The following is a 144,179-nucleotide window of genomic DNA, read 5'->3' as shown; positions in this document are numbered from 1 at the left end:
AAGGTACAATTCATCAGGGCATTTCTTGAATTCATACTTACAAAAAATTAGTTGATGGTTGGTGATAATTTTTTTTTTTGCAAAGAAAGGGTACAGCCATGGGATTCAATATGGTTCCTACCTATGCAAACATTTGGATGCGGCAGATTGAGGAGGACTTTGTCTATGTGTCCCACCATTTCAGCCATGTACTGCGATACATAGACGACATCTTCCTCATCTGGACCAGCTCTGTTGAAGGGTTACAGGAATTATACATCTCTCTAAATAATCTATGTTCTAAAATCAAATTTACAATGTTCCATTTCCAGTCCTCCATTGAGTTCTTAGACACGCAGATTCAATCCGTGGGTGGTACCTACAGACGTGTTTTAAAAAAAGACAGACAGAAATAGTCTGTTACATTATGAGAGTGGTAATGGTTAAATCATTACTATTTAGTCAACTCCTTAGAGCTCAGAAAATTTTTAGTGAAGAGGACAAACTATCTCCCTGACTTGATTTCTGATCGGGGATATCCTAAAACAATTTTGGATAACCACAGTAAACGAGTACGATCACTTAATAGACATACTTTTACTACATAAACACAAAATAGATAAAAGAAATGTACAAATTTCCTTTGTGTCTACCTACTCCACCTCCAGTTTTGAGATCAATAAAATTATTTGTAAAGGTGGGCGCTTGCTTTTTAAGGCCTCCCCTACAATTCATGAGTTTCAAGAGCCTCCCATGATGGCAAATCGAAGGGGCAAATCAATACAAAATAGATTGGTCAAAGCAGACATTGGTTCTAAAAGTGGTACACTTCAGAACTATTTGGCTCCTCCCAAACAAGGATGCTATCCCTGTTTGAGCTGTTGTAATGATGGGGGTAGGGAAACAGACAAGTGAGCCCTAATCTACCCGCCACTCAGTCCCTGCCTACTTGCAACGACCCGCCCTAGGCGACGGGGGACAACTGGGCGACGGTCCCTACACTCAATAAGTGCACGACAGACAAACAGACAAGGGTAAACAGAAGCTAAGGGAAATGGGGCAGTTGCCCACGGCAACACCGTGAGCAACAAGAGTGGTGAACGAGCCGATTCAAACCAGGAGTTTACGAGGTACCAAACGCAGAGCAGGAGAGTAGTGAACAAGCCAAGTCAAACCAGGAGTGTACGAGGTACCAAACGCAGAGCAGGAGAGCAGTCAGTAAGCCAGGGTCAATATGAAGCAGGGTTAAATAGTTCAGAAGCTGCAGCAGGGCCAGGAAACCAAACGAGAAGACTCACAAGCAAGGAGGAACAGGAAAGGCAGGTATAAATAGACAGAGGTGGGAGAGCCTATCCCACTCCTAAGCCTGCCATCCTGAGTGGTGGAAGACGGAGTCAGTCTCACAGACATGGAAGCAGGTGCAGACTGATTACCTATGGGCGTTGACACAGAAGCTGTGCCTGGCAGATCCTTTACAGCTGTACTGTTTGTAATGACATGATTAAAGGTGACAGCTTCTGCCATCCCCATACGGGTAAAACTATTAAAATTAAAGGGCTCTTCACCTGCCAGAAGTCCTATGCCATATACCTACTAAATTGTCTGTGTGGGCTTTTTTATGTGGGTGAAACAACAACTGAAGTGACCTTCCGATTGAGAAATCATAAATCAAATATCAAAACCAAAAGATGAGACTTACCTGTATCAAGGAATTTTTTAGACTGCAAATATAATGTATCCCAGTTGTGTTTCAGAATCATTGGTTCTGTACTTCCTATTACGCGAGGAGGTAACAGGAAATTGATTCTCAAAAGAAAAGAACTACAGTGGATATTTAGACTGGAAACCATGTCTCCAAAGGGACTTAATATTGAATAAACATATAGTCCACATATTTAAAAATGGGGAGTGTAAAACCCATGGCCGCGGGCCGTCAGGATTACTCACCTCCCGACGGCCGCAGCCATGGATCTGTGAGCGCTTGCCCATATCTCCTCCTCAGGAAACTCCAGCGCTCACTTCCGCTTCTCTATGCTGTGTCTGTAGGGTGCGCACGCACGCTCGTGCCTGGTCTTAAAGGGCCACCTCGCACACCTGAATTTGTTACCAAATTAGCCCATGAGCACACTGGACTATAAAAAGGGCCCTGCCCCTTCCCTCATTGCCTGAGCGTTGTTGTCATTTATCTATGTTTGTCTCTGCAAATGGTCCCTTAAGTGATTTCCAGTTCCCAGTGTTCCCGTTCCTGCTACCTGTATCCTGTGTCCCGTGCTATCTTAGTTCAAGTGCTGTTTAGAGTTGGAGTTGTGTTGTGCGGTGTGCTACGCCTTCCTGGTTACACCACACCTGGTGTCTGCCTGCTTCCAAGGTCCCATCCGAGCCTATCTTCGCTACTGTCTGAAATTACCACAGGTACACCTATCCAAACTATAGAATTTGACTTGTACCCTGTTAGCCAGCTGCTATACCGTCAAGGCGGTATGGCCCAGTGGGTCCACGCACCCAACGTGACAGGGGGTTTCTTGCCATTGGTCCCTGTTTATGTCTGGCTGTGTTGTCCTCCTGGGCACGTGTTGAAATGCTGTTATATAGTGTTATTTATATCTTGCTATATTTTATTATATCTCTTTCATCCTTTTTTGGATTACTTCTTTATACACTGTATGTTTTTATTGTTTTCACAGACCCCTGCACATTTTTGAAGAACAGGATCTTTATTACAACGGTGCAGAGACCGCTGCGGAATAATAGATTCTATGCTTTTTGTTTGTTTATAGCTTTTTGAAAAAAAAAATTCTTTATCATTGTCTCTGTGCATGATTTTTTTTTATCCACTATTACAGTACATTTTGCTGGTACCCTGTAATTGTTCTGTTTGGGACACACTGGAAACGCATACACTGTTGGATACTACTGTCATTGGGGCTTGTTGTGACTAAATAAATATGTTAATATTTCTATGCTGTTGTTGTGTCTTTCCCCTGTTATAACCATTATAGCATTGTCCTCTCTGTGACTACCCCAATGTTCCATGGGATGTTGGATTCCGCTGATCCTCCGGTGAAAATGGGGATTCCAGTGGTCACTCCGACTCCGTTCGGGGACACATATATTGGGTCTACTGACTCTATATTGGTATTAAGTGTGAAAATGACGTGTATTCCTTTTATACTAAGGGTATGTTCACACGGCAGCGTCCGTTACGGTTGAAATTACGGGGCTGTTTTCAGGAGAAAACAGCTCCGTAATTTCAGCCGTAACGGCATGTGCAGGCGCTTGAACGCCGCGTCCATTACGGACGTAACTGGAGCTGGTTTTTAATGGAGTCCATGGAAAACGGCTCCATTTACGTCTGAAGAAGTGACATGACACTTCTTTGGTGCGGGCGTCTATTTACGTGCCGTCATTTGACAGCGACGCGTAAATACACGCCTCGTGTGAACAGACAAACGTCAGCCCATTGCTTTCAATGGGCAGATGTTTGTCAACGCTTTCAAGCAGGAATTTTGGTTTCAACTGTATTTTAACCCCTTCCCTCTTTGGCCACTTTTGACCTTCCTGACAGAGCCTCATTTTTCAAATCTGACATGTTTCACTTTATGTGGTAATAACTCCGGAATGCTTTTACCTATCCAAGCGATTCTGAGATTGTTTTCTCGTGACACATTGGACTTTATGTCACTGGCAAAATTTGCCCGATACATTCAGTATTTATTGTGAAAAACACCAAAATTTAGCGAAAAATTGCAAAACTTTTGCATTTTTCTCAATTTAAATGCATCTGCTTGTAAGACAGGCAGTTATACCACACAAAAATGTTGCTAACTAACATCCCCCATATGTCTACTTTAGATTGGCATCGTTTTTTGATCATCATTTTATTTTTCTATGACATCACAAGGCTTAGAACTTTAGCAGCAATTTCTCACATTTTAAGAAAATTTCAAAATGCTATTTTTACAGGGGCCAGTTCAGTTGTGAAGTGGCTTTGAGGTCCTTAGATATTAGAAACCCCCAATAAGTCACCCCATTTTAAAAACTGCACCCCTCAAAGTATTCAAAACAGCATTTAGAAAGTTTCTTAACCCTTTAGACATTGCGCAGGAATTAAGGCAAAGTAGAGGTGAAATTTACAAAGTTCATTATTTTTTTCCAGAAATTCATTTTGAATCCATTTTTTTTGTACCACAGAAGGTTTTACCCAAGAAATGCAACTCAATATTTATTGCCCAGGTTCTGCAGTTTTAGGAAATATCCCACATGTGGCCGTAGCGTGCTACTGGACTGAAGCAACGGCCTCAGAAGCAAAGGAGCACCTAGTGGATTTTGGGCCTCCTTTTTATTAGAATATATTTTAGGCACCATGTCAGCTTTGAACAGGTCTAGTGGAACTAAAACAGTGGAAACCCCCCAAAAGTGACCCCATTTGGGAAACTACACCCCTCGAAGAATTTATCTAGGGGTGTAGCAAGCATTTTGACCGGCCAGTTTTTTTGCAAAAATTTTTGGAACTAGGCCATGAAAATGAAAATCTACATTTTTTCAAATAAAATGTAGGTTTAGCTAATTTTTTTTCATTTCCAAAAGAACTAAAGTAGAAAAAGCACCACAGCATTTGTAGAGCAATTTCTCCCGAGTAAAACAGTACCCCACATGTGGTAATAAACGGTTGTTTGGACACACGGCAGGGCTTAGAATGGAAAGTGCGCCATTTGGCTCTTGGAGCTCAAATTTAGCAGAAATGGTTTGCGGAGGCCATGTCGCATTTGCAAAGCCCCTGAGGTGACAAAACAGTGGAAACCCCCAACAAGTGACCCCATTTTGGAAACTATACCCCTCGAGGAATTTATCTAGGGGTGTAGCAAGCATTTTGACCGGCCAGTTTTTTTGCAAAAATTTTTGGAACTAGGTCATGAAAATGATAATCTACATTTTTTCAAATAAAATGTAGGTTTAGCTAATTTTTTTTCATTTCCAAGAGAACTAAAGTAGAAAAAGCACCACAGCATTTGTAGAGAAATTTCTCCCGAGTAAAACAATACCCCACATGTGGTAATAAACAGTTGTTTGGACACACGGCAGGGCTTAGAAGGGAAAGAGCGCCATTTGGCTCTTGGAGCTCAAATTTAGCAGGAATGGTTTGCGGAGGCCATGTCGCATTTGCAAAGCCCCAGAGGTGACAAAACAGTGGAAACCCCCAACAAGTGACCCCATTTTGGAAACTATACCCTTTGAAGAAATTACCTAGGGTATAGTGAGCATTTTGACCCCACAGGTTTTTTGCAGAAATTTTTGCAAGTAGGCTGTGAAAATGAAAATCTACATTTTTTCAAATAAAATGTAGGTTTAGCTAATTTTTTTTCATTTCCACAAGGACTAAAGGAGAAAAAGCACCATAAAATTTGTAAAGAAATTTCTCCCGAGTAAAACAATACCCCACATGTGGTAATAAACGGCTGTTTGGACACACGGCGAGGCTGAGAAGGGAAAGTGCGCCATTTGGCTTTTGGAACTCAAATTTAGCAGGAATGGTTTGCGGAGGCCATGTCGCATTTGCAAAGCTCCTGAGGGGACAAAACAGTGGAAACCCCCAACAAGTGACCCCATTTTGGAAACTACACCCCATGAGGGAATTATCTAGGGGTAGAGTGAGCAGTTTTACCCCACAGGTTTTTTACAGAACTTATTGTAACTAGGCCGTAAAAATGAAAATCTACATTTTTTCAAAGAAAATGTAGGTTTAGGTATTTTTTTTTCATTTCCACAAGGACTGAAGGAGAAAAAGCACCACAACATTTGTAAAGCAACTTCTCCCGAGTAAAATAATACCCCACATGTGGTCACAAACATCTGTTTGGACACACGGTAGGGCTCAGAATGGAAGGAGCACCATTTGGATTTTGGAATGGTTTCTGGGTGTCATGTCATATTTGCTGAGCCCCTGTAGTACTAGTACAGTGGAAACACCCCAAAAGTGACACCATTTGGGAAACTGCACCCCCTGAGGAATCATCTAGGGGTATAGTGAAAATTTTGATCCCAAAGGTTTTTTGCTGAATTAATTAGAATTAAGCCATGAAAATGAAAAATATTTTTTTTTTCCCAACAAGATGTAGTTTTAGATCAACATTTTTCATTTTTACAAGGAATAGAGAAGAAAAAGCACCCCAACATTTGTAAAGTAATTTCTCCCGAGTACGGTAACTCCCCATATGTGGTTATAATAGGCTGTTTACGTATATGGGAGCATTCAGAAGAAAAGGAGCGGTATTTATCTTTTGGAGCGTAGATTTTGCTGGAATGGTTTGCGGACGCCATGTTGCATTTGCAAAACCCCTGATGTACCAAACAAAAGTGACCCCATTTTAGAAACTACACCCCTAAAGGCATTTATCAAGGGATGTAGTGACAATTTAGACTCCACAGGTGTTTTTCAGAAATGAATACGCAGTGGATGGTGCAAAGTGAAAATTGCAATTTCTCCACTGATCTGCCCATTCACCGCACAAGATGTTGTGCCCCTAGAGAATCTTACCCCATAAATTGTTAAGCGGGTTCTCCCGGGCATGGTAATGCCTTACTTGTGGCCATAAATTGCTGTTTGGGCACACTGTAGGGCTAAGAAGGGAAAGACCGCCATTTTGAGCATGGATTTTGCTTGGTAATAGTTCTTTTTGGGGTTTTGCTGCTATTTCAGTTTATAATGTGGGGGTATATGTAATCTGTGCGGAGTACATCAGGGGTATATGTAATCTGTGCGGAGTACATCAGGGCATAATAGGAGGGTATAATCATGGGGTAAATAATACAATTCTCCATAGATGTGTATTACGCTGTGAAGCGATCCGTTATGCGCAGGCCGGTGTCACACTGATAAACGGTTTTCTTTCTTATCCCCCTTCTGTAACGCTCTGCACCTTTTGGGGACTTTTTCTCCTTCGTAGTTTGGGAAATATTACTGGGAAAGTTTTGCGCTGGTATAATACGGGCACCCTCGCTTCCAGCGGATGTGCTGTGTCCATTCCCTTTCCTAGTTCCTAAATACTAGGGCCCTGAAACTGAAGGAATGTCCCCCTCCGGCCTGCGCATTGAGATGTTTTTTCATCACCGCATTACTAGTGCCGTAACTTTTTTATTTTTCAGTTGATTGAGCGGTGTGCGGGCTTGTTTTTTGCGAGACGGGCTGTAGATTTTATTGGTACCATTTTAGAACACATACGACTTTTTGATCACTTTTTATTTCATTTTTTGGTAAAGGAAATTACCAAAAGCAAGCAATTCTGGAATAGTTTTTTATTGGTTTTTTTTCTCTGCATCCACAGTGCGCCCTAGATTACATGTTAGCTTTATTCTGCGGGTCGATACGATTACGGCGATACCAAATTTATATAGTTTTTTTTTATGTATTGCGGCTTTTGCACAATAAAATCACTTTTTTTATAAAATCATTTGTTTTCTGTGTCGCCATATTCTAAGACCCATAACTATATTATTTTTGCGTGCACAAAGCGGTGTCAGGGATTATTTTTTGCGGCACGGATTGTCGTTTTTTATTAGTACTATTTTGGAGTAAATGTGACTTTTTGATCACTTTTTATAGCATTTTTTGGAAGGAGATGTGACCTAAAAACAAAGATTCTGGCGCTGTTTTTCATGTTTTTTTTTACCGCGTTCACCGTGCGGGATAAATTACATAATAGTTTTGTAGTTTGGGTCGTTACGGACGCGGCGATACCAATTATGTATAGTTTTTTTTATTTTTACGGTTTTTCCCATAATAAAATACTTACTATGGGAAAAAAGTCAGTTTAGCTTTATTTTTATTTGTGTGTGTTTTTATTGTTTTACCACATTTTTATTTACTTTTTTTACTTTTTTTACTTGTCCCACTAGGGGACATGAGGGCCTGATGCCCCGATCGCTACTCTAATACACTGCACTACATACGTAGTGCAGTGTATTAGCGCTGTCAGTTATTCACTGACAGCAAGCCTATGAGGACTCGCCGCAGGCGGGTCCTCATCGGCTCCCGTACAAGGCAGACTCGGACGCCATTTTCTGGCGTCCGATTGCCACAGCAACCCAGCGATTGCATCACTGGGTTGCCGATCGGGTGAAAACCTATCAGATGCTGCGCTCTATTGAGCGCAGCATCTGAGGGGTTAATCTGCCGGATCGGAGAGTAGCTCCGGTCCTGGCAGTTACAGGAGGGTGCCAGCTGTATAATACAGCTGTCCCCCCGCAGTGATAGTGCCGGCTCTGCTTCTGAGCCCGCACCATCACTGCGCCGTATATATACGGCGCTTTGCGGGAAGCACCTCCCGACAGCGCCGTATATATACGGCGGATGTCGGGAAGGGGTTAATTGAAAATGTTTCAAAATATACACATAACATTAGGACACATGGGTAAGCCATACAGTCCATTTGACATAGCAGTAAATTCAAACAGACAAAACAAGACACCGGGGAAAAAACAAAAAGGGGGGGGGGAAGGGATAATCAGAGATCAAGCTACGGCCTAGTCCTGAGATATCGGAAGCCAATACTTATCCCACGGATCCCACACCACTTTAAACCTGTCTAGCGTGTTATCCATAGAGGCCGTCATATACTCCATAGTGCGAATTTCCCTAATTCTAGTCATTAATTCAATGTGAGCGGGAGGGGCGGTCTGTCTCCATTTCCAAGCTATCAACGTCTTAGCAGCGGTGAGAAAGTGTCGAAAAAGTCGGGCTATTGGCTTCTCCAAGGACCTAGGGGGGACATTCAGGAGATAATGAAGAGGGTCTAGAGGAATATCCTGCTGTAATACCGCCATCGCCAAATTCCTCACCTCCAACCAATACTGTTGGACCAGTGAGCAACCCCAAAAAATATGGAACAGGTCTCCTCTCTGATCTCTACATCGCCTCAAGCCGGAATTTTGGATGTAATTCGTGGGTTAAAATGCCCGAATTACGTCCTTAAATAGGCCGTGTGAACATACCCTAATTGGATACAAAGGAGCCCCAATAGGCCATATTTTTACTTATTTCTATGTGCCGTATTTTTTTGAGTGTTTTTCTGTCTATTAGAGTATATTTTTGTAATGCCCGGGGTCACGGACTGCTGGCATTACTCACTTGCCTACGACCGTGAATGCAGACCCATGAGCTCATGCCGGCATCCCCCTCCTCTGAGACGCCAGAACACTGTACTGTCTTGGACTGCTGCTAGAGTGTGTGCGCGCGCTAGCTCCCGGCCTTAAAGTAACAGAGTGCGCACCAGGAAAATATCCCCCATCATATCCCAGCTAATCAGGAAATATAAAAAGGACTCTTTCCTCTTCCTCCTTGCCTGAGAGTTGTTGTGTCTGCACATGTTCGTTTAACAAATGGCGAAGTCTAGTGTTGGAGTAGAGTTCATCCTCTGTGCCACATGTCCTCTGCCACACCAAGTGTCATCTGCTACCCCAAATTGTCTGCTACGCTTCGTCTCACTCTGAACTTCTATACGGGCAGTGGCGTAACTACCGCTGTAGCGGCACCTCCCAGGTCTTGATTGATATCCCCCTGACTGTTCTACATTACTACCAGCCTCCTCCATTGCCTTGTATTCCCTTGGCATGGGCGGTGCAGTGATGAAGCCGGGCAGAGTACACCTCACTGTATGGTGCGTGCCCATGGAGTACAAGGCAGCAACGGATTTTGTTGCGGAAGATCCACAGCATAATACAGTAGCAGCAGAGTGGATGAGATTTCAACAAAACTCATCCACACGCTATGTAAATGATAAGCGGAAAAAAAAACGCACAGAAATTGACCTGCGGTGCAGTTTTTTTAAATTCTGCAGCATGTGAATTGTATTTTGGTAATCGCTGCTCATTTGTTGCAGGTTCTCCCTATTAAATTCAATGGGGAGGAAAAACACGGCACAAATAGCAGATGTTGCATTTTTGTGCGGCGGAAAAGCAATGAATCCGCCCAAAAAAAAAAAAGGCAACTCAGAAAATAACAAAAACCTTACCCAGAATTTTGTGTTTCTTCGTCCAGTCTGGCCTCCTGGGATGACGTTTTGACCCATGTGACCGCTGCAGCCAACAGGCTGAAACGTTATCCCAGGAGGCCAGACTGCAGGACGGCGGAGGGACACATAAGCACATTATACACATATAACGTACACATTGTAAACACACAGACACACACATGCACTTACTTTTTATGTAGGATGCTTATATACTGATTTTTTTTACTTGTGTCATGTATAATGATTAGCTTCTCTATAAGTATTACTGGGTAGCTTGTACCATGCTAATATATTTTAGGTATTCCTACAGTGCTTGACCATCTTTATGTTCATGAGCAAAGGGCCTTTTTTGGTATATTATACATACATGTATTATACACTTTGCCAACTGTTTCTCATGGCAGTAATGTCACCCTGTTGAGTGGTCCATGTACAGATTTCCTTTTCGATCCTCTAATCGTTTTTATACATTCCCCCTTGTTATTTTGTATGCAATAAAATTGATATTTTTCTATTTTGGATTATACATAGTGTTTGGACTCCTTTTTTCTCTTTGTTGTTTCATGGTACATTGGAGTTTGCTATCTTCGTACTTTGAATTTTGGAGGTGGCTGACACTATGTTGATTGCACCTAACCAGTTACTTACCCTGTGAGACTTGTGTTGATAATTATGTAGGATGTTGTAGAGCAGGGGTCAGGAACCTTTTTGGCTAAGAGAGCCGTAAACGCCACATATTTTGAAATATAATTCCGCGAGAGCCGTACAATATGTTTAAAGGGCCATTGACAGATCAATCGCTCCAATGTTCACTTAGTACAGCAAGGAATGCTCCTCCCTGCTGTATAAAGCCACAACTGGACTGAAACAATGGTAATTAGCAGTAAAAAAATTAAATAAATAACTTACATTGTGAGCTTGCGATGCATGACATCAGTCCAGCAGTCTGGCTTCTTCTTTTTCCTGCGCATGACTGGAAGCTGGCATTCTTCCCACCTGATGTTGAGAGAATGCCAGCTTTGAGGCATTCGCAGAAGAAAGAAGCTGGAATGTTGGACATGTCACACAACGCATTGTCAGTTATGTCAATTATCTATTTTATTATTTTACAGCGAATTATTGTTTAGGTCCAGCGGTGGCTTAGTGCAGCAGAGAGGAACACTCCTTTGTGTACTAAGTGACCGCTGGAGCAATTGTATCTGTCAGTGGCCCTTTTAAAAGTGTTGGTCTTACAGAAAATGAACAAAAAAGAGAGGCTCAGACCCATCTGGGAGACCTCCAGAGCTGTAATAAAGCGCTCAGAACAGATTTTTGCCCTGATAGTGGTCCTTTAAATCAGTTTCTTATGCCCACAAGAGATTAATTTAAAGCCCCCAAGAGTGTAATATGGGTGGCAGATGTTTTTTAAGGCCATATTTTTATTTTTTTTTTGGGGGGGGGGCTATATTATGGATTATGTGGGATTATTTTCAGGGGTGAAGTGGGAAGGGGGGGTTGGTGGGACACACTGTATTACACAGCCCCTTTATTGATGCAGCTCACTGCTGCTGACCATGAGGCTGTGTAACAATTTCCATGTTATAATGTTCACCTTCAAAGCAGCAGCACAGCCAGGGGTTTCTGGAACGTCCAAGGGAGACACAAGGGAGGAGGCAGATGCCGCTTCACTAGGGGACGCAGGTGCGTGCTTGCAGACGGCGCGGCTATGCAGGGAGTTATGGGAAATGTAGTCCATGCTCCCTGCCGCTCACCACTGCCGCCAATGCTTATCAGGCCATCAAAGAACTACCGTATATGTCGGTGTATAAGACGACTGGGCGTATAAGACGACCCCCAACTTTTACCCTTAAAATATAGAATTTAAGATATACTCACCATTTCGTGCAGGAGCGCTTCACTATGGCCATCGGCGGCAGGACCCAGGACTCTCTGTCTCTTTGAACTCGCGCATGCGCAGATAGGCGAGGTACATGATGGGGTTAATTACTATTAATGTGAGGAACATGGAGGGTAAATTCATCGCACCTCGCGCCTCACATTAATAAGTGAATGAAAGCCGTGTTTATTTCATTTTTTTACAGCGTACACATCATAAATGATGCAAAAACATTGTTGTCCGCGCCATTACTGAATGTGTGTATTTTATGTATTGAGACTTATTTTAATGTTTATTGTAAAAAAGGTGAATGTGTATTTTTTTTTACATTTAACATTACTTTGTTTTTACTTTATTTTTAAACTTTAATGTACTGACATATATCAGATATGTGCCAGTACATTAGCCTGTGGACAGATAGCACACAGGCAGTTGTTAGGACATACTTGGGTATATCCTAACAACAAGAGATATGGTCAGACAGCCCTGGGGTCCGTCAATAGACCCTGGGCTGTCTGCCCATATATGGTATGGCCCTCGATCGCGTCACAGGAATTCCCTGTGATGCGATCCAGGGGCATCCCCCCTTCTCACTTTCCCCTGAATGCTGCAGTCAGCTGTGATCGCAGCATTCACGGGAATAACGGCGGAGATGAGAGGTTCTCTGATCTCCGGCGTTATAGAGCGGGGCTGCGGCTGTGTAATACAGCCATTGCCCCGCTCCTGACAGGAAGTGCGCGCGCGGTCAGCATGAGGAGATGCGGCCGGCGCTGCACTAATGAGCGGCAGTTCAGGCACTGAAGACAACATGGGGGTGCTTTGTAGCGCGCCCGCCATGTTCTGTCTTCAATGCCGCAGATCATTAGTGCAGCGCCGGCCGCATCACATGATGCTGACCCCGCACGCATATGTCAGGACTCAGGAGCGGGGCTGTGGCTGAATTACACAGCCGCAGCCCCGCTCTCATAGTCATGTGTACTATACTGAGCTGTGCGGCTGCAACGTGCATCCCTCCCATAGACAGGTAGGAGCCCTGTCTGCGAGCCAGATACGGCCATCAAAAGAGCCATATCTGGCTCGCGAGCCATAGGTTCCCGACCCCTGTTGTAGAGGGAGAGGTTCAGCAGCTTGATAGCACCAGCACCTCTCCTGCTCACAGCTCGGCACTGTGCCTGCAGACACTCTCCACCATCCTCTCCCTCACGTCTGCCCTGTTAACAGCAGCGGAAAGAGAGGTTCGTGTAAAGAGTAAAGAGTATGGTAGAGGGTCTGGAGGGGGAGCTTTTAAGGTGGGGCAGGGAGTTTTATTAAGGTAGCAGCATAGACTACAGCTGCTAATACCTGGGAGTCAGACAGCAGTCCTTAGCTGCTGCACCGCCCCCCTTAGAAATGCTGTATCCTGCCGCCTGAGGCCAGAAGTTCATACTGCCTCATGGCCGATCGTTGGTATGGTATGGCAACTGAAGGCCTAATAATGGCCTCCGTATCTGCCTTGTACGGAAGCCTAGGAGGACCCGCCTCCGGCTTGCTGTCTGTGAATAAATGACAGCTCTAATACACTGCACTACGTATGTAGTGCAGTGTATTACACTAGTGATTGGTGCTTCAGGCTTTCAAGTCTCCTAATGGGACAAAAAAAAAGTTTAAAAAAGTTAATAAAAATTTTGTAAAACAATAATAGTTTCAAGTTAAAAAAAAAAGCCAAATTGCCTTTTATCCCATAATAAGTCTTTTATTATTAGAAAAACCGTAAAAAATCCCATAATTGTTATCGCCACATCCGTAACAACCCAAACTATAGAACAATTATGTAATTCATGCCGCACGGTGAACGCCATAAAAAAAAAAGAAGAAAAACAATGTCGGAATCGCTGTTTTTAGATCACATCTCCTTTCAAAATAATTTTTTTTAAAAGTAATCAAAACGTCACATTTACCCCAAAATAGTACCAATAAAAACAACAGTCCGTCCCACAAACAAAAATCCATGACACAGCTTTGTCCACGCAAAAATCTAAAAATTATGGGTCTTATGGCGACACAGAAAACAAATGATTTTTTTAAAAAAGTGATTTTATTGTGCAAAAGCTGCAATACATGAAAAAATATATATATAAATTTGGTATTGCCGTAATCGTATCGACTCACAGAATAAACTTAACATGTAATTTATGGCGCATAGTGAATGCCAAAATAATAAAAAAAAAACAGTTCCAGAATTGTTCGTTTTTGGTAATTTCCTCTTCCAAATAATGAAATAAAAAGTGATGAAAAAGGCGTGTGTGTCCCAAAATGGTACCAATAAAAATCTACAGATTGTTTCACAAAAATCAAGTCTGCACACTGCTCCGTCAACCGAAAAAATAAAAAGGTTATACCGCTAGTAATGCAGTGATTTAAAAACTTCCCGATGCAGGCCGGAGGGGAACATTCCTTCAGTTTCAGGGCCCTACTATTTAGGAACTAGAAAGGGAAGGAACATCGGCTGGAAGCAAGGGCACACATATTATACCAGGGCAACACTTTACCAGCAAAATTTCCACAACTACGAAGGAGGAAAAGTCCCCAAAAGGTGCAGAGTGTTACAAAAGGGGGATAAGAAAGAATGCCTTTTATCAGTGCGACACTGGCCTGTGCATAACGGACTGCTATACAGCATAACACACATCTATGGATACTTTTATTATTTACCCCATTATTATACCCTCTTATTATGCCCTGATGTACTCTGCACTAGGGATGCACGATGCATCGAAACTTCGATACTGTTTCGATACTCTGCATCCCCAAACGGTTCGATACCGTTATTTCATGTATTTCGATACTTAGCTGTGCGGCCGCACAGCTCAGTATTGTAACACATGAATGTATGAGAGCGGGGCTGCGGCTGTGTGATACAGTCATTGCCGCGCTCCTGAGTCCTGATAACAAGTGAGCGGGGTCAGGATGATGCAATGTGGCCGGCGCTGCACTGACGAGCGGCGGCACTGAAAACAGAATGGCGGGCGCACTACAAAACACCCCAATGTTCTGTCTTCAGTGCCTGAACCGCCGCTCATTAGTGCAGCGCCGGACGCATCTCCTCATGCTGACCGCGCACGCACTTCCTGTTAGGAGCGGGGCAATGACTGTATTACACAGCCACGCTGGCGGAGATCAGAGAAACCTCATCTTCGCCGCTATTCCCATGAATGCTGCGATCACAGCGGACTGTAGCATTCAGGGGAAAATGAGAAGGGGGATGGCCCTTGGATCGGGTCACAGGGAATTCCTGAAGTACCCCAGGGCTGTCCTACCATATTTCCTGTTGGGGCATACTGAGGTATGTCCTAACAACTGCCTGTGTACTATCAGTGCACAGGCTAATGTACTGTAATATAGATATATGCCAGTACATTAAAGTTTAAAAAATAAAGTAAAAACATAAAGTAATGTTAAATAAATAAAAAAAATACACATACACCTTTTTTACAATAAACATTAAAATAAGTCTAAATACATAAAATATACACAAATTCAGTATTGGTGCGGTCGTAATAACCTGCACAACAATTTTTTTGCGTCATTTATGATGTGTACGCTGTAAAAAAACCAAACTGCTTTCTATCACTTATTGTGGGGCACAAGGTGCGATTAATTTAACCTACATATGCCTCACATTAATAGTAATTAACCCCAAAATGTACCTTACATATTAACCCATTATGACTGAGAAACATGATGGGGTTAATTACTATTAACGTGAGGCACGTGGAGGTTACATTCATCATCATACCATGCGCCTCACATCAGAAAATGGAAGAACTTTTTTTTATTTTTATTACTGTTGGCAAAGTATCGAATTGGTATTGAAATCGCAATACTAAACAAAGTATCGGTATCGAAGTCCAAATTCTGGTATAGTGACATCCATACTCTGCACAGATTACATATTCCCTGATGTACTACGCACAGATTACATATGCCCCAAGATTATAAACTGAAATACCAGTAAAACTCAAACAAACCACTACCAAGCAAATTCCACGCTCCAAATGGCGCTTCTCCCCATCTAAGCCCTACAGTGTGCCCAAACAGCAGTTTATGTCCATATATATGGCATCGCCATACCCGGGAGAACCCTCTTAACAATTTATGGGGTAAGATTCTCCAGTGGCACAAGCTGGGCACAACATATTGGGCGGTGAAATGTCAGATCAGTGGAAAAATTTAGATTTTCACTTTGCATCATCCACTGCGTATTAAACTCTGAAAAACACCTGTGGGGTCTAAATGCTCACTACACCCCTTGATAAATGTCTTTAGGGGTGTAGTTTCTAAAACGGGGGTCACTTTTTTTTTGGTACATCAGGGGTTTTGCGAATGTGACATGGTGTCTGCAAACCATTCCTGCAAAATCTATGCTCCAAAAGTCAAATACTACTCCTTTTCTTCTGAACCCACCCATATGTGTAAACAGCAGTTTATGACCGCATATAGGGTATTGCCGTACTCGGGAGAAATTGCTTTACAAATGTTGTGCTTTTTCTCCTTAGTTCTTAGTTCTTGTGAAAAATGTTAAAAAATTTAGTTAAACCTACATTTTATTGGAAAAAAAATGTAGATTTTCATTTTCACGGCCTATTTCCAATAATTTCTGCAAGAAACCTGTGGGGTCAAAATGCTCAATATGACCCTAGATAAATTCCTTGAGGGGTGTAGTTTCCCAAATGGGGTCACTTGTGGGGGGTTTACACTGTTTTGGCTCTTTAGGGGCTTTGAAAATGCGACCGGGCCTCCACGAACCACAGCTCCAAAAGCGAAATGGTGCTCCTTTGCTTCTGAGCCCTGCCGCGTGTCCAAACAGCCGTTTATGACCACATATGTGGTATTGTTGTACTTGTGAGAAATAGTTTTACAAATGTAGGGGTGCTTTTTCTTCTTTAGTCCTTGTGGAAACGAAAAAATTATAAAAAAATTTCACAGCCCAATTGTAATAAAATCTATGAAACACCTGTGGGGTCAAAATTCTCACTACACAGCTAGATAAATTCCTTGTGGGGTGTAGTTTCCAAAATTGAGTATTTGTGGTGTTTACTTTGTTTTGGTCCCACAAGACCTCTTCACACCCGACATGGCGCCTAAAATATAATCCAATAAATAGAAGGCCCCAAAATCCACTAGGTGCTCTTTTGATTCTGAGGCCTGTGTCCATTAGCATACTAGGGCCACATGTGGGATATTTATAAAAACTGCAGAATCTGGGTAATACATTTTTAGTTGTATTTCTCTGGTAAAACCTCTGTGTTACAGAATAAAATGGATTAAAACTTTTAAAAAATTTCTTCCCAAATTTTTTTTTACATTTGTACATTTCCCCTCCGTTTTTGCTTTAATTCCTGTGAAATGCCTAAAGGGTTAAGAAACTTTCTAAATGCTGTTTTGAATACTTTGAGGGGTGAAGTTTAAAAAATGGGGTTATATGCGCGGGTTTGTAAAGTATGGGCCCCTCAAAGCCACTTCAGAACTGAACTGGCCCCTGTAAAAATATATGATTGAAGGAACAGGGGGAGTGGGAAAAGTAGTGTGTTTCATAGATATAAAAAATAAAAAATACTTTATTATTAAATTGTTATTAAAAACAATGTTGGATGTAATTTACGTTGCGCCAAAGTCCCCTAGATTGGCACAATATGACAAATTATGTCTAAATTAAATTGCTCCAATTCTGTAGTAGTATATTGATTTATATAGACGACTGACCTCTCAGTGTTGGTGAGAAAACAGTCAATTGCAAGCAAAAAATTATTATTAAGGTTCCTCCAACGGGCTGTAGATAAAGCCCAGCGATGGGGAAACCCCTACATCAATCTTGCTGCAATGGGTTCCATGTACATGCATATAACTGCATAGATTGCATGCACAAATATCCTGTGTGAGCAGACACGACACAGCAGAGTCGAAACTGCTGCGTGCCAGCAACTACACAGGAGTAGGAAGGAACAAGACACAACAAGTGACAGCACTGTTGAATTGCCTAGATAGTGACCTGTGAATGATGTATCAGCAAATACTCTGCCCTGTCAGGCAGTCAATGACTTGCGAATCACAGCTTGTGTGTTATCATGTATGTGTATCTTGGCATAGCAGAGTTGAAACGGCTATGCTGTGACAGCTCTGCAAGGGGGAGTAACAGATCGGCCGTGCTCCCGGACGGGCGGCCACACAGGCAGTGTGCCTGAACAACGAGCTCCAGTGCCTTGCAGGGGTGAGTACTCTGCCTGTCAGGCAGTTAGTATACTGAAGCGCAGTTTCTTTATTATTTATTATGTAAGTTGAGCTGCCAGGTCATTCACACACACGTGGTGAGGGCTGGGGGAAGGAGAGCCGCTATCAGCTGTCTGTGTACGGACTTTACTCAGACACAGCTCGGCTCCGTTCCCCTGTGCAGAGCAAACTAAGTCAGCTGCTCAGCGTGCAGCCTCGGCAGGCCATTGTCCCTAACTAAAGCAGATATTCTGCAGGGTAGATGGTGAATAGAACTGCTAGTAGGCAGTACGGAGCAATATTAAGCATCCAACATTGACAGTGGTATTTAAAAGAACACCCGACGCGCGTTTCGCCGGTACTTCCGGCTTCTTCCAGGGGTGGTGACCGCCGGAATCAGAGGCCAGATATGCAAAAAAAATCCTGATTGACAGGAATGGTGACCAATCCAAACAGTTTAGGAGTGGAGACAAAGTAACAGTGCAACATGATACTTCCGTTTAGTTCCAGGATTGTATCCATGTTAGAATAACATTGCCCAAGCTCAAACCTATCTAGTTGTAACAAGAAGCTAAGTTAGAAGTTAGATCCAGACACTATAATATATAATTAGAGTACACACAGTGTTATACTGCAGGATCGATAGTTTGAATGTGAATGTAATAACGATGTGACAGAAAAGGTGGAAGGGAGAAAAGGGGAAAGGGAAATGCATGACAAAAATCATCACCATAAGCCATCCCTGGATAATGCCAGAACATATTGCATAAATATAGTCCATTAGTCATTTTATTGATGACAAAAACAATACTAAAAAGATCAATCTCAATCACTCATAACCATGGGTGAGACGAGAAAATCAATGAGTTTCAAAAAGAGACTACTGTCAATGGGTATAACCATATCGGGTAAGGATAAACTCATAGATCCATAGTACTGAACTATGTTAATAATTCGGTATGTATCCCAAGGTACAAATTATGGGTATAAAGCTCAGTAGGTTCATAATTAAATAATTAAAGATCTTCCTTATCAGAGATCCTAGATAGTTCCGGATTCAAAGGAAGCAACCAAAGTTGAAACTTTCGTTTAAACCAGATGGTTTAACGGAATTCATACGGAATATCCACTCGCTTTCTCTCTTCAATAGGGCCTCATCGAGGTTGCCCCCTCTAATACCCATATTGAGTTTGCAAATGGCCCAACCTTTCAAGGTCTGCCATTCCAGATTGTGTCTCTTTTTAAAATGTTTGGCAATTGGAGTGGGTGTGAATATTTTATTTTGGAATTTGCATTCTCTCTCAGTTTTGTCATAATTTACGATTGTCCTGATATGTTCTCCCATACGTATTTTGAGTGCTCTGATCGTTTTACCCACATACCTCAAGCCGCAGGGGCACTCCAAACAATACACAACTCCTTCAGAGCCACAATTCATATGTTCTTTGATCTTATACAGTACTCCAAAACCATCAGTGAACTGCTTGGTTGTGGTCAAAATTCTACACGCCTTGCATAGCTTGCAAGGGAAAAACCCTGCATTTTGGACCCTCCTGTTACCTTCACCCCGCGTGAAATGGCTTGCAACCAGAAGATTCGAAATACTGGTTCCTTTGCGATACCCTGAAAGGGCCCTCTCTCCCAAAATTGTGTTAAGATTAGGGTCAGATTTAAGTACATGCCAATGTTTGTTTATGATCTGCATCATACTGTCCCAGTCTGCATGGTAGTCTGTGATGAATCTAGGCTGTGTTGGAAATTCACAAGTTGTGACAGCTTTCACAGATTGTGTCTTTTTAGAAGTGAGCAATTCTTCACGGTTAGTTCTTAATGCTATGTTATAGGCCTCCTTGATGTTACGATTAGAATAGTGTCTCGCCTGCAGCCTAGCCTTCAATTCAACTGCTCGTTTTTTGAAGTTGATAAAGGTTGAGCAATTGCGTCTCAATCTCAAAAATTCCCCCTTTGGTATTGCCCTGATTGTGTTTTTTGAGTGTGCACTTTCAGCAGCTAATAGGCTGTTGGTGGCAGTCACCTTTCTGTAAAGATCCGTATGTAGATTCCTCTCTGAATCTGTGTAAATGAGGACATCCAAAAACGGAATCGACTGCTGATTATAGTCAAGGGTCAACTTCAGATTAAATTCATTGTCATTCAATTTATCAATGAAATTTTCCAAATCCAGAACGGAACCCCCCCATATGACGAATATGTCGTCAATGAAACGCCTCCAAAGACAGACACTATCCGTCAGGATTTTTAGCTCATCACAAAAAACAATTGCCTCTTCCCACCAACCAAGATAGATGTTAGCGAATGTAGGGGCCACAGCTGCTCCCATCGCCGTGCCCCTAATCTGCAGGTAAAACCGCCCATCAAATATAAAATAGTTCCGTGTGAGGATAAATCTCAATGCTTGAAGAATAAAGTCCTTCCTCACAGGGTTCAGACTCAAGTCTCTAGATAGATAGTAGTCTACCGCTAAACAACCTCTAGAGTGATTAATGCTGGTATAAAGGCTTTCCACGTCACAGGTTACTAAAATTTCATCTTGGTTGAGACTGATTCCATCCAATTCTTTAAGTATTTGCATAGTGTCTCTGGTGTGGGAAGGTAAGTTGGACACAATATCACGGAACTATTTTATATTTGATGGGCGGTTTTACCTGCAGATTAGGGGCACGGCGATGGGAGCAGCTGTGGCCCCTACATTCGCTAACATCTATCTTGGTTGGTGGGAAGAGGCAATTGTTTTTTGTGATGAGCTAAAAATCCTGACGGATAGTGTCTGTCTTTGGAGGCGTTTCATTGACGACATATTCGTCATATGGGGGGGTTCCGTTCTGGATTTGGAAAATTTCATTGATAAATTGAATGACAATGAATTTAATCTGAAGTTGACCCTTGACTATAATCAGCAGTCGATTCCGTTTTTGGATGTCCTCATTTACACAGATTCAGAGAGGAATCTACATACGGATCTTTACAGAAAGGTGACTGCCACCAACAGCCTATTAGCTGCTGAAAGTGCACACTCAAAAAACACAATCAGGGCAATACCAAAGGGGGAATTTTTGAGATTGAGACGCAATTGCTCAACCTTTATCAACTTCAAAAAACGAGCAGTTGAATTGAAGGCTAGGCTGCAGGCGAGACACTATTCTAATCGTAACATCAAGGAGGCCTATAACATAGCATTAAGAACTAACCGTGAAGAATTGCTCACTTCTAAAAAGACACAATCTGTGAAAGCTGTCACAACTTGTGAATTTCCAACACAGCCTAGATTCATCACAGACTACCATGCAGACTGGGACAGTATGATGCAGATCATAAACAAACATTGGCATGTACTTAAATCTGACCCTAATCTTAACACAATTTTGGGAGAGAGGGCCCTTTCAGGGTATCGCAAAGGAACCAGTATTTCGAATCTTCTGGTTGCAAGCCATTTCACGCGGGGTGAAGGTAACAGGAGGGTCCAAAATGCAGGGTTTTTCCCTTGCAAGCTATGCAAGGCGTGTAGAATTTTGACCACAACCAAGCAGTTCACTGATGGTTTTGGAGTACTGTATAAGATCAAAGAACATATGAATTGTGGCTCTGAAGGAGTTGTGTATTGTTTGAAGTGCCCCTGCGGCTTGAGGTATGTGGGTAAAACGATCAGAGCACTCAAAATACGTATGGGAGAACATATCAGGACAATCGTAAATTATGACAAAACTGAGAGAGAATGCAAATTCCAAAATAAAATATTCACACCCACTCCAATTGCCAAACATTTTAAAAAGAGACACAATCTGGAATGGCAGACCTTGAAAGGTTGGGCCATTTGCAAACTCAATATGGGTATTAGAGGGGGCAACCTCGATGAGGCCCTATTGAAGAGAGAAAGCGAGTGGATATTCCGTATGAATTCCGTTAAACCATCTGGTTTAAACGAAAGTTTCAACTTTGGTTGCTTCCTTTGAACCCGGAACTATCTAGGATCTCTGATAAGGAAGATCTTTAATTATTTAATTATAAACCTACTGAGCTTTATACCCATAATTTGTACCTTGGGATACATACCGAATTATTAACATAGTTCAGTACTATGGATCTATGAGTTTATCCTTACCCGATATGGTTATACCCATTGACAGTAGTCTCTTTTTGAAACTCATTGATTTTCTCGTCTCACCCATGGTTATGAGTGATTGAGATTGATCTTTTTAGTATTGTTTTTGTCATCAATAAAATGACTAATGGACTATATTTATGCAATATGTTCTGGCATTATCCAGGGATGGCTTATGGTGATGATTTTTGTCATGCATTTCCCTTTCCCCTTTTCTCCCTTCCACCTTTTCTGTCACATCGTTATTACATTCACATTCAAACTATCGATCCTGCAGTATAACACTGTGTGTACTCTAATTATATATTATAGTGTCTGGATCTAACTTCTAACTTAGCTTCTTGTTACAACTAGATAGGTTTGAGCTTGGGCAATGTTATTCTAACATGGATACAATCCTGGAACTAAACGGAAGTATCATGTTGCACTGTTACTTTGTCTCCACTCCTAAACTGTTTGGATTGGTCACCATTCCTGTCAATCAGGATTTTTTTTGCATATCTGGCCTCTGATTCCGGCGGTCACCACCCCTGGAAGAAGCCGGAAGTACCGGCGAAACGCGCGTCGGGTGTTCTTTTAAATACCACTGTCAATGTTGGATGCTTAATATTGCTCCGTACTGCCTACTAGCAGTTCTATTCACCATCTACCCTGCAGAATATCTGCTTTAGTTAGGGACAATGGCCTGCCGAGGCTGCACGCTGGGCAGCTGACTTAGTTTGCTCTGCACAGGGGAACGGAGCCGAGCTGTGTGTGAGTAAAGTCCGTACACAGACAGCTGATAGCGGCTCTCCTTCCCCCAGCCCTCACCACGTGTGTGTGAATGACCTGGCAGCTCAACTTACATAATAAATAATAAAGAAACTGCGCTTCAGTATACTAACTGCCTGACAGGCAGAGTACTCACCCCTGCAAGGCACTGGAGCTCGTTGTTCAGGCACACTGCCTGTGTGGCCGCCCGTCCGGGAGCACGGCCGATCTGTTACTCCCCCTTGCAGAGCTGTCACAGCATAGCCGTTTCAACTCTGCTATGCCAAGATACACATACATGATAACACACAAGCTGTGATTCGCAAGTCATTGACTGCCTGACAGGGCAGAGTATTTGCTGATACATCATTCACAGGTCACTATCTAGGCAATTCAACAGTGCTGTCACTTGTTGTGTCTTGTTCCTTCCTACTCCTGTGTAGTTGCTGGCACGCAGCAGTTTCGACTCTGCTGTGTCGTGTCTGCTCACACAGGATATTTGTGCATGCAATCTATGCAGTTATATGCATGTACATGGAACCCATTGCAGCAAGATTGATGTAGGGGTTTCCCCATCGCTGGGCTTTATCTACAGCCCGTTGGAGGAACCTTAATAATAATTTTTTGCTTGCAATTGACTGTTTTCTCACCAACACTGAGAGGTCAGTCGTCTATATAAATCAATATACTACTACAGAATTGGAGCAATTTAATTTAGACATAATTTGTCATATTGTGCCAATCTAGGGGACTTTGGCGCAACGTAAATTACATCCAACATTGTTTTTAATAACAATTTAATAATAAAGTATTTTTTCTTTTTTATATCTATGAAACACACTACTTTTCCCACTCCCCCTGTTCCTTCAATCATACATTGACAAACGGTGGTGTACACCTAGTGTGAGTTACTCCGACATATATTATATATAAATTGTACGGGGGTAATACCCATCCAAATATATAACCCCTGTAAAAATAGCCTTTTGAAATTTTCTTGGAAATGTGAGAAATTGCTGCAAAAATTCTAACCTTGTAACGTCCTAGAAAATTAAAAGAATGTTCAAAAAATGATGCCAGTCTAAAGGAGACATATAGGAAATGTTAACTAGTAACTATTTTGTGTGGTATTACTATCTGTCTTACAAGCAGATACATTTAAATTGATAAAAATGGAAATTTTTGCAATTTTTCGCTACATTTTGGTGTTTTTCACAATTAAATACTGAATGTAATGACCAAATTTTACCACTGACATAAAGTCCAATGTGTCACGACAAAACATTCTCAGAATCGCTTGGATTAGTAAAAGCATTCCAAAGTTATTACCACATAAAGTGACACATGTCAGATTTGAAAATTTAGGCTATGTCAGGAAGGTCAAAACAGGCCGCAGCGGGAAGGGGATAAATACATAGCAGGCCTTCAAATGAAAACAATGATAATGGTGGCGAGATAGAGCAAATATTACTATTGTACCTAAAGCCTTTTTATATGGTCAGCTGGCAGAATCCTGAATTTCTATATAATTGAAAAGAAAGTCATACAGCAAATCTTGAAGTGATGATGTGAGGCAGAAGTTCACAAAAAAAAATGTATTAGCTTAACGTTTTTTTTCTCCCCGACAGATTCATTGCCTCAGGCTTTGGATGAAATAAGATAAAAATCTTGTGTATTGGTCTGGATACCATGCTTAAGGGTGATGTGGGCCTGGCAGCAGATTATAGAGGTCAAAAGAACGGAACACAGCATGCCCCAGAACAAATAGGTAAGTACTGAATGTTTCCTGCTTTATTCGAAGTGTAGAGATTAAATATAATTAAATCTGTTCATTTTTACAGTCATTCATGTTTGTTCCTACTTCATGAAATATTTAACACTTATAGCTTTATATATTCCCCACAATAGAGTAAGATTTATATTTGAGAAATGGTAGCGTGCTCTTAGGATGTGGCTTCACACACATTTAAAGCAGCTCGATTAGATTTTTATTCTTCCCTGTCTGTGCATAGGGAGAAAAGTGTCAGCGGCTGGAGGGCGGGAAGGAGCATGTATATATGAATATACTTGGACTCATACCTGTGGCTCTGGCGCGTGCCGCATGTCTAGCTTCTAAATACTCAATAGCTACTTAAAGGCTATGTACACCTTTGACATGTTTTAAATAAAATTAAAAATTGTGCATCAGTGTGATTGGTGCAACTTCTTAAATACACTCTTTTTAAAAATAATTTTTACTTTTTGAGATACAGCTGTTTTGTATACTGTGTACAGAGCAGCTGTATTTTGTTCTGAATCCTGTATCTGTCAGGTCAGAAAATACAGGTTCTGTGTAAAGGATACAAAGCAGCTGTGTCTTAAAAAGTAAAAATAATTTTTTATAAAGTGTATTTAGGATCAATTTTATTAAAAAAAAAAACAACGATCTCAAAAGTGTGCATAGCCTTCAACCAATAGAACCGCTCAACCAACGGAAAAATAAAAAACGTTATATCTATCAGAATATGGCGACACAAAACAATGTAAAAAATTTTTTTTTAATAAGATATTATTTTCCTTTTGTTTCAGTTTAACAAATTAGTAATGAACATCCGTAATAATATTGCATAAATACATATTTTATACCCTCCCATCTCCACCCTAAAACCCAATAGACACCCTATTTTCCCCTTCCTCCATCTTTCCCCTCCCCTCCTTTCCTCTCCTCTCCTTATCTACCCATTTATGGAAAAGGGATCAGTGAACTCCTCCCACTCCTATATCTCGATGATATATACCATTCTAAGTGGTGTTGTACAGGTAAATTGACAAAACTAGGGTCCTCAACACAATCACAATACCTCCCTATTCAGCTATTAATTATTTTGGAGCAAATATTTGATCCCATCTCCCTAGCCTACCTTGGAATCACAATAAAATTAAACATATTCTCCACAACCCCTCTCTAACATGTAGCAGGAGAGATACATCTCTGCTAAGCTGTTTATCCCATTGACCACCTAAAGAAACTTCTCGAACAATTCAGCAGCGAAATCACAATGGTTAATGGAGAAAGGGGGAAAAAAAACACAACCCGGCTACCGCACTCGATACAACAGATCTCATCCCATCTCCAAATATGGCCGGTTTTACTAAACTTAAGATTCTCATACTTCTTTTTCATGAGGTTCCTCCACTTCTCGACTGTGGGGGGTGAGGCAGCGCCCCATTTCCTGGCAAAAAGTATCCTGGCCGTATGCAACAATCTAGTAATGACAACTATTTGACCCTTATTATGTTTACCTTCTTCCATTTCTTTTATACAATTATGGATTGCTAGAATCAGGGATTTAGGAATATCTCCCACTACATCATTTTCAATTTTCTCAAAGATGTTTACCCAAAATATTTTGATGTACGAACATGTCCATATAACATGGATAAAGTCAGCCATTGGGGATTGGCATCTAGGACAGTTAGAGCTGTTGTTAGTATCAAATTTACATAAAAGAGCAGTCTATGCAAGATCTGGATTTGTATAAATTGATGGTTTACACTGAAAGACACATTTTTAACATTTCTATAACAATTTACCCACCAATTATTATCGATCAGACCTAAGTCTCCAGCCCATTTTGCTTGGCTTGGGGGCAGAATACTTCCAGAAAGTGCACCATTTGTAATTTTATATAGTGACGAAACACCCCTTTTACCTAAAGTATTATACATCCTATCGATCCCACTGTGACTTTGTACAACAAATTTTTCTTTATTTCTAGTTTTACTAGCTGCGTGCTATATTTGTAAATATCTATATCGATAAGTTTCTCTTATTGAATAAGTGATTTTAAGTTCCTCAAAAGTGATCAGTGTCCCATTATTGAATACATCTTTAATATGTTTAATACCATATTTTATCCACCCCCTTACATCCTGAGTATTCTCCAATTCTTTAAAATTTTTATTATACCACACTGGTGTACATTGAATTACTCCCTTAATCCCTAATATTTTTTCCAATGCTGCCCAGCTCTCCATCAACAGTTCACATATCGGCCAACCCTTATAGGTGCCTACCCTTAGGCTGGCTTCACACGACCTATTTTCAGACGTAAACGAGTCGTATTATGCCTCGTTTTACGTCTGAAAATAGGGCTACAATACGTCGGCAAACATCTGCCCATTCATTTGAATGGGTTTGCCGACGTACTGTGCAGACGACCTGTCATTTACGCGTCGTTGTTTGACAGCTGTCAAACGACGACGCGTAAAAATACAGCCTCGTCAAAAGAAGTGCAGGACACTTCTTTCAGACGTAATTTGAGCCGTTCTTCATTGAACTCAATGAAGAGCAGCTCAAAATTTACGGCTGTCAGAGAAGCCTCGCAAAATGCGAGGAGGAGCATTTACGTCTGAAACGAGGCAGCTGTTTTCTCCTGAAAACAGTCATTTCAGACGTAAAAGCCTGCTATCGTGTGCACATACCCTTAGTTGTCCCTACTCCAACAAATTTCAATTGTATTGACCCGCAAAATAAAGTTCACATGTCGTTTTTGCTAAAACAAAAAAAGAATGGAGGAATCAATGTTTTTTTCCCCCCATTCCACTACAAAAAGATATCCCAATGTGTATTTGAATTTATCTGGATCAACATGGTCAAACATGGCCCACAATGAGTCAGGAGGGGTAAAAGTTGAATTGGTAACGACAATGACTTTATATGAGGAGTCTCTAATCTTCGGGCAGTCCCACATATAGTGGTATATCCCAGCTTCAGGAAACATACATTTAAAACACGTTGAAGCATGATATATTCCCATTCTATGTCAGGTAGGACCTGTGGCAAACTTGTAAGGTCATTTCCATAAAGTGTGTGGAGGGTAGGTGTCAGTAAGATAGCTTGAAGTATAAGAGAGAGATATTCATTGGTTTGATATGAGCTCAAAAACTTATGGCAACACGATTGCAGGGCACTATTTGGTCATATAAATGATTAACCCTTTTGATATAATTCAATTTGAAGATTTTGGAGTCCAGTAGACTATTGGCATATATGCCAGAAAAATCTCCCAAGCTATACGCCGACATGTTCATAGGCTTTAATGAGCATTGTAAAAGGTCGCTGTATATAAGTAGTGGATTATTTATAAACATGTTTTATTCTCTAGTAAAGTGTGTAAGCATAATAGACATGGATGCTACACAGTTTATTTGACCATAAAACTAACAGTCTTAATGTCTCTTGGCTTCTTCACAAAATATATTTAATTCCCTCTGGATGGCAATAGTAATGCTGTGTAAGCCAACACCATTTTTAGATATCTCTTATTGGATAGTTTCTGTTGCATCTGCTTAATTTGTCATGTTGCCTTTATATGATTTCGTAGTCATGTCTCAGTCCTTTCATAATAAAAGTGGGGATGTTTACTATATTAAATAGGCATACTACAATAATAAATATAGTCAGATAGAAAATGTACAGTATATGAAGCTTTTAAGAATTAGAAATCCTCAAACGCTAACGTTGCAGTAAAGTTTCATTCTGAGCCAGTACATAACACTCTTTCCAATGACAACTGGGGACGCAATTCGTATTTATGGTTGGTGAGTCATGAGTATGGTATATGGCTATAAACATGTAGAGCAATATATGGGGTTTGGGAATATAAGCTAAATGTTGCTTGTGTTACTAATGCAGATGGTTGTGACAGAACCGACTGGCAAAAGGGAATTAGAAAGAACTGTGTTAGTGCCAAGAGAATAAGGTTGACATGTGCAACTAATGGATAAGCAAATGCAATGGGATTTCTGCTGTTTTGGAAAGCCACACAGACAAAATAATTTCATGAAAATAAACCAACAGATCTCATTTTGCTCTAGCTGATAAAAACACTATTCTTGTATGGGTTTTACTTTATATAATTGAGTTGATTAACCCCTTAAGGACGCAGCCTTGTTTTGTCCTTAGGGCTCAGAGCCCATTTTTGAAATCTGACATATTTCACTTTATGTGGTAATAACGTCGGAATGCTTAAACCTATCCAAGCGATTCTGAGATTGTTTTCTCGTGACACATTGGGCTTCATGTTCGTGGTAAAATTTGGTCGATTTATTCAGTGTTTATTGGTGAAAAATTGCGAAATTTTGAGAAAATTTAGAAAAAATAGCATTTTTCGGAATTTAAATGCATCTGCTTGTAAAACAGATGGTTATACCACCCAAAATAGTTACTAGTTCACATTTCCCATATGTCTACTTTAGAGTGGCATCGTTTTTTGAACATTATTTTATTTTTCTTGGACGTTACAAGGCTTAGAACATAAACAGCAATTTCTCTTTCTTTTAAGAAAATTTCAAAAGCCTTTTTTTAAGGTACCTGTTCAGTTCTGAAGTGGCTTTGCGGGGCCTATGTATTAGAAACCCCCATAAAACACCCCATTTTAAAAACTGAACCCCTCAAAGTATTCAAAACAGCATTTAGAAAGTTTTTTAACCCTTCAGGCATTTCACAGGAATTAAAGCAAAGTGGAGATGAAATTTGCAAATTTCATTTTTCTTGCTGAATTTCAATTTTATTAAATTTTTTTTGTGTAACACAGAAGGTTTTACCAGAGAAACACTACTAAATATGTATTGTCCAGATTCTGCAGTTTTTAGAAATGTCCCACATGTGGCTCTAGTGCGCTCGTGGACTAAAACACAAGCCCCAGAAGCAAAGAAGCACCTAGTGCATTTTGAGGCCTCTTTTTTATTAGAATATATTTTAGGCAGCATGCCAGGTTTGAAGAGGCGTTGAGGTGCCAAAACAGTAGGAATCCAGTTTTTTCACAGCACCTATTTTAATTGGGCTGTGAAATTAAAAAAATTAAATTTTTTCCAATAAGATGTAATTTGTGATCAAAATGTCCTATTTTCACAAGAAATCAAATACTCAATTTTGTTGCCCAATTTGTCCTGAGTGCAGCAATACCCCATTTGTGGTGATAAACTGCCGTTTGGGCCCATGGGAGGGCTCAGAAGGAAAGGAGCGCTATGTGTTTGTTGGAGTCCAGATTTTGCTGGATTGGTTTTCGGGTGCCATGTCGCATTTGCAGAGCCCCAGAGGTATCAAAGCAATGGAAACCCTCCAGAAGTGACCCAATTTTGGAAACTACACCCCTCAAGGTATTCATTTATGGTTGTTGTTGTTATCATTTTGACCACACAGTTTTTTCACAGCACCTATTTGAATTGGTCTGTGAAATAAAAAAAATGAATTTTTTTCAAATAAGATGTCATTTTTGATCAAAATTTCTTATTTTCACAGGGAACAAAATACCCCATTTTGTTGCCCAATTTGTCATAAGTGCGGCAATACCCCATTTGTGGTGATAAACTGCCGTTTGGGGCCATGGGAGGGCTCAGACGGAAAGGAGCGCTATGTGTTTGTTGGAGTCCAGATTTTGCTGGATTGGTTTTCAGGTGCCATGTCGCATTTGCAGAGCCCCAGAGGTATCAAAGCAATGGAAACCCACCAGAAGTGACCCCATTTTGGATACTACACCCCTCAAGGAATTCATTTATGGGTGTTGTGACCATTTTGACCCCACAGTTTTTTCACAGAACTTATTTGAATTGGGCTGGGAATTAAAACAAAATTATTTTTTTCCAATAATATGTAGTTTTGGCTGAAAATTTCTTATTTTCACAAGAAATAAAATACCCCATTCTGTTACCCAATTTGTCCTGAGTGCGGCAATACCCCATTTGTGGTGATAAACTGCCATTTGGGACCATGGGAGGGCTCAGAAGGAAAGGACCACCATTTGGCCTACTGGGGATTTTATTGGTGCGAAGACATGTATGCAGAAGCCCCTGAGGTACCAGTACAGTTGAAACCCCCAAGAAGTGACCCCGTTTTAAAAACTACACCCTTGAGGCATTCATCTAGAGGTGTAGTGAGCATTTTTACCGGAGACATACACCCCATAAACTGTAATGTGGGTTCTCACGGGTACGTCAATACCCTACATGTGGCTGTTATCAGCTGCCTAGGCACGCAGCAGGGCTCAGAAGGGAAAGACGAGGGGGGGATAAGCTGTGCGGAGTGCATCAGGCTAAGTAAAACTGGGGTAGATTAAAAATCAAGGGATCTATGATAAATTTTGAAGCACTCTTTCATACGGAGCCTTAGTTTTTCGGGACACGTGTCACATTGGTATATTGTGTCCTTCCATATCCCCCTCTTATAGCAGACTTTGTACCTCTTTTGACTTTTTCCTTTCTTGCCAGTTTGGGGAACTTCTCCTGGAAAGTGTTGCCCTGGTACGATGCGTGTGGCCCCGCTTCCAGAAGTACTGGGTGCCCCCCTTCTTGGTCCCTAAAAATTAGTTTCTTGATAACCACCTCTTGAAATTCCAGGAAAGTTCCCGTCTGGCCTGTACATCGATGTAGCACGTACGCGTTGTACAATGCCATCTATATGAGGTGCCCGGCCAGCTTCTTATACCACACCGAATGGCGCTGTAGGGCTTCAGGACTTGATCTGACAAGTCCACCCCTCCCATGTACCTATTGTAGTTCACCCTTCTGAGTGTTTGCCCAAGCAGTCTTAGGGAGGCCTCTCAGATTTCTTCTAGCAGTGCCGCGTGCCGCATGCCGCAGGACTTCTGGAAGCGAGGTAGTTGAAGAGTGGAACGCTGGTATAAAAATTATCCAGGTAGAGTTGGTAACCCTGGTCCAGCAGTGGGTGCACGAAATCCCACACAATTTTTGCATTAACTCCCAGTAAGGGGGGGCATTCTGGGGGCTGATTACTGGTGTCCTTCCCTTTATATATCCTAAATTTGTAGGTATACCCTGATGCACTCTCGCACAGCTTATACATCTTCACGCCATACCTTGCCCTCTTACCCGGCAGGGTAACCCTCCCTTTAAAATCTACCAAGGACTCATCAATAGAAATACAATTCCAGGGGGTGTATGCTTGGGAAAACCGGGCACTGAAACGGTCTAATAAGGGTCTCCGTTTATACAAACGGTCAAAACTGGGGTCATCTCGGGGTGGGCACGGCTCATTATCAGTATAATGTAAGAAGCGAAGTATTGCCTAATTTATTAATTTTTTTAGGTTCCAGTTCAGTTCTGAAGTTGCTTTGAGGGGCCTATATATTAGAAACCCCTATGAAACACCCCATTTTAGAAACTAGACCCCTCAAAGTATTCACAACAGCATTTAGAAAGTTTATGAACCCTTTAGGTGTTTCACGGGAATTGAAAGCAAAGTAGAGGTGAAATGTACATTTTTTTTGTCAGAAAATCCTTTTTATACCATTTTTTTTTATAACACAAAAGGTTTCACCAGAGAAACGCAACTTAGTACTTATTACCCAGATTCTGCAGTTTTGAGAAATATCCCACATGTGGCCCTAGTGCGGTAATGGACTGAAGCACCGGCCTCCGAAGGAAAGGAGCACCTAGTTGATTTTGAGCCCTCCTTTTTATTAGGCAACATGTCCGGTTTGAAAAGGTCTTGTGGTGCCAAAACAGTGGAAACCCCCCAAAAGTGACCCTATTTTGGAAACTAGACACCTTGAGAAATTCATTGTAGTTTTCTTGGGGTGCATGCGACTTTTTGATCAGTTTTTATTCTATTTTTAAGTGACGCGGTGACTAAAAAACAGCAATTCTACTATTGTTTTTTTATTCTATTTTTTTTACAGCGTTCACCGTGCGCTATAAATGACATATTCACTTTATTCTGCGGGGCGATACGATTACGGCGATACCAGATGTTTATAGTTTTTTTTATGTCTTATGGCGTTTGCACAATAAAATACGTTTTGTAAAAAATCATTCACTTTTTGTGTTACCTTATTCTAAGAGCCATAACTTTTTTATTTTTCCATCAATAAAGCCGAGCGAGGACTTTTTTTTTGCGTAACGAACTGTAGTTTCGATCAGTACCATTTTTAGGTACATGCGACTTTTTGATCTCTTTTTATTCCATTTTTTGGGAGGTGAAGTGACCAAACAATTGTGATTTTGGTACGGTTTATTATTATTTTCTTTTACGGCGTTCACCGCGCAGGATAAATAACGAAATAATTTTGTAGTTTAGGCCGTTACGGACGAGGCGATAGCAATTATGTATAGTTTATTTATTTGTTTATATATTTTTATTAATAATAAAGGACTGATAAGGGAAAAGGGGGGATTTTTACTTTTATTACTTTTAAATCTTTTATTTTCTTATTTTTACACATCTTTTTTTAACTTTTTTTTAACTTTATTACTTTGTCCCATTAGGAGACTTGAGGGCAGGAGGCCCTGATCGCTATTCTAATACACTGCACTACATGTCTAATGCAGTGTATTAGAGCTGTCAGCTACTCACTGACAGCAAGCATAGTGGTTCCTGACTTCGTCAGGACCCACTAGGCTTCTGTCGATGGCATAGCCGGACGCCATTGTTTGGTGTCCGGTTGCCATAGTCACAATCGCCAGCCGCTATCGTATAGCAGGCTGGCGATTGTAGCTTAACCCCTAAAAAGCCGTGATCGCTATTGAACACGGCTTTTCAGGGGTTAATCAGCGGGGACACAGCGATCGGTCCCCGCTGTAGGAGCTGCGGCAGCTGCTGTACGAGACAGCAGCTGTCACAGCTCCTGTAAGTGTCGGGAGGACGGCCGAAACGGCCGTTACTCCCGAGACGTACTATTAGGTCATGGAGCGCGAACGCTATGGTTACCATGACCTAATAGTACGTCCAAGAGTGGGAAGGGGTTAAGGGCTTATTCAGATGAACGGGATATACGTCCGTGCAACGCGCGTGATTTTCACGCGCGTCGCACGGACCTCTATTAGTCTATGGGGCTGTGCAGACATGCACGTGCTTTTTACGCAGCGTTGGTCCGCTGCGTAAAAGTCACGACATGTCCGTTCTTTGAGCGTTTTTCGCGCATCACGCACCCATTGAAGTCAATGGGTGCGTGAAAACCACACATGTCACAAGGAAGCACTACCGTGCGACGCGCGTGATTCGCGCAACAGCTGTGAAAAGGATGAATGAAAACAGAAAAGCACCACGTGCTTTTCTGTTTACAAACATTCAAACGGAGTGTCATAATGATGGCGGCTGCGCGAAAACCACGCAGCCGCGCATCATATGCTGATGCCACACGGAGCTGTTAAGTGCCTTTTGCCCAGGCAAAACGCCGCGTTTTTTGCGTGCGCAAAAAGCACACGCTCGTGTGAATCCAGCATTAGGGTGAGCATTCTATGAAATTGAACAATGTTTATGTTTATGTGTATATATATATATATATATATATATATATATACGTATATATATTTATATATATATACATTAGTGTGTATTTATATATATATATATATATATATATATATACACATACTAGTGTGTATATATATACATATATATATATATACACGTATATATATATATATATATATATATATATATACACATACTAGTGTGTGTATATATATATATATATATATATATATATATATATATATATATAGCAGAGAAAGAATATATATATATATATATATACACACTAGTCCTTCTCAATTAATTAGAATATCATCAAAAAGTTACTTATTTCAGTAATTCAATTCAAAAAGGGAAACTCACATATTATATAGATTCATTAGATTTCTTTTAATGTTGATGATTTTTATTTGACAGTTATTGAAAACCCAAACTTTAGTGTCTCAGAAAATTAGAATAAATAAGCCCAATTTCAAAAATTATCTTTAATACCGGAATGTTGGCCTACTGAAAACTATGTACAGTATATTCACTCAGTACTTGGTCGGGGAACCTTTTGCATGAATTACTGCATCAATGCGGCGTGGCATGGAGGCGACCAGCCTGTGGCACTTCTGAGGTGTTAAGGAAGCCCAGGTTGCTTTGACAGCGGCCTTCAGCTCTCCTGCATTGTTGGGTCTGGTGTCTCATCTTCCTCTTGACAATACCCTATAGATTCTCTATGGGATTTAGGTGAGACGAGTTTTCTGACCAATCAAGCGCAGTGATACTGTGGTTATTACACCAGGTGTTGGTACTTTTGGCAGTGTGGGCGGGTGCCAAGTCCTGCTGGAAAATGAAATCAGCATCTCCATAAAGCTTGTCAGCAGAGGGAAGCATGAAGTGCTCTAAGGTCCTGGTAGATGGCTGCGTTGACTCTGGACTTGATATACTTTATTTTTTAAATTGGGCTTATATAATATTCTAATTTTCTGAGACACTAATTTGGGGTTTTCATTAACTGTTAGCCATAATCCTCAACATTAAAAGAAAAAAAATGCTGGAAATAGATCACTCTGTGTAATGAATCCATACAATATATGAGTTTCACTTTTTGAATTGAATTATTTAAATAATAACTAGTATATACATGGAAAAATCTAAAGGAAAATGGAAAACTCTATATAGCAATATCTTCATTATCCAGCTCTATCAATTGGTTAAGAGGGTGATCGTTCTCTATAACGCAGCAATGCAAACCTAGGGGTTGGGTGATTGTATAGCAAATATTGTTGTTAATAGGTTTATATCTCTAAATTTTAATGTACAAACAATCCCTTTCAATCATTACTACATCCATCTAGTTCACATAGATTTAGCAGCAGCCAATTGACAAGGATGTTGAGAGCAGCCTTATCGTTCACACCAGTTGTACTAGGTTTTCTGCACTAGTATGTACTGTGCCTTCCAACATTTATTATGTTAAATCCATCCTTATGATTTTCTTGGTAAAGAAGTTGCATTCCATTGCATTGTGCACAGATTGAATTGGTCTATTTGACGTTGCCAACTCTGTGATCATCATTTGCCCACAGTATTCTTTATTCCTGCAGTCCCTGCAGATGGCATTGCCCAATATGGGTGGCAGGCTCGTTCTGTAATCTTTCTAAGATGGGTCTACTATGAACGAGTAGTTACAGCTACAAGCAGGAGTTTCTGTTTTTCCTAATACATACAAGTTTGCTCCAACATATAATGAATCTGAGAGCTAAATCCAAACCCATCGCAGATATCTTCAGAAAGAAGTCCTCTAAAACTATGCCAACATTTTTGCGATAATAGAATACATTTACATTCCAGGATGTTATTAGATTTTACCTATATCCTTTGTTGTTTGTTCATTTCTATACGTTAAGTAAATTACTTAACTGGGACATCAAACTCAATTATAAATCCCCCATCTGGGTAACCCCGTGGCACACCACTAAACTAAAATGTATACTCATCTGGAACAAAATCATATCATTACAGCCTTATCGTAAGATGGCATTCCTGAAGGGGAGGCACTGTCATAATTCAAAGCATCTTTCACCTCTAAACCAATACTTATGAGCCGGCTTTAAAAGTGCTAGAACTCATGTAAGACCATGGGGACCTCATGTGGTAGGATGCATAAAAGCAAGCAAAAATGCAATACCTAAAATAAGTGTGTTTTCTGATATCATCATATAAAATAAAAATTAAAAAAAATCTGTGGCTTTTGATGTCCTATTTACATGTCCTAAAACACCATTTTGTAAAATTCCCTATTACTAGTAAACCAGTTCGGACATCAGACTTCAGTTAAACGTGAATTCACCGCCACTTTCACTGCATTCACACATTCAACAACTGGAAAATTATGGAACAGGAAAAAATGTGCCAAAAAAAATGCCATTCGCCATATTTATTATGAGTTTAGGAAAGTGTCTAGAAAAAGGGCATGGGCTAAAAGGAGTAGCAATATGTACCAGATTAATGGCGTGCAACATTTTTTTTGCTACAAATAGCTGGTGTAAAGTACACCAACCAAAATGCGACACAAGGAAAAGTGTCAAACATGTTTTACAAGATGTGCCAAATGTATCATACAGAATGCGCCACTGTGATTATTTTGGCACAGTTTCTGACTGACTAGTCTAGTTTTATGCCATCTAAATTTAGGCCTGAATAAATAAATCAGCACCAATGTGTCCAAGTTCCCCAAATGCTAGTCCTGTTTTAGGGCATTACGGTAGAAAGGCTTGAATTGATGTAATTTGGTATACAAATGCTTTCCATTTCCACAAGAATAACATTGTATGGCCTGGAAATCCCTTTTGAAGAGAAACGAAGGTGACCGACCAGGGAAACATTGACTGCAGGAGCACCTACAATCCCCCTCCATGTTGCATAACTATATATTGTCTTATGGTCCAGGATTGTTATTGCCTTTCTACTTTGTAACTCTGTACTCTTGCACTGGTACCCAATAAATATTGAATTGAAGAAAAATTAAAAAATGGTGGGAATTAATTTTTTAAAAGCTTCCATATAGAAGTCTGCACATTTTGAGCCCATTGTAGATAGATAGATAGATAGATAGATAGATAGATAGATAGATAGATAGATAGATAGATAGATAGATAGATAGATAGATAGAGTTACATAGTAAGGCCTCAGGCCCACTTCAGTTATTTTCATCAGGGTGCTATCCGTTTTTTTTTAACTGATAGCACCCTGACACATTCATTTCAATATGGCCATGCACACTTCGTTGTTTTAACGGAACCGTGCGGCCGTTCCATAGGACAGGTCCTACTCCTGCCCATTGTTGATGAAACAGTCTCGGCCTTTTCAATGATTTGGTCCATGAAACAACGGATTGCACACGGAAGCCATCCGTGTGCGGTCCGTGTTTCACGGAACCGTCATTAGCGGCCGCACAACAGACAACGAAAGTGTGCAAGCTTTAGTACGGTTGAAAAAGAGACATGTCCATTAAGTTCAACCAAAAGAATCGGAAAGGGAAGGTAGAAATTTCTACACATAGGAGCTAATATTTTTTTGTTCTAGGAAATTATCTAAGCCTTTTTTAAAGCCATCTACTGTCCCTGCTGTGACCAGCTCCTGCGGTAGGCTATTCCATAAATTCACCATTCTCAACCTGAAGGCTTGTCACGTCTGCAGGTTGAAACTTTTTTTCTCCAGACGGAGGGAGTGCCCCCTTGTTTTTTTTAGAGGGTTTTACATGGAACAGGATTTCACTGTAGTTTTGTATGTGCCATTAATATATTTATATAAGTTAATCATGTCCCCCCATAGTCGTCTTTTTTCAAGGCTAAATAGGTTTAACTATTTTAATCTTTCCTCATAACTTAGATTTTCAAATCGCCTTCTTAGCTTTGTTAATATTAATACATATATATATATGTATATATATATATATATATATATATATATATATAAAAGTCTCATTCTTTAACCCCTTCCCGTCGTAAACAACTTTCAGATTTTCATTTTCGTTTTTTCCTCCCCACCTTCCAGAAGCCATAACATCTTTATTTTTCCGTCGATATAAGTTCTATAGTTCTATGAGGGCTTGATTTTTTCGGGCCGTGTTGTAGTTTTTCGTAGCACAATTTATTTTGCCGTATAATGTACTAGGAAACGGGGAAAAAAACATTTGTGGGGTAGAAAATGAAAAAAAGATTGATTACTTACCGGTAATCGGTTTTTCAAGAACCTATGACAGCACCCCAGGAGAGACGTCCCATCCGCTGGACAGGAAACCTGAGGATATAAAAAAAGGACACACCTCTCCACACACCCAGTCTTTAGGAAGAACTCAGGATGAGAAGTAGTTTAGTTTATATGTTGTTTCTTTTTTTTTTTTCTTTTTTTTTTTGTGAAATTCCCTCACTCCTTTATATATATAATATTTACAGAAATGCTTAATTTTAAGATTAGTGATCCAGCTTATGAGGATCATTTGCTAGAACCATGGGAGGGTAACAGCGGGGTGCTGTCATAGGTTCCTGAAAAACCGATTACCGGTAAGTAATTAATCTTTTACCTATTCACCTATGACAGCACCCCTGGAGATGTAAAATAGAAACCAATATTTTTAGGGTGGGACCACAGCTTGTAGCACCTTTGTACCAAAGGCCAAGTCAGAGGCTGTATGCAGTTGTAATCGGTAGTGTTTAAAGAAGGTGTGAGGAGAACTCCATGTGGCAGCCTTACATATTTGGTCTAGAGATGCGTCTGCTCTCTCTGCCCATGAAGTGGACACGGCCTTGGTGGAGTGAACTCAGAAAAACTCTGTGGGCTTGAGCTTCTGCTTTATGTAGGCTAATTGTATGGCCTGCTTGATCCACCTTGCTATGGTGGCTTTACTGGCTGCCGAACCTTTGTTGTGACTCTGAAACTGGACAAACAAGTTTTCTGAGGATCTCAGATCCTGGGTAATCTTTAGGTACTGGACTAGGCATCTTCTTACATCTAGGCAGTTAAACTGTTGTTCCCTCTGATTTTTTGGGGAATCACAAAAGGAGGGAAGGACAATATCTTGGTCTAAGTGAAAAGGAGAGACCACTTTAGGAAGGAATTCTGGTAAGGTTTTTAGGATGACTATCATCTAGCAGTAGGGTATGTGGAGGAAAAGCAGAGAGGGCCTGAATCTCACTCGCACTACGGGCTGATGTAATGGCTAACAAAAATGTCATTTTGATTGTCAGCATTTTCAAGGAGATAGAGTCTATTGGTTCAAAAGGTGATTTTATCATAGCCTGGAGAACAAGGTTTAAGTCCCAGGGAGGAACTGGGGATCTTATCTGGGGTTTAAGTCTGCAGGCAGCAGTTAGCAATCTCTTGATCCAGGGGTGTTCTGATAATTTGAAATTGAAGAAGGAACTTAAAGCAGAAATCTGAACCTTTAACGTAGTAGGCCTAAGGTTTTTTTTTTAATCCTGCCTGGAGGAAATCCAATATTAAGGGAATATCTGGTTTGGTTAAAGGATTAATATCCCTGCCTGCAAAATTCAAGAATGCCCTCCATGACCTCAGATATATTTTTGAGGTAATCAGTTTTCTACTGGCTAGTAGGGTGGAGATGACCGATTCTGAGAATCCTCTTTGCCTAAGGATTATCCTTTCAGTTTCCAGGCTGTCAGATTGAGCTTCTGAATGTTGGGGTGTATTACTGGGCCCTGATATAGAAGATCTGACATGTTTGGGAGAACCCATGGTTGGTGTGAAGACATTTTTCTTAACCACGTGAACCATGGTCTCTTTGGCCAGAAGGGGGCTATTAGTATCACACTGGCCCTGTCTTTTCTGACCTTTTTTATTACTCTTGGGCTGAAGGTTCAGGGGGGGGGGGGGAGGAGGCGTCTCCTTTCTCTTGACTCCAACACTGGGAGAATGCGTCTATTGCTGTTGGGTGGTCTGAAGGGTTTAGGGAGAAGAATCTCTGGGTTTTTCTGTTTTCTTTGGACGCAAATAGGTCTATTGATGGGGTTCCCCATTTGAGGATGATTCCCTGAAATACTGTTGTATTCAGGCACCATTCTGATTGGTGAAGCCTTTCTCGGCTTAGGAAGTCTGCCACCTGGTTGTCCTTTCCCTTCAGATGAACAGCTGATAGAGTCAATAGGTGGTGTTCTGCCAGAGAAAATATCTGTGAGGATAAGTCCATCAGCGAGGCCGATCTCGTACCCCCCCTGCCGATTTATATAAGATACTGTGGTCGTGTTGTCTGAATATATTTTTAAGTGCTGACCTGAGATTGCATGTATGGATCCCTTCAGGGCTTGAAGAACTGCTGCCAGTTCCCTGAGGTTGGAGGATCTTTGAGCGGTCTGCTAATCCCACTGACCCTGAAGAAGAGAGGAGTCGTAATGAGCTCCCCACCCCCAAGGACTCGCATCTGTGGTCATGTTGAGAGTAGGGGTTAACTTCCATGGAATACCCCTCATGAGGTTCTCCCTGTTCAACCACCATCTGAGGGACAGCCTTACTGCGGAAGAGATGTGTAAGGGCTGGTCCAAGGAGAGACTGCTCCTGTCCCATTGATTTAAAATGTCCCACTGTAGTGGCCTGGATCTGAAGTGAGCCCATAATACGGCTGGGATGCATGATGTCATGAGGCCCAGGACTGACATAGCTTTTCTGTAAGATGTCGTATGGCTCAGGTAGATCTCTGATATCCTGCTTATCAGGGGACCGATTTTTTTCTTCTGGAAGGAAGGACATCTGTTTGGAGGAGTCCAGCAGGGTTCCTAAGAATACACATCTTTTTGATGGGTTTAAATTTGATTTTTTTAAATTTATGTTCCATCCTAATTTTGTTAGTATATCTCGGACTATTTGTATCTGTAGGATCAAGGTTTGAGATGTTTCTGCAACCAACAGGAAATCGTCCAGATATGGGATCAGGAGAATGTCGTTCATCCTGATGAAAGAGGTCATTTCCGCTATCAGTTTTGAAAATACCCTTGGGGCTTGTGAGATGCCAAAGTGGGGGGCTCTGTATTGTAGGTGTAATACGGACCCGTTGAGTGTCACTGCTACCCTTAGGTATCTTTGATGATGACATATGGGTACGTGATAGTAAGCATCCTCTAGGTCTATTGAGGCCATCACACAATCTCTGGAGAAGAGATTTATAGTTGTTGCGATGCTCTCCATGCGGAATTTTTTGTAGGTCAGATAAAGGTTTAATTTTTTTCGATTTATAATGACCCTGTTTTTGCCTCCTGGTTTGTTCACAAGCAAGAGAGGGAAATAAAAGCCCTGACCTGTCTCTATGCTTGGAACTCGGATTAAGAGCCCTTTTTTTATGAGTGACAGAACTTCTATTTCTAGAATCTTTTGTTGGTCTGGGCTCCTTTGGGCCCTTGTGGGAAAAAAAAATCTGTCTGGGTGAAGAGATCTGAACTCTAGTACGTACCCGGTTTTTATAATTCCTAGAATCCAAGGATTTGCTGAAATCTTTTGCCAATCCTTGAGAAACAGGGAGAGACGACCCCCCACTGTAGGTCCTGTGGCGTCATTGTTGGTCCCTATTTTTAGGGTCCTTCTGGGGCCTGAAGAGAAAGGACTTATTCTTCCTAGAAAATTTTGAAGGTCTAAAGTCCTGTCCCCTACGGTTAGGTCTTTTGTTATTAGGCCCTTTGGAACGAAAGGAAAGCTCTTGTTGGCCTTGCTTGTGCAGGGACCCTTTCTTACTATCTGATGCTTTTTCCAGCAGGTCATCAAGTGGGGGCCCAAAAAGGTAATCTCCTGAGCAGGGAATAGCACACAGCTTCCCTTTGGATCCGGTGTCCCCTTTCCAGGTTTTTAGCCAGATAGCTCGTCTAGCAGAATTTGACAGGGCCGCTGATCTGGCGGAAAGGCGTACAGCATCTACTGAGGCGTCTGCCAAGAAATCTGCGGCCTTGGAAAGTCTTGGAAGGGAGGCTAAGATCTGATCCCGAAGGGTCTTGTCTTTTAAATGTAAATCCAATTGTGCGAGCCAGATTTTCAGGGATCTAGCCACACAAGTGGCTGCAATGCCTGGTTTAAAAGCCCCCATAGAGGCTTCCCAGGTCTTTTTAAGGTAGAATTCGGCCTTCCTATCCATAGGGTCAGACAAGGAGCCTAGGTCTTCAAAGGGAAGGGAGTGTTTCCTTGATATCTTGGCTACTGGAGCGTCAAGTCTAGGGATGTTGTCCCAGTCCTTGCATGCCTCGTCCTCAAAAGGATATTTCCTTTTGAGAAATTTGGGAATACTTCCTATCAGGATTTTTCCATTCTTTTTTAATGAGGTTAGATATGTTTCTATGGATCGGAAAGGTTCTATTCTTCTTAGGTCCTAGGCCTTGAAACATTATGTCCTGGACGGACCGAGGTTCTTTAGGATCATCTATATTCATAGTCGCCCTAACTGTTTTTAGGAGTAGGTCTATGTCCTCAGTTGGGAACAGATTCCTTTCTCCCTCATCCTCACCTGAGGAATCAAAGGAGCTGTACTCCCCTTCTTCACCTAGTTGGGGATCCTCTTCAGCTGAGGAATCAGAATCCATCTGGCTAGAAGAGGCGAACGGAGGATCTCTTTTCCTCTTAAGGGACCTTAGTGAGTTCCTAACTTCAGCCCTTACAATATCCTTGATACTTGTGGCAAAGTTTGTAGACTCTTCTGAGATGATGTTGTCTAAACATTTCTGACAGAGCCTTTTGTTATAGGATGATGCGAGTTTCTTTTTACATATCGCACATTCCTTGTTATGAGCCTTATGCTGTTTTTTCCTAGGACAATCCCTGGCCTAAACATATGTACAAGGGAAAGTGAACAGTATTAGGTAAGGAAGAGGTTTTTTTTTATCTTACCCCATATTCCTGGCGTCCTCAAGTACCGGACTGGAGGACTTGGCGTCCTGGTGCTTCTCCTGGCGTTTCCATAATGGAGGAAGAAGACTGGTGACCGAAGCTCCTGCTGTTTCTGGCCTAAATAGGCCATGTATTGGCTGGGAGGCAATCGGCTCCGGACGCTGGAGCGCCGCCTCCTCCCCACGTGGGTCACCGGCACACCGCCCCCTGGAGTGTTGGACGCATCACCAGCCGGAAGTGACGCCTTGCGGCGACCGGACAAGCCAGTGAGAGCGCCGGAAAGCCGCCAACGCTGGGCATGGTTCGGCAGAGCTGAACTAGACCCCGGGAATCCGCTCCCCGCCAGAGGAAGGCCCACAGTGTGGACCTTAAACCACCTCCATTTGCTGCAGCAGGAGGGAGGCGATGGACCGGGAGAGGAGGGAGTACCTGTACCAGACTCAAGGTTACTCCCTCCAAAGGAGACTTATACCTTTCAGAGCACCCCAAGTGGAATAAGGTGAGACCTTGCTAGGGGGTCTGCAACCCCGGGAGAAGTGCTTTTCCTCAGGACAATCCTTGCGTCCGGAGGACAGGAAACCTGACTGGGTGTGTGGAAATGTGTGTCCTTTTTTATACCCTCAGGTTTCCTGTCCAGCGGATGGGACGTCTCTCCAGGGGTGCTGTCATAGGTGAATAGGTAAAACAGCGATTCCTCCATGGTTTTCCTGCCCTCTTTCCTTACTTAGATATCGGTGCCGTAATATTTGACACCCAATATTTAAATAACACCATGAACTGCCAATGGGGCGGTAATTGGCAAGGGGCCGTGTAACATCGCTGTGACACTGTCCAATCTGCTACGGATATTGTCAACAGCAAGAGCTGGGGAGAGGAGAGCATGTGCGCATGCACGCTCTCACTCTTGAGCTCTCGGCAGGCAAGTACAAGACGAGAGATCAGTCTTGTCGTACTTGTCTGCCGAGAGCTAAAGAGTGAGAGCGTGCATGCGCACATGCTCTCCTCTCCCCAGCTCTTGCTGTTGACAATATCCGTAGCAGATTGGACAGTGTCACAGCGATGTTACACGACCATGGTGTATGAGATTTACTAAATCTTATCCACTTTGCTGCTACTGTAAACGCTGCGGAAATTCTGCAGCGTTTATGCTATGTGGGAACCCGCCTAAGGACCAAGAACCTTTTTGTTTTTTATCCATTCAACAGACATTTTTTTTATTTTTTTCTTGGAGGGGTTGAATGAAAAGAAATCAGATATTACCATTGTTTTTTGCATTTCTTTTTTTTTTATTGTTTGAATTAACACGTTTACTTTATTAAACGGGTCATTATGATCGCGCAATGCAATGTTTTAATAAACTATTATGCTTAATTTTAAATTTCTTTAGTCTCACTAAGGGGACTTCACAATGTGATCTTCCGATCGCTTATATAATGCTTTGGTATACCCAAAGAATTATTGCCTGCAAGGTGTAAACTAACAGCCAATCTATTAGGCCGTGACTTTGGTTAGGCCCTTGGTTGCCATACCAACCCATCAGCTCTCTGAGATTGCATCACGGGACGCCAGTGGGGTTACAGATTGAGCGTTCTCCCTCTGCCAAACATTTTAGATGTCACAATCACTATTAACCGAGGCATCTAAGGGGTTAAACCGGCAGGGCTGTACATCATGGTGCGGGAAATAGCACCCAACTGTGATGTACATTCTTATCGTGGGTAGTTCAGGGGTTAAACAAAATGTTGATTATGCCTTAAAATAAATATTAAGCTATCCACAATAAAACTGCTGTTTAATGGGAATTAAGGTAAATCCCCTCAGAAAATCTACTACAGCAACCCCTTGTTCATGTGGTATATTAATAGAGGGCTGCCATGACTAAAGTTTTTCAAATCATATTTTTTTACGTGTCAATAAAGGACTTTAAATCCCGAATGAATGCAGGAAGATTTCTTAAAACCCCTGAAGTCGCCGATCAATGTATTCTGACAATCTACTAGTCAGTGAATCCATCCAAGCAACAATCTGTCTTCCTGATAGTTTAACTGGTTTGTTTTTATAATTTAAACAAAAGATAAAAGTATGGTATACTTAGATTATCTAGAAGAATAGATTATTAAGGTAAAGAAAAAATGTCAAAACAACTTTCCTGTGTCAAAGGACAAAATGATAATCCCATTTTAAGGATACTATATTCATCCCATGAGATTTCATGTATCAATAAAATAAAATATCCCTGCTTCCCTGAATTGTTTTTCCATCTACTATAAATCTGGTTTATAAGCTTCCGTATCTTGTTTTTGTCCCCTCTCTATTTCGTCATTTTCTAGTTTAACCTTTTCCTTTTCAAAAGAGGTAGAACAGTCCGAGTCTTTTTCAATATTAATCTTGGACTTTTTTTTTAGTTTCAACTGTTTGGAGAGCAGTGAGGGGGAGTAAGGTACCTATTGGACCAAAACACAGTAAATCGTGACAGCGAGTTATGAATCTGGGGCATGTAGCTTTTGTTGAGGTGTGACTTAAGTTCATTCTGAAACCTGAACGTAAGATTAAGTGAAAGGAAAATAGATTTATATTCACACGTTAAAGCAAAAACGGCTGTAAAATACGGAGCTGTTTTCAAGGGAAACGAGCCACTGATTTTCAGCCGTTTTTAAAGCAAATGTTTTTGATGCGGTTTTTCTATGGACACAATGAAAAACGGCTCAAGTGAAATGCACTTTTTACTGGGCGTTTTCTTATGCACCATTTTTTTCAAACTGCCGCGTAACACGCCTGTCTGAACGTTTTTCCCATTGAAATCAATGGGCAGAGGTGTGTAGGCGTTCAGCCTCAGTTTTTCGAGGCGTTTACATCCCGAAAAACACTGCGCGTGAACATACCCTCCCAGTTGGAACCATATCGAGTGCTGGGATGGTGTGTACCTGACAGGGGGGAATGTTATAGCCTCTATGCCTCATGTAGATACACAGCAGCCGTCAATCACAGAGGATGAGGGGGGGGGGGGCAGGAATTTCACTCTCCACATGAATACAATAGACTCCTAACTATGAGTCCAGTGTATTCTCAGATTACTCAAATTCGCAAAAAAAAAATATTCTGCCTTTTTGGCAAATAGGAGAACATACCTGTCCCTGTAATATGCTGCCCTTACCTAGGGCAGCATATTGAGGTGAGAGTTTGGATTTTTGCCTCTTAGAGCAGCTAAGGAGGGTGAAGAGGGGTAGGCATGATTTCTACAGCTGCTGTGCTGGTGTCTTTTAGGCCAGATTCACACGAACGAGTGTAAACTCTGACATGCAAAGCTGAAGTTTTTCACGTCTTAGTAGTACCCGTGGGGGTCCGGTTTTCACGGATCACCATAGACTTGAGTCCATCGAGGGATCCGTGAAATGGAAGAAAATAGGACATGTTCTATTTTTCAACCGACGGTGAAATGATTATTGTCAACCAACTCCTAAGGCTACATTCACACGAACGTAGCCAAACTCAGTCATGACACGCAGCAAAATAGGACATGTCCTATTTTTTCACGCACCCTTCACACGCTCCAATGAAACAGCTGTGTGAACGGCCCCATTGAAATACATGCGTCCGCGTGACAGCCTTTGTTTTAACGGCCCATCACACGGACATATTCTACGTTCGTGTGAATAAGTCCTAATGATAAGGCTGGTTATATTGAATAAAATGTAATATGCTTAGTTCTTAGTGCTGGCAGCACAGACCTGACTACAGTCACAGATCCAGCACTCTCGTAATGCCCAATCTTTTGTACTTCGTTGTAGTCACCCTGCTGTATATTTTATGTAGATGTATTATAAAATAACAGTAAAACTTAAGGATGCACATATTTAGCTTTTATTGAAATAAGTAAAAAACAGTTCACATACTAGCATGTAGTAGAAGAAACATTTATTCGTTTAGTCAGTAACTTTTTTTTTTGTCTTATTTTTAGCAATGCAATTACATGTTATCACAATGCCAAATACAAACATTTTCAGTATGGCTGGATGAACACAAGTAACCTGGCACGGATAAATGCCTAGAATGGTATGGAAGTTATTCTTCACACAAATAGAACATCAAGATAATGTCTCATTTGGGTAAACTAGGGCACAATTAGCAGAGATTTTTTTATAACAAATATATTAATTACTGAGGACATGAAAAATTGTTTTGGTTTATAAAGAATATGAAAAGATTAGTAATGTGTGCAGATTATACATCTTCTCTACACACATCTGCACGGACATACCCACCATACACTCAACTTACTATTTGTCATCTAGAAAGTCTTAAGTGACAAATATTGACTTAGAAATTACTGTACCACTCACGAGTCCAAGAATACAAGCAAATGTTTTTATCAATAAAATTGTGCACCAATGATTTATTTTTCTCTAGATCGCTTTTTATATATTTGTTTTCTTGAAATGTACATTAAAAATTCAGTTTATTACAAACTCACTAAGGCCACTCATGCATTAGATATGGGTAGCAGCTTCATCTATCTCAGATACAGGGACCTCTAGAAAAATGCTTGGTTAGTGAAAACTGGCACACGACGTTTAGTTTGCCTTTCACGTGCGGTGTCTTTCTGGACATTCAATAACTTGGTTAACTTTTTTTTTTTTTGTATCCCTCTAAGAACAAGTGCCATTCTAACTGTTAAGCCTGACGTACAACACCACAGACCACCTGCATGAGATACAGAAACAAATTCAATACATAGCACATGAGCATCAAAAGCACATCCTGTAGAAAGCATTATGCACGGTACACAAACTACATTACTAGAAGACTGGCACAGTATCCGTCAACATAGGACTGGAAATACAAATTCAACAAAGCCAAACCACTTAAACCTCAGTGCAAAATGGAACATAACTGTATTCCAAACACAAGAACCTCTTTGTATGCATTGCTTTAAAAACTGAAGTAAGTGGAAGAATATGTCCAATTACCATCCAATAACAAATATCCCATTTTGGATAGTAGTTGCACATATCCACGTCGATCATCGATAAGCACATCCATTCATTACAACTATGGCATTTTAAGAAATACAACGGGGTTAAAGGGAAACTCAAAATTCAAGCTCGATATTAAAACGGCTACAGATTTTATGTAAACAGTTGATATACTAAAAGTAACAATAATGATAGATTAACGAATATTGAAAGGGCACATATAGGTGAGAAATATTCCTAAAATTCACACGGTTCGAAAAGTCTCAAAGGGCCACTTAAAAATCAGCCAACGTGTAATTATTCGAACAGGTAAAAGAAATATATGCTACAGAAAGATAGCCCAATGTACTTCAAGCTGTAGAAGGACATTCCATTACCTATATTATTTTCTCAAATGAAGAAATTCGATGTGCATAGCAATGTGTACATAAAAGCCTCAATATAATAGCGTACGTGGTGTAGTGTGATCTGCTGCAGCCTTGTCATTCCCATAATCTCAATCATTGTTCTCTTGTAGAACGACCCATACGTGGTAAACATAGGCACTATACTGCAGAGTTATTAGACCGGTATAGGAAGGGTCCTATTAAAAGATATATCCCTTTTAGCTTGAAGATCATAAAATAAACTTGTAGAAAAATGGAGTTCTCTATTGTAATAAAGTAGCTAGTCCTTCATACTCCTTAATAAATACATTTTAGTAAACGTTGTGCCTGCTACACAGCACCCAAAAAGGTGCATGTGGCTGCCCGAACTGGTGCCATCGCCAATTAATGATTGAGGTTTTACTCACTATACTCAAGAAAAGATGCTTGCATGCATCCCCAGAGCCGCAGCGTGGATGGCCAGGTCATTTTAAAACCTTTTATACAAAGCAATAGCTTTTTTGGTTTAGTGGCCCTTTAATGTTGTGCTGAAGAGCTCATATGCAAAATAGTTAAATGATATTTGAAGTAATCCTCTAACTGGGAGAAAAAAAAAAAAAAGTTGCCAAAGTAATTATTTACAGAGATGCCCAGGCATTTTTTTCGGCTTTTGAGTATTACCACGGTGTCATGGTCCCGCTGCAATATAGAGGGAGCATGGAGTATTATACTGTATCATGGTGAAAGCAGGCAAGGGGATATCTTATAACAATACCCAGGTAAAGAGGGGGAAAAAAAAGCTACGTTTCTATCTGGAGATTCTTTGAATTGCCCATTTCATGGATAATACATGCTATTCTACATTTAGTTAATACACCTGAATATGTATTTAAAAGGATTATTAACAAACAGGGGGGAAAAAAAAAGCAATGCTAAAAAAAAACAAAAAACACTGTTAGGCTGGGTTTACATGTATCAGTTGCATCCAGCCAGTTGCGTTTAGCCTGAACCGGACACAACCGATGAAATTTAGTGCACTTCATGTAACGGCCCAGGGTCTACAGCCGGACAGAGAAAAGTTACGTGTAACGTTTTCTGTCCGGTGAATGTAGACATCCGGCATTAAAACAGATGCAATTGATATCAGAACTGCTTCCATAGGAAAGAATGGGATCAGTTCTGGAATCAGTAAATGGGAAGGGGGCCTAAGTCTCCCAACCAAAGTAATCGATTGTACAATAGCTAAATATGTTGCGATGAAGATAATATGATTGTGCAGAATATAAAATTGTGTTACAATAAACTTTATAAACCAAATCGGAAAATCAAGTGCTTACCATATAAATAAAAAAAAACAAGTGCTTAACAAACAAATATAAAAAAACATTGTGTTTGATGTTTCAGCGGTGACAGAAAATAGCCTTTATTTCTAACGCCAAGAGATGGGAAATGGAATGAATGTGTGATGCAAGAAAAAAAAAACAACTTACTAGATGTTTGTTTTTTATGTGAAAACAAAATAAAATCAAAAGATTTCGCAAGCATTTCAAACATTAAAATACAGGAGGCACTTAAAATACATACTTCTACGGGGATGGGTCATTTTAATATATGAGGTCACATTTCCAGCATTAACATGGCACCAAATTGCTATTACACCTTGTATGGACTACCCTCTTACTAGCTGCACGTCACTTGCTAGCATTAATCAGACTATTGATTCTCAACAGAGTTAAGCCATGGAAATACCGGGCAAGATTTACTAAACTGCCTAATATTTAGACCAGGCTGTCTGAAGTGGTGCTAAATTTATCACAGTGGCTCACAATATGAGAAATTTGGAGCATCTTGTTAGATACTTTTTTTTTCTCTTCCTTATACCAACTCTTAGTTGGATTATTAACCTTTAGCGCACTTTGGCACATATAAGCCACACCTGAACGCCCCTCTTCAGGACACTTGTTAAAATAGTGTCTAGTGAGGCACAAGCATTCGTTCTTAAATTATTCTAAAACAAAACGCATCAAAACGTGCAAAATTTGGCACATTTTACACATAGACTTAGTAGTAAATCTGCCCCAATGACTTTAAATTGAGAAGACAGAGGTCATGTGAATCCTGATGACCAGAGGTCTTAAAACCTGTAACTCTCTAGCTGTTGGGAACCTACAACTACTAGCATGTCCTGACTGCCACAGGATGTCAGTGCATGCTCGGAGTTGTAGTTTTCCAACAGGATGGAGACCATTGCTCTAAATAGACACTTAAAAAAAATTAGGGAAAAAAATTTGCTTTTTTTAAATTCCACAAACAGCAGTACTATTGACACTGAACTGTAATACCAGACTTAGCCCATGGACTAGTCACTGTTTATTGAAAAAAAAAAAACAACAAACAAAAAAGAATGCATACCCTATTTAAAGCAAGGGCGTTGTGACGATTTTGGTCTTGCAACTAAAGCTTCCACAGAAAAGTCCTAGCCTTAAGGAGAAATACTAGCAGACCTGTATTAAAGCCGCTTTAATGTTTTAAATGTTACGGCCCCTGTAAGCTGGTAGTTCAGTGCTTTTACAATCAAAACCAAATCTCATTTTCCTAGCATAGGTAAGAAAAGGAAAGGAGACCAGAGTGGACACTAGGAGGCCTAACGTGCCTGTGAACACAGCGAGCAGCCAGAATACAGGGGCAGGAAGTGTTATCATAGGGACATAGTAAAGCAAAACTTCTCACACATGGGCTCGAACCTCAACTGGTGATATCTTGGTCCATGTTTAATTGATAGAAATGAATACACGGATAGGGTCGCTATGAGCTCCCCAAGAAAATATTTTCTAAAATTTATCAAGTATACCTTGCTAACGTACAAGTTACATTTGCCATGGATTCTAAAAACACATAGTCCGACGGTAATAGTATTTAAACTCTTACATGTGAAATTACACGTTACTAAGTATATTAGAATTTGCACCGCTGAAACGCTTACTACATATATCTAGTCTACTATAGTTTATAAAGTACCGTCAATACGGAGGAGAAAAAAAATAAATATATGGGGTATAGTGATCAGATTTATTACTGAAAGCACTTTCATAAAAGAGAACAAGTACATATTAAAAATATGAAAATGAGCGTAAGATTTGGATTCAAACACTGAGTTATGCAAAGAAATGTCAGACAAACATGTCTGTGGACCACTAAAAAGCTTAAAGAGGCTCTGTCACCAGATTTTGCAGCCCCTATCTGCTATTGCAGCAGATCGGCGCTGCAATGTAGATTACAGTAACATTTTTATTTTTAAAAAACGAGCATTTTTGGCCAAGTTATGACCATTTTTGTATTTATGCAAATGAGGCTTGCAAAAGTCCAACTGGGCGTGTTTAAAAGTAAAAGTACAACTGGGCGTGTATTATGTGCGTACATCGGGGCGTGTTTACTACTTTTACTAGCTGGGCGCTCTGATGAGAAGTATCATCCACTTCTCTTCACAACGCCCAGCTTCTGGCAGTGCACAGACACACAGCGTGCTCTCGAGAGATCACGCTGTGACGTCACTCACTTCCTGCCCCAGGTCCTGCATCGTGTCGGACGAGCGAGGACACATCGGCACCAGAGGCTACAGATGATTCTGCAGCAGCATCGGCGTTAGCAGGTAAGTCGATGTAGCTACTTACCTGCAAACGCTGATGCTGCTGCAGAATCAACTGTAGCCTCTGGTGCCGATGTGGCCGACACGATGCAGGACCTGTGAGTGACGTCACAGCGTGATCTCTCGAGAACATGCTGTGTGTCTGCACTGCCAGAAGCTGGGTGTTAACGAACAGAAGTGGATGATACTTCTATACACAACGCCCAGCTAGTAAAAGTAGTAAACACGCCCCGATGTACGCACATAATACACGCCCAGTTGTACTTTTACTGTAAACACGCCCAGTTGTACTTTTGCAAGCCTCATTTGCATAAATACAAAAATGGTCATAACTTGGCCAAAAATGCTAGTTTTTTAAAAATAAAAACGTTACTGTAATCTACATTGCAGCGCCGATCTGCTGCAATAGCAGATAGGGGCTGCAAAATCTGGTGACAGAGCCTCTATAAGGAAACCTTACAATAATACCGTAGCTTTTTATATTGCAGTATGCTATGCATAACTGGTTTAAGCAGAAATGCACAGATTTACTATGTAGTTACTAAAAAAAAAATGCTATGGGCGCGATATGCAGGTCACAATGCACAATTTATAATATCTAGGTATAATCATATATAATCAGAATTTTAGTGTGTACTTGGTCAAGTAGCAATTACATTTTATTCAATAAATAACAATATTGAATGGATCTTTTTAACAAAGAATGCCACCATTATTAGATAAAGGAAAGACAAGTACATGCACCGCAACTTAAGTCTTAAAGTACCCCTGTTAGGAGACAAAAGCTATTTTCAAACAAAAAGATGTACATGAAGGGTTACACTATTGAGTGTTAAGAGCCTCCCACAGAACAACTTCCAGGACCAGTTTGTGGGGATGACGAGATGAGGCGTAGTATACTGTGCCTGGCATATGTTAACAAGTAGATTTGGGAGGAACAAGGTGATGAGATCCTGATTTGTCAGCAGCTCTTAGCCAATCAGAAGTGCCAACACCACCCAAAGATGCTGATTGGTTAATAGCTGCTGACAGGAAGAGCTCTAATTACAATGCTCCTCCCATATGTCCTTCTCAGTTGGATGCAAAGCACAGTATACAGAACCCTGTTTTTGATTCCGGGAAGTATATCTTATTTATAAAGTGTATACTTTATTAACAGAGGCTCTTGTAGCTTGACATAGTGTAACCATGGCGAAAAGTATTTTCTGATATTCTAAATTCAAATGGTTCTTTGCAAAAACCAAAAGCTGATACACAGGCTGAATATTAAAAAAATTTAAAGACTTTTACATCGTACTTGTATTTTAGGTCAGGTCAGACCACTAAGAACAATTTAGACAGTAGCTAATACAAACTAAGCAAATGCCGACACATGGACAGACTAATAACCGATTCCTTTTTTGTGGTTTTTTACACTTTCTAGCTTTTTTCATCTGCATCTTCTATGTGAAACACAGCATGCAAGGCTCAACTAAAGAGTGAAAACGTGAGATTTTTACTTTAAAGCTACGTTTTAGTAGCAAAAGAAAACCACTAATGTACATGCAACCTAAGTGCTGTATTTTATGAGGTCATTGTTTACGGAAATGCGCAAATATACGCATGCTGTTCAGGTTTTACTCTATTACATCATATATTCCATCAAAGCATGGCAACGTTCATATATTATATATATATTTTTATATATGGTTTAAATATATTTTTATAGTTACTTCCGTGCCAGGATTTGTAATTCAATTATTCTTTTATCAATGGGTATATGTATCTGCTAAGTCCCATTTATAACTATATTACTCAGCCTGCTAGCATCCTAAATGTGAGCAGCAGAAAGAGGCACTTACTGGTTAGACCAGCGAAAAGTGGAAAAGGCACAAAGCTTTCATCCAGCACGCCTACTAAAATCAAGCAGCAAATACAGACCATTGGGTATGAACATTTCATAGCAACAAATCATGACCAAGGTCTTAGACATATCCTGTAAAAGGCAAATTATGCTGGTAATAGGAAAGGGACATTTGTGAATCATGTTACAACACAAACATAAGAGCGCTCCCACTTTTTGGAGCAAAAAAAACCAAAAACTTTAAGTAAAAAGTGCAATGGGGAATAGGATGTTTGTTATAGTAGTAGCCAAGAACCAATCAACTAAAATAGTTAGATTTTCTTCACTGCACATTGGTACACATCAATGGTAATACAATACAACTATGTACCTTTGGCGGCCTATCCAAAACTGTGCAACCCCATTTTGCCCATGTGGTGAATTTTACCCAGACCATAAGATAGCCTTTTGTGCACAACTGCAATCCACGAGCAAGACAACACAAGTTGGATCTATACCGGATACCTACAAATCTTTATTTTGCAAGGATATGCTTCTATAGTTTAAGACTAAGTGACTTGGTATGTTTTCCACTTGTGTTTCCACTCTTAAAATGTCTCATATAGGAGCATATATATATATATATATATATATATATATATTATTGTTTCTCAAATTGGATTTTTACCTTATATGAATGCAAAAGTAAATCTCTATCTTGTTAATGGATTGTATGGACCTCTCATCTCACATGGCCGTGTAAACGAGCGCCGATCAACAAGACAGCTCATTGATCAGCGCTCGTTTGTTCCTGTCACAAGGAGCTATGTGGATGACAACTCGTTACTTCGATTGCTCGTCCACATACATTATTATGTCGGCAGCACGTCTCCCTATTTACACAGGGAGATGTGCTGCCGACAAAGATAATATTATTAGCTGCATAAACTATACGACCAGCCGCGAATGAGCGTTTGCTCGTTCATCGGCTGATAGTTGCCCTGTTCACAGAGGGCAATTATCGGGAAGGAGCATTCTGTGAACGCTCGTTTGCCCGATTGGCCTGTGTAGAAGGGCCTTAGCATTGAACAATGGGCATTAAAGTTAACGGCAAGATAAAAGGTTGTTATAATGACAATGGTAAATCTAATATAAATTGCTTGTGCTTGACAGCCTGGACAGTGTTTTTGGCATATAACTAACACATGATGACTGTGGACTTAATATACAGCGTACAAACACACTACATAGTAAAACCATACTAAAACAATAAAATGATCTTAATCAATAACATGTAACATTAAAACCAACATAAAATAAGATTTGACTTGCTGCAATATGAGGCAAAGACAATATAGGTTTCAGGGCTCCTTGGCACAGACAATTTGAATGACTATTCCTTATAGCACTTCATAATAGCAGTGTATAAAAGTCCACTTATACCGTATCACTTATAGTGATAAAAAATAAAAACAACTAAGGCGCCGTAAGAAAAAAATTGAGTTCATTAGAATAATAAAAAGGAGAGAGTGAGATTTATTGCTGTTTGGAGAACGGTACCATCATTATCTAGAGGTGTTTTCTTGGTAGCGAACGTTAAGGAGCTGAACTTAGAGAATGCTGAGCAGTTAAAAAAAAATTTTTTTCAAAAAGCGACTGGAAATGGATTACATAGAAGCAAGTATTCTTTTACATAGCATGCGCAGTGAGCAAAGGAAGCCGCTATAGGGATTTTAGACTATTGCCTTACATCTTTTCAATGAACACTATTTTTCCCTTCAAAATCTGGCATTAACAAGACATAGAAAACCATTAACGTGAGCGAGCTCACGTGAACATGAAATAATTGGTGGAGTGCACGATCCGTATATTATATCCATGTAACACCTTGCCCTAATGAAACAGGGAAAACACATCTCTTATAAACTCTTCAACAGTTTTATTTGCATCTTCCGGTTGGAGTTGCAAAGTAAATGGAAACACTGGTTCTTCGTCCTGTGGCTTAAGAAGAAATGGTGGATTTGGATGTGAGCGTTCCATATTGGACTGGCCATCAACCACATGTGCGACTCTTATCCAGGCCATTTTTCCATAGGACAAAACCAGAGTTGCATCTGTGTGTTTGTTTGCAATTTCACAGTATGAACTTTCCCAGTACTGAGAAAAACAGCTGGTACAGCTGAACAGTTTGTTTTTTCTTCTTTAATTAACAACTCGGTCCTTCCGTGGTGGTCTGTGACATGAGAAAGGATTGCACAACTTCTTCTGTAGACAAGGGGCTGGTATTAACATCCTCAAGGGCATCAGTGACTGAAAATTGACGATCTCGCAATCTGTTCCAGTTTGCCAACACGTTATGATACTCAAACACCTTCTCAAAATTACCCACAGAATTATACAGTTTAATTAGGCCCCTGTAGTCATATTCCAGTCCACTGTAACCTTCACCAAATAGTTTCTTGCCTAAAATAAACGCATGAAAAGACACATGAGATCACAACAAATCAGATAAGGCCTCATTCACACGACAGGGTTTCCCGGCCGGGTGCTGGCCGTTCATAAATCGGCCGGCACCCGGCTGCATTAGGAATAATAGACCCCTAATGGGTCTATTCACACGACCGATTTTTTGGACGCCCGGGAAAACTGTCCGTCAAAAAATAGGACATGCTCTATTTTCGGCCGGGTAACCAGCCGCCCGGCTCCCATAGAAGTCTATGGGGCCGGGTAATACACGGCCATCACCGGAATGTGTCCCGAGTGATGGCCGGGTTTTCCGTCCTTGCGCTCTATCTCCTCCTCCTCACAGCGCAGAGTGCATGTGAGGAGGAGGAGTTGATGCCATTCGGAAAAATGGCTGTACGCTACACTGTGTGGCAGGGCCAGGGTGTACAGCAGGTGGAGGGAGCGCTGCGCTGGCTCCCTTCCCCTGCTCGTTTTAAAAGCGCCCTGGCCCGGCGACACCTTCCATGGCGCCGCTAGCAGCTGCTGCGGCTGCTACTACTGTAGCGACGCCACTATAGCAGAGCAGGGAGGTATCTCCCCGCTCTGCTATGTGCTAGCCCCACTTTAGCTCCTTGAAGGAGCGGAATCCCCGTGTTTTCGGGGATTCCGCTCCTGGACAGAGCGCTTGATGTCTCTGTCCATATCTGGGCAGTGACATCAGGGGAAACTCCTGAAGCGGAATCCCCGAACACATGGGGATTCCCCTTCAGGAGTTGCCGCTGATGTCACTGTCCAGATCTGCCCGGCCCGGAATGGATGCAAAACTTTATGCAAACCGGCCGGGCAAAATGGCCGCTTTTACCGGCCGACACTCGGGCGGGACCCTGTCGTGTGAATCCCGCCTAAGAATGCAAGTTGTCACACAATATTAAAAGGGGGACCATAGTTAATAGAGTCTGATGTGTATAGGTGGTATTACACGGCCCAACCTGGGCCATGCAAACAAGCGTCGATTAACGAGACAGCTCGTTGATCGGCGCTCGTTTACTTCTTTCACAAGGATCTAGTATGGGGACGAGCTCTCATCTCCGATCACTCATCCCCATACATTTCTATCATGTCAGAACCGCAACAGGCAGATGTGCTGCCGACAACAATAATAGTTTAGGCATTTAAAGCAATACGATCAGCCGATGAACATGCGTTTGCTCGTTCACCCGCTGATCAATGTGCTTTTTACACAGGGCAATTATTGCGAACGAGCGTTCTGGGAACGCTAGTTTTCCCAATAATTGGCCGGTGTAAAAGGGCCTTTAGTGTTCGTAATACACAATATGTTGACCATATATTAAAACAATGGAGAGAGACATTCAAATTAAGTACTGCTCTACATACCAATAGCTATTGACCGAAGGTAGAGCTTCTCGGCATTATCATACTGATTCATGTCATAATTATACAGAGAGGCCAAATGTCCTACTGACAGCGCTACTTCATAGTCTTCTTGGCCAAGCAGTTGTTCCTTAATCTGTATAGCCTTGATATGCATTTCCTCAGCCTCCTAAGCAACAAGTCAGAAAGTGGACAATAATGTATGTGAGTACAAGTACATTTTCTATCAATGTGGGTAGAATAGCGGTTGATTCAAATAGATAATTTTACAGATAATGTGTTGCCACTAATCCTACTAAAGTAAGTGGCACTAAAATAACTTTACACCTAGAGAATTAGGAAGTATTCGCTAAACCTCTTCCAAGTATCATCTATAGGATTCTGTGCGCAGGAAATGAATGACAATTAGGAATGGTTAAAAAGTCCTATAAAAGGCAATATCGGCACAATAGCTATTCACTTAAAAACAGTTTCTTTCAAAACAAGACATCTCTAGCCTGCAGACTGGGAGAAAGAACCATATAAAAAAAAAAAAAAAACCCCGGAAGGGCTGAAAGCTTATGCTCACCTTAAACTTTCTCATGGACTGATACAGCCTGCCAAGATTTCCGTAGTGTTTTGCCGTCTGTACATTGAACTCACCAAAAGCTTTTTTAGCAAGTTGTAGTGAAGAAAGGTGAAGGTCATGAGCTTCTTGAAGAAGTTTTTGCTCAGTCTCCTTGTTGTGACAATCTATAGCAATCTCCTCTAAGATTAGTGCTTTGGGGTGGAGGATAGAAGAGAAAGTTAAAACATACAAACAGCAGATATAACATAAGAGCAATCGGTTTGTATAAAAAAAAACATGTATAATAAGGCAATATATAACAAAATTACTGAAGGGGATCTTCAGTCCAGCAAATATCATGATAAATAATTCAAAGAACTATAAATTAGAAAAATTAACATTATGCATACCTTTAACTCTTTTTGAAGATGCTAATAAAAGATGGTCTTCTGGGAGTATATGAGTGATTATATCTATGGCACGTTCAGCATGAAATCTATAACAAAACATACGTTTTGTGTCAGTGGAAACTATACACCGATAAGACAATTCATGAATGAAACACTAAATTGTACAGCAACTTAAGACTTTTTTAGACTTTTTTTTTTTATAACAATTGGTCATGGTAGGAAAATCTGCTTCGCGTGGTCTTGCATCAGAACAGAGTACCACCTATTTAAAGGGGTATTGCCATCATAAGTGGTGATGGCATATCGCTAGTATATTCCATCACCTAATAATTGTGGGTGCTGATCACTGGGACCCTTGTCGGTCACCTAAACGAACGGAGCAGAGGCTTTTCTACTGCACAGCAGCGTTCCCATCTACCCGCTGTGAAGACAACTGCAACACAGCTCCATTGCATTCAGTGGGGCTTCACTGCAGTACCCTGCACCGCGGGAGGATGGATGTGCGACTGTAAAGGGAAAACCTGTGAAAGAGCCATAAAGCTTAAAGGGAACCTGTCAGCAGAACTTTGTTTTGAGCTAGCAGTATGCGAATATAGTTCATGATAACCTGATTTTAAATGCGTTTTCCCTGTTCCCCAGGGTGCCTGCTTTGCATTAAAAACACTTTTATTAAGTTTATGCAAATTAGCATTTTGGTGCAATGAGGGCGTCTCCGTTGCACCAAAATGCTAGCGCGTCATGGCCCTGTTCGACCCCCTCCCCCATCCTTCCCTGCTGAATGTTATTGACATGGGCCAGACAGCTTACTCGGCACATGAACAGTAGTGCTGATTACAACGGCAGACATATGGTTTATACTGCACATGAACTGACTAAGATGCAGGAACACGCGCGTGTACACTACACTACAGGGCCAGGCGTGAACTCGCCGAGTAAGTCATCGACGCATGCACATAAGTGCCGATTACAATGGCAGACATTGTTTATACTGCGCGTGCGCCAACTAAGATGCAGGAACGCGCGCGTGTACACTACAGGGTATGCGGCCTGGCCCATGTCAATCACATCCAGCAGGGAGGGACGGGGGGTTGGACAGGGCAACGACACGCTAGCATTTTGGTGCAACGGAGGCGCCCTTGTTGCAGCAAAATTCTAATTTGCATAAACTTAAGGTGTTTTTAATGCAAAGAAAACACATTTAAAATCCGGTTAGCATGAAATAGATTAGCATAATGCTAGTTCAAAATGAAGTTCTAATGACACACTCCCTTTAACTAGCACTGCAGCTTATTCTTCTGAGGATGTGCACCAACCCAAATAACAGCCATATTAAGATGGGAAGTCTCCCCCTAAACAAAAAGTTTCCATTTTACTTTCTGCTGGGGTCCAATACCATTTTAGGGAAGAAAAAAAAATACAGACAGGAACACAGACCAAAAATACAACTATGTAAGGCCCTGTATACACAGAGGTGGTTTTGAAGGCTGAAAAAAATTTGTCTCAGAATTCCTTCAGGAGTTGAGGCAAACTTTGAACAGCTTGCACTTTTTTTTTTTTTGCCCGTGGCCATTGAAGCTAATGCGAAGACCGCGGGTAAAAAAAAAAAACTAAGCGAAAAATGCTCAGCAACAAGCACCGCAGGTTTTTTGTGCCTCCCATTAGTTTCAATGGGAGGTCAAAGGCGGAAACCAGGGCAGGAAAAGTACATGCCACTTTTTTTTTTCCCGTGAGCATCCAAAAGCCGAGCAGCGAAAAAAAAGCCCCTGTCTGCCATTGAAATCAATGGGGGCGATTTGAGCTGTTTTTTTGGCGCCGATTCTGACGCGGTTTCTGCGTCAAAGCCAGTGCCAAAAAAAAACAAACTGTGTGAACTGACCTTAAAGCCCTGTTCACACTTCGGTTTTTTCTCGTCGGGTTCCACCATAAAAATGTGCCGCAGAATTATTGTTGACGCTGGAAGGAAGATTGACTTCAATGTGAAATTCAAACGGAATCTTCCCGAAGATCGGTCAGGACGCTTCTTTATCCCGCTAGCTGAAATAAAAAAATCAACTAGCGGGGGAACAAAATCAGCTAGCAGGGAAAAGAACCGTCCGACTCCCATTGTAGTGAATGGGAGGTAGAATTTCCTCTGTGTGAATATACCCTAAGAGTCCTTACTCTAACTGCTCTGAAAAAAAACATACAATGGTGTATAAAAAAACCTAAACAAAATACTCACAATGCATTATCAAATTTCCCTGAACTGTACTGATGAACATAAGATGAGTAGGCCAGATCTTCATGAGCTGTTGCCACGTGGATATTTTTTCCTCCAAATACTGACTGTCTGATATCAAGGGCAGTCTAAAATCATTCAGATTAGATATTTTTAGTATTAAAAAAGGTAAAATTATCATTCAAAGTATAACCTAGAAAAAAATTTGACAAATGAAAAAAAAAAAAAAACCCCTGAGAATTATTAAATCATGTGTTAAAGAGGCTCTGTCACCAGATTTTGCAACCCCTATCTCCTATTGCAGCAGATAGGCGCTGCAATGGAGATAAGAGTAACGTTTTTTTTTTTTTTTTTTAAAAACGAGCATTTTTGGCCAAGTTATGACCGTTTTTATATTTATGTAAATTAGGCTTTCTAAAGTACAACTGGGCGTGTATTATGTGTGTTCATTACATCTGGGCGTTTTTACTTCTTTTACTAGCTGGGCGTTGTGTATAGAAGTATCATCCACTTCTCTTCAACGCCCAGCTTCTGGCAGTGCAGACACAGCGTGTTCTCGAGAGATCACGCTGTGACGTCACTCACTTCCTGCCCCAGGTCCTGCATCGTGTCGGACGAGCGAGGACACATCGGCACCAGAGGCTACAGATGATTCTGCAGCAGCATCGGCGTTTGCAGGTAAGTCGATGTAGCTACTTACCTGCAAACGCTGATGCTGCTGCAGAATCAACTGTAGCCTCTGGTGCCGATGTGGCCGACACGATGCAGGACCTGTGAGTGACGTCACAGATCTGCACTGCCAGAAGCTGGGCGTTCTGAAGAGAAGTGGATGATACTTCTCGTCAGAACGCCCAGCTAGTAAAAGAAGTAAAAACGCCCCGATGTACACACACAATACACGCCCACTTGTACTTTTACTTTAAACACGCCCAGTTGGACTTTTGCAAGCCTCATTTACATAAATATAAAAATGGTCATAACTTGGCCAAAAATGCTTGTTTTAAAAAAAACAAAACGTTACTCTTATCTCCATTGCAGCGCCGATCTGCTGCAATACGAGATAGGGGTTGCAAAATCTGGTGACAGAGCCTCTTTATGTATATGCCTCGTATATGCTCATTAATAAATAAATGGAGATATTTAGTCTGCATTAGTGTAGTAATAACAGACTGATAAAGTACAATAATTTGTGCTTCACATATAGGTCATAGCTCTAACCCAAAACTGACATTTCAGAATCTAGATGTTGCTTTGCTCGGATTTTAGTACAAGGGTAGCACATCAGCTTCGTAATTTTTTTTGCAATCGTGTCGTCTGCAACAAAGGGGTAAATTATTACCAATGTACCTGATATATTGCAACGGATTGGCAGATGTTGTCAACATTGAGAAGGTAAAATCCATAATCTAGTAATGTATCAGAATACTTTGGATGCTTGAGGCCAAAGTTTTCCCTAAAACAAAATACAAACACAATAGTTAGTATTGCAACGTATAAAGGCCCTTTAATATTACAGCCTTCACAAAACGACTCCGGTCTTACCGAGCAAGGTATACGGCATGCTTTATCAACTGTTCGGCTTTCTTGAACTCTCGCTTCACCACACAAGCCTAAAATCAACATGAAGATACATTAAAGTATTGAAACAAACTAACCACTGGTTTTATTCAAACATTCTGAAAATGTTCAAGTCATTTTTGAAATCTATAAAACGAAGTGACTAAAGGAACACACTCCAAAGATTATTATGCTCATCACCAGGAAATCTTTTAAGTATGGTGCTGGCCAGTAATCCGGCCTTAGCAGATGTCAGATGCACCTTAACATCAAAGTAAAAGTCACTGACGGACGTGTGTTAATGGAGATTAACATGTATTAATAAACTTTACACTGTAAGCTCTCTTGGGCAAAACAGTCATACTCAATGCGGTCACGGCCAATTTTACATTTGTCATTTTTTAATGAAAGCTATGACAAAGTATAATTATGTTTTATCTTAAAAATTATTTCTTGTACCTCTGCTTTCAGAAAACTTTTGAAGTCATAGAAACATCTCAAAAGTTTTCATTGGTGTCTGTTCAGGCTGCTAAATCACTCAGAGCGCACAGATGCTTTGGCTTCCATTGGCATTTTTTCGTATATATTCACTCTAGAATGAAAGGCTATGAGATATTTCTTTCAAGTAAAGCAGACAGGAGCCAAAGCGGCTAGGTGCTATAGCAGACTCATTCTAATCTACAGTTGGGGTCCCAGACCCCCACCAATGAAAACCTCTATATGACTCCAGGACACCAAAAAAAGTTTTTGATATCTGGGAGGTAAACGTTAAAAAGGTTAATCCCAACTCCGATATTTATAGCATATCCCCAAGATATAGAATAACTAACTGGTCGATGTGGGAATGCCACCTATCTCAAGAACGGGGGTCCCCAAACAGTCTAGTGAGGTGCAGAATGGACAGAGGGGTGGTGGCCATGTGGCTCTTACCATTCATTTCTATGGAAGTTATGGAAACAGCCGTACAGCACCAAGAAATCATACTACAGTAAAATAATTAAAAGGTTCTAAAAACTATTTACTGATCTGTCTATTTTGGTTTATAGGGGTTGTCTGAATGCTGAAAAAACTATTTAATAAGTGCTTTACTTTTAGAGTAAAGGAGCAAAGATGCCCTGGCAGCCAAAACGGAGGGTTGTATCCCAACGCATACAGGAGGGGGAGACCGCTCCCTGTGACGTGCAGCTACGACAGGTCACACCTTTCCGAGACTCCACTAAACTTCCGGGCTCATGTGACCGCTGCTCCATTTAGCCAGACAGGGCATCTTCAGTAATAAAAACCATTTAGGAAGTGCTTTACTTTTAGATTAAAAGATCAACGTCATGTATTTTGTGCGTCTGGACAAACCCTTTAATACTTTATTTTTTGGGATAGAAGCACAGAAACTACAGCTAAGTATACTGCAGAAGACATCCATAATGCTTCCTGCTGCAAGTAACCACCCAATCAATGAGGATCGTAATGTAAACAAGCAAAACAATGAACAGAAAAATCTGCCAAAGTTCGTTCAGATTACTGCTCCAGTACGCATCGGATCCCTGTACGAGTATAGTCGCACTTACAAATATTTCTGCGAATGTTCCATTCTTCTGAATGGGGCAATCCATGCACATGCTGCAGAAACAACCCCATACAGATGTATGGAATCGATTTTTCTGCAGCATCCTAATAGTACAACGGGGAAGTTTTTCATGAAACTAGTGTGATCTTAAAATGGAAACACCACTTAAACTGGAGTTTCTCATAGTAATTTTTCATTACAGAGTCATCCAACCCGAATTAATAATTATGTACCCTTGCTGTTCGCTAAGTAGTGGCCTTAACCCCTTCAGGACCCAGCCTGTTTTGGCCTTCAGGACACAGCAGATTTTTTCAAATCTGACATGTGTTGCTTTATGTGGTAATAACTTTGGAATGCTTAGACCTATCCAAGCGTTTGAGATTGTTTTCTTGTGACATGTTGCACTTTATGTTCGTGAAAAAATTTGGTCGATAAATTCAGTATTTATTTGTGAAAAAAAACAAAATGTAGTGAAAATTTGCAAAAAGTATAATTTTTCTAAATTTAAGGGTATCTGCTTGTAAAACAGATAGTAATACCACACAAATAGTTATTAGTTAACATTTACCATGTCGACTTTATGCTGGCATCATTTTTTAAACTTCCTTTTATTTTTCTAGGACCTTACAAGGCTTAGAACTTTAGCAGCAATTTCTCACATTTTTAAGAAAATTTCAAAAGGCTATTTTTCCAAGGACCATTTCAGTTCTGAAGTGGCTTTGAGGGCCTTATATATTAGAAAGTCCCCATAAATTACCCCATTTTAAAAACTTCACCCCTCAAAGTATTCAAAACAGCATTCAGAAAGTATCTTAACCCTTTAGGCGTTTCACAGGAATTAAAGCAAAGTAGAGGTGAAATTTACAAATCCATTTTTTTTTTGTACCACAGAAAATTTTAGAGAAATGCAACCCAATATTTATTCTGCAGTTTTTAAAATTACCCCACATGTGACCCTAGTGTGCTAATAGACAGGCCTCAGAAGCACCTAGAGGATTTTGGGGCCTCTTTTTTTTTTAAAAATATTTTTTATTTTGACCCCACAGGTTTTGTGCTAAATTTATTGGAATTAGTCTGTGAACATGATCATCTTTTTTTCTGAAAAAAAAAAACAGACATTAATTTTTACAAGGAATAAAAGGAGAAAAAGCACCCCAACATTTGTAAAGCACCATGTCCTGATTACTAAAATACCCCATATGTGGTAATAAACTGCTGTTTGGATCCACAGCAGGGCTCACAAGGGAAGGAGTACAATTTGGATTTTAGAGCGTAGATTTTGCCAGAATGGTTTTCAGTGTCATGTTGTGTTTGCAACACCCTAGAGTGACTAAAACAGTGGAAACTCCCCCACTCCCCCACCCCCGCCAAAAGTGACCCAAGTTTTTAAACTACACCCCTCAAGGAATTTGCGTAAGTGTATAGTGAGCATTTTGACAAAACAGTTTTTTTGCCGAATTTATTGGAATCACTCTGTGAAGACGAAAATCTACTCTTTCTGAAAAAAATATAGAATTTTTAAATTTTTACAAGGAATAAAGAAGAAAAAAGCACCCCGATTACAGCAATACCCCATGTTTGGTAATAAACTGCAGTTTGGACCCACGTCAGGGATCAGAAGGGATGGAGGACCATTTGACTTTTAGAGATAAAGTTTTGCTGGAATGGTTTGTGGAGGCCACGTCGCATTTGCAAAGCCCCTAAGCGACCAAAACAATGGAAAACCCCCAAAGTGACCTCATTTGGGAAACTACACTCCTCAAGAAACGAATCTAGGAGCATAGTGAGCATTTTTACCCCACAGGTGTTTTGCTGAATTTATTGGAGCTAGGCCTGGAAAAATGAAAATCAAAATGTTTTCCAATAAAATGTCGTTTTAGCTCACATTTTTTCATTTTTACAATGGATAGAGGAGAAAAAAAATCATCAACATTTGTAAAGAAAAGTCTCCTGAGCACAGCAATACCCCATATGTGGTAATAAACTGCTGTTTGGACACACGACAGGGCTTAGAGCGCCATTTTGCTTTTTAAAGCACAGATTTAAATGAAATGGCTTTTGGGCAAAATGTTGGAATTGCAAAGTCTTTGAGGTGCCTGAACATAAAACTTTTCCTCTTTTGCTTGAACATATATGACAGGACTCGGGAGTGAAAGGGCAACATGTGCATTTTTCAGGTGTAATTTTGTGATTTGAACATTATTGGCCCACAATTGCATAGGCTCCGAGATTAAAAAGAAAAAAAAAAAAAAAAACCTGAGTAGTAACCCTATTTTGGAAAGTACACTCCTCAAAGTATTTATCAAGGGGTGTAGTGATCATGCCAACCCACCGTTTTTTTGAGAGATATGAATGCGAAACTGGAGATAAAATTCTGAATTTCTTTTTTTTTTTTAAATTAGCCCTCATCGTGCCAGAACATAGAAGCATTTACCAAAAACAAATTAGAGAACTACATCTCCAAAGTATTCATCTAGGGGTATAATGAGAATTTTTAGTTTTGTTTGGTATTTTGGTGGAAAGCCAATTTATCTGTGGGCATTTTGAGAATAGAAATAGTTTTGTCCATTAAAAATTATATATTTTTAAAAATTCTAAGTAGTTAAATGGGTATACTAGTAAATAATTATAATTAAATTTAGTAATCAAGGGAAGTATGATAAATCTGAAAGCATTGTTTCATACAGAGGCCAGGTTTAGAAGGGCATGTGTCACACTGATACGTTGTATCACTTCTGATCCCTCTCTTAGAACAGACACGACATCACTTTTGGGGTTTACTTGTTTTGCAGTAGGAGGCACTTCACTGGGGAAATTATGCCGCACTATGATCCTGGTGGCCTTACTAGTAGCCCTACTTGCTCCTGCTTCCTCCTGATCTCCAAAAATAAGGCATTTTATGACTTTTTCTTGGTAACCAAGAGAAAGTTTTCTGATTGCCGTCTCTCTTAAAAAGTACAAAAGAATTGTACATGGCCATTTGAACCAGATGGACAGCTAGTTTTTTTGTACCATGATCTGGTTTTTCTCATGGAACTATATGCATCATTTGCTCGGCGGGGTAAACTCCACCCATGTTCTTGTTATAATCCTGTATGCAGACAGGCTTGGAGGTTGTGGTGCTCGCCCCACGTATTTGGACAGGGCTGGTGTAATCGCCATGAATTGAGGGCAGCATCAGGACGTCTTTTTTGTCCCTAAATTTCATGAGCAGGATCTGGTCGCTGCACAATGCTCTGCATTCCCTGGCTCTCAATTTATCAGCTATAAATGGCTTTGGGAGGCCTCGCGGATTGCAGCGAATTGTGCCACAGGCTACCGTGTTTTTGTCTTGGAGGCATTCAAAAAGTGACATACTGGTGTAGTAGTTATCAAGGTACAAGTTGTATGCTTGATTTAGAAGTGGATGTATGAGGTCCCACACAATTCGTCCATTTATTCCCAGAGAAGGGGGGCAGTCTGGGGGATTAATTTGCAAATATTTCCCCTCATATATTCTAAATTGGTGGGTGTATCCGGAATCGCTTTCGCAGAGTTTATAAATTTCTTTTCCGTATATCGCCCTTTTATTAGGTAAATATTGGCTAAAGTGTAGCCTCCCTTTGAAGTGGACTAGGGACTCGTCGATGCATATTTGTTCAGAAAATTTAATGGTGGCCTTATTTTATTTAGCCGGTCATAGTTAGGGTCATTTTGGGGGGACGACGACAACAAAGGGAGTTATCACTATAGTGTAAACATTTTAGGATGGCCTCAAAACGTTTCCTGGGCATTACAGCCTGGTACATTGGGGTATGATAGAGGACGTCTGTAGTCCAATATGACCTAATTGTGGGTTTCTTTATTAGGCCCATATTTAGCATAAGCCCCCAGAATGTCATCATTTCAAATCAAATAGATAGGTTCCCATCTCTGGGTCCTGGCACGAGTGGTAAGAAACTGCGTTGCGTATAATTTGGTTTGTGCAACTATTAGATCAATTAAAAGGACAGGTGTCGCAAAAAAAATTTTTTTTATACGTTTTCGCTTTTAGTATGTTATTAAAATAAATTTTGTGTTTTACTTTTTCTTTTTACTTCTCTATGGGGGCTGCCATTTTTTTTTTCATCTCTGTATGTGTCGAAAAATAGGAACAGGAGGAATAATATACGTCTGAGAGATTTGCCGGAAGCAACTAGAACTGCTGACTTAATGCCGACGTTGACGGGTATCTTCAACACCTTACTTAATCGCCCGGTGGACACCTATATTGAGATAGATAGAGCTCACAGGGCATTGCGTCCGAAGAGTGCTGATGCTGCTAGACCACGCGATGTCATTTGCCGTATCCACTATTATGGCCTAAAAGAGAAGATTCTGCAGAAGGCGAGATTGAAGGCCGAGATTGATTTAGATGGGGCAAAACTGCTCCCGTTTCCGGATCTAGCGAGACGCACCCTGAGGCAGCGTGGGCTGATGCGCCCTCTACTTTCCGTGTTGCAACAACGGGGGATATCGTATCGCTGGGGATTCCCCTTTGCCCTGCATGTGCGAGTGGAGGACAGAACTGTCTCGTTACATACACATGCGGTACTTCCGGGATTTTTGAGGGCCCTTGGATTGCCAGTCATGGCATTGCCGGACTGCGAGACTTTCCAACTGGATACTTTGCAGGGGTCGGGAGCGCCGCCGCCTGGGAGGCCCGGGCCTGGGAGGCGAGAGAGATCTGGATCACCGTTGCCGAAGAGACCGCGATGGCGTCAGAGAGCGAACCCGTCAAGATTTCGGGAACGTTGATGTGATCGATATGCTTTCTCTTTAACCCCGTTGTATTGCAGGTGTTCACCCATGCGGGGATGCCCGAGCCCGTCATCTTTGTGAGTCTGTGAAAAGCCATGTTATTTCCTGTTGGGCGTATGTCAAGCCCTGGTTAAAATCTACTATGCAAAGTTAGACTCTAGGGCGGATAGATACGTCCCGTTATGGGCTTATGTTAGGCAGTTATAGTCCCCGTAGGTGGTTTGCATTAACATGAGAGGTCTGTCCCTTTATGTACCTGGTTCAGCAGACGTGGATATTAGAGGCTGTTGAGTTTAGTTCGGTATATTTACTGGTATCAGGTAGTAGTACACTGTTTGAAGGTAGTTCTCTGTGACCCCCACATAGGAATATCGCTGAGACTAGACTGGTTCTAACCAGTGATACAGGTGCTGAGTGGCACAAATTAATATATTGGTGTGGCAGGAGGTTTTACTTGTCATCGGTTTCTTTTTTCTTTCCTCTTATTATCCATTTTCTATTTTGCAGGCTGTGCTTTGGTGATGTAATGTATGCATGGAAGGTCTGCAATGTACTTGATGTCTTTGACGGGATGATGGGCATGGCGGCAGGATTTGGCGAATACAGGTATTTTGTGATAAGTTGCATCTTGAGTCTCTTTGAATTCATGGATAATGGCTGATTTCACCATCTCATCCCTGAACGTGAAGGGATTTAATGTTCCGGAGAAGAGGTCTCAGATCTTGTATGCTTCACATAAACAGAGGATCCAGGTACTTTGTGTTCAGGAAACTCACTTCCGGGCGGATCAGGTTCCAATCATTCGTAATAAATATTACCAGGTGGGATACCACTGCAGTAATCCAAATGGCAAGACTAGGGGCGTGTCTATTTTCCTACACAAGTCTTTTCAGGGTAGGGTGATAGATTCCTATGTGGACTCAGAGGCACGATTTATTTTTCTGAAGTGTGAGGTAGGGATCCGCACGGTCACGATAGCCAATATTTATGCCCCTAAAATTAACCAAGTTCCTTTTATCCTGAAGATGTTGGAGGAGTTGAGCGCTTTCTCGTCGGGCGCGCCTATCCTATGTGGGGACTTTAATCTAGCCATTAATCCTTTGCTCGACACATCCTCTGGGCGGAGTTCCCTGGCATACAATAAATTGAACAAACTGAGGAAGAGGCTCAGAGATATGCGGCTTTGCGATGTGTGGAGGTTGACCCATCCGGACGATAGGGACTTCACTTTCTATTCATTCGCCCACAACTCTTACAGCAGGATTGATTAAGTTATGGTTTACCATAGTCTTTTGTGAAAGAGACCTCTATTGGCAATATGCTTCTCTCTGACCACGCTCTGGTGTCTTGTGTACTGCGCTTTTCCACAGAGCGCCGCAGTGGATTTACCTGGCGCCTAGACGAGTCGTTGCTGAAGGACCCGTTGTGTATGATAGAGTTGAAACAAAACGGTGGAGAATTTTAGGGGGGGGGGGAATCATGCTAGAGATGAGACAGCCCCGGCGGTGAAGTGGGAGGCTCTTAAATGTGTGCTTCGGGGAGTACTCATTAAGCATGGTGCACGCCTCAAGAGGGAGAGGGGGGCGAAGCTGCAGGTGCTTCTAGTTAGAGTACAGTCCCTAGAAGCCCAGCATAAACAGACGCTGCAAGAACGCACTCTTAGGGAACCAAGACGCGCCATGAGATTAAACTTCTGCTGGACAAGAATAGTGCTAGGCTCCGTCAGGTGTGCTCACGCTTTTATTATGAGTGGGGCAATAAGGCGGGGAAGGCATTGGCGAGGGCACTGCGGGCGACCTCCTTTATACCCTCGATACGCACTGTAGCGGGAGATTTGGCGTTTAAAATAGAGGATATAGCATCGGCCTTCTGCGAGTATTATTCCTCGCTTTATAACCTCCCCTCTCCCACTCTGGATAGTGTTCCTCCCGATTCCCCGCTCTCTTTATCTGAGTATATTAGAGACACGGCGTTGCCTCGGCTGTCTCCAGAAGAGGCAGTGGGCCTGGATTTACCATTTACCAGAGAGAGGAGTTATTGAAGGTTATTAAAGCGCTACCGGCAGGGAAGAGCCCGGGGCCCGATGGGTACACGGCGGAATTCTACAAATCCCTAGCAGAGGAATTGGTGACGCCCTTGCAAGAGTCGTTTAATTCCATTTCGGAACAGGTGAAGTTCCCTGATTCGTTTTTGCAGGCTCATATCACGGTCATCCCGAAGGGGGGTAGGGATCCGCAACATTGTGCGAACTATAGGCCAATCTCTCTCATTAACACAGACGCTAAGATGTATGCTAAGTTGATAGCGAATAGACTGGCCATGTTTTTGGGGTTCCTGATTCACCCGGATCAAGTGGGGTATGTCCCAAGGCGCGAAGCCAGAGATTACACGATGAAGACCTTTTCTCTGATTCATCACGTGACGAGTAGCGTTCCTTGTATGCTGTTGTCGCTGAATGCGGAGAAGGCCTTTGACCGGGAGGATTGAGAGTTTCTGGAGGTGGCTTTGAGCCAGATGGGAGTAGGTCGCCTAATGTTGACGCGTATAATGTCCCTTTACAATCATCCCCAGGCGTATATCAGGGTTAATGGATCGCTATCTGCTCCATTTAGGATTCCCTGCTGTTCGCGGTGGTGATGGAACATCTTTTGATACCAGTTCGGAATAATGCCGACATTCGAGGGGTACAGGTTGGGGAAATGCATTTTAAGGTGTCGGCGTTTGCTGACAGGAATATGATCTGTATACATAGAGGGGGCAGCCAGATGGTGTGGTTTGCGGTAGGCTGACTCAACGCCACCTCTTATGCACCTTTGAGGAGGTTCCTGAATATCCTCATGATCAGTGGAGGAAGATAAAAAAAAATTGGAACTCCTCGTCACGGTCTGTGTCTGAACAGACAACAGCATACGCTTCCTCGGCGGTATATATGCGGCGAGAAATATGAACTGTTTTTTGGGGGTAATTTTCTATAAAATCCCTAACGATCACAAACTAACTAACTAACTAACCCTAAAACTATATTTTTTGTATTTTTTTTTTTTTAACAGTGAGATTACTAGCATATCGTTTCTAAAGTGCTGTGATTGACCTGTCAGAATTGACAAACCAATCACAGCGATCGCCGGCATGGGACCGCTCTGATTTGTCCCCCGGCCAATGACAGAGATGGTCAGCTGTCAATGACAGCCGCCATCTCTGTTCTATCGCCGATATGTCACTGGTCTTGACAGTTTATGTCTGCTCCGCAATAGTACGTTGGAGTGCGGAATGCAGTATTGCTTACGACGTAGTATTGCGCACAGCGCGTGAAGCGGTTAATATGTTCTGCCAGTTTAATAGCAATGCAGGCCATGGCCATAGAGTAATACAGTATGCTCTTGCAGAACAGATCATCATACATCACCCATATTCAAGCCACTTATTCAGATTTGCTGCCCAAAATGCAATTTGATTTTTATTTTTTCTGTAATATCTAAACCTTGCACATACCTTAGATGCCTGTCTCAAAACATCTACTATCACCTTTACAGGAAGTCCACTGGTAATTTCAGTCATGGCTTCTATACACCATTTATAAGCCTAGTAAATAATAGAAATATAGTATTTCATTTATTACTTTTTAATGAAACATAATACAGTTTATCATATCCTTGTGAATACAGTTATATTTAGAGATTATTAAGACCGACAGGAAGACATGAAACAAGTCTACTTTAATAACCCACTTGCCAGCAATAGATATATGCTTAAATAGAGTAAAGAGCAAGTAACAGATTAACGAAGGCGTCCAGAAAAAGAAAATCAGCAGCACATCAGTGTCCCAACCGAAACAGGCAGTGTCGAGTCGTAGCCAGTCCAACTCCAAAAGATAGACACAAGAAAATAGAAAGACTATAGACAGCGGTCTATTATGGTGAAATAAAAGTTGACACCTTTTAAAACAACGTGTGATACAGTCTTTATATTTTCTTGATTAACTAAGGCCCCATTCACATGGTGCTTATAGTCTCCTTTTGATGTAAACGCAGGGAAAAGCTCCCCACATATACGTTTAATGGAGACTGTGACGAAACAGTGGCATTAGTCAGAGACTATTACTGAATCCGTTAAAAGGATGTGTCATTAACTCACTTGACCTATTCATGATGTATAAGTTAAACGGTTCCCATATTAGTCTATGGGTGGTGGATGCCTTCTAAGATAGACGTCAAACGCGGTTATGAACATGAGACAAGACGTGTGATTAACTTGAATTTACATCTGTTGTTATTGGCCAAGAATTAGCAACATAATGATACCTAGAGGCCTTCGTTCACATTTGAAACCTAACCTTTTTCCCCACTAATGTGGATTTTTGCTCTCGCTTTGAAGGGTTATCTAACAAGTATGCTCTTGATATAATTCTCCTCAATATCGAATTTTTACAAAAGGAGATTGGGCAGGCCGAACAAAAACTAAGAGTGAACAGAAATTAATGAATACATTTAAAACCACGGAGTTAGGCAATTATAAAGAACATGTTTTACAACAGATGTGAAAACTTCGGACTGAACAGGAAGAAGTCAAAAGACATGAATGGCATAGAGACCAAGAGGACTATAGCACTGGGCATGTATACAACTGGCAGGCCAGTGAACACAAGGGGTCCAGAACCAACTCTGATGGTAATAGGAGATCTGTTAAAAATAAGAAATCTACGCATTTGCCTACCCCTAATGATTTTTTAGGCATACAGACAGCGGTGCAAAAGGGAAAAAAACGCAGCACCAGAAGGGGCGGTAGACGTCACCGCTGAAAGTCTACGCACAAGGCCTATGAAAAATGTGGGAACATTGAGGAAGCAGAATTAGCACAGCCATCAATGGTGGTAAATATATCCTCCATTGACTTATCGCCCATTCAAGGGTCTCTATTGAGTAAAGGGTTATCCTTCTTCCCTGTGTCTCCCACTGACTGGTGTCAACTTGACATTGATTTGTACTCCTTTTTCAGGTCCCTTAAACTCAAAGTATGGTTTTCTGACAAACAGTCACGTCTTACTCCAGTGACCGTTACACCCCATGAATGGAGTCGAAAAAAAAATTTGGGCTCTTTAACCCCTTAGTGACCAGCCCATTTTAGGCCTTAATGACGAAGCTATTTTATTCGTTTTTCTATAGTCGCATTCAAAGAGCTATAACGTTTTTATTTTTTCGTCTACATAGCTGTATGAGGACTTGTTTTTTGCGGGATTAGTTGTGCTTTTTAATAGCACCATTTTTGGGTACATATAATGTTTATATTAACTTTTATTAACCTTTTTGGGGGGGGATTATAACAAAAACCTGAAATTCCGCCATTGTTCTATGCGTTTTTAAATTGACGCCGTTCACTGTGCAACGTAATTAACATGTGACCTTTATTCTATGGGTCGGTACGATTACGACGATACCACATATGTGGAGGTTTTTTTATGTTTTACGACTTTTGCACAATAAAAACACTTTTGAACTAAAATTATTTGTTTTTGCATCGTCGCTTTCCAAGAGCCGTAATTTTTTTATTTTTCCATCAATGTAGTGATTTTTTGGGCTTGTTTTCTGCGGGACAAGACGTAGTTTTGAATGGTACTGTTTTGGGGTACATGGGACTTATTGATTCATTATTATGACTTTTTTGGGGGGCAATGGAAAAAAATTGCAATTTCGCCATAGTTTTTTGCGTTTTTTTTTTACGGTGTTCACTTTGCGGTTTAAATTACATATTAACTTTATTAATGGAGTCATTACGGTCGCGGCGATACCATATATGTGTACTTTTTTTTTTTTTACACTTTTACTAAATAAAACCACTTTTTATGGAAAAAAATGGATTTATTTTTTTACTGTACTTTTTATTAATAATATTTATTTCACTTTGATTACTTATTTTATTAGTCCCACTAGGGGACTTTACTGTGCGATGTTCCGATCGCTGCTATAATGCTCTGGTATACTTCGTATACCAGAGCATTATTGCCTGTCAGTGTAAATCTGACAGGCAATCTGTTAGGACGTGCCTCCGGCGCGTCCTAACAGGCATATGTCCAGGGCAGACCTGGGGGCTTTTATCAGTCCCCCGGCTGCCATGACACCCCATCGGAGACCAGCGATTGCATTCGCGGGCCGCCGATGGGTGACAGAGGGAGCGCACTCCCTCTGTAAACAAAGTTAAATGCCGCGGTCGCTATTGACGGCGGCATTTAACGGGTTAAACGGCCGCGATCGAAGTAAACTTCGATCGCGGGCATTGGAGCAGGAGCTCAGCTGTCATCAGACAGCAGAGCCCCGGCTCCTGCCTGCACGGGAGACCCGTGCAGGACTTAGACTAGGCCGACGTGAAAAGGCGTCAGCCTAGCCTAAAGCCCAGTAGTGAATCACGTTAAAAGGCGTATTGGTGGTCACTAAGGGGTTAATAAAAGTGAATATGTACCCCCTATTAATTCTGAAGTCTTTGAGGGTTTCATTTATTCTGCTAAGATAGATATACATTTGTTACAATTTAGTTATGAAACTAGGGTTGAACACCACACACATCCTAATTTAAAGGGGAAATGTCAGCCCTGCAGGAGTTGGTCCATAATGATCTGGTCATTAAGCCCGCTGACAAGGGTGGCGCGGTCGTCGTTATGGACTGAAAAATGTAGGTTGATGAAATAGTGCGACAACTGAATGAACCTTGAGGAGTCTGTCGTCTACGTGTCCCACCATTTCTCCAATGTTTTGGGATGGTGGCGATACATAGACAACATTTTCCTCATTTGGTCAAATACTAGGAAGTCTTTGCCATATTTAAATATGAAAAAAATTAATCCAGACCAAGACATTAAATTTACGATGGGGAGCTCCACTGAGGCTATACAACTTTTGGATACTACGGTCTACATTAAGGGCAATACTTTATAAAATCCACAGACCTTAACAACCTTCTGAGATATGAGAGCCAACATCCACGTAATATGATCAGATCCCTTCCTTTTATCCCAGATGTTGCAGATTAGAAGGATTGTTGACGATGAGTCAATCATGATTAACCATTTAGACGACATGGGACTTCAAGTCTATCAGGATAACTGCGCAAGCAGAATTTAGGAGTCAAATATTGATAAGGTGAAAGATATGGAGAGATCTGGTAAAAAGTTAGTTGGCCCTGTTAAGGCAAAACGTATCCCTTGTGTCACCACTTAGCATGAGCATAGCTTGCAGGTTATGAACGCTATCCGCAAACATTGGCCCATGTTAGGTAATTTCTACGTTATCCCTTCTTTTAGAGAACCCCCCCTTTTTTCATATAGGTGGTCCTCTAACCTGAGGGACCATTTGGTTAAGAAGGACATTGGTCCCAATAGTGGTAAACCTAATTGATCTGTTGCAACTGTACGTAAGGGGTGTTACCCTGGTATTGGCTGCGCAAATTGTGGTCTCATGTGCAAGGGTGATACCTTTACACACCGGATTTCTGGTAAAGTACACAAGATTCAAAATATTTTTACCTGTAGGTCGGATTTTGTAATTTGCGTTCTGATGTGCCCATGCAAACTCCTGTATGTAGGGGAGACGACTACGGAGTATATGTAGAGTTAAACTCAACACCCAGAAATCTACAATTTATACTAAGAAAACTGAACTACCCATACCCTTTTGCAAAGCAGTGCATAAGGTTAATCAGCGCCGTTACTGGATTATGGACCATATACCACCTCTTAGAAGAGGTGGTGATAGGGAAAGGTTACTTAGGAGACGAGAGATTGAATGGATCAGTAAACTTAATACACTGCAGCCCAATGAGATTAATTTGGACTATAGCCTAAAGGCTTTTATATGAGACGTATTTTCTTGAGGGGTTGTATGGAACAGTGATCGCCCCCTTTTGTCATCTTTCTCTTTTTATCTTGTCATTTAGGAATCGTCATTGTAGTAAGGCGATTAGTATAGTATACGGGTTTCTTTTTTTATGCATTAATTGCACTTTAGTTTTTCGCTAACAGCTACGTGTTTGATGTGAATTACTTTTTTTTTCTTTTCGATCCTTATAGATCTTTCTATATATTTATACACTACCGTTCAAAAGTTTCGGGTCACTCAGAAATTTCCTTATTTTTGCAAGAAAAGGACAGTTTTTTTCAATGAAGATAACATTAAATTAATCAGAAATACACTCTATACATTGTTAATGTGCTAAATCACTATTCTAGCTGCAAACGTCTGTTTTTTAATGCAATCTCTACAAAGGTCTATAGAGGCCCATTTCCAGCAACCATCACTCCAGCGTTCTAATGGTACATTGTGTTTGCTAACTGTGTTAGAAGGCTAATGGATGATTAGAAAACACTTGAAAACCCTTGTGCAATTATGTTAGCACCGCTGTAAACAGTTTTGCTGTTTAGAGGAGCTATAAAACAGACCTTCCTTTGAGCTAGTCGAGAATCTGGAGCATTACATTTGTGGGTTCGATTAAATGCTCAAAATTGCTAGAAAAAGAGAGCTTTCATGTGAAACTCGACAGTCTATTCTTGTTCTTAGAAATTAAGGCTATTCCATGAGAGAAATTGCCAGGAAACTGAAGATTTCCTACAACGGTGTGTAATACTCCCTTCAGAGGACAGCACAAACAGGCTCTAACCAGAGTAGAAAGAGAAGTGGGAGGCCCCGCTGCACAACTGAGCAACAAGACAAGTACATTAGAGTCTCTAGTTTGAGAAATAGACGCCTCACAGGTCCTCAACTGGCAGCTTCATTAAATAAGTACCCGCAAAACGCCAGTGTCAACGTCTACAGTGAAGAGGCGACTCCGGGATGCTGGCCTTCAGGGCAGAGTGGCAAAGAAAAAGCCATATCTGAGACTGGCTAATAAAAGGAAAAGATTAATATGGGCAAAAGCACACAGGCATTGGACAGAGGAAGATTGGAAAAAAGTGTTATGGACAGACGAATCGATGTTTGAGGTGTTTGGATCACACAGAAGAACATTTGTGAGATGCAGAACAACTGAAAAGATGCTGGAAGAGTGCCTGACGCCATCTGTCAAGCATGGTGGAGGTAATGTGATGGTATGGGGTTGCTTTGGTGCTGGTAAAGTGGGAGATTTGTACAAGGTAAAAGGGATTTTGAATAAGGAAGGCTATCACTCCATTTTGCAACGCCATGCCATACCCTGTGGACAGCGCTTGATTGGAGCCAATTTCATCCTACAACAGGACAATGACGCAAAGCACACCTCCAAATTATGCAAGAACTATTTAGGGAAGAAGCAGGCAGCTGGTATTCTATCTGTAATGGAGTGGCCAGCGCAGTCACCAGATCTCAACCCCATAGAGCTGTTGTGGGAGCAGCTTGACCGTATGGTACGCAAGAAGTGCCCATCAAGCCAATCCAACTTGTGGGAGGGGCTTCTGGAAGCATGGGGTGAAATTTCTCCAGATTACCTCAGCAAATTAACAGCTAGAATGCCAAAGGTCTGCAATGCTGTAATTGCAGCAAATGGAGCATTCTTTGACGAAAGCAAAGTTTGAAGGAGAAAATTATTATTTGAAATAAAAATCATTATTTCTAACCTTGTCAATGTCTTGACTATATTTTCTAGTCATTTTGCAACTCATTTGATAACTATAAGTGTAAGTTTTCATGGAAAACACAAAATTGTCTGGGTGACCCCAAACCTTTGAACGGTAGTGTACATTCTTGAAGTGAAGCTGGATACTCACCCAATCTGAAGATTATAAATGCTCTCTGAACTTTTTGAGCATGCAGTAATAATAAATTATGGTTGTTATTTTCACAAGATTTGATAAGTGTTTACCTATATGCCTGATTCTATAATAACCCCTTCACGCTGCCATACGGCTATATACGTTCTAACTGCCAATGCCCCGTGCAGTTAGCACGTGTATAAACGTTGACAGCCTGGAACGGGTTTGAGCGCAGTGCTGCTTCAGTGTGAGCAGCACTGCACTCATGTTGGCCAGGGCGTCGAGAGCCCTAGAAAACACGCCCCACTGTAGATAGGTGGAGCTTTTGCACTAAGCTCCCTCCAGCATTGGAATCCTGGGCCTGCGCTCTGGCCGAGGATTCCCCTCCTAGAGGGAGCCCCCGCTGTATCTCCATTCCCGCTGTAGATAGTGCCACCAGCCCTGAAGATAGCAACCTCCCCCCGTGGTAGATAGCGCCACCTGAACTGACTCTAGGAGCGGAATCCCCGGTGTCAGATCGCACTGGCCGGGGACTCCGATTCTAGAGAGAGGCCCTGACGTCCCTGTCCATTTGGACATTGGCGTTAGTGGCTCTCTCTAAGTAGCAGAATCCCCGGCCGACACTCTGGCCAAGGATTCCGCTAATGGAGAAGCCCATGGTGTCACTGTCCATATATGGACGATGATGTCAGCGGCTCTCCCTAGGAGCGGAATCCCCGGTGTCAGATCGCTGTCGGGAATTCCGCTACCGGAGAAGCCCCTGGTGTCACTATCCATATATGGACAGAGACATCAGGGGCTTCCTGTTGGAGCAGAATCTTCGGCCAGAGGAATTCCGTTCCTACAGGGAACTACGGTGGTGCTATTTACAGGAAGGGGGGTGCCATTTATGGCGGGTGGAGTTGGGCCATCTGCATCAGGGATATTGATAAATACAGGGGGGATGTTGCTATCTACAGGGGGGTAGCGCTATTTACAGGGGGGTGGTACCATCTACAGGGGGTGCTTTATACAGGGGGTGTGGCACTATCCGCTCCGTATCTAGACTTTCTTTTTTTCATTGGTGGTAACCATGAATGCTTGTCCGTAGTCCTAGTTTTGACAGGTAGTCAGATGACTATATTCTAGTCACAAGATCTTGGACATGCGCAGTAATAGACGCTATATCTTGGCGAGGTATATAGCATATTGAAAGTGCATATGACAGCCCTTGTTCTTCCTTTTTGGGCGAGTGCCAGCTATTTTGCATATATGGACTTAAATAATTGATGATTCCTGCTGTGATCTTTACTAGTGATTATGTGTTGTAATGTTTTTGTAATTCACAATGCATCGCTGTATTACATATGTTTATTTAAAACACTGCACTATTGTTTTAGTGATTATGTTAGATATTTACACTTGTAATTTACTGTGTTAATGTTTTTTGATATGCTAATGTTGTATCCTTGTCCCACACACTGTCGGCTGTATAAAAGCAGTGATACACCTGTATTTCATTGCTTGACAAAGGCTGCGTTGAGCAGCTGAAACATTGCATCCTCTTCACATATGGGTGAATAAAAAACGTTTTTTTGAGACCTATCTGGAGTGCTGCCTCTTTTCCTTTGGATGACTTTGTTAGGCATCCGTCACCTATAGGCTATATTGGCCTCCGTTTGACATATACGTCATGAAAAGCTCATGACTTAAACATTAAAAAGAATGTCTGTGACATAAGCCATACAGTGGCATCCATCACCCATAGGCTTCTATGTTAGAATAGCGTATCGTCAACATATACCGCCTGGTGGAAGCCCAAAGGACACTATTTTGGTCTCAGTCAATATAGTAGGAGCCTGTGGGTACGTTTGACGTATGCAGCGGGAGCTTTCCGGACACATATGTCAAATATGCAGGGAAAACGCAGGGTGAAAGAGGCCTAATTGTTATAAACTGGAAAATGTAAACTGCTCATCTAGATAGAGTTTACAGATCACATTAGGTAGTTTTTCCTTAGTTTTACATATGCATTATTGACCTAAAGTCACACGTCTCCTAGTTCACAGTGGAATTTAGAATTTCTCCTTGTAAACTCTGACCTCCCAGAAGTCCCCTGCTAGACTAGTATAATGTGGAAAATATATATCATTGAACATGCATTATTCAGCTGATCGACAAACAAAAATGCTACATCTCAATGTAATTTAGCAGACTGCAATGCTTAAGGCCCAGTTCACACAGGTTTTTTTTACGCTGATTTTGATGCAGAAACTGCGTCAGAATCAGCAGCAAGAAACGGCTGAAACTTTCAATGAGAGGTGGAGGAGATTTTTTTCTGTGGCGGTTTTTAGCTGCTCACAGTAAAAAAAAAAAAAAAAAAAAAAAAAGTGCCATGCTCTTTCTTGCCACAGTTCCGCCTCTGACATCCCATTGAAGTAAATGGGAGGCAGAGAAAGCGTTTATCGCTGCGTTTTTTTCGCCCGTGGTGCTCAATGGCGGCAGGCAAAAAACTATGCAAAAATTTGCAGGCAGGCCAAAATCGGCCTCTAAATTCATGAAGGAATTTTGAGGCAGATTTTTCTGCCTGCCAAAAAACGCTGTGTGAACAGGGCCTTATAGTAGCTCAGCTTAAAGAGGCTCTGTCACCACATTATAAGTGGCCTATCTTCTACATAATGTGATTGGCGCTGTAATGTAGATTACAGCAGTGTTTTTTATTTAGAAAACGATCAAGCTTTTGGCCAAGTGGGCGTTGTAAAGAGAAGTGCATGACGCTGACCAATCAGCGTTATACACTTCTCTCCTCATGTACTCAGCACATCGTGATCTTGCGAGATCACGATGTGCTGTCACTTACTCACACATTAACTCTTTACAACGCCCACTTGGTCAAAAGCTAAAAAATACACAGTTGGGCATTAAGAGAGTCATTAGCATAAATCTAAAATAGGTCATAACTTGGACAAAATTGATCGTTTTTCTAAATAAAATCACTGCTATAATCTACATTACAGCGCCGTTATCACATTATATAGAAGATAGGCCACTTATAATGTGGTGACAGAGCCTCTTTAATTACACAACATTGCACGCAGATTATATTTTGATGCTAACTGTTAGAAGTAAACAAAATGTTAAATCTCAAATGCATTCAATTTATATTTCTATACAGCAGTCAAGAAGATGCACCTACCTCATCATAATGACTTTTAGCAAAGAGCAGAGCACACAACTCTCCATACAAAGCAGCTTTGTTTGCATGCTGCCCATGCTTGGCTAGCTTTTCCATGTAACTCTGAGCAAGTTTAAAGGTTTCTTCTCCCAAGTGGTATTTGCAGTTCCCGTTTCGGACATGCAACAACCTAGGAAGAAAACAAAGCACGATATCCATGTAAGATAGGGCAGAATCAGAAGATGTCACAATGTAATAAATACATTATAAATGTCTTATGTATATCTACTTCTTTTCTGTCTGTAACTATATAGATACAAACTGTATTAGGTAAAACTAATAAATGTCAAGCAAACTTCTATCCTCACTAGCATAATACAGGGGACTGTAACGTAGGGGGGACAGGGAGCTGGTAAAGCATGGCGTGTAGAGTCACCTGCTGTCTGTTGCATTGCGGCCATTCATTCCTATGGGGCCATGCACACGACCATGGTTTCCACGGTCCATGCACGGCCCAGGAGCCCGGACCGCAGAAAGAACGGGCATGCCTTACTACGGCTGTATTCTGCAGTCCAAGCTCATTGCAAATGTGCACGGCCTGCGATTTGCGGGCGGCTCGCGGGTGAGACTCCGCCCCCGGCTGACCCATGTGCATGAGGCCTTAAACTTAGAGACACGGTCTAGCCAAGCAGTGTTTGCACAAATGATTTAGTAAGGAGTATGAAAGTCTCCCTAATTAATAATTACAATTTCGAGCTCTTTTCTACACACTTTCTTTTAACTTTTTATTTTACGGTTTTAAATATTGTTTCAGTACTCCAACTTAACCTTTGACACGCTAGATCAAAAAATTGAGCCAAATATACCTGACACAGCACTCCACTGCACGAAACCAATGGAGCATTTCATTATGAAGAGTACAGAGCTGTAGGCAGGACAGGAACACCTTTTCAGCATCACCATACCAGCCAGCATCAGAGAGAAAACCACCTGCAAAAGGGAAAACAATAAAAAAGCAAATTGCAATTTACTTTTTTGCCAGAAAAAAAAACCAAAACAATAATCTTTTATAACTTCCAATGAATTATAATCTTCAGAAAACATAAAAATTCTAAAAGCATGCTAAAAACAAGAGAGGATCAGCATGCCACATGCGTTTAATATTTTACGAGTGTTTGATTTTATCCTTGTGAGTACATGCAATAAAAATCCTTCCTTTTCTTATTTGTCGGAGGTGTCCGCACTATATGCCCTTTTTAATCCCGATAAAGGAATATGAAGCAATACCATATTAGACGCTGATTGCATTTATACAACTAGCGGGAAAACACTGCATTGGAGAACATAGGTAGGATAATACGACCGACCGATTATTTTTCCCCCCTGTTGTTCAAGTGTCATTCACCGTTCCTGGAAACGACTGAGATACACCCTAGTGTTGTAGCCTCGTGGGCATTTTTCAGACTTAAACCCCTTAGTGACCAGCCTATTTTAGGCCCTAATGACCAAGCAATTTTTTTCATATTATTATAGTCGCATTCAAAGAGCTATAAAAAATTTATTCTCCTGTCGACATAGCTGTAAGAGGACTCGATTTTTGCGGGATTAGTTGTATATTTTAATGGCACCATTTCGGTGTAGATATAATTTTTAGATTAACTTTTGTTAACTTTTTATTTTGGGGGGGGGGGAATAGAAAAAACCCTAAAATTCCGACATTGTTCTATGCGTTTTAAATTGACGCCGTTCACTGTGCGGCATAAATAACACATTACCTTTATTCTATGGGTCAGTACGATTACGACGATACCACATATGTATAGCTTTTTTTATGTTTTACCTGTTTTGCACAATAAAAACACTAACTAAATTTATTTTTGCATCGTCGCTTTCCAAGAGCCGTAGTTTTTTTTTATTTTTCCGTTAAAGTAGTGATTGGAGGGCTTGTTTTTTGCGGGACAAGATGTAGTTGTGATTGGTACTGTTTTGGGGTACGTGGGACTTATTTGTTAACTTTTATGACTTTTTGGGGGAGCAATGGCAAAAAATAGCAAATTCGCTATTGTTTTTTGTGTTTTTTTTTACGGTGTTCTCAATGCGGTTGAAATTGCATATTAATTTTATTGTTTGGGTCATTACGGTCGCAGCGATACCATATATGTGTAGTTTTATTTTATTTTTTACACTTTTACTAAATAAAACCATATTTTTTTACTGTCATTTTTATTAATTTTTATTTCACATTTATTACTTTTTTTTTTTAGTCCCACTAGGGGACTTTACTATGTGATCTTCAGATAGCTGCTATAATGCTTTGGTGTACTTCGTATACCAGAGAATTATTGCCTGTCAGTGTAAATCTGACAGGCAACCTATTAGGACGTGCCGCTGGCACATCCTAATAGGCATGTGCCCAGGGCAGACCTGGGGGCTATTATAAGGCCCCCGGCTGCCATGACACCCCATCGGATGCCCGCGATTGCATTTGTGGGCCACCGATGGGGAGAGAGGGAGCTCCCTACCTCTGCAAATGATTTAAATGCCGCGGTCTGCATTAACCGCAGAATTTAACGGATTAAATGGCCGCGTTCGAAGTAAACTTCGATCGTGGCCTGTGGAGCAGGATCCCGGCTGTCTCCCAATAAACAACTGGATATATAACGGAAATCTGATGGCCCTAGTAGAAGTGTAGGGAAGGGGAAAGGAGGATCATCACTGCAAAAACAGAAGCCATGACAGTGTGAACTGAGTCTTCTAGCGATTGCAACGAAAAACATTTATCTCCTAGCCACAGGATAAGTGATAAAAATGCATCATCGCTGCAGGTCCAAACCCTGGGACCCCATGCCCCCCCCCTGTTTGACTAGAGAAATAGTCTTTGGCATTAGAGGGAGAGAAAACATTGCTGCCTCCTAAGAGAAGCGTACACTGGTTTCCTCTTATTTTTCACGTTTTGAAATTGTGAGAACGGATAAAACAGGAACAAGAAAATAATGGGAGGTTGTGTTTGTTGTTTTTGTCTTTGGAAACTAGGTTTAGTGCTCCTCTACTATGTATTTAAAGTGGAAATGAATGCAAGCCTTCTTACCAAGAACAAAACCAATCTGGATCGCCTTTTCTTTAACTTGAGCATCGGACTCCGCTATATATGAGCAACGCCTGCTAAAAGAATATGCCAACACAGAGGCAACTTTAACTCCATGGTCCATTAAAGCTTGAAAGCAGTGATGAAGTAGATGTCTGTAGAGGACGAACAATGGGGTGGGGGTTTGGGGGGAAAACAAAATGATATCTATCGTGAACAAAACATTAACAGGAATCTATAAAATAAATGGTTATAGGTCTAAAACACTAATGTACAAATATTAATTAATATTTAATAAATTTTATGAGGACAATATAAAATGAATGACTAAGAAGGCACATCCACCCATTGTTGTTTTTATATAAACGCACAAGCAATATATATTAAGTACAATCATAGATTTACCAGAAAGATAAATTACAATGTATTTAAGGAGTGGTACATAAACTCCACATCAAAACTAGCGCCTTAGGGCTAGTTCACACGATGGATTTTGTGTGGCGGGTCCTGCCGCAAAATCTGCCACGGAACCGTTTCTGCCGTCAGCAAGAAGAATTCTCCCTCCCATTGACATCAATGGGAGGTTTGGGCGGAATCCGCCCCAACATCGAGCAGGGTGCGGATTTTTCCCGCTAGATGGAAAAAATAAATAAATCAGCTACCAGGAGAAAAAAAAAAAGCGTCCGACACCCATTAAAATGAATGGGAGGCGGAATTATGCAGCGGAATCCAGCGCAAAATTTCCTCTGTGTCAACATACCTTCACGTTGAATATTGCCTTGTGTGGTACACCTTCTGTTGGCGCCCCTTCTGCATGCGGCATTTTGTCGTAAGTGTACAAATTACCATACCAAACAATGCCTAATTATAAGTACCATAGTGTGCCACGTGTCGGCTAAATAACACTTCTATATTCCCTAAATAACAATGCTATACAATGGCCCTCGCCACACAATGCAAAGACAATATACGGAACACTGCCTAAGTAAATAACACCATTCAGTGCTCAAATAATACAAATATTAAATTACACATGGAGCGGTTAATATGTGACTGTATAACAGTGCTTTGCAATTAACCCCCTGATGCCGCAGCCATTTTTCGTTTTTCCTTGCCTTCTAAAAGCCATAACTTTTTATATTTTTCCGTCAACATATGAGGAATTATTTTTTGCAGGACGAGTTAAAGGGGTTGTCCAACGAAGATAAAAACTATTATTTTTATGTTCTGAAATGAATAAACTCTAATAATATTTTCTTTTCCAAACCTGCACGGTTGGAGGTTTTCAGTCCCCATCACGTTGACCTGGAACATTGGTGTGGCAATTATTGTGGTGACGCGGCGAAACAAACTCCGGGGGGGGTCCCACCATCTTCTGTGTGTGTCGATGACATGGATCAAGGGGCAGGTTACCTGGCTCAATTCATCAGCTAAGCCAGTCCCCTTCTCAGTCTCAGCCGTGATGGAGAGGGGGCTGGCTTAGCAGATGAATTGAGCCAGGCAACCAGAACATTTCATCTGCGTCATCGATACAAAGAGAGGAGAGCGGAGCATCTTCCCGTCGGCGCGTGACCACAAGGACGATCACTCTGAACATCGGGGTCCACGCATCGGAAACTGAAAACCTATGATACATGCGGTTTTGTTAATAAAGAAAGTATATTACAAAGTCTATTTTTCTTTTCTGAAATAATCCTTTTTATTTTCATCGAGCAACCCCTTTAATGTACCACATAATGTACTGGAAAACTAAAAATAAAAAAAATTGTGGGGTGGATTGGGGAAATAAAAAAAAATAAAAAAACAAACAAAAAACAGCGATTCCTCATTGCTTTTTGGGTTTGTTTTTATGGTGTCCACCGTGCGGTAAAAACTACAAATCTACTTGATAACATTTTTTTTAAAAAAAAGTTTATTTTGGGTTACCATATTCTGAGAGCCATAACTTTTTTATTTTTACAACGATAAGCGATGACACCGCTCAGTTTTTTGCGGGGTGGGATGTAGTTTTTAATAGCACTATTTTCTGGTACAAATACAACTTTTAGCTCACTTCTTATTCCATTTTTATGGGAAGCGAAGTTGACCAAAAAACAGGAATTCTGGTGTTTACTTTTTTTTTTTTTACTGTGTTTACCGTGTGGGTTAAATAACGTTATATTAGAACAGTTCGGACTTCGGGTATGTTCACACAGGGCGGATACGCTGCGTAAAAGTACACAGCGTATCTGCTTTGGAGCCCGCAGGGAGTTCTGGCTGAAAAACCGCACCTAATTGTGGTGCAGTTTTTCGGGTGGAATGTCCGCTGCAGCAGATTAAAAAACAAACAACTTATACTTACCCGTAGTCATGGCGACGAGTACCTCTGATGTGATGCAGCTCAGCCTCCTGGGATGATGTTTCAACCCATGTGACCGTTGCATCCTGTGATTGGCTGCAGCAGTCACATGGGATGAAACGTCATCCCAAGAGGCCGACCTGGACTGAAAAGCATAGGAGATCTGGCTTTTTTTGTTTCTAAGTTGAGATTTTTGTTGCGGAATCGCAGCTTTTGTGCCGCAAAAAAAACAAAAAACGCAACATCTGCTATTTGTTGCAGGTTTTACCTACCCATTGAATTCAATGGGGAATACCCAAAACAAGCAAGCAGCGATTCTGAAGCATAAATTGCCATTCTGCGGATTAATAAAAACAAAAAAACACCGTAGGTTATGTTATCAACGTTTTTTCAGTGTATTATTTACACAGCGTGTGGATGAGATCAGTTAAAATGTCAAGCACTTTTCTGCTACCATATTACGATGTGAATTTTCCACAATGCAATCAGTTGCGGAAAGTCTACAGTGTTTACTCTACGTGTGGCTATATCTTTAGGATGCAGCGATACCAATTATGTTAATTTGTAATGTAAAAAGGGTTTTTATTTTTTTTACTATCCCTTTTATGTACATGGAAAAAACATTTAACAGATTTTCTACTTTATTATAGTTGGATCGCTTGCACATTATACTGCATTACTACTATTGCCTCTGGCAGGGCTTAATAGGAACACAAAGATGGCACACCTGGGAATCTTCATTAGGCTGCAACAACAACTATCGGCACTCTGAAATCGCGTCCCGGGGGAGGAAGATGGGCTGATGGAGGGCTCCCCTCTTTCTAGTGGGTTAGATCTCGCGGTCGCTTTTGACCACGATGTCTGAGTGGTTAAACGGCTGGGAATAGAGTTATCGCCAACACTGACCGACGCAGTGAGGTGTCGACTAACATATAGCCGACACTCGCTGAGTATGTAGCGGACTCATTCCATGAGCCAGCTTCATACTTGCGCTTGGCGGCTGTCACGTACAGTTAAGTCACATGTCGCCAGGAGGCTAGTAATAAGATTCCTGGTAGACACAAATGCCCCTAAGATGCCCCCCTCAGCAGAGGTCGCACCACACTTGGGTTGGCCATGGGCGCAGCAAGCTAGACAGTCCTAATGATGGACTTGGAGCAGAATATAGAATGAGTCTTTCAAAGCTTTCCTGTGGGACAATGTGATTTATCATTAACTGTTGAGTTGACTCACCTTTTATCTAATGCACGTAAAACTTTTGCAAAAACTTCCAATTCACAAAACTCACTTCCAAGCTGGCAAAGTCTCCCTTGTTGGTACAGCTAAAATAGAAACAGATGGCAGATTTAGATTATATAAAAAAAATGCAGAGAATGAATAAAGTGAATAAAATAAAAGTAATTTATTAAAACATATGGAAAAACATTTGTCTGTTGGAGACTAGTGGGATGGTTCTTAGACACAGAAGTTGATGGAACATCTGGCCATCCATAAACCCACAAGTACATGGGGAACAGTTAGGCTATGTTCACACGGAGTATTTTGCAGGAGGAATATCTGCCTCAAAATTCAGTTTGGAAGTTTGAGGCAGATATTCCTCTCCCTGCACGGCGATTTTTGCGCTGTTTTTCGCCCGCGGCCATTGAGCGCCGCGGGCATAATACACCGCGAAATACGCTTTCTCTGCCTCCCATTTAAGTCAATGGGAGGTCAGAGGCTGAAACGCCCGAAGATAGGGCATGTCGCTTCTTTTTCCCACGAGGCAGTTTTACTGCTCGCGGGAAAAAGACGCCGACGCCTCCCATTGAAATCAATGGGAGGCATTTTCGGGCCGTTTCTGCCGAGTTTTGCGACGCGGTTTCCGCGTCAAAAAACTCGGCAAAATACTCCGTGTGAACATAACGTTATTCTGTTTTTCCACTCAGGCTGTTTTCTGTACAGGGCGTTTTATTGCAGTTTTGAATTGCTTCTTAATTGTTTAAAAAAAATAAAAATTGCATTTTAAAAGACGCATGCATTTTTAGGCGGTGTGGCTATTACAGGTGAAGCACATGGTTTCAATGGACACTAACAGTTCAAACAACTTACGCTAACGTAATAGTATACCTGATATATTTCAACTTTGTAATTTACTTACGGTTTCAATATAGTTTTTATCCATGCAAATTCTGTGTGAAGTTACTGCCACTAGGTGTGTCTCTTCCTGTAATCTGCTGTCCACCCCCTGTTGTCAAGCAAAGTCCGTCCCTAGTTACAAAGCAGAATTCACAGACTGCAGAAGGTGGAGGGGTGTCTTCACCGCCTGCCTATATAAGACTATGGAGAGCATGAGGAGGGAGCAGAAAGAGACACAGACACGCTGCCCATACAACTCTCTGGAGAGGGGAGGGGGGAGCAGAGTGAAATAGACACAGACGTACTGCAGCTTCTTGGTAAGTGGTATATCTCACCCCAGTGCTGGATTCTAAGCTACACTGCTTATTACTGTTGTATAATGTCCTCCATGCTGCTTATGCGGTTTCTATATATTTGATAGAGGAGTAGAATCCTGCTCTCCTATCTCTGTGTGTGCAGTGTATGGCAGACATGAAAGCCATTAGGCTCCGCCCACTAGCTCAGAGACAACTGAGAATTAGAGAGAGCTTGCAGAGGGGAAAACTGCTTAAAAAAAAAATGCAGACTGCTACTCATATAATGGCCAGAAATAACACACACACACGCACGCACGCACGCACATTACCTGAAAGATCAGGGATGCTTTAAACTGCAATTAAAACACAGTTAGGCCCCCAGCAAGTTCTTAATGCATATTTTGTGCTTGCTGCAGAAACAACTCTATTCAGATGAATAGAACGTTTTTTTTGTTTTTTTCAGTCGCAGAAATTTCTCCAATAAAATCTGGGTGTGCAGGGCTAAACGCAATAAAAACGTCCTGTGGAAACCAAGCCTAAGGCTGGTTCCCAAAGTATAGATTTTGAACATATTTTTTTTAAGACAAAACCAGGAACGCAGCCTAAATAGAATATAAAAATATATATATATATATGACCTAATAGGTCTGCGAGAACCAAAACACAGTGATCATATTCATTTCTGTAGAAAATATATAGTGTGCACGCAGCCCTGTGCCCACGCTGTCACCAACAGCTCTGGGCCCTGGACAGAGTATCAGGGACCAATCTGTTGGTCCCTGATCATGTGATCGCTGTGACTACCTATCACAGCGATCACATTTGTTTTTATTTTGAAACTTCTGGCAGCGAATCGCCTGCCTCTTTTCTTCTCCTCACACATAGTTTTAGCGTGAGGAGAAAAAGAGACTTCGAGAGAATCGCTGCCAAAAGAATACGGTGTCACAAAACAATAGTGTTACACCATAAAACATTATTCGTATAGATAGATTGCTATCTATACATCTAGCTTTTGATCCACCTTTAATAGATTAGATAGGGAATAAATATATATATATATATATATATATATATATATATTCCCTATTATTTTTTTTGGTTAGGCCTAGTGCAGATAGCCTGTACAATGATATATAATCAAATGATAGATAGATTTTATATATATATATATATATATATATATTATATATATATATATATATATAAAAAATTACACACACACACACACACACACACACACACACTGGAGCTGGGCAATTAATCGAAAAATAATCTAAATTGAAATTCAGCGCAATTAAATAATCATCATCTTGCGAATGTTGGTTTGATCGATTATTTTCTCCCAGTTTAACTCCTTAACGCCAAAGGACGGATATATCCGTCCTCAGCAGCTGCTAGTTCGCGCAGGAGGACGGATATATCCGTCCTGTGATGGCGCGGGTACTGACACTGTACCCACGCGATCAGCGGCAGGAGCGCGCTCCGATTCCGGCAGTTTAACCCATCAAATGCCGCTGTCAATAGTGACAGCCGCATCTCTGTCACCCCATCGGCACCCCCGCAAACAAGTCGCGGGGCGCCGTCGGGTTTCCATGACAGCCTGGGGCCTAACAAAGACCCCCAGGTCTGTCTTCAGCAAATGCCTGTTAGGCCATGCCGGAGGCATGACCTAACAGGTTGCCTGTCAGTTTTACACTGACAGGCAATAATGCTTTGGTATACTAAGTATACCAAAGCATCATACTGTATATGCGATCAGCAGATCGCATAGTGAAGTACCCTGGTGGGACTTAAAAAAAAAAAAAAAATGTCAATCAGTTAAATAAAGTTTGTGAAAAAAAAAATATATATATAAAATTTACATATATATATAAAAACTACTTTTTTTGCCCAAAAAGTGGTTTTATTTAGTAAAAGTGTCAAAACAAATACACACATGCACGTATATGGTATCCCCGCGATCGTAAGAACTTGACCAATAAAATGAACACATTAATTAAACCGCCGGATGAACGGCGTCCAAAAAAAACAACGGCAAAATTCTCTCTTTTCTCCCATTCCACCCCATAAAAAATAAAATAAAAAGTTAATCTATAAGTCCTATGTACCCCAAAATAGTACTAATGAAAACTACACATTGGCCCGCAAAAATCAAGCCCACATACAGAAACAGACGGAAAAATTAAAAAAATTACGGCTTTTGGAATGCGGCGATGCAAAAACAAGTAATTTTTTTCTAAAAGGGTTTTTATTGTGAAAACGTAGGAAAACATATAAAACCCTTACATATTTGGTATCCCAGTAATCGTGCCGACCCATAGAATAAAGTCAACATGTTATTTACGCTGCATAGTAAACGGCGTAAATTTAGAACGTGAAAATTAATGCTGGAATAGCTGCTTATTTTCAATTCTCTCCTAAAATAAAAGTTAAGCAATATATTATAAGCATCTAAAAATGGTACAATTACCAAATACAACTCGTCCCGCAAAAAACAAGCCCTTATACGGCTATGTCGACGGAATAAAAAAAAAGTGTTAAGACTCTTGGAATGCGACCGTGAAAAAACAAAAAATAATCCTTGGTCATTAACGTGCAAAATGGCCCAGTCTTTAAAGGGAACCTGTCACCAGCATTTCACCTATTAAACCAGCAATACCAGGGTCCAATCTGTTGACCACTCCAATGACAACTCACAGGCCCCCCCCCCCCCCCATGTACGGATGCAAATTGATGAGTTGTTCAAATTAAGACCACTGATAAATTGCCTAACAACTTATTTCTGCAACTTTACACCCCAGAGCAGAATGTAAGCATGGAAGAATCCCTCATCAACTTCCACGGAAGGCTTAGATTTCGCCAATATCTACCCACCAAAAGTGCAAGATACGGTATTAACCTTATGAATTGTGCAAAAGCGGGTCAGAATATACACCGCATTCCAAATTATTATGCAAATGTTATTTTTCACTGATTTTCCTAAATAGTCGATGCTAATGACAGTCAGTATAATTTTCAAGCCATCAATCGTTGGAGTATAATGCAAATTTTATTGAACAAATCTCCTAATAACAGATTTTCTTTAGAAGTAAAAAAACTCAAAATGCACTGCTTCAAATCATTATGCACAACAGACGTCAAAACATTTTAAAGGTTGTAAAGAGAACTAAAATGGTAATTTGTTGAATTTGCAGCATCAGGAGGTCATATTTACAGAAATCAAAAGCTCTTTCAATCAAAAAAAACTTAGCAGGCCAAGTTACATGTTAACACAGGACCCCTTCTTTGATATCACCTTTACAATTCTTGCATCCATTGAATTTGTGAGTATTTGGACAGTTTTTGCTTGAATATCTTTGCAGGATGTCAGAATAGCCTCCCAGAGCTTCTGTTTTGATGTGAACTGCCTCCCACCCTCATAGATATTTTGCTTGAGGATGCTCCAAAGGTTCTCAATAGGGTTGAGGTCAGGGGAACATGGGGGCCACACCATGAGTTTCTCTCCTTTTATGCCCATAGCAGCCAATGACACAGAGGTATTCTTTGCAGCATGAGATGGTGCATGGTCATGCATGAAGATAATTTTGCGAAGGAAGGCACGGTTCTTCTTTTTGTACCACAGAAGAAAGTGGTCAGTCATAAACTCTGCGTACTTTGCAGAGGTCATTTTCACACCGTCAGGGACCCTAAAGGGGCCTACCAGCTCTCTCCCCATGATTCCAGCCCAAAACATGACTCCGCCACCTCCTGACTTCGCAGCCTTGTTGGAACATGGTGGCCATTCACCAACCATCCACTACTCCATCCATCTGGACCATCCAGGGTTGCACGGCACTCATCTGTAAATAACACGATTTGAAAATTAGTCTTCATGTATTTCTGAGCCCACTGCAACCCTTTCTGCTTGTGAGCATTATTTAGGGGTGGCCGAATAATAGCTTTATGCACACTTGCAAACCTCTGGAGGATCCTACACCTTGAGGTTCGCGGAACTCCAGAGGCACCAGTGGCTTCAAATACCTGTTTGCTGCTTTGCAATGGCATTTTAGCAGCTGCTCTCCTAATCCTATTAATTTGTCTGGCAGAAACCTTCCTCATTATGCCTTTATCTGAACGAACCCGTCTGTGCTCTGAATCAGCCACAAATCTTTTCACAGTAGGATGATCACGCTTAAGTTTTCTTGAAATATCCAATGTTTTCATACCTTGTCCAAGGTATTGCACTTTTTCACGTTTTTCGACAGCAGAGAGATCCTTTTTCTTTCCCATATTGCTTGAAACCTGTGGCCTGCTTAATAATGTGGAACGTCCTTCTTAAGTAGTTTTCCTTTGATTGGGCACACCTGGCAAACTAATTATCACAGGTGTCTGAGATTGATTACAATGATCCAAAGAGCCCTAAGACACAATACCATCCATGAGTTTAATTGAAAAACTAATAATTAAATGTTTATGACACTTAAAGAGGCTCTGTCACCAGATTTTGCAACCCCTATCTCCTATTGCAGCAGATCGGCGCTGCAATGTACATAAGAGTAACATTTTGTTTTTTTTAAAACGAGCATTTTTGGCCAAGTTATGACCATTTTTATATTTATGTAAATGAGGCTTTCTAAAGTACAACTGGGCGTGTATTGTGTTAGTTACATCTGAGCGTTTTTACTTCTTTTACTAGCTGGGCGTTGTGTATAGAAGTATCATCCACTTCTCTCCACAACGCCCAGCTTCTGGCAGTGCAGACACAGCGTGTTCTCGAGAGATCACGCTGTGACGTCACTCACTTCCTGCCCCAGGTCCTGCATCGTGTCGGACGAGCGAGGACACATCGGCACCAGAGGCTACAGTTGATTCTGCAGCAGCATCAGCGTTTGCAGGTAAGTCGATCTTACCTGCAAACGCTGATGCTGCTGCAGAATCAACTGTAGCCTCTGGTGCCGACACGATGCAGGACCTGTGAGTGACGTCACAGATCTGCACTGTCAGAAGCTGGGCGTTCTGAAGAGAAGTGGATGATACTTCTCATCAGAGCGCCCAGCTAGTAAAAGTATTAAAAACGCCCCGATGTACGCACATAATACACACCCACTTGGACTTTTGCAAGCCTCATTTGCATAACTACAAAAATGGTCATAACTTGGCCAAAAATGCTTGTTTTTTAAAAATAAAAACGTTACTGTAATCTACATTGCAGCGCCTATCTGCTGCAATAGCAGATAGGGGTTGCAAAATCTGGTGACAGAGCCTCTTTAAGCGACAAGGTTATACAGCCCTATTTAGTGAAACGAACAAAAAAAAAAAAAAAAGTGTCCATTTGTCTGCTAGAGGTGCCAATTCACAATTAATTTGTGATCTACCAAAAAAACAGAAGCAAAAGACATCTGGATTTCCAGGAGAAAATTCCAGGCCTCATATTTGACGTCCAGGACACCAGAGAATGCCCCCAGTCTGCAGATGTCAAATGATTGACAAAGGCATTTGATCAGTCCCATTCACCCAACGCCAGCTAAAAGTAACCCCAGAAAAAGTGCCGGATCTGCAGAAAAGATGGCTGCCGCAAAGATTCCCGAATATTTTTTCCCTCATGTCCCTCACAACCGGGCCTTTGGATTCACTCTTGTTTAAAAACATACCATACTGTTCTGAATTATTAGTTGAAAATATATTTGCCCTACATTACATTTTTATTTTCCCCCTTATTTTACTCCACGGGTGAGGAAGGGAATGGGTGGCGGAGAATATCATGTTTGCATATTTTCTAATGTTCGACTGCTGAAAAGCACCATTTGCATAAACCTGCAATTTCTAATTTTAGGAAACAAAAATAAAATAAAATTCCCATCATACCCCTAGATGAATACTTTTGGGATCTATGCCTCAAAGGAGTTGTTATTTTGAAAGTGTTCTAGAAACTCTGCGGAGTTTAGTAAAATCAGCTTTGAAAAAAATAAAAATAAATAGAAGAAGTTTATTTCACAAATGAACCTATCGTAAGCCCTTTTACATCTCTATGTGAAAAATATGGCACATATTTGGTATCCCCATGCACGGGAGAAGTAGCAGAAGGTGAAAGGAGATGAATTTTGTCCGTGTTGTATACGGTGAGTGAAAAACGCTAGCATAAACTGACGCATTTGCCCCCCCAAAAAAATGCTAATTTTATGGTGTTCTATCTTATTCAAGAAAACTGGGACTTTCTAAAATGATAAACCCCTTGAAGAAAACCTTGGGGTCTACTTGTGTAAATGAAGTCATTTATGGGGTGTTTCTAATGTTTCAGCTGTATTAAGCCCCCAGAAAACCGTATGCTGCTATAAAATCAAGTGCAGAAATGCTGGACCCAAAAGCCTCCTTTTATGCCCTGGCACATGCCCGCAGTGAATAAAGCACATATATTGGGTATCCACATGCATGGGAAACGTGGCAGAACATGAAATGAGAAATTGTCCGTGGTCCATAGTTTGTGTGATCACGGTTTTCAGAAAATGACACATTTGCTAAATTCTTAAATTTTTTCCAATTTTGTCCACTTTAGAGAAAAAAATAAAAATTATGTTTACTGACAAATACCATTAAAACAAAGCCCTATCTGTTCTTTAACCCCTTAAGGACGCAGCCTGGTTTTGGCCTTAAGGCTGGGTTCACACAGTTTTTTGCAGGCGGAAAATCTGCCTCAAAATTCCGTTTGAAATTTTAAGGAAGATTTTGCCCTGCCTGCACGCCGATTTTCGCAGAATTTTCCGCCCGCGACCATTGAGCGCCGCGGGCAAAAAACGCAGCGAAAAACGATTTCTTTGCCTCCCATTGATGTCAATGGGAGGTCAGAAACGTAAACGCCCGAAGATAGGGCATGTCCCTTTTTTCCCCATGAGACGGTTTTTCCACTCGCGGGAAAAAAAGCCTCCGCTTCCCATTGAAATCAATGGGAGGCATTTTCGGCCGCTTTTTGACGCATTTTCCGACGTGGTTTACACGTAAAAAAAACTCAGTGTGGACTAAGGCTCAGAGCCCATTTTTCAAATCTGACATATTTCCCTATATGTGGTAATAACTTCGGAATGCTTAAACCTATCCAAGCGATTCTGAGATGGTTTTCTCGTGAGACATTGGTCTTTATGCTAGTGGTAAAATTTGGACGATATATTCAGTTTATTTCTGAAGAACAGCACAATTTAGAGAAAATTTGAAAAAAATAGCATTTTCTGAATTGAAATGTATCTGCTTGTAAGACAGATGGTTATACCACCCAAAAGAGTTACTAGTTCACATTTCCCATGTCTACTTTATGGTAGCATAGTTTTTTGAACACTTTTTTTTTTTCTAGGACATTACAAGGCTTAGAACATAAGCAGGAATTTCTCATATTTTGAATAAAATTTCTTAAAAGCCTCTTTTTTTTTTTTTTTTTAGGTGCAAGTTCGGAAGTGGCTTTGAGGGGCCTATATATTAGAAACCCCCCATAAAACACTGCATTTTAGAAACTGGACCCCACAAAGTATTCAAAAAAGCATTTAGAAACTTTATTAACCCTTTAAGTGTTTCACAGGAATTTAAAGCAAAGCGGTGAAATTTACAAATTTATTTTTTTTTGTCAGAAAATACTTTTTATTCCTTTTTTCTCTTTCTATAAAACAGAAGGTTTTACCAGAGAAACTCAACTCAATACTTATTGCCTAGATTCTTCAGTTTTGAGAAATATCCCACATGTGGCCTTAGTGTGGTAACGGACAGAAGCACCGCCCTCCGAAGCAAAGGAGCACCTGGTGGATTTTGAGGCCTCCTTTTTATTACGCACCATGTCTGGTTTGAAGAGGTCTTGTGGCGCCAAAACAGTGGAAACCCCCCAAAAGTGACCCCATTTGGTAAACTACAATCCTCAAGGAACTTATCGAGGGGTATAGTGGGCATTTAGATCCCACAGGTTTTTTGCTGCATTTTGATGAATTAGGCTGGGCAATTGAAAATCCAATTTTTCGGATAAAAAGGTACAAATTTTTAATTTTGTGAAAGAATAAAGGAGAAAAACTGCCCCAACATTTGTAAAGCAATTTCTCCCGATTACGGCAAAACCCCATATGTGGTTATAAACTGCTGGTTGGATAAGCGGCAGAGCTCAGAAAGGCGTGGTGACTAAAAAACAGCAATCATATATTTTCGAAAGTTTGTTTGAAGCCCGATTTTTCATTGGTTTAAAATCAGGGAATAGCTATTTTTGATTGGACACGCGTTCCCCAGGTAACGGATTTCAGGGACAGGCTCCGCCCCCTATTGCCGTGGCTGCCCATAATTGGCTGCAACGTACATCATTCGATGACTTCTGGGACCTACAGTAAGGACTAATCCCGATCACTGGTCATTTATAATCAAGCACCGCAGTAATACCGCATGCAGATCACACAGAGATGTCAGTGGCATATGTATAACGTGTTCTTATATAAAACACAGCTGCCGCAGAACCTCTTATTCTGATGTACAGAACTGTAGCTGTCCCATTCATGTCTCAAAATCGCGGCAAAACGCCATGACCGCTACGTCTGAATAATCCCATCAGAGATGAGACCCTCATGATTTTTAGCTACGAAAAAAAAAGACGCATTGCATTTGTACCGGACACCTTTGTTCCCAGGCTCTGCCCTCCATCATTGTGTGCAGTCGCCTCAGCTCTGTCCTGCAGCCGCTTCTCGTACGCACCAAATGTGTCACGTGACGTCCCCAGTTTCACACGCTGTCGCGTCCTCACTGGAAGCTGGTGAGCGGCCGCCGCCTCAGTTTTGGGGTCGCATTATGTGTGGAGTTTGACGTACAACAGGGACGGTCTGGACGGTGAATCCCGGAGGAAAGGATTACTAGGGGGAATGGTTACCCAGAGTGCAGTAGTCCTCTATTTATCCTCTCACTGAGGGCATGCTGAGGGTTATAGTACCTCCTCGGGTGCACCACCCGTAGAGACCAGAAATACAGTGACAGGACTACAAAAACTAATTTTATTAAGAATTAAAATATATATATATATATATATATATATATATGGTAATGACGTATAGAACATAAGTGAAATATAGAATAACTGGTATATAATACACACATAAAATACCTGCAACCGGTGTATAATGATACATAAACTGAAATCTAAAGCATATATAATATAACGAATATAAAACACAATATTACTGGAATATAAAACATCGATGCCAAATGGGCATGAATCAGGAGTCCCCGCCCCTCATCCAGCCCTTCGTAGTTTAGTCTAGGAGCACTGGCTTAGGACATTTCCTAAAGGGAATACATTTTTTTTTTGATCATGTGATCATAGTGTTAAGGATATTTAATGGTGCTTCCAATAACATTGGGTCCGGTGTCACCAGTATTCCACCCGTACTTACGGACCCGTTTTCTCTGCATTAAAATCGGCAGCCCCTTCTCTCCATCAGTGCTGGAAAGAGAGATGGGGCAGCCTTTTCGGGCAGAGTTTCCGCAGCGATTGAAAGTAAAAGATGTACATACGTACCGTTGTCTTGGTGACGGGTCCCTCTTGACATCCAGTCCGACCTTCCTGGATGACGCGGCAGTCCATGTGACTGCTGCAGCCCGTGATTGGCTGCTGCGGTCACATGGGATGAAACGTCATCCCGGGAGGCTGGACTGGAGGAAGAAGAAGGTAAGTTAACTTTTAATACTCTCTATTATGCGGATTGTGCTCTCATATAAAGTATTGGAGCACGGTCCGTAAAAAGTAAAAACAGGACATGTCCTATCTTTTGCGGAGCCTTTCTACGGCACGGACACCTTCCTGTAAATATACAGGAAGGTGTCCATGGGAAATAGAAGTGAATAGGTCCGTAATTACGGACGAATTCTACGGTCGTTTGCATGGGGCCTTACAACACATAATTGGGTATTTAAATTGTGAGCTTTTACTCTATCTATACCGTAAGTCAACCTCCCGAGCAACGCCGGGTATAAAAGCTAGTTCTACTATAAATGACATTCACTTTATTCTGCGTGGCGATACGATTACAGGCGATACCATACATTTATAGTTTTTTTTTGTTTTTTTTATGTCTTATGGCGTTTGCACAATAAAATACTTTTTATAAAAAATCATTTACTTTGTGTTGCCTTATTCTAAGAGCCATAACTTTTTTATTTTTCCATCAAGAATGCGGTGTGAGGACTTGTGTTTTGCGTAACGAACTGTAGTTTCGATCAGTATAATTTTTAGATACATATGATTATTTTATCTCTTTTTATGGAGGTGAAGTAATATGGTTTATTACTATTTTCTTTATGGCGTTCACCGCGCGGGGTAGATAAAACACTTTTGTAGTTCATGCCGTTACGGACGCGGTGATACCAATTATGTATAGTTTGTTTACTTATTTTTATTAATAATAAAAGGACTGATAAAAGGGAAATAGGGGGATTTTTACTTTTTCTTATTTTTAAAAACTTTTTTCTTATTTTTACACAACTTTTTTTTACTTTATCCCACTAGGGGACTTGAAAGCAGGAGGTCTTAATCGCAATTCTAATACACTGCACTACATGCAGGACCCACTAGGCTTCCGTAGATGGCATAGCCAGCGGCCATTATTAGGCCTCCGGTTGCCATAGCAACCATCGCCGCCCGCTATCATGTAGCGGGCCGTAGAAGGTGGTTTAACCCCTAAGAAGCTGCGATAGTTATTGAACGCGGCTTCTAAGGGGTTAATCAGCGGGGACACTGCGATCGGTCCCCGTTGAAGAAGAAGCGGCAACTGCTGTATGAGACAGCAGCTGTCACAGCTCCTGTTTGTGTCGGGAGGATGGCCGAAATGGCCGTTCCTCCCGTGACGTACTATTCGGTCATGGAGCGTGAACGATGTGCTTACCATGACGGAATAGTACGCCATGGAGCGCAAAGGGGTTAAAGAGTGTAAAATTCTAAGATAAAACTTTATTCATCTGCAGAGTTATATTCATCTAAAGAAGCGCATAGCAAAATTGAGACATTTTTCTCTGGTCATTTAGCTGTATAACAGCCTAGCCGTTAACCGGTTAAGGTGCATAGTATATTTAACTGACACAAACAATAATTAAGACAAAAAAACTGAGAAATTCAATGTGCATAAATGTTCACCCCGACACTCAATATGGAGCGCCTTTTGCTACAATTACAGATGTAAGTCTTTTGCGGTAGGTCTCGATTATCTTAGCACAACTCGACACAGGGATTTTTCACCATTCTTCTAGGCAAAACTGCTCAAACTCCTTCACGTTAGATGGGTTGTGTTGGTGTACAGCAGTCTCTAAGTCATGCCACAGATTCTCAATTGGATTGAGATCAGGGCTTGGACTGGGACATTCCAAGACCCTTAAAAGGTTCCCCTGTAAACAACCCCAGTGTAGTTTGAGCAGTACGTCTAGGGAAAGTGAACCTCCGTCCCAATCTCAAATCTTTTGCAGAATTAAACAGCTTTTCCTTAAGAGCTGCCCTGTATTTACTGCCATCCATCTTTCCTTCAATCCTGACCAGTTTTCCAGGCGACGAAAAGCATCCCCACAGCATGATGCTACCACCACCATACGTCGCTGTGGGAATAATGTTCATGTGGTGATGGGAAGTGTTGGGTTTCCCATCACTGCCAAAAAGTAACATTTTTGTCTCATCTGACCAGAGAACCTTCTTCCATGAGTTTGTCAAGCTTAAAATTAGTTTTCTTATGGTTTGTTTCTTTTAAGTAATGGCTTTTTTTATGGCCACTCTGCTATAAAGCCCCACTCTGTGGAGTATACGACAGTGTTCCTGTGGACAGATACTTTCATCACCGCTGTGGGTCTTTGGAGCTCCTTCATTGTGATCGTTGGTGTCTTTGTTAAATCTATTATTAATGCCCTCCTTTTTTCATTTTTTTTTGGTGATTACGGACCTTCATAAAATCAAGTCTTCTGTAAAATAACGTTACCTTTTACAGCAAAACCAAACTGCCCAAAACTTCTGGTTGTTACACCATCCAGTCGAATATCAACCAGATCTCTACAATCTTCTTATTCCAAGGACGGGTTGAATAGTGTATTCTACCAGCAAAGCGTGAAACTAAAGTACTGTGCAAGTTTGCTCTGCTCCAGAAGGAAAACACTATTGGAGGTAGCTTCCCTGTGAATCAATAAGCGACCCGTAGCTGCTAAGCTATTTTCTAGAATGCAATGCATTTTTTTGGCAGAGTTTGAAATAAGGTTTCATTCTGACCTTATATAATTTACCTAGGAATTTTAACCCCTTTAGGACGCAGCTATTTTGAGCCTTGTTGATCGCAGCAGCTTTTTTTGTTTTTGATCAATGCATTCACACGGCCATATCTTAATATTTGTTTTAAAATAGACAGGCATATGATGGACTGTTTTTTGCGGTATAAAATTGTATTTTGTAATGGCACCACCGTGGGTGTATATATATTGGAAGGAATTTATTAAGACTGACGTTTCATACACATATATCAATGCAACATAAGATAGAATGTAAGCATATCAAAAGAGGATAGCCTGCGTGACTAAAGAGAAATACATCCCTGTGTCAGAAGCGTCCATCAAACTCCACCCGTATCATCGCCACTGCAGCTTCCTCAGGGATCACGGTCCTTCTCTTAAGAATATTTTTATATACTTTTGCACAATATTAAAAAAAAAAACACATATACATACTTTTCTTTAACCATTGTTTTTATGTCTCCACATTCTGAGAGTTAACTTTTATTTTCTTCTCAAAAAAAATAAAAAAAGTTATTAAAAACTTTGTTAAATTTTTTGTTTAGTTCCACTAGGGAAATTTGACACGGCCTTATAGGCCTCTGTTTGCCATGGCAATGATGTTGACAGAGGGTACCCCTGTAGCCATTTAGATGCTGCCATCTCCAATCTCGGCCATTGAAGTGGGATTTCTGCAGTATATTACAGCCAGTACCCACTGCAAATGTCGCGGGCATAGCTCATGCCTGTACCATCCACTGGGCATAACATTACTTCCTACTGCAGTCAAAAGACCGCAATGGTACGTCCATTTGCGTGAACGGGTTAGTAGAAACACCTAGATATTGGTACTTTATTAAAGGGTTTCCAATAGACAACAGGGGGACACCCGTTCTTAAAAATGTATTCTATAGAAAGTCTAGCAGCTTTATATGCTGCCTTGAAGAAACTCTAATCGGTAATCTACGGTTTGCCTAGAAAACGTGTACAGATTGATTTTATATTTGGTCTTTACTGTATACATTCTCCTGTAAAATATTTTGATACACCTTTGAATTCATTGTTGCCTTAATGACCCAGGCCTTGAGGCAGCCCCAAACCATGATGTTCCCTCCACCATGCTTCACAGTTGAGATGAGGTTTGGGTGGTGGTGTGCAGTGGCCTTTTTTTCTCTCCAAACATAACTTTGTGAATTTGTGCTAATAAGATCTTCTTTGGTTTCATCTGTCCATAAAACATTTTTGGCCGAAGCTTTGAGAAGCATCCAGATAGTCTTGGGAAAATTTGAAACAGTTCGCAATGTTTTTTTTGACAAGATGTTCTTCCATAACCACCATTCTTGTTCACGGTTTTTCTAATAGTGGACACATTAATATAGGTTTCTGCAGTTTGTGGAGTCTTCATTAGGTCTTTTCCTATTACCCCTGGGTTCTTTCTAACTTTCAGTATTGCCCGTTGTGCTCTTGAAGTGTTTTGAACGAGACTCCACTCTTAGGAAGAGTAGCAATAGTTCCATTTGTAGGCAACTTGTCTGTTGATTGATGTACTCCAAGATCTTAAAATATGTTTTGTAGCCTTTTCCAGCTTCATGTGTCTCTATAACACATCTTCTGTAAGTTATGGTTTACACTAAATCTTTCTTGAAAATAACAGATTTGTCAGTAACCAGACCGTGTGTGCCTTTATTTACTAGGCAAAGCACCTCTGAAACTCTTAAAATCACCTTAATTGAAAAACTTTGCTAATTAGCTATTAGAGAAGTCAATAACACAGAGGTTCACTTAACTGCTTTCCTTGAACTGTGGATGTTTGCTCAATAAAATACATGAACAGTACAACTGTGTGTTATTAGTTTAATTGGATTTGTCACCTGAATTTAATGGTGTACGTTAAACGTATTCGTCATGAACTCTTAAGTCTCTGTTCATGACGTCTGTGTTAAACGGCTACCATTAGAATCTATGGGTGATGGATACCACAATTAGTTGTGTCCATTTAATGTATACGACGCACATAGACTATAATGGGATCCATTTAACCTATACGTCATGAAAATCTGTTGTTGACAAGTCCATGATGTTTACGTTAAACTGATGCCTGTAACATTTGCCATACAGTGTCATTAGTCGCCCATAGGCTTCCATATTAAAAAAAACAAAATTACTTCTATTTCCTGGATTCCATCACTATAAAAAAATGTTTTAAAAAAGCATAATGACAAATACCAGCTGAACGGTTGCGAAAAGGACACACTTTTGTCCTCCATGGGCTAATGGAGCCCTATGGACACATTTAGCTAATCGTGGAGTCAAAATGCGGTGTGTACAGAGCCTAAGCTTTCAAGCATTATGTATATAAAAGGTTTACAGGACAACATAAACAAGATCATATAAAGTAGGTCACATTTTTAGTAGTTAACCCCTTCCAGCTTTGGCCACTTTTGACCTTCCCGACAGCTTAATTTTTCAAATCTGACATGTTTCCCTTTATGTGGTAATAACTTCAGAATGCTTTTACCTATCCAAGCGATTCTGAGATTGTTTTCTCGCGGCACATTGGGCTTTATGTTACTGGTAAAATTTGCTCGATATGTTCAGTATTTAATTGTGAAAAACACCAAAATTTAGCGAAAAATGTCAAAAATGTGCATTTTTCTCAACTTAAAATTGTTGCTAATTAACATCCCCCACATATCTACATTAGATGGACATCGTTTTTTGAACATCCTTCTATTTTTCTATGACATCACAAGGCTTAGAACTTTAGCAGCAATTTCTCACATTTTCAAGAAAATTTCAAAAGGTTATTTTTACAGGGGCCAGTTCAGTTGTGAAGTGGCTTTGAGGGCTTTATATATTAGAAACCACCCAATTTTAAAAACTTCACCCTTCAAAGTATTCAAAACAGCATTTAGAAAGTTTAACCATTTAGACGTTTCACAGGAATAATAGCAAAGTAGAGGTGAAATTTACAAATGTCATTTTTTTGCAGAAATTTATTTTTAATCCATTTTTTTTGTAACACAAAGTTTTACCAGAGAAATGCAACTAAATATTTATTGCCCAGGTTCTGCAATTTTAGAAAATATCCCACATGTGACCCTAGCGTGATACTGGAATGAAGCATCGGCCTCAGAAGCAAAGGAGCGCCTAGAGGATTTAGGGGCCTTAGTTTTATTAGAATATATTTTAGGTACCATGTCAGGTTTGAAGGGCTCTTGCGGTGCAAAAACTGTGGAAATCCACCAAAAGTGACCCCATTTGGGAAACTACACACCTCAAGGAAATTATCTAGGTGTATAGTGAGCATTTTGACCATACATGTTTTTCTTCAGAAATTATTGGAAGTACACCCTTAAAATTAAAATCTTTTTTTTTTTAAAGAAAATGTAAGTTTAGCGATTTTTTTCTCATTTCCACAAGGACTAAAGGAGAAAAACGAACCGCAAAATTTGTAAAGCAATTTCTCACGAGTAAAACAATACCCCACATGTGGTCATAAACAACTACTTGGACACACACGGCACTGAGAAGGGAAAGAGCGCCATTTGGCTTTTGGAGATCACATTTAGCAGGAATGGTTTGCAGAGGCCATGTCACATTTACAAAGCCCCTGAGGGAACAAAACAGTGGAAACCCCCCACAAGTGACCCCATTTTAGAAACTACACTCAATGAGGAAATTATCTAGGGGTATAGTGAGCGTTTTGACCGCACAGGTTTTTTTGAAGAAATTATTGGAAGTAGGCCCTGAAAATGAAAATCGACATTTTTTCAAAGAAAATGTAGGTTTAGCTATTTTTTTCTCATTTCCACAAAGACTGAAGGAGAAAAAGCACCGCAAAATTTTGTAAAGCAATTTCTCCCGAGTAAAACAAAACCCCACATGTGGTCATAAACAACTATTTGGACACACGGCGGGGCTGAAAAGGGAAAGAGCGCTATTTGGCTTTTGGAGATCACATTTAGCAGGAATGGTTTGCAGAGGCCAAGTCACATTTTCAAAGCCCCCGAGGTGACAAAACAATAAAAATGCCCAAAAAGTGACTATTTAGGAAACTACACCCCTTGAACAATTCATCTAGGGGTGTAGTGAGCATTTTGACCCCACAGGTGTGTCATAGAATTAATTAGAAATGGCAGTGAAAATAAAAACAATCCTTTTTCTTCAATAAGACGTAGCTTTAGCTCATAATTTTTCATTTTCTCAACAAATAAAGGAGACAAAAAAAACAATATTTGTAAAGCGATTTCTCCAGAGTACGGCAATACCCCATATGTGGTCATAAACTGCTGTTTGGGTACACGGCAGGGCTCAGAAGGGAAGGAGCGGCATTTGGATTTTGGAGTGCAGATTTTTCTGGATTCGTTTCTAGGCGACTGTGGGACCCCCCAGAAGTGACCACATTTTGGAAACTAGACCCCTCAATGTATTCACCTAGGGATGTAGCAGGTATTTTGCAGAAATTAGTGTGCACCCGATGTTGCAGAGTGAAAATGGGATTTATGCATAGATATGCCAAAATGTGGTTCCCAGCTTGTGCCACCATAGCAAGACAGCTCTCTAATTATTATACTGTGTTTCCCGGTTTTAGAATCACCCTACATGTGACCCTAATCTTTTGCTTGGACATTCGACTAGGCTCAGGAGTGAAAGAGTACCATGTAAAATTGAGGCCTAATTTGGCAATTTACAAAGTATTGGTTCACAATTGCAGAGGCTCTGATGTGAAATAATAAAAAGAAAATGACCCCATTTTGGAAACTACACCCCTCAAGGCATTTATTATGGGGTGTAGTGAGCATTTTCATCGCACAGGTCTTTTCTATAAATGAATGTGCTGCGGATGGTGCAATATAAAAAATTTATATTTTTCCATATATATGCCATTTCAGTGGCAAATATGTCGTGCCCAGCTTGTGCCACTGGAGACACATACCCCAAAAATTGTTAAAAGAGTTCTCCCGGGTATGGTGATGCCTTATATGTGGAAGGAAACTGCTGTTTGGGCACGCTGTCGTTTTCAGAGCGGAGGGAGCGCCATTTGGCTTTTGGAGCGTGGATTTGCTTGGTAGTAGTTTTGTTTGAGTATTGCTGGTGTTTCCGTTTATAATGTGGTGGCATATGTAAGCTGGGCAGAGTATATAAGGGGCATAGTCAGGTGGTATAATAATGGGGTAAAAAAACAATAAAATGATCCATAGATGTGTGTTACGCTGTGAAGCAATCCTTTCTGCACAGGCCGGTGTCACATTGATAAATGGTCCTGTCTTATCCACCTTTTGGTCCACACTCCGCACCTTTGCAGTTTAGGGAATTTTGCTAGGAAAGTGTTGTCCTGGTATAATACGGGCACCCTTGCTTCCAGCAGATATGTTTGGGAACGCCCCTTCCTGGTTCCCTAATTTTAGGGCCTTGATAAGTCGCCTCTTGAAACAGAAGGAATGTTCCCCTCAGGCCGGCACAACTGCATATTTTTTATTTCCTGGCTTATTGGAGTCTTAACTAATTTTATTTTTTCATAGACGCAGTGGTATGAGGGCTGTTTTTTTGCGGGACGAGCTGTAGTTATTATTGGTATCATTTTGGGGTACATTCGACTTTTTGATCACATTTGATCCTATTTTTTGGAGGCCATGTGACCAATTCTAGCAGTTTTTTTCTGGGTTTTTTTATACAGCGTTCACCATGCGTTATAAATTACATGTTATATCTCATATATTGATATTCAATAATAAAAGGACTTGATAAGGGAACAGGGCGATTGTGTTTTATTTTATTACTTGAAACTTTTATTATGTTTTCAAACTTTAACCTTTTTTTTTTTTACACTTGAAGCTCCAACCGTCTGATTTATTTTTTTTCTAATACATTGCACTACCTACGTAGTGCAATGTATTAGATACGTCAGTTATTCACAGACAGCAAGCGGATTAGGCTTCGCCTCCCGGCGGGGCCTAATCGGCTTCCATAATAGCAGAGCAGGAGGCCATTGTGTCTCCTGTTGCCATAGCAGCAGTCGCCAGTCCCGATTGCCTGTCAGGGCTGGCGATCTGCTAGCACCCGCTAAGATGCAGCGATCGCATCCGATCGCTGCATCGAAGGGGTTAATAGCAGGGATCTGAGCTAGTTCCAGTTCCTGCCGTTATAGGTGGATGTCAGCTGTAACATACAGCTGACAAACACCGCTAATGACGCTGGCTCAGGAGCCGGCAACATCTTGCCGGCAGCTACGGAAGCCTTTCAGCCTCCGCCGCCGGGCAGGGCCCTGAACGGCTTCCGTGCTAGGCAGACCGGGAGGCCAGTATTGCCATTACATCCACCGGAATTTCATTGCCGGGGTTCCGATTAGCTGCAACACCTTAAATGCAGCGATTGCGTTTGAGCGCTGCCTTTAAGGGGTTAATGGCGGGGATCTAAGCTAATTTCGGTCCCCGCCATTACAGCCGGATGTCAGCTGTAAGATACCGCTGACATCCGGCTATGATGGCACCGGCTCAGCTTCTCAGCCGGTGCCAAGCATTTGGCGTATGGATAAAAACGCCAAAAACGCGAGAAGCACTAGCTTTCCATGGCGTACCCATACGTCAAATATCGGGAAGGGGTTAAGGGGCTGTCCCATGATTAAACATTACATTACTGTTAAAATTTGCAAAATAAAAAAATATAATATTTTTTATAAAAAATTTAAACCTTTAGTGACCAGCCTATTTTGAGCCTTAACCCCTTCCTGACATAGTTACGTCATAGCCGGGTAGGGGGAAGTATGGAGCGGGCTCACGGAGTGAACCCGCTCCATACGATGCCGGTGTCGGCTGTTTGTTACAGCCGACACTTCAGAGTAACGAGCGGGATCGCGCTCGAGCGCGATCCCCCTCGTTTAACTCGTTAAATGCTGCGGTCAACAGCGACCGCAGCATTCAAATAGTTAGAAAGAAGCGGGCGGCGCCCTCTAACAGCTCAGAGTGCCCCCCGCAACGCAATCGCGGGGAGGCGATGGTTGCTATGACTTCCTGGGGGCCTAATGATATATAAAGCATTATATAAACATAATTGGTATCGCCGCATCCATAAAAGTCTGAACTATTGCAATATATCATTATTTAACCCGCATGTTGAACGCCGTAAAAAAAAAAAATGTGTAGATGCCAGAATCTCTATTTTTTGGTCACCTAATCTCCCACAAAAAATGAAATAAAAAGTGATCAAACCGTCCCATGTACACCAAAATGGTATTATTAAAAACTACAGCTTATTCCGCCAAAAAATAAGCCCTTATACCACTTAATCGACGGAAAAATAAAAAAAAGTTATGGCTCTCGGAATTTGGTGACAAAATAAATTCTTTTTTACACTTAAGTTTTTACTTATAAAAGTAGTAAAATATAGAAAAAAAAATAAATCAAATACATATTTTTATATATTTTTTGGGTATCGCCGTAATCGTATTGACCCACAGAATAAAGTTTACATGTTGTTTTAATTGCACAGTGAATTTGGTAAAAACGGTGCGCAAAAAAACCATGGAGGAATCGCTGTTTTTTTCATTTTCTACCCCACAAATAATTTTTTTCCCGTTTCCTATTACATTATATGGCAAAATAACTGGTGCTAAGAAAAAACGACAACTCGTCCCGCGAAAATCAAGCCCTCATAGGTCTATATCGACGGAAAAATAAAGATGTTATGGCTTTTGGAAAGTGGGGAGGAAAAAACGAAAATTGAAATCTGAAAGTTGTTTACGGCGAGAAGGGGTTAATGACCAAGCGATTCTGTTTTTTTACATTTCAAACGCCATAAAGTTTTTATTTCCCGTAGACATAACAGTGTGATGGCATGTTTATTGCAGGAAGTGTTGTATTTTTTTTAATGGCACCATTTTGGGGTATATATAAATTTATTGTTTAACTTAACTTTTTTGGGGGTATAATGGAAGAAACTGAAATTTTGGCCATTCTTTTATGGGAGCTTTTCTTTTTACAGTTAGCCGCTCTGCTCCGGGCCGCAGTTTGATCAATCTCTCTATGCAAGCCTATGAGACTGACCAATCCGTGACTTACACTTCTCATTGTTCCAGCCCATAGTAAGGGTATGTGCACACACACTAATTACGTCCGTAATTGACGGACGTATTTCGGCCGCAAGTACCGGACCGAACACAGTGCAGGGAGCCGGGCTCCTAGCATCATAGTTATATACGACGCTAGGAGTCCCTTCCTCGCTGCAGGACAACTGTCGCGTACTGAAAACATGATTACAGTACGGGACAGTTGTCCTGCAGCGAGGCAGGGACTCCTAGCATCGTACATAACTATGATGCTAGGAGCCTGGCTCCCTGCACTGTGTTCGGTCCGGTACTTGCGGCCGAAATACGTCCGTCAATTACGGACGTAATTAGTGTGTGTGCACATACCCTTACAGTGTGATTGTGCAGTGAAAGCAGCTGGGCTGGAACAATGAGAAGTGTAGGACACTGATTGGTCAGCCTCATACACTTCTCATTGTTCCAGTCCAGCTTCTTTCACTGCACAATATCACTGTGCTGTGGATCATGCTGGGCTGGAACATGAGAAGTGTAGGACACTGATTGGACACTGATTGGTCCTCGTCATACACTCCTCTGTACAACGCCCAGCTGGTAAAAAAGTAAAAACACGCCCAGTTGGTCATTAAGAAACGAATTAGCATAAATCTAAAATTGTTCATAACTTGCTCAAAAATTATCGTTTTTCAAAATAAAAACCACTGCTGTTATCTACATTACAGCGCCGATCAGATTATGTAGGAGATAGGGCACTTATAATATTTTAATCTATTAATATTATACTGCCCTGAAGATATGCTTTTAGGATAAATGCACTAGGACACCGCATAGGACGCAGATACAGTTGAAATCGGGACATCAGTGAGTGGCTTGCGCGCCTCAGGAAGTCTTAACAGGACCCACAGTTTTGGAAACACTGTCTTAAAGCATCCAGAGTCCTCAAGACTGCAGCACTATAGATTTTTCAGTCATTAACTTTCATGACCGACAACATAGAAATGGTTACACTGCTCTCCCACACACCATACATAGCACAGTCAGGTTCCCTTTTACCTCTTAACGACCGCCAATACGCCTTATTATGGTGGCCGTTAAGGGTACTTATGCCAGAGCATCGCGTTTTCAAGGCGCTGTGACATAAGCCCGGCACGGGTGTCCTGTGCTGGCTAAAGCGTGTCGGGCGGTCTAAAGACAGCCGGGCACCTGCTCTAACACACGGGATAGATTTAAACGTCGATCTCACCCGTTTAACCCCTTAGATGCGGCGTTAACTAGTGAGCGGCGCATCCAAGTGGTTTTGGAGGAAGGGTGCTCCCTCTCTTACCCGCAATCGCAGGGTGCCGATGGCTTCTATGGCAGCCGGGGGCCTAACACAGGCCCCCAGATCTGCCTGTAGCGGATGCCTGCCAAGTCATGCCTGAGGCATGACCTAGCAGGTGCCTGTCAGTTTTACACGGACAGGGAAAATATGATGCAATACAGAAGTATGGCAGTGTATTATAAATGCGATCAGAAAAGTGTAATAAAGTTAATAAATAAAAATCCCAAATAAAAAATAAAATTATGAAACACATTTTTCCCTTAGAGAAAAAAAATAATAAAAAAAAAGTTAAACATTACACATATTTGGTATCGCCGTGTCCGTAACGACCCCACCTATAAAGCTATTACGTTATTTAACCCGCACGGTGAACGCCATAAAAAATTACATTTAAAAAATGCCAGAATTGGGGTTTTCTGTTCATCCTGCCTTCAAAACAATTTGATAAAAAGTGATCAAAATGTCGCATGTACTCCAAGATGATACCTATAAAACTAGAATTCGTCCCTACAGCAGCATCTGCATAAAAATAAAACAATGATGCTTCTTAAAACATGGCGACACAAAAACAAATCATTTAAATAAAAAAAAAAAGTGTTTTTACTGTGTAAAAGTAGTAAAAACATAAAAAAATCTAAATAAAATTTGGTATCGCCACAATCGGAATGCTCCACTGAATAAAGTTAATGTTATTTATACCACAGTAAAGGGCGTAAATCTATGTTTTTTTCCCCATTACACCCCAAAAAATGTTGAAAAAAGTTAATCAATAAATATGTACCCCAAAATACAACTCGTCGCGCAAAAAAAACATGACCTTATACAACTAGGTCAACGCAAAAATAAAAAATTATAGCTCAGCTACGTACTATTCCCTCATGGTAACCATCCCGTTCACGCTCCATGACGGATTAGTACGTCACGGGAGTAACAGCCATTTCGGCCGTCTTCCGGACACATACAGGAGCTGTGACAGCTGCTGTCTTGTAGTGGTTGCCGCAGCGCCTATAGCTGGGACCGATCGCTGTGTTCCCGCCGATTAACCCCTTAAAACCCGCGTTCAATAGCGATCGCGGCTTCTTAGGGGTTAAACCACCATCGACGTCCCGCTACATGATAGCGGGCACTGATGGTGGCTATGGCAACCGGACGCCTAATAATGGCGTCCGGCTATGCCATCTACGGAAGCCTAGTGGGTCCCGACAAAGACAGGACCCACTATGCTTGCTGTCAGTGAGTAGCTGACAGCTCTACTACACTGCACTACGCATGTAGTGCAGTGTATTAGAATAGCGATCAGGGCCTCCTGCCCTCAAGTCCCACAATGGGTCAAAGCAATAAAGTAAAAAAAAAGCTGTGTAAGGCTGGATTCACACGAACGTGGCGTTTTTGCGGACGCAAAAACGCGGCGTTTTGCGCGCGAAAAAACGCGGCGATTTGCGCACGCAAAAATCACTTGCCAGCTCCGTGTGTCATCCGTGTATGATGCGCGGCTGCGTGATTTTCGCGCAGCCGCCATCATAGAGATGAGGCTAGCCGACGCCCGTCACTGTCCAAGGTGCTGAAAGAGCTAACTGATCGGCAGTTAACTCTTTCAGCACCCTCGACAGTGAATTCCGATCACCATATCTAGCAACCTGTTAAAAAAAAAAAAAAAAAAAAAAGAGGTTCGTACTTACCGAGAACTTCCCGGCCGTTGCCTTGGTGACGCGTCCTTGGTGACGCGCCTCTCTTGACATCTGGCCCCACCTCCCTGGATGACGCGGCAGTCCATGTGACCGCTGCAGCCTGTGCTTGGCCTGTGATTGGCTGCAGCTGTCACTTGGACTGAATTGTCATCCCGGGAGGTCAGACTGGAGGAAGAAGCCGGGAGTTATCGGTAAGTCAGAACTTCGTTTTTTTTTTTAACACGTTCATTGGGATCGGTAGTCACTGTCCATGGTGCTGAAACAGTTTAACTCTTTCAGCACCCTGGACAGTGACTATCTCCTGACGTCGCGTACCGGATATTTTTTTGCCGGGTTCGGCCAAAACGAGTTCCGCCGAACCCGGTGAAGTTCGGTTCGGTTGTCCGGGTTCGCTCTTCGCAAAGACACTCCGTTTGGATGTTTGTAAACAGAAAAGCACGTGGTGCTTTTCTGTTTACATTCATCCTTTTGACAGCTGTTGCGCGAATCACGCAGTTCGCACGGAAGTGCTTCCGTGCGGCATGCGTGGTTTTCACGCACCCATTGACTTCAATGGGTGCGTGATGCGTTGAAAACGCTGAATCAACGGACATGTCGTGAGTTTTTTGCAACGGACCAATGCAGCGCAAAACTCACGCACATGTCTGCACGGCCCCATAGACTAATATAAGTCCGTGCAACGCGCGTGAAAATCACGCGCGTTGCACGCGCGTATTTCCCGTTCGTCTGAATAAAGCCTAAGAATAAGAAAATAAAAGTTTTAAAAGTAAAAATCCCCCTTTTTCCCTTATCAGTCCTTTATTATTAATAAAAATACACAAAAATACTATACATAAGGCCCCATGCCCACTTCAGTTTTTTCCTTCAGGGTGCTAGCCATTTTTCTGATGGCTAGCACACTGACCCATTCATTTCAATGGGGCCATGCACACTTCAGGTTTTTTTACGGTCCCGTTGCTCCCTTCCGATCCAAAGTAGAGCATGTCCTACTTTGGTCCAGGATTCCGTGACCGTGAGGCCCATGCAAGTCAATGGGGCCATCAAAAAAACTGAAGGCACACGGAAGGCACACGGGCGGGCGGGCAGAAAAACATAACCGAAATATTACACTAATCGGCAGCCACTTGTCTCTATCAATCACTGATAGTGAAAAGAGGCTGCTGATTAAAAATAAAATAAAAATCAGTTCATACTTACCCGGTCGTTGTCTTAGTGACGAGTCCCACTTCTTCCTCCAGTCCGGCCTTCCTAACTGACGCGGCAGCCTGTGATTGGCTGCAGAGGCTGCTGCAGCCTGTGATTGGCTGCAGAGGCGGTCACGTGGGATGAAGAGTCATCCCTGGAGGCCGGCCTTCTGACGTCATCCTGACGTACGTGACCGCCACTGCAGCGGCGACATGGATGAAACGTCATCGCTGGAGGCCGGGCAGGAGGAAAGTAAGTATGAAATTTATTATTTTTTTATTACATTAAAATTGTATTTTCCGTGCGCCGAGCATGTACTGTCAAGGTTACTCAAAGAGTTACCGCCGATCAGTGCAGCCCATTAACTCTTTCAGCACCCTTGACAGTACCATGCTCGGCGCACAGAAATACGGAGTGCACACGGCCGCTAAAACGGGCACACGGATCCATCACAAACGGCCGTGAAAACTGTGGCGGAAGTGTGCACGAGGCCTTATTGGTATCGCCGCGTCCGTAACGGCCTGAACTACAAAATTATTTTGTTATTTATCCCACGCGGTGAACGCCATAAAAGAAAATAAACTGCACCAGAATCACAATTGTTTGGTCACTTCACCTCCCAAAAAAAAAAAAAGTCGCATGTACCTAAAAATGATTCTGATCGAAACTGCAGTTCGTTACGCAAAAAACAAGTCCTCACCCGGCTTTCTTGATGGAAAAATAAAAAAAAGTTATGGCTCTTAGAATAAGGAAACACAAAAAGTTAATGATTTTTACAAAAAGTATTTTATTGTGCAAACACCATAAGGGTATGTTCACACGTAGTGGTTTCAGACGTAATTCGGGCCGTTTACGCCTCGAATTACGCCTGAAAAACGGCACCATTACGCCTCTAAACATCTGCCCATTGCGTGCAATGGGATTTACGGTGTTCTGTTCCCACAAGGCTTCATTTTATGCGTCACTGTCAAAATACGGCGCATAAAAAGACGACCGCGAAAAACAAGTGCATGTCACATCTTGGGACGTTTTTGGAGGCGTTTTTCATTGACTCCATTGAAAAACAGCTCCAAAAACGCTGCAAAAATCGCGAGTCGTTACAAAAACGTCTGAAAATCAGGAGCAGTTTTCGCTTGAAGACCGCTCCGGATTTTCAGACGTATTTTGTTAAGCGTGTGAACATACCCAAAGAGATAAAAATAAAAAACTATAAACATCTGGTATCGCCATAATCGTATCGCCTCGCAGAATAAAGTGAATATGTCATTTATAGCGCACGGTGAACGCTGTAAAAGAAATATTTTTTTAAAAAAACAATAGTAGAATTGCTGTTTTTTAGTCACCACGCCACCTAAAATAGAATAAAACTGATCAAAAAGCCGCATGCACCCCAAGAAAACTACAATGAATTCCTCAAGGGGTCTAGTTTCCAAAATAGGGTCACTTTTGGGGGGTTTCCACTGTTTTGGCACCACAAGACCTCTTCAAACCGGACATGGTGCCTAATAAAAAGGAGGTCTCATAATCCGCTAGGTGCGCCTTTGCTTCTGAGGCCGGTGCTTCAGTCCATTACCGCACTAGGGCCACATGTGGGATATTTCTCAAAACTGCAGAATCTGGGCAATAAGTATTAAGTTGCGTTTCTCTGGTAAAACCTTCTGTTTTACAGAAAAAAAAAAATGGAATAAAAAGGATTTTCTGACAAAAAAAAAAAAAATGTAAAATTTCACCTCTACTTTGCTCTAAATTCCTGTGAAACACCTAAAGGGTTAATAAACTTTCTAAATGCTGTTGTGAATACTTTGAGGGGTCTAGTTTCTAAAATGGGGTGTTTGATAGGGGTGTCTAATATATGGGCCCCTCAAAGCAACTTCAGAACTGAACTGGAACCTAAAAAAATAAATAAATTAGGCAATACTTCGCTTCTTACATTATACTGATAATGAGCCGTGCCCACCCCGAGATGACCCCAGTTTTAACCGTTTGTATAAACGGAGACCTCTATTAGACCGTTTCAGTGCCCGGTTTGCCCAAGCATTCACCCCCGAGAAGTGTATTTCTATTGATGAGTCCCTGGTACATTTTAAAGGGAGGCTTCAATTCCGCCAGTACCTGCCGAGTAAGAGGGCAAGGTATGGTGTGAAGATGTGTAAGCTGCGAGAGTGCATCATGGTATACCTACAGATTTAGGATATATGAAGCGACGGACACCAGTATTCAGCCCCAAGAATGCCCCCCCCCCCCCCTTACTGGGAGTTAATGCAAAAATTGTGTGGGATTTGGTGCACCCACTGCTGGACCAGGGTTACCACCTCTACCTGGATAATTTTTATACCAGCGTCCCACTCTTCAACTGCCTCGCTCCCAGAAGTCCTGCGGCATTCAGCACTGCTAGAAGAAATCTGAGAGGCCTCCCTAAGACTCTGCTTGGGCAAACAAGAAGGGGTGAGAGCAGGGCACAATCTAGCAGCAATATATTGTGTGTCAAGTACAAGCCAAGTGAGATGCCACACCAGTACAGAGACCCCCAAACCAGACTGCATCCTGGACTACTATAGGTACATGGGAGGGGTGGACTTGTCCGATCAAGTCCTGAAGCTCTACAGCGCCATGTGTTGTGGTATAAGAAGCTGGCCGTGCACCTCATACAGATGGTGTTGTACAATGTGTACGTGCTACGTCGATGTACAGGCCAGAGGGGAACTTTCCTGGAATTTCAAGAGGTGGTTATCAAGAACCTAATCTTTAGGGACCAAGAAGGGGGGGGGGTACCCAGTACTTCTGGAAGAGGGGCCACGCACCTCGTACCAGGGCAACACTTTCCAGGAGAAGTTCCCCAAACTGGTGAGAAGGGAAAGTCAAAAGAGCTGCAAAGTCTGTTATAAGAGGGGGGATAAGGGAGGACACAATATATCAATGTGACACGTGTCCCGAAAAACCAGGGCTCTGTATGAAAGAGTGTTTTAAAATTTATCATCCATCCCTTGATTTTCAATCTACCCCAATTTATCTTACCCTGATGCACTCCGCACAGCTTATCCCCCCTCATCTTTCCCCTCTGAGCCCTGCTGTGTGCCCAGGCAGCTATTAACAGCCACATATAGGGTATTGCCATACCCTGGAGAACCCACATTACAGTTTATGGGGTGTATGTCTCCGGTCAAAATGCTCACTACAGCTCTAGGAGAATGCCTAAAGGGGTGTAGTTTTTAAAATGGGGTCACTTCTCGGTAGGGGGGGGGGGGTGTTCAACTGTACTGGTACCTCAGGGGCTTCTGCATACATGACTTCGCACCAGAAAATCCCCAGTAGGTCAAATGGTGGTCCTTTACTTCTGAGCCCTCCCATGGGCCCAAACGGCAGTTTATCACCACAAATGGGGTATTGCCGCACTCAGGACAAAATGGGCAACAAAATGGGGTATGTTGTTCCTTGTGAAAATAAGAAATTTTGATAAAAAAATGACATCTTATTGGAAAAAATGAAATATTTTTAATTTCACAGCCCAATTCAAATACGTGCTGTGTAGAAACGGTGGGGTCAAAATGGTCACAACACCCATAAATGAATGAGGGGTGTAGTTTTCAAAATTTTGCCACCTCAACACCTCTTCAAACCTGGCATGCTGCCTAAAATATTCTAATAAAAAAAAAAAAGGATCCCCCAAAATGCACTAGGTGCTTCTTTGCTTCTGGGGCTTGTGTTTTAGTCCACGAGCGCACTAGAGCCACATGTGGGTTATTTCTAAAAGCTGCAGAATCTGGACAATACATATATAGTAGTGTTTCTCTGGTAAAACCTTCTGTGTAACAGAAAAAAAATGGAATAAAGTTGAAATTTGCAAATTTCACCTCCACTTTGCTTTAATTCCTGTGAAATGCCTAAAGGGTTGAAAAACTTTCTAAATGCGGTTTTGAATACTTTGAGGGCTTCCGGGCTGCCTCGCACAGAAGCCTTTGAGGACCAGCCGGAGGGTGGTCGTCGTAGGCTTCCTGTCAGTGTGACTGTCTCGTCACAATGACAATTGAAATGCATTACACTACGTGTGTAGTGTAATGTATTCCAGCAGCGATCAGAGCTGCAAGTCTAAATGTCCCTTAGTGGGACAAGAAAGAAGAAAAAGAAAAAGAAAAAGAAAAAGAAAAAAAAGAAGAAGAAGAAGAAGAAGAAGAAGAAGAAGAAGAAGAAGAAGAAGAAAAAATGTTTAAAAAAAAATTAAAAAAAATTTGAAAAAAAAAAAAAAAGTGTAAAATTAAAAGTTATAAGTGACACAAACAAGAACTGCTTTTTTTCCTATAATAAGTATTTTATAGGAAAAAAATGAACCCGTAAAAAAAAAATCGCATATTTGGTATCACCGCGTTCGTAACGACCCCAACTAAAAAACTATAATATTTTTTCTACACGCTGAACACCGCAAATAAAATAAACGAAAAACTATGCCAGAATCACTATTTTTTTGTCACAACCCCTCCCAAAATATACAATAAAAAGTGATCAAAAAGTCGCATGTACGCCAAAATAGTACCAATACTAACTACAACCCGTCCCGCAAAAAACAAGCCCTTACACAGCTTTTTTTGACTGAAAACCCAAAAAGTTATGGCTCTCAGAATATGGTGACACAAAAAATAATTTATTTTATAAATAAGTGATTTTATTGCGCAAATGCTGCAAAACATAAAAGAAACCTACATACATATGGTATCGCCGTAATCGTACCAACCCGCAGAATAAAATATAATGGTCACTTATAGCCCAGGAAGAACGCCGTAAAAAATAAATAAAAAACATTGTCAGAATTGATGCTTTTTGGTCACCTGGCTTGCCGAAAAATGGAATAAAAAAGGATTAAAAAAAAAAAAAAAAAACCGTATGTACCCCAAAATGGTACCAATGAAAATTACAGATTGTCCGCAACAAATAAGTCCTCACACGGCTACAGTGGTGAAAAAATAAAAAAAGTTCCTGCTCCCAGAATATGGCGATGCAAAATGTGCAGAGCGTTCCAGAAGCGGCTAAGATCAGGAGCCATTTATAAGTGCGACACAGGCCACATAGCTGCGGATTATTATTTATTTACCCCATTATTACATCCTCCTATTATGCCGCTGATGTACTCTGCCCAGAATTCATATGCCCCCAAATTATAAACTGAAATACCAGCAAAACGCCAGAACTACTACCAAGCAAAATCTGCGCTCCCTAAAGCCAAATGCAGCTCCCTCCCTTCTGAGCCCTACAGCTTGCCCAAACAGCAGTTTACATCCAACGATATGGCATCGCCATACCCGGGAGAACCCGGTTAATATTTTATGAGGTATTTGTGGCACAAACTGGGCACAACATCTAGTGCACTAAAATGGCACATCAGTGGAAAATTGTAATTTTCACTCTGCACCATCCGCTGCGCATTAAACCCTCCACGAACCACGACTTAATAGCATGTCGTGGTGTAGGGGGTAATAAATGGAGCGTCTCACGTGCTGAACCCGCGCCATACGCTGCGGGTGCCAGCTGTGTATTAGGCCTTATTTACACAAGCGTATTTAATGTCTGTGATACGCACGAGAAAATCACGAGCGTCGCACGGACCTATGTTAGTCAATGGGGCCGTTCAGACAGTCCGTGATTTTCACACAGCTTATGTCCACTGCGTAAAACTCACGACATGTCCTCTACTTGGCCGTTATTCGCGCATCACGCATCCATTGAAGTCAATGAGTGCGTGAAAATCACGCGCAGCACACTTCAGTGTGTCACGCAACAGTAGATAAAGAAATGAAGCAAAAAATAAAAGCACTTCCTTAATTTATTTTTCTAAACATCAAAACCGCGTGTCATAAGGCTGGCATGTGTGAAAATCACGCAGCCACGCAAACACGTATGACACACGGAACTGCAACGCGCAAAAAAACTTAGCTTTTTTGCGCACGCAAAACGCACACGTTCGTGTGAATCCGGCCTTACAGCTGATACCCGGCCTTACAGCTGTTTTTACTCAATGTGCTCAATAAGGCCAAGTTCACACTAGCATTAGTATAAGTTTACCTCTCGTCCATCAGAGAGGATCGAAAGATTAAACAGAAAGCAACAGTTTTGTTAGAATTACCATTAATAATAATGGTAATTCTTTTGTTTCAGTTGCTTTCAGTTTGTCTCCGCTCGCTAGGTTTCCGTTTTTTTGTAACGGAAACAAAAGCTCTGCAGTCTGCACTTTTACTTCCATCAAGAAAAAAAAAGAAAAAAACTTAAACCTAGCGAACTAAGAAACTGAAACCAAAGAATTACCCTTAAAATCAATGGTGACTCTAACGGAACGGTTGCTTTCCGTTTAATCTTTCGATCCGCTCTTCCTCTGACAGAAGAGAGGTAAACATATAATAACGCTAGTGTGAAAGAAGCCTAAAAGACGAACAGTAGAAGGGTTTGTGTTTTATTAGTTTAGTCAGCTTGTGTTTGTTCTGTAAGGCCCTGTTCACACTGAGTTTTTTGACGCGGAAAACGCGTCGGAAAACGCGCCAAAAACGACCCAAAATGACTCCCATTGATTTCAATGGGAGACGGAGGCGTTTTTTTACCGCGAGTAAAAAAAACGCCTCGCGGCAAAAAGAAGGGACATGACCCTTCTTGATGCGGTTTCCGCGTCCAAAACCGCATTGAAAGCAATGGGGACACGTCAAAAAACACCTCGAACTAGTGAGGTGTTTTCTGACGAGTATATTGCCGAGAGTTTTGCAGGAGTCGTCTCCTGCTGCTAGTCCAGCCCAGCAAGGGGCTGTCATTTCCTGTCTGCTCGTGGAGCCTGAAAAACATCGTGGACAGAACTCAGGGATACAGAAAACCGAAGTCCTGCATCCAAATCGAATACAAGTAAGTGCAATTGCTCCTATGTTTCATACATGCTATACATGTATGGAGCTGTGCAAATTTTTTTTTTAGATTTTTTTTTTAGATTTTTTTATTTTTAATTTTGTTATGCAGTTGTTCATGTATGTCATCTCTTTTTTATTTTTTTTTAACATTTCAGGAACAGAAATGACGACAGCAGAGGTGTACCACCGAATGGACATTGATGTTGGGAAATTGATTCAAGAAGTAAGTATACTTTTTTTTTTTTAATGTGGGCCTGTTCACATCAGCGTGGTTTCCGCTGAGGGGTTCCGTCGGTGCTTTCAGTCAGGGGAACCCCTCAACGGAAAGGCAAGTGTGAAGTGGTGACAGATCCGTTGCTAATGGTTTCTGTTTGTCCCCGTTGTGCAAAGGGTTCTGTCGTTTCGACTGAACCAATACCGCAGTGTAGGGAATCCCATTAGCAACGGATCCATCAGCATTGAAGTCAATGATGATGCAAACAGAAAACAATGTTTTTTTGTGGGCCTGTTCACATCAGCGTGGTTTCTGCTGAGGGGTTCCGTCGGTGCTTTCAGTCAGGGGAACCCCTCAACGGAAAGGCAAGTGTGAAGTAAGTTCCGTTTGCATCACCATTCATTTCAATGGTGACAGATCCGTTGACAGAAGGATGTCAGGCTGGGTTCACACGACCATGTTACGTCCGTAATGTACGGAACGTATTTCAGCCGGAAGACCCGGACTGAAGACAGTGCAGGGAGCCGGGCTCCTAGCATCATAGTGATGTACGACGCTAGGAGTCCCTGCCTCGCTGCAGGACAACTGTCCCGTACTGTAATCATGTTTTCAGTACGGGACAGTAGTTCCACGCAGAGGCAGGGACTCCTAGCGTCGTACATCACTATGATGCTAGGAGCCCGGCTCCCTGCACTGTCTTCGGTCCGGGTCTTCCGGCCGAAATACGTCCCGTACATTATGGACGTAACATGGTTGTGTGAACCCAGCCTCATGCGTGTGAAAACCTCGGCAAAAACAGCCTGAAAAACCGCCTGGAAAACCGCCTCAAAAACCACGTCAAAAACCACGAAAACCTCCAGGGTCAGTTTTTACAGGAGGAATTTTCCTCCTGCAAAAAACTCCGTGTGAACAGGGCCTAAGGGTATGTGCACACGACCTCTTTTCAGACGTAATGAAGGAGTTTTACGCTCCAATACGTCGGCAAACATCTGCCCATTACTTGCAATGGGTCTTACGATGTTCTGTGCAGACGAGCTGTCATTTTACGCGTCGCTGTCAAAAGACGGCGCGTAAAATGACGGCTCATCAAAAGAAGTGCAGGACACTTCTTGGGACGTTTTTGGAGCCGTTTTCTCATAGACTATTGAAAACAGCTCCAAAAACGACCGTAAAAAACGCGAGTTGGGCTGGGTTCACGCGACCTATTTTCAGACGTAAACAAGACGTTTTATACCTCGTTTTACGTCTGAAAATAGGGCTACAATACGTCGGCAAACATCTGCCCATTCATTTGAATGGGTTTGCCGACGTACTGTGCAGACAACCTGTAATTTACGCGTCGTCGTTTGACAGCTGTGAAACGACGACGCGTAAAAATACTGCCTCGGCAAAGAAGTGCAGGACACTTCTTTCAGACGTAATTTGAGCCGTTCTTCATTGAACTCAATGAAGCACAGCTCAAAATTTACGGCTGTCAGAGAAGCCTCGCAAAATGCGAGGAGCATTTACGTCTGAAACGAGGCAGCTGTTTTCTCCTGAAAACAGTCTGTCTTTTCAGACATAAAAGCCAGCTATCGTGTGCACATACCCTTGCTCAAAAATCGTATGAAAATCAGGGGCTGTTTTCCCTTGAAAACAGCTCCGTATTTTGAGACGTTTTTGACTCTGCGTGTGAACATACCCCAATTGTGACTTAGGCTACGTTCACACGCTAAATTAAAAATGGCTGTAAAATACGGAACCGTTTTCAAGTGAAAACAGCCTCTGATTTTCAGCCGTTTTTAAAGCATCAAACGTCTTTTGATTCACACAATGCATAGAGGCCCCAAAACGGGCTCAAGTGACATGCACTTTTTACGGGGTGTTTTTTTACACTCCGTCTTTTCAAATGGCCACGTAAAAAAAAACAAAAAAAAACACCCCGTCTGAACGAAACGCCATTTTTCCCATTTTAATCAATGGGCAGCTGTTTTGAAGGCGTTCAGCTTCTGGTTTTTTTTCAGGTGTTTACGCCACGAAAAAAACGCCTGAAAACACTGTGTGTGAACATACCCTTAGATAACAATCAGACCACATTTTAAAAAAACGAAATAAAATAAAAAATGATGCTTTCTTGACCACACTATCAAATGATAGACCAGTCAACAACTGACCTGTCTGTGACCCACATAGGGGCTTACAGGACCGGACAATACTACATTATTACACTAAAAAGACAGAAGAGTCCAGCACAAATCACCAGCACATAGTGGCCTATAGATCAATGGTCTGTAAAGTGTGGCACCACAGCTGTTGTAGGACTACAACTCCCAATACGTCCTAAGACCATGTAAAGTCATTACAGGACATGATGGGAGTTGTACTCTCAGGGCAGCTGGAGAGCTACTGATCCACAGTGATGATTCAATGTACAGCCAAATAACATCCCTGCTGCGAATGGGAAGTTGACCATGAATATAAGCCTTGTGAAAAGTAGTACATAAGTCCCTGACAGCGCACTGGGCGTGCTTAGTGACAGCGCACATCATATGCCAAGTCTCACCCATTCTGGACAATGAAGAGTCAAACAAAACATGGCATTGGCGAAACCGGCAAACTAAGAGCACACGGGGACATAGTGAAGACATACACTGACCCGGGGCGCGCTGCACTCTATACATGCACGGCGCGGACCGGGTACAAACACACAGCACATCTATGGAGCACACACTGCGCTGTCACCTTGTAGTACACGTCAAATTGGATGTTCTCTGGCAGGCTGCGGATGTCCCTGCGGGCTCGGCTGTAGTTATCCACCACTGCGGAAATAGCCGTGTTGTACAGGGTCTCCGGAATCCACTCAAGCTCCACCGCCGCCATGTTCCCCGGTCAACCCGGGCAGAGCTCACTGCTCCCCCTACTCTCCGGTTACAGCAACGGCTCGTGCGCTAACCCCTCCTTTCTTGTCAACTACAGATACTATTTCCGTCAGCTGCCACCCTACTCCAGGGCACTCCAGGACTGCCCGAAACCCAGGCCGCTCCTTCCCAACACTGTCATATAGCAGCACCGCTCTTATTTATTGTTAAAAGCCAACATTTAGCTTTCTGTATTGCCTTCTTCTCATAACGTGAGCGGCTACGGCAATGACGTAATCACGCACAGAGGTAATGGCGTAAGAGGAGGGTCCGGAATGAGTAGGGTGACAGGATGGTCACGTGGGGAGGGATGCGCCTGCCCAGTTCTAGCAGAGCTGCATCCGTCCTTTTGTTTATTCAGGAGAACGTAAACTGGAATTGCAGGGCATAATATTCAATCGTATTTCTGTACTTTCTCCCGCGCTGATACAATTCAAGCAGTGCATTTGAAAAAAAAAAAATGAAGAAAATGAAATGACACAACTCCTAACAGGGGTCACGTACGAATTTCCTGTTAGTGTCTTGCCACAACCCCCACAGCAACATGCAGCGTTAGACCGCGTGAAACACGAATAGCACACGGATGTGATCCGTGTGCTGTCCATGGCTTTCACGCAGCCATTGACTTCAATGGGTGACTAGCTGCGCAAAAAACGCATCTCGTAGCTCTGGTAATGCTTCCGTTGCAATTGGTTGTCATGGAAACAATAGTGTAGTCTAGTACACGGAAACCTTACGGAACGGAAACAAACGTAAGCCAATTGCAACGGAAGCATCATCATTGAAATCAATGGTAATGCCAACGGAAGCTATGGTTTACGTTTGGCTTTCCGCTCATTGGTTCTTCCGACGGAAAGGTCAAACGGAACCCTTGAACAGAACCCGGCGCTGATGTGAACATAGCCTTATATTTAGAAAAAATTTCCTTTTGGGGGGGGCTAATGATTTTTTCCATTAAAACGGATAGGGTATTACAGGCGTTGGTTACTCTCTAGGTCCCATGCACACGACAGTGCTTTTGCGTCCGCATACTATCCGCAATTGCGGATAGTATAGGGAACGTTATATCCTACGGGCCAATGTACACAACAGTGTATTCCACGGTCCATGCATTGCCCGGAGCTGCAGAAATCATACTGTTTTCTAATATACATGTATTAGAAATTCTTCTCACTCACATACATTTATTGTATCAGTGCATAAGGCCCCTGTTACAGTGGAATGGTATAGCCCGCAGATTAGTCCTGTGTAATGCATCCGCTGGGTAAGGACCCATGCACACGAGACACGACCGTAAATTCGGCCGTAATTACAGGCCGTAATTACAGCCCCATTCAGTTCCTTTGGCCGCAGACACCTTTCCGTATCGCTACGGATGGGTGTCCTTGCCGTTGAACTGTGCCGTTTTTTCGTGTTTTACTGGCCGTGCTCCCATACTTTGTATAGGAGCACGGCCCGAAAATGCGGGCAGCCGGCCGACTGTGCACGCAATCGTGGGACATGATTACGGGCATGGCCGTGTGCATGGGGCCTAACTGAATATGACTAAACATGGCGTCAGTCATGTGACCAATACACACACACAATATGATGGTGAATTAATGATGTACAACTACTTCATTGTGCCTGTATTTACTGTCCCTAGATGATTTATATAATGTATGCATGTCTTTAGGGGATGTTGTCATCTTGTTAATAAAGTTAAATTATAAAAAAAAAACACACACACACACACAGTGAGAATGTTAGAGCTGCTCCTGACAGACATGATGATGAGATGCTGCTGTAGGTAGAAATGTCAGGGTAAACTTCCTTTTCCCTTTTATTTCACACCGAATAACCACCTCCGTAAGTTGGAAACTGAGTGCATGCATGGAAGAATTATACCAGACAGAGTTGTTGGTACACATCCTCCCTCAGTGAAGCCGGAAGGACAACTAACTTTTTATTGAACAAAGAGTTAAAAAAAATGTTCTCTGTAGGAAGGTGGGACGTGCTTAAAGAGGCTCTGTCACCAGATTTTGCAGCCCCTATCTGCTATTGCAGCAGATAGGCGCTGCAATGTAGATTACAGTAACGTTTTTATTTTTAAAAAACGAGCATTTTTGGCCAAGTTATGACCATTTTTGTAGTTATGCAAATGAGGCTTGCAAAAGTACAACTGGGCGTGTTTAAAAGTAAAAGTCCAACTGGGCGTGTATTATGTGCGTACATCGGGGCGTTTTTAATACTTTCACTAGCTGGGTGCTCTGAAGAGAAGTAACATCCTCTTCTCTTCAGAACGCCCAGCTTCTGACAGTGCAGATCTGTGACGTCACTCACAGGTCCTGCATCGTGTCGGCACCAGAGGCTACAGTTGATTCTGCAGCAGCATCAGCGTTTGCAGGTATCATCGACTTACCTGCAAACGCTGATGCTGCTGCAGAATCAACTGTAGCCTCTGGTGCCGATGTGGCCGTCACGATGCAGGACCTGTGAGTGACGTCACAGATCTGCACTTTCAGATGCTGGGCGTTCTGAAGAGAAGAGGATGTTACTTCTCTTCAGAGCGCCCAGCTAGTAAAAGTATTAAAAACGCCCCGATGTACGCACATAATACACGCCCACTTGGACTTTTACTTTTAAACACACCCACTTGGACTTTTGCAAGCCTCATTTGCATAACTACAAAAATGGTCATAACTTGGCCAAAAATGCTCGTTTTTTAAAAATAAAAACGTTACTGTAATCTACATTGCAGCGCCTATCTGCTGCAATAGCAGATAGGGGCTGCAAAATCTGGTGACAGAGCCTCTTTAAGCCCCATTGGCTCTATTCAGCTGTAAGTTCATCTGTACACTCCTCTTGTATTCCAGGGGCGGTGTCTCCATAGGCGTGTTCCTGATACAGACTCCACTTTGTTACATTCGAGTTCTTTGTGGAATATACTGATATATATATATGTAAGGATAATATTTTTGCAAACAATATACATGGTAATGATCCCTGACAGAAATACTTTATAACTTCTGCTCCTCAATAATCTACTATTTACCTGTTATATACCTGGACAGTGTTACCCGAATGCCAGTGGTCACATGATGTGGGTCACATGACTGTCCATTCAGTTATCCTATGGGTGCTTTTTTTTATGGACAAATCTGTGGGCTATACCATTTTTTTTAATTTTTAGACAGAGACAACTGCACTGATATAAGAAAGGTGAGCCGAATTCTAAATACATGTATATTAGAAATCTGTATGATTTCCTATTCTATAAAAAAAATAATAGAAAAAATAAAAAGTGAACAACTCCTTTAAGAAGTTTTAAAATACAGCAAAGTTTTAAAGACTTGCAGCACTTTTTGGTGCAAAATGCTGGTATATATGTACAGCAAGCATGAGGTGGGGTAAGGAAGAGACATATGTCTAAATATTCCTGCAAGTTACGCCTAATTTATTTTGCCAAGTGTGCCATTTTGATAAATTTGATGCAATTTTCAACATTTTCGAAGACCTGGAAATGTAGGCATCCTATGATCCTAGTAATAAATCTCCCCCTATGAGAATGTGTGATGTCTGAATGTAAAGTATTACTTCTTGTAAATAAAAATCAACAATTACACATGACTCAAAATAGTTTTCCAGTCGACTCCGCTATTGTGCACTGGAACAGAAAAGGGTCTTCCACAAACTGTTCCCATAAAGTTATAAGCATACAATTGTCCAAATTGTAAGATTTCACTTCCTTCATATATGCAAGTACAGCGTGATTTTTTTTTAATAGAATGATAAGGATACATTTTCAAGAAAATTAGTTAATGTATTTTGCATATGGGTGTAAGAAAAGGAAGGGCACAATGTCACATATATAGATTGTTAAAGGGTCACTCCAGTCAAAAACGACAAATTCAGCTTTTGTCAGTGTCATTTAGCTCTACAAGCCCCCAAAGTTTCATTTACCTGAATGGTTCCGTTATAGAGATCCACTCGTGTCCCCTACTAGGCCGCATCTGAAGCCTGTGCTGGTCATAACAACAGTGCATTGCTTTCCTGAGCTGCTTGGGAGTCAGTATAGGAAATGCACACAAACAGCACCACTTCATTTTACAATGATGACTACTCCTATGCAGGTCACTAATAGGACACCAGTGATGATGGGGCTTAGATAAATACCTAATTTTTCTGTCCGTCGGGCGCCATGACACATCATTTCTAACTAGTAGATTTATTTTCCAAGTCTTACTTGTGGGTTCCCGCTACTGATATCTATGTAAGGAGAGGTAATTATCATACAGCTGACAGTCATGGAGATAGAATATACTTGATGCTGCAATGTAGAAAATATGTAGTAACAGAAAATAACATGATGCACAAAAAACTATACAAAGTAAAAATAAGGAACACATATCAATACCATGTGTAGGTGGATTTTGTTTATTTTAGACCCGAGTGTTCCTTTAAATAATATTGGAGAAAATGATATGATAAATAAGAACTTTGTAAAATGGAAAGAATGGATTATAACAATATCTAAGAAACAAAGGAAAAATGCATTGGATATGGTTCTCAATGAGGTGAGAAATTGGAAATTTAGAATCTCCCAACTTTATATTATCTATAATGTATATAACATATAGCAAATTTGTACCGGTTAAGGAAGATAAATTCCCAAGATGTAATGGATGTACTGCACATCTACGTCATATATGGCGTTGTCCTAGGCTTTATCTCTGTTGGCTAGAAATTGTAGATATGATTAATACACTATTTGAGATTAAGATACCATATGAACCATTGAATATCATATTGGGCAGTAAACTAAGGATTATTGGTAAAAGGGAGATAATACTGTATGATTGAAGGCTTTATAGATTGCTAGAAGACTTATAACATATAACTGGAAAGTAAAGTTTCTTCTGAGCATTGAAGCCTGGATCAATGCCATGAACTAATATGAGTGCAAAAAAAAATGCTTGCTGGGGAGTAAAGGCCAAATTAATACATTTAAACTAATGTGGTCTCCTTGTGGGAAATAGTGAAGTTGCTGGAACTAGATAGAAGTTTAAAGGGGGTTATCCAGGTTCTGATTTTTTTTTTCATAATGGCTGAAAATTAGATTACTTAACATACGAAGCAGTACTTACCTATCCATTCCACCAGTGATGCTCCGGCGGCACTCCCAGTGATTGTTTACATGTACAAAGCGTGTAACTGCTGCAGAGGGCTCAGTGGTAATGTATTGTATTTCTGGCATTATGCCAGAAATACAATTCGTCACCGCTGCTCCCCATGGTTGGCTAAAAAAATAGGCAATGTTTTGGTTTATTTTCTCAAGAAAGACTTCTGTGCAAACCAAAACGCTGCTTATTATTGTATTCCTTGGTTTGATGTGATAGATGAGGACTGATCCATTTGGACAGACTTTTTCACTCCATTTCCAGTATCCTACAAGGGACGTTTGTGCTGCCCCCTATTTTTTAAAGTTCTGCACCTATTTTAATGGGTGTGGCTGAAACACCTGAACTCGATATCCACAAACATTTGGCCATATAGTATATGTTCAGAGCAGTGGCGTAACTATAGGGGTCGCAGCAGTTGCAATTGCGACCGAGACCCAAAGCCAGGGGGCCCGCGGCCCTCCGCACCACATCTATAAAAAGTTACTATAATAACTGGGCCTATGTAATAAGCTACACGGGCCCCTGTTACTACACTAACTGACAGTACTTACCCTCTTTGTTCAACGCTGTGCGCAGCGCATGACGTCACAACACTGTGCGCAAATCCCGATGCTGGATGAAGTCAGGACCTCCGCTGCGGCCGAAGAGGAGGGTAAGTTTAATATTACTGTCTGCTAAAGCTGATAGCTCGGGGTTCGACTCCCGGGAATCCCACCAATCAGCTGTTTTGAAGGGGCCGCAGTGCTCATACGTGCACTACTTCCCCTTCATTCCGGTCACTTGCTCACACTGTGAATCGCTGACACTGACGTGTGGGCGATTCACAGTGTGAGCAAGTAAGTGGAATGAAGGGGAAGCAGCGCTCATATGAGCGCTGCACCCCCTTCAAAACAGCTGAATGGTGGGGGTCACGGGAATCGGACCCCGACCCATCATCTATTGATGGCCCATCCTGAGGATAGGCCATCAATGTTTAGGGACTGGACAATCCCTTTAAGCCTACCATGTTGTAGCTTTAGATACAGGGCCCATGAGACAAGATCACACATTGTAGGCTTAGATACATGACCCATGTGTTATCCTGTCTGATTTTTTTTTTGTGTGTTTGTGTTTTCTTTTACAGGTTCGGTCGTTGGACTACGTCGGATCCAAGGACTTCTTCGATGACGGCTTTTTTTTATTATCAATAAAATGGTTAACAAGGGTCTTTATTTTTAATAAAATATTTTTTCTATGTCTTTGTATTTTTTTTAAACTTTATTACTACCTCCATAGTAATCCTCTGGCTGATTGAAAATGTCCATTACTAAGGCGGGGCTTAGTGTTAGCCGGTGCAGAGGCTAACACTAACCCCCCCATTATTACCCCGATACCCACCGCCACCAGCGGTACTCGGAAGAGTCGGGTACGATCCATCTGCAGTGATGGCCGGGTACTGGGGCGGTCGCAGGCTGGAATCATTAGGCTGGGAAAGCCAAACACAATGGCCCTTCCCACCCTGGTAATGCTAGGCTGCGGCTGCTGTTTTGTATCTGGCTGGTTATGAAAAATAGGGGGGGGGGGCCCCACGTCATTTTTTGAAATACAGAAATAAATAATTGGAAAGAATGATGTGGGGTTCCCTGATTTTTCATAACCAGCCAGATTCAACATAGCAGCAGACTAGTATTACCAGAATGGGAAGGCCCACTGTTTTTGGCCTTTCCCAGCCTAATAATATTAGCCTGCAGCCACTCCAGTACCCAACTGGATCGTACCCGGCTTTTCTTGGTACCCCTGGTGGCGGTGGGTACCGGGGTAATAATGGGGGTTAGTGTTAGGTTTTTACCTGCTAACATTAAGCCCTGCCTTAGTAACAGACGCTGTCAATCAGCCAGCAGCCGTTACTAAGGAGGTAGTAATAAAAATCTAAAAAATACAAGGACAGATAAAAAATATTTTATTGAAATATAAAAAAACACACAACCCTCATTAATCATTTTATTGAAAATAAAAAAAACGCCGTCATCGAAGTAGTCCTTGCATCCGATGTAGTCCAACAACCGAACCTGTATAAAAACAAACAAAAAAAAAAATCTGTAACACATAAAACAGCAAAACAATTATCTTACCTTTCCTGGGTCCAGCACTGGAGCCGCAATGTCAGCCAGCTGGGCCCTATAGCTTAAAGGAACAGTGTCACCGCAAAAAAAAATTTCATGTCAGTTTAATGTTAGTGTTTTATTAAAAACGTTTTTATTTATTTGTGTGTTTGTGTGTTACTTTTTTCTATTTTTTCACTTTTTCTTCCCTATGGGGGCTGCCATTTTTTTTCCATTTCTGTATGTGTCGATTAACGACACATACAGACATGGAATACGGCAGCCACAGTCCCATAGGGACTGCGAACGGGTCCCGTCCTATCCACTTCTGTGTACGCCGTCTGTGTGGGAACTGCGCATGCGCCGCTCCCACACAGTCCAATTTGAAATGCGCGCCGTCCGGCGCCATTTTCCTGTGGACCGGAAGTCGCGGCCGGACAGTAAGATTACTACTTCCGGTCTCGGCTTCCGGACTTGTGCACTTGGACCAGCGGCAGCGGACGGGCCGGAGGGAGCCGCGGCGGCAGGAGCAGGTAAGAGATTTCTATGTATGTTCGTGTTTGTGTGTGTTTACTACTGTATGTAAACCTACTACACTGTGTGTTAGCTCAAAAAATGGCGACACACAGTGTAGGAGGTTAGACCGTTCAATCCCCTCGTTTATCCCGGCACTAGCCAGGATAAAGGAGGGGGGGATTCTCAGAGCTCACTAGAGCGAGTGCTTTTTTCCCAATTTTGCAGCAAAAAGCAATGTGGTTGCTTTACCACATGCAATGCTGCAATTTTGGGAATAGCTCCATCTAGTGACCAGCAATGGGAAATATTATAAATTAGAATCTAATTTATAATATTTCCTGACTCGTGAAAAAAATAAAAAAAATTTGAACAATGTTTAATCACCTACACACTAAATGTTTAATTAAAAAAAACAAAACATGTTTTGCTGGCAACACATTCCCTTTAAGCCCATCATGTGTGATACTGTCTGCTGAGCCACTGTATCTAATTATATCATGTGTAATACTGTCCGCTGAGCCACTATATCTAATCCTATCATGTGTGATACTGTCTGCTGAGCTGCTGTATCTAATCCTATCCATAGCTATAGGGTCTTAGTGCTAAAGATATGCAGTCTCCATATACACATATACATACATGCACGCACATTTTTTTGGTGGGGACACATATGTATTAGGGCTATTTCCTCTGACGTTTTAAGACCTTAGTGACACCTATGGCTGCTAGTGCTGCATCATTGGGCCACTTAGGATACCCAGCGATGCTGCTGAAAGCTACGGGCCGTCGGACATGAGAAGTTTGTGGGGGAGTCCAAGAAGACCTTTTGCATCGGGGCCCATGAGCTTTTAGATACACCTCTGGTTCAGAGAATCACACTGCAGGTGAAAAAGCTTTTCTTGTCCTGTTTCTACTCAACCAATGTATCAAAAAATGTACGCTGAACTCACTAGATGGGGCCAATTGCCGTTGTCCCTCTTGGGAAGATGTCATCTGATCAAGATGGTTAGTTTTCCTAGATTGCTATACCCCTTTCAAACGCTACCTCTCTTATTGAAGCATGTGGATGTCTCGAAATTGACGGCTTCATTCACTAAATTTATATGGGCAGGAAAAAGGCCGCGCATAGCACTCACCAAGTTCATGATGGGCAAACAAGAAGGGGGTGTGAACTTTCCGAATGTCAGGGGTTATAACGTGGTCTGTCTTATGCGTCATGTAGTAGATTGGCTTCATGAAACAAGTAATTATTCCAATTTAGATCTGGAAGGGGAGTATGCTTCACCTTGGAACCTGAAAGCTTTGTTACATTGTAGAATCGCTTCTCTTCCGTGCCGTCTCAAAACCTCCATTGTATTGAGAGATACAGTTCTAGCTTGGAAAGCGGTACGTAAGCAGTTTGGGTTACCCCACCTGGTATCGAAGTATATGCCGTTGAGCGGTCATCCGGAGTTTTTACCGGGAATGGACAAGGGGGACGGAATTGCCTCATGGGGGAGGGTAGGCATTGGTAGCGCAGGGGATCTTATGCATACAGAGGAAAAGAGGTGGTTAACTGGGGAGGAAATCACCGCTAAACTCAGACCCATAGTAGGTAGAGTCAATTTTTTGCAAGTACTTCAGGTACGAACATTTTGTACCTCCAGGCTCAGGGATTTGAGTAAGGAAGCTACTACGCACACTCTGGATGAGGTCATAGGTCCAACAACTGGGCGGGCGACCATTTCAGGAATGTATAGAGCATTGAGAGAGGGTTTTGTTCGTCCGCAATTAAGGATTAGTTTTAAAAGCTGGGAACGGTGGACTCAGGATCCAGATATAGGAGAGACCATACTGGGAGGTTGGGAGACGGTACGGAAGAGTGTGATAAATGAGAGCTGGAGGAAAACCTATTTCAAGTTGATGCATGCAGCTATATATGGCTTTAATATCTTGCCCTCACAATCTTTCCCTGATCGCATTACAAGTTGTCCCAAGTGCAATACACCACTGACGAATTTGTGGCATGGAGTGTGGGGGTGTGTACATACGAAACGATTTTGGGGGATGGTACAGAAATATATTAAGGACCATTGGAAAACGAATCTCCCAATGACGCCTCAAGCGCTACTATTCCATCAAGCGCGGCCGCCAGAGGAAGAGGGTGCTCGAGGAGTAAGATCACCTCCCGTGTTGGTGCACACGATTCTACTGGTAGCTTTGAGATGCCTCCTGAGTCACTGGTTAGAGGCAGACACGCCGGGGTTAGAATTGATTGTGTCACGGCTGAAACAGTTATTGGTTCTTGAGAGGGTGGAGGTGGAAAGGCGGAAGGAAACGGGAACCAAGAAGCTATTTGATAAGTGGCAAGTATTTATAGAAACGCAATGTACAACAGCCGAAATAGCGGAAATTGTTAGGCCTTTCCAGTACACAAAGTGGTACTGCACGCAGCTCTTGGCAGGCGTTTTAGGGAGGATGCAACTGTGAACCAGCTGGGGGAGAAAGGATGAGTGGAAACTCATTGATGATCTAGGTGGTGTTGGAGTTGGGGGAGTCATGTTTGTTTGGTCCATCTGAAGATCGACAATTATGCCATGTTTCTATGTTGGTGTGTTTATATGTTATGTTGAATTTAATTTAAAAGTTAATCCCATGACAGTTGAGTGCTGCGCACTCATGATGTAACTCTTACGTGAAATGTTTGTAAGAAAATGTGAAAACTGACAATAAAAAGGATATTTAAAAAAAAAAAAAAATGTACGCTAAATAATGTATCAATTGGATTTGCAAGACGGTCACTAAAGTTGGCCATACATGTATAGATATTTCAGCCATTGTAACCATCAGTTAAGTTGTCATACCAATGTCTGTCTATGTGCAACTGGATGATGGTTGCATAGTTCATTATTCAGTGTGAGGGGCATTATTATTCCTCCTACTGGCAGCAGAAAACCGCTCTTCCTTAGGCGAAATTCACACGAACGTGTGCGTTTTGCGCGTTGCAGTTTCGTGTGTCATAAGTGTTTGGTGCGTGGCTGCGTGATTTTCGCGCATATGCCATCCTTAAGACACGCGGTTTTGAGGTTTAAAAAAGAAATTAAGGAGGTGGTTTTATTTTTCCCTTCATTTCTTGATCTACTGTTGCGCAAATCACACGCAGCACACGAAAGTGCGTCCATGTGCTGCGCGTGATTTTCACACACCCATTGACTTGAATGGGTGCGTGATACGCAAAAAACGCTCAAGTATAGGACATGTCGTGAGTTTCACGCAGCGGGCACACGCTGCAAGAAAAACACGGAATGTCTAAATGTCCCCATTGCCTTACATAGGTCCGTGCATGAAAATAACACGCGTATCACGAACATGAAACACGTTTGTGTAAATAAGGCCTAAGTGTAACGTCCGTGGTTGCTGACCACGAACTCCTTCCATCCAGTCGACGCCCTTCTCTCCAGAGATGTCTGCACATGCGGCCGTCCTGTTCCACAGTGACCACCAGGGTGCGCTCGCGAGCTCAGTCCAGACTTAAGGAGCCAAAGCGCACACAGGTGGGGGATTGAGCTGATTGCTCCCAGAGCAGTCTGGGATATAATAAGGTCTGTGCCCCTCTCTGCAATGCCTGAGCGTTGTTGTCATTATCCTGGTATGTCTATGCAAATGGTCTCCTAGTGTTTTCGAGTTCCCAGTGTTTACTGTTCCTGCTACCTGTAACCTGTATCCCATGCTATCCTGGTCAAGTACCGTGTTGAGCTGAAGTCATGCTGTGCTATATACAACGCCTGTTTTGCTACACCACGCCTGGAGCCTGCCTGCTGCCTAGTCCCAGCCGAGTCTGTCTTGCTGCTGTCTCTTGGCCTGATGAAGACGCTAGTCCAGCGTCGAAACGCGTAGCCTATTTAATTGCCTATTTATTATTTTTAAACCCAATAAATCCCATTTTTCACCTCTCTGTCTGGACTTTAATTTGATGTTAGCAGCGCTGTAATTTGGTCCACAATTTTTCTCCTTACAGGTCTCTTTGAGCGGTTGTCTGTGGACCACCGGTTTGGACCTAGCTGCAGCTGCATCACCCATATACATTATTACCTGCCTACAGTAGAGTTGTGCCTACTACTTGCGCAACCCCCAAAGGAGAGAAATAGTTTCACCATTGTTCGTTTCCTTATTTTTGCTTGTGATCTGCACCATGTGGCTCCGTGGTATTTTCTCGTTTTTCCTCTAGGTTGCTACTGTCTGAGCTACCACATGTACACTATACGAACTATAGACTGTGACCTGTGTCCTGTTGGCCAGCTGCCATACCGTCAAGGCGGTACGGCCCAGTGGGTACACGTACCCAACGTGACACTTAGGATGCTGCTGTAATGACGGGGTAGGGAGACAGACAGGTGAGCCCTAATCTACCCGCCACTCAGTCCCTGCCTACTTGCAACGGCCCATCCTAGGCGACGGCGTACAACTGGGCGACGGTCCCTACTCTCACTATGTGCACGACAGACAGACAGACAAGGGTACAAAGAAGCTAAGGGAAAAGGGGCAGATGCCCACGGCAACACCGTGAGCTACAAGAGTAGTGAACGAGCCGAGTCAAACCAGGAGTGTACGAGGTACCAAACGCAGAGCAAGAGAGTAGTCAGTAAAGCCAGGGTCAATATGAAGCAGAGGACAAATAGTACAAGCAGCAGCAGAGCCAGGAAACAAGCAGAATCACAGGCAAAGGAGAAGCAGGAAATGAAGGTATAAATAGACAGAGGGCGGGAGCTAGCTTCGTCTGGCCAGGCTGTGATACACTCTCCCACTCCTCAGCCTCCCAGCCTGAGTGGTAGAAGAAGGAGTTACTCTATCAGACTTAGGAGCAGGTGCAGACTGACTAACCACGGGCGTCGACACAGAAGCTGTGTCTGGCAGATCCTTTACAGCTGCCTCTCCAGCCTAACCCCTGTACTGGCCAATGTGTGCCTTTTTTTTCAAGCATGAAAATAATTTTCTAAACTGCTATCAACAGCTAAGGCACCTTTCAATGGTTAATAACTTTTCAACAAACTTTGCATAAGTCTATAGTACAAGCAAATATAAGAAACTTTGTAATATATCTTATTAGAGAAAAATGCCTCTTTCTCCACTTATTAGGCTCCCTTGCTCACCCCCCCCAACTGTTCACTCACTCTAACTTCATTGCTAAAGCCGTCTCCACAAGACAAGATGAACTATCAGCTCACTGAGAGATCAGACTACATGTTGCTGTAGAAGTCTATGGAGATGGGAGGGGGAGAAGCAGAGATCGAGAGAGAGAGAGACAGAGGAGGGAGACACAGACACTGCAGCACCTTCCTAGTAGTAACTTGTTGTTCCTTGGCACGGATGGGTTATAACACCAGTTGACCAGTTTGAGTGTGTTGCTGTCAAAGGGAAATATAAAGACAAGACTTCAGTGGGCAAAAGAGCGCAAAAATTAGATCACTGAGCAGTGGAAAAACATCGCCTGGTTAGATGAATTCAGATTTCTGTTGCACTCTGCCGAGGGGAGGGGCAGAATAGCCGTATAAATAGATGAACCCTTCCTGTCAGGTGTCAAATTTCAGGCTGGTGGAGGTGGAGTAATGGTGTGGGGAATCTTATCTTGGCACACTATGGGTCCTCTGATACCTGTGGATGGAGATTTGAACAGTAGGGTTACCTAAGCATTGTGGCAGCTGATGACCCTATGGTAGAAGGACACTTTAGCGGCAACTGCGAGAAGCTATCCTATACGCATGGGCCAATATTCCTGCAGAACGATTTCAACACCTAGTGGAATCTATGCCATGACGAATTGCTGCGGTTTTGAAGGCCAAAGTTTTTCCAACGTGATTCCAGATGGGAGTCTCTAAAAAAGTATCCATTCAGTGTATTTTTTTTTATTAGTAATTAAGAATTTTTTAATGATTTATCTCAGATTCTGTGTAAAATAATAAAACTCATTATACATTTTATACAACATAAAGAACTATATGGGACTATTGCCAGTATATTGCATATTGAAGTGCACACATGTCAAATTTGTCTACTCATAACAGTGCATTATGTGATTTTCTGTAATGACAGGGTAGGGAGACAGACAGGTGAGCCCTAATCTACCCGCCACTCAGTCCCTGCCTACTTGCAACGACCCGTCCTAAGCGACGGGGTACAACTGGGCGACGGTCCCTACGCTCAGTAAGTGCAAGACAGACAAAAGAGACAAGGGTACACAGAAGCTAGGGAAACGGGGCAGCTGCCCACGGAGACACCGAGCCAAGGTCAATAACAAGCAGAGGATTAGTAGTACAAGCAGCAGCAGCAAGCCAGGAAACAAGCATAGAAGAATCACAGGCAAAGGAGGAACAGGAAAGGCAGGTATAAATAGACAGTGGGCGGGAACTAGCTCCATCTGGCCAGGCTGTGATAGGCTCTCCCACTCCTAAGCCTGCCCTCCTGAGTGGTGGAAGATGGAGTCAGTCTCACAGACATAGGAGCAGGTGCAGACTGATTGCCCACGGGCGTTGACACAGAAGCTGTGTCTGGCAAATCCTTTACAGTTTCAGTTCCACCTGGACCTCTTCAAATGACTGTTAAAAGAAAGTCCAGGTAAGACAACCAAAAACATCACATAAAGTTGACATAATAGTAAGGGGACTCACTGAACACCTGGAGTTCACGATTCCCAGTAGTGTTCCCTAGAATATAAATTCAAATGAACTAACTAAGTCTTGTAGGGACAGTAGGAAGGGGGCCCACAGGGGGCCTGTCCTAGATTCCAACAGGCTGCCACATCATGCAAAGTCTGTGGCACGGCGCATAGAAGGTTCTAGCATTTGGGCAGCGTCAAGATGTTGTTTGCAATGCTGCATACAACGTCCAGTGTCATTACCTTCTATGCGCTGCAGCACATATCTTGTGTGCCAGCGTCTGATGTAGCAGCCTTTGGTGATGCTAGGCGGGCAGGCCGCAGGTCGGCCCTGAAGAGAAGTCAGGGGCTATGGGTAAAAGTCTAATCTGGGGTCTGATTTAGGGTTCCATGCTGAGATAGGTCATGCTTTGGGGGACATAAAGGAGGCACTATTACCTTGTGGGAGGCACTATAAGCTTGTGAGGGGACATAAAGGGGGCTTATTTCTTTGGTGGCACAAAGGAGGATTATTTCTATGGGGGGCACAAAGTGGGGATTACTACTATGTGGGGGCACAAAAAAGGGAACTATTACTGTAGAGCTCAAAGGGGGCATTATTACTTTGCGGGATAGCAATTTTTACTGTGTAGGAGCACTATTACTTTGTGGGGCACAAAGGGGGTCACTAGTACTGTGTGGGGCACGAAGAGGACACTTTCACTGTGTAGGGCATTGATGCCACTGAAAGTTATGGACTAGCTGCAGGCGGTGGCTGTGAAGTGGAGCCCAAGCTGAATTTTTCCACCACCTCTGGACAGACAGTTGGTACACTGCTGATTACGTATTGTGCAAATGAATCAGAAGCAAATGTTAAATGCTGACACCTGCTGTTGAGTTATAGGAACTGTTTATAACACATGCCAAACAACTAAATTATCTTCTTGCCTTGATCTACGATATATTAGGGGGAAAAGACATGCTGTTACCCAAACCTGTTTTTTTAACACAGTCAAACGTCACAGCCCTCTGAAAATAACCCAGTTACACGCTATTCATTGTGCCAATGCCAAAACCTCAGCAAAATAACAGCAGGAGCTGGCAGGAGCATATTTCCCAGAGAAGCAAAGAATTGGCGTGTAAGAATGTGGGGATAATCCCTATTCCACAAAGGGATCATAAATATCACTATATTTGTATTGTGTATGTTCTGCCATTTGATGTTGTATTTAAGTTGTGTACTGTCCCTTTAAATGTAATGTGTTGTTGCTTAAAGACGCTCTGTCACCAGATTTTCAAACCCCTATCTCGTATTGCAGCAGATCGGCGCTGCAATGTAGATAACAGTAACGTTTGTTTTTTTCAAAAACGAGCATTTTTGGCCAAGTTATAAGCATTTTTATATTTATGCAAATTAGCCTTTCTTAAGTACAACTGGGCGTGTTTAAAGTTATGTCCAAGTGGGTGTGTATTGTGTGTGTACATCTGGGCGTTTTTACTTGTTTTACTAGCTGGGCGTTGTGAATAGAAGTGTATGATGCTGATGAATCGGCATCATCCACTTCTCTTCGTTACCACCCAGCTTCTGGCAGTGCACAGACACACAGTTGATTCTGCAGCAGCATCGGCGTTTGCAGGTAAATCGATGAAGCCTCTGTCGCCTGGTGCCGATGTGTCCTCGCTCGTCCGACACGATGCAGGACCTGGGGCAGGAAGTGACGTCACAGCGTGATCTCTCGAGAACACGCTGTGTGTCTGTGCACTGCCAGAAGCTGGGTGGTAACGAAGAGAAGTGGATGATGCTGATTTGTCAGGATCATACACTTCTATTCACAACGCCCAGCTAGTAAAACAAGTAAAAACGCCAAGATGTACACACACAATACACGCCCACTTGGACATAACTTTAAACACGTCCAGTTGTACTTAAGAAAGGCTCATTTGTATAAATATAAAAATGCTTATAACTTGGCCAAAAATGCTCGTTTTTGAAAAAAACAAAACGTTACTGTTATCTACATTGCAGCGCCGATCTGCTGCAATAGGAGATAGGGGTTGCAAAATCTGGTGACAGAGCCTCTTTAACCTGCTTTTCTCCACAGAAGCTGGAGATTATAGAGGAAGACATATTGTGGAGATTTAAAGGAGAAAAAAGCGGGACATAGTGCGCCACATCGTGCAATATTTAAAATTAAGGTTTAAAATTTGAGATATTTCTCCACGTGCTTATTTCAACAATCCAGTTTAAGTGTCGCTAAATGCAGTCCGGTGGCTCAGTTGGCAGCGTTTGGCAGACACACATGTTAAGATTGGGCAGCTCCTTTTTAGATAGTGCCACAGTTCCCTCTGTGGAAGCTGCGACAGTGCCCTCTGTGGATGCTGCCGCAGTGCCCTCTGTGGATGCTGCCGCAGTGCCCTCTGTAGACAATGTCACAGTGCCCTCTGTAGAAAATACAACACACCCCTACATAATGCCACAGTGTCCTCTGTAGATGCTGCCACAGTGTGCTCTGTAGATGCTGCCACAGTGCCCTCCGTAGATGCTGCCACAGTGCCCTCCGTAGATGCTGCCACAGTGCCCTCCGTAGATGCTGCCACAGTGCCCTTCGCAGATGCTGCCAGAGTGCCCTCTGGAGATGCTGCCACAGTGCCCTCTGCAGATAATGCCACACACCCCAAGTAGATAGCTCCATTGGGGCTCCCTCTAGGAGTGGAATCCCCAGCCAGAGCGTTGCCGACGCTTTGGCTGGGGATTCCTCTGCTGTTGGAGCCCCTGACATCACTGTCCATACACTGTGACATCAGGGGGTACTCCTGGAGGGAATGTGATATATGGGGCAACCCCGGAGCAGAGCACTAGTATAGGCTCTTCGCCAGAACTCTGGGGAAGCCACTGACATCAGTGTCCATATATGGACACTGATGTCAGGGGCTTGCCCAGAGCTGGGGTCCCAGAGCAGAGCCACTTCTAGCACTCTGCCTGAGATTCCAGCTCTGCTCCTGACATCACTGTCCATATATGGACATGGATGTCAGGGGCAACCCCAGAGCTGGAGTCCCAGGCAGAGCGCTGGTAGGCTCTCCCTGGGACTCCAGCTGTGCTCCTGACATCACTGGGACTCTTGGTCTGGGGAAGCCCCTGACATCACTGTCGATGTATGGACAGCGATGTCAGAGGCTTCCCCAGAGCAGAGCCTATACCAGCGCTCTGCCCGGGACTCCAGCTCTGTGGAAGCCGCAGACATCGCTGTCCATATATGGACAGCGATGTCAGGGAATTCCACAGAGTCCCGGAGCAGAGCCGATACTAGTGCTCTGCATGGGACTCCGGCTCTGGGGAAGCCCCAGATATCGCTGTTAATATGAGGACAGCGATGTCAGGGGATTCCCCAGAGTCCCGGAGCAGAGCCTATACTACCGCTCTGCCCGGGACTCCAGCTCTGGGGAAGCCCCAGACACAGCTGTCCATATATGGACAGCGATGTCAGGGAATTCCACAGAGTGCCGGAGCAGAGCCGATACTAGCGCTCTGCAGGGGACTACGGTTCTAGGGAAGGCCCAGACATCGCTGTCCATATGTGGACAGCGATGTCAGGGAATTCCACAGAGTCCCAGAGCAGAGCCTATACTAGTGGCTCTGTGTCCCGCGGGCCGCAGATGACTGCTCCAGGGGCTGAATGCGGCCCGCGGGCCGCGTGCTTGAGACCCTGGTGTAGAGGAACAAAAGTAACACTACTATGTGGGGCCTTTGGGGGAACAAAAGGGTGTGTGTACTATTACTGTGTGGGGCACCTAGTATAGTATGTATAGGGAGTTTGTGTAGAGGTAGGGAATAGTTAGGGAGTGTGCTAGAAAAGCAAGGAGCCAAAGATATATATGTCATATTCTGCAGGGCTTAAGAAATCGTGTCCGGGAGAAGTTGTCATTGTGGTCTTTGCTGGATGAAGAAGAAAAGGTGAAAGTGACTGACTTCAATCTGAGATGTCACCTGTGAGTCACTCGATATAACTATACTGTAATCACTCATATGGTCTGCAGATTTCTTGTGTATAACTGGCATCTACCTCTATAAGGTCAGTGTATGGTGGTAATATTGGTCTATATATAGTGTGTTTTATTCACTAACAGTATGGTGATTTTTTTCTGACAATATGTTGTAGTAATATGTGATCTTGGTTTGGTAGTTTTATTCAGTAACAGTATGGAGGTATTATTCAGTAACAGTATAAAGGTATTATTCAGTAACAGTATGGGGTATGTGATGTACTTTGACATGTAGGTGAGACTTACGTGTAGGATGTGGGCCCATAACTTATGCACAGCCAAGGGCCTAAGATCATATTAACCCCTTCCCGACATTTGCCGTATGGGTACGTCATGGAAAGCATTGACTTCCCGCATCTTGACGTACCCATACGCCGAATGTTTGGGACCGGCTCAGAAGCTGAGCCGGTGCCTTCCATCACCCGATCTCAGCTGTATCTTACAGCTGACATCCGGCTGTAACGGCGGGGACCGAAATTAGCTTCGATCCCCGCCATTAACCTCTTAAGTGCAGCGCTCAAACGCGATCGCTGCACTTAAGGTGTTTGCAGCTCATCGGAACCCCAGCAATGAAATTGCCGGGGTTCCGGTGGCTGCAATGGCAACCGGAGGCCTAATACTGGCCTCCCGGTCTGCCTAGCACCGAAGCCAGTCAAGATCCGCCCGGCGGCGGAGCCTGATCGGCTTCCGTTACTGCTGGCAAGATGGCTCCGGGTCAGGAGCTGAGCCGGCGTCATCAGCGGTGGAAGTCAGCTGTACTGTACAGCTGACATCCACCTGTAACGGCAGGAACCGGAGCTAGCTCCGATCCCTGCCATTAACCCCTTCGATGCAGCAATCGAAAGCGATTGCTGCATCGTAGCGGTTACTAGCAGATCGCCAGCCCTGACAGGCAATCAGGACTGGCGACTGCTGTTATGGCAACAGGAGACACAATGGTCTCCTGCTCTGCCTTCACGGAAGCCGATTTAGGCCCCGCCGGGAGGCGAAGCCTAATCGGCTTGCTGTCAGTGAATTACTGACAGATCTAATACATTGCACTACATAGGTAGTGCAAAGTATTAGAAAAAAAAAATCTGACCGTTGGACCTTCAAGTCCCGTAGTGGGACTTGAGAAAAAGTGTAAAAAAAGTATAAAAAAAGTGTAAAAAAAGTGCAAAAAATAAAAGTTTGAAAACAATAAAAGTTTCAAGTAATCAAATAAAACACAATCCCCCTTTTACTCTTATCAAGTCCTTTATTATTGAAAAATAATAATAAACCATATGTATTTGGTATCGCCACGACCGTAACGACCGGAGGTATCAAAATATTATATTATTTATTGCACGCGGTGAACAGCGTAAAAAAAAACCGTAAAAAACGTTACCAGAGTTTCTGTTTTTTGGTCACTTTGCCCTACAAATATTAGAATAAAAAGTGATCAAAAAGTCGCACGTATCCAAAAATGGTACCTATAAAAACTATAGCTCGTCCCGCAAAAAACAAGCCCTCATACAACTCCGTCGACAAAAAAATTAAAAAGTTATGGTTCTCACAACTTGGCGACAGAAAAAATACATTCTTTTTACAAAAGTAATTTTATTGTGCAAAAATTCAAAAAATTTCTATAAATTTGGTATCGCCGGAATCGTACTGACCCACAGAATAAAGTTAACATGTAATTTATAACGCATGGTGAACGCTGTATAAAAAAACCTAAAAAAGCTGTGCCAGAATTGCGTTTTTTTGTTTACCTGGCATCCCAAAAAATAGGATAAAAGGTGATCAAAAAGTTGCATGTACCCCAAAATGGTACCAATAAT

General features: G+C 41.9%; 1 protein-coding gene across 1 annotated transcript; it reads right to left on the bottom strand.

Annotated features, from left to right (window-relative positions):
• Positions 1-52,504: 52,504 nt before the first annotated feature.
• On the bottom strand, positions 52,505-124,194 carry APPBP2 (amyloid beta precursor protein binding protein 2). Its single transcript, XM_075853002.1, has 13 exons — positions 123,786-124,194; positions 88,338-88,426; positions 84,770-84,921; positions 82,548-82,671; positions 81,703-81,871; positions 72,311-72,400; positions 62,461-62,528; positions 62,266-62,371; positions 60,922-61,046; positions 58,701-58,786; positions 58,312-58,502; positions 57,747-57,912; positions 52,505-56,369 (listed from the first exon to the last, which is right to left on the bottom strand). The coding sequence occupies exons 1-13, from the start codon at positions 123,921-123,923 to the stop codon at positions 56,113-56,115; spliced, it is 1,761 nt and encodes a 586-aa protein (XP_075709117.1). The 5' UTR covers positions 123,924-124,194; the 3' UTR covers positions 52,505-56,112.
• Between the last annotated feature and the right edge of the window lie 19,985 nt (positions 124,195-144,179).

The sequence above is a fragment of the Rhinoderma darwinii genome, chromosome 2 (assembly GCF_050947455.1).
Source record: "Rhinoderma darwinii isolate aRhiDar2 chromosome 2, aRhiDar2.hap1, whole genome shotgun sequence".
Classification (NCBI taxonomy): domain Eukaryota; kingdom Metazoa; phylum Chordata; class Amphibia; order Anura; family Rhinodermatidae; genus Rhinoderma; species Rhinoderma darwinii.
This window is presented reverse-complemented; position numbering and strand designations above follow the sequence as displayed.

Coding starts and splice junctions, on each gene's coding strand:
- APPBP2 (XM_075853002.1), bottom strand. CDS start 123,923: ATGGCGGCGGTGGAGCTTGAGTGGATTCCGGAGACCCTGTACAACACG. Junction 72,401..81,702: donor CTAAAAGTCATTATGATGAG/GTAGGTGCATCT, acceptor ATTATTTACTAG/GCTTATAAATGGTGTATAGA. Junction 61,047..62,265: donor AATCCGTTGCAATATATCAG/GTACATTGGTAA, acceptor GAATGATTTTAG/ACTGCCCTTGATATCAGACA.